This window comes from Eleutherodactylus coqui, chromosome 1 (assembly GCF_035609145.1).
Source record: "Eleutherodactylus coqui strain aEleCoq1 chromosome 1, aEleCoq1.hap1, whole genome shotgun sequence".
Taxonomy (NCBI): domain Eukaryota; kingdom Metazoa; phylum Chordata; class Amphibia; order Anura; family Eleutherodactylidae; genus Eleutherodactylus; species Eleutherodactylus coqui.
The window spans coordinates 338,283,054-338,427,232 of NC_089837.1; the positions used below are offsets into that span (position 1 = coordinate 338,283,054).

Consider the following 144,179-nt stretch of genomic DNA (forward strand, 5'->3'; position numbering starts at 1 on the left):
CGTTCTGTCTGAAGGAAACCAGGCTCTGCTCACCGCCTACCCAATACTACAGTGAAGCATGTTGGTGGCAACATCATGTTGTGGGGGGTGTTTTTTAGTGGCTGGAACAGGAAGACTAGTTAAGGTTGATGGAAAGCTGATTGGGGCAAAGTACAGAGATATTCCTAATAAAAATGTGATCTAGAGCACAAGGGACCTCAGACTGGGCAGACAATGGCCCTAAACACAGTCAAAACACAGGACTGGCTTTGGGACAACACTGAATATCCTTGAGTGGCCCAGCCAGAGCCCTGACCTGAACTCAACTGAACATCTCTAGAGAGACCTGCAAATAGCTGTCCACCGATAGTCCCCATCCAATCTGACAGTGCTTGAGAGAGGTGAAAATCCCCAAATCCAGGTGTAAAAACCTTGTGGCATCAAGAAGACTAGAGGAGGAATCACTACCAAAGGTGCTTCAACGGAGTACAGGATCTGAATACTTATATTAATGCAAAAGGTTAGTTTTTCATTTTTAAAAAATTTACAAAGATTTTTAACATTCTGTTGTTACTTTGTCATTATGGGGTATTGAGAGCAGAATGATAGAGAAAAACATAAGAAAGTTTAAAAAAATTGAAAGGGTCTGGAGACTTTCCTGACCGACTGTATAAACATTGGAGATAGAAATTTTGATCAAATTGTGAGAGCCCATCTGCCCTGGCAAGGGGATTTCTTCAAATATGACCCTACACTAACAGGTTCTTCTCTTTGGGCCCAGGCCTCCAAATTAACTTGCGAAATTCAGTTTTAATTAAAATCAAACCATTTGTCAAACTCTGAATAACATTTAGGGAAAAGCCACACGTTGTAAATCAAAAAATGTGCAGCAAATCCGCAGAAAATCCACAACCACAAAAACCACAATAAATTATGTGTTTTTTGCATGTTGCAGTTTTTGCATTTGCAAAGGATGAAATCAGTGTAATCTGTAGGATAAAGAGACACACAGAGGTAAAATCCACACCTCCAGTCAATTTACGCTGTGGATTTTTTGGTGGTTCTGTAAAACAATGTGGATTTTCTGCAGGCAATTCTGCTTCAAAAATATGTTGCTTTTTAAGGCCCAGTGCACACAGGCGTATTTGCATTGCTTAATCCGGAGCGGGCGTCTGCCTCCGGATTCCACAGCAAATAATGTCTATGTACATGCTAGGCAAAAACACTTCCTTATGTCCACGAGCGGAAATCAATAGTAGCATGGATGGCCTTATATGTCTCCTCACTCACCTTCTTTGTGCTCTGCCAAAGAAGTGATGTTACTCCTCCCGACCCACATCACAGGCCTCTCACTAGCCAAGCTAGGATCCTACTGCACACTAATGAGGGGCAATCACCCCGAAACAGCTGTCTGTGTATGGATTCTGGATTGGCTTTTAATTTCCAATCATTGCTCTACAGACCTGTATAAAGGGTCAAACATTGATTTGCAGGAATGCTGCCATCTAATAGGTGGTTTCATCTACCTTATTTGCACATAGAATATATAAAAACATTAATAATGTGTGTTTTTTGATTGTTACGTGGAATATTGTGAATACACAAAAAGTATGTAATGTAGTGTAATAAGAAAACCACTACCAATAAAATGTTTCTTCTCATCCCCACAGAATGTCTTGCAGATAACCAAGAGAAGCTCCAAGAATAGTCAAGCAGATTCTGATGATATGATGAGACATCAGTGAGTTCCACACAGTGTTTCATAAGCAGAACAAGTCATTCTTCACTAAAAAGCTCAATAAGCATTGGCACATTTATCATCTTCTGTTTATCCTAGACACATTCATTTGTGAGGATTAGTAGACGGCACGTGGAATATGCACAGTCTTGTCTACAGCACGGTCTGTGAACATGAAGCTTTCCTGTTGCTACTTACCTGTGATCAGTGTTAGGGAATTAAAGTGCAGTCCATATTTCAGGACTGAAGCATGGCCCACATTCAGTCAAATGATCTGTTCCAATTATTCACTTTAAAGAAGACTGAGAAAAGTGTAGCCAATCAGAATGATGAAAGACAAGCCAGTTGCCCACTACATATGTTCTTTGTGGTCAATGTTACACAATTGTGCAAATCAGCTGTTTATACATATAGATTTTCTTGCTTTTCAGCAAAGATGACCGAATGCTTCTCTTACTACCTGATACACACTGTGTATTAGTATGCATCAGTAGTCCAAGACACTACATGGTGACTGACCCGCACTGCTCACATGGGCAGCAATGGTTGACCCCTTAGTGACCAAGCTTTTTTCAGTTTTCCCATTTTCGCTTTTTCCTCCCCCCTTTTAAAAAATCGTAACTCCTTTATTTACCCTTCCACGTAGCTGCATGAGTTTTGCCTTTTGCGGGACGAGTTGTATTTTTCACTGGTACTATTTAATGTACCGTATAATGTACTGAAAAACTTTAAAAAAATGTAAAAATTTCTTTGGGTGCGTCTCGTTTCTACGGCGCACAAACTGCAGAAAAAATAACATGATAACTTTATTCTATGGGTCAGGATGATTACTACGATACCAAACATAGTTTTTTTTTTGCTGTACTACTTGAGTTTTTTTTCAAAGAGATATGTATATATATATATATATATATTTTTTTTTTTCTGACACCACCTTCTGCGCACAATAATTTTTAAATTTTTCTGTTGACATAGTTGTGCAAAGGCTTAATTTTTGCGGGACATCCTGTAGTTTGCGTTGGTACCATTTTGGAATACATGCGGCTTTTTGATTTGCTTTTTATTAGGTGACCAAAAAGTGCATTTCTGGCGTTCTTTGTTTTTTCCTGATGACTTTCATCGTACAGGGTAAATAATGTGTTACTTTGATAGATCAGACTTTTAAAGAAGCAGCGATACCAAATACCCCAATTTTTTTTTTTTACTTTTATTACTTTTTTTAAAAATAATTAGTAAAACTTTATTCTTATTTTTACTTTTTTTAAGTCCCCAGAGGGGACAGCAACTTGCAATGCTTTGATTGCTCCTGCAGTATGATGTAATGCAATAGCATTACATCATACTGCTATCGGGCAGGTAGTCTATCAAGCCACCCCACAGCCCTGGGGCCTCCTGGCTCCCTGCGATCTCATCACAAGGAGAGCCGTACGGGACCCCCGAACATTGCTCTGGGCATTTAAAAGGTTAACAGTTCCTATCAGCTGAGCGGCTCATCAGAGCTGTTGCCGCCGGGTGTCAGCTGTAAGAAACAGCTGGCACCTGGGATATATGAAGAGAGATCACTGCACGATCTCTCTTCATGCACAGACCGTCGATACAGGCCGTCAAAAGGCGTATCAGCGGTCACTAAGAAGTTAATCAAAGCAGGTGCAGTGTCTTATACTAATGATGCATACTAAAACACAGTGTGCCTCAGGTAATCAGAATAGCTGGTGCGGCCATCTTTGTTTCTACAGGCCTAATGGGTCACTTTACCACAATGGCAAAAGCATCAACATATATTAAGATCTATTATTCTTATTGGACAGATATCCAAGTTCAAGTTTTGCACCAGATGGGCCAACAAAGATATTGGAAGGAGAAATGCTGCATCCTTCTTCGTGTAAGTTTTTGTTTTATATTTTCCAATATACCATATATACTCGAGTATAGCCTAGTTTTTCAGCACATTTATTATGCTGAAAAAGCCCCCCTCGGCTTATACTCAAGTTAGGTAAAAAAAAAAAAAAACCTGCAATACTCCCCTCCCAGCCTGCGTCTGTGTCCCCGGTGCGATGGTCTACCCATCAGTGTGGCAAGCTGCTTAAGAATTCTCCCTGCTCAGCTTTGAATTCCCCCGCCGCCAACGCTGTGTAGGTAAGTGCTGTGATTGATCGAGTGCCAGTCAATCAGAGTCGGCGCTCGATCCTTCATAGCCATTCAGCGGATGACATCACTGAATGGTTGTGATTTAGTTTATCGAGCGACGGCTGTGATTGGCTGGCGCTCAATCCAATTACAGAGCTTACAGTGCTAACAGCAGGGGAATTCAAAGCTGAGCAGAGAGAATTCTCAAGCAGTTTGCCGCACCGTCTGGGAGACCATCGCGCCGGGGACACAGACGCCGGCTGGGAGGGGAGTATTGCATTTTTTCTTTACCTAGTATATACTCAAGTATAGCTAGGCTTATACTCGAGTCAATAAGTTTTACCATTTTTTGTGGTAAAACTTATTGACTCAGCTTATACTCGGGTCGGCTAAAACTCGAGTATATACGGTAAATGCCATAGAAATTTGAGGTATCTGCAATACTTGTATACCAAGACCCTATAGATAATACAGGGTAATCATAAGTACATCTAATCACCTTTATTTGTATTGTGTATGCATAACACATCACTTGATTTTGAGTTCTGTCCACACTGGGGCTCACAATCTACATTCACCTATGTGTATGTTTTGGAGTGTGGGAGGAAACTCATACAAACACAAGGGGAACATACAAACTCCATACAGATATTGTCTTAGTTGGATTTGAACCCAGGACCCCAGGTCTGTAAGACAACAGTGCTAACCATTGTGCTACTCTATAAAATCTTGTTATATCTGCTAAATCTGTACTCTGCATCCGCAAGATGTTTATTTCCTCATTTCAACAATGCCCCAATGTTTCACAGACTCATTCCTCCTATTCTAGAATGTCTAATATAGGACACTGTGGGCCATGCTAATACTCCCTGGAACTTACATGACATCTCATATAATGCTTTTCAGGCATGTACATTTCTTAAAGGGGTTGTCTGACAAAAAAAAACTGGTTCCCTGTCCTGGAAAATAATGAAGAATATACTCTCCTCCCCTGGCTCCCCACATCTCCCGCCCTAACAGCTCTGATCTCGCCTGTGACATAATGTTTACAGGCTGCAGCAGCCCGTGTATGGGATGTCACAGACTGCTGCAGTTGATCACAGACCTAAGCACTCGAGTGATGAGCTCTGCGATTGGCTGCAGTAGTCTGTGATGTCCATACACAGGCTGACTGAAGCCTGTAAACGCAGACCCCGCGTTGAGGATGGAGTTGCGTTGCTGAATACGCAGGGGGCGAGCATACACTTCTATATTATCTTCCAGTACGGGGAACCCGTTTAGAAAAAGAAAATAAAATTATATCAGACAACCCCTTTAAACTATATTCCTAATATTAAGCAGTTCATCTAGTCCTAGATCTTTTCTATTGCCAGGATATGGAGACATTTATAAGCTACTAGAAGTTCTGAAATTATCCACAGGGTGTCGCTCTCTAACTGTTCAATAAATCAGTATAGTAGGAATGTGATTATTGGAAAAAAATATACCATATTTTTAGCTCTAGAAGATGCACATTGGTTAAAGAGAAGGAACATAGGAGAAATATATATTTTGAACTCCCCCAGACCAGGCCGTGAGGGGGGTATTACAGGAGGAATAACACACATAGATATTTAGTGCATCTTAGGCCTCGTGCCCGCTTGCGCACACACAGATTCCACCACCGAATCCCGCAGCAGAATCCGTGCGTGCCCGCGGACATGGAGAGGGAAAGACAGTTTCTTACCTCTCCCGATCCAGCATGGGTCTCCTCCAAGACGGCCCGATCTTCTTTCTTCAGCACAGCAGATGCATTCAATTACATCTGGCGATGCGCATGCACAGTGTTTTCTTTTTTGTTCTTGAATCTCTTGCTTTCTCGCGGAGACGCGGCACAGCCACAGTGACAGCGGCGGGTGTGCCGCGGCAGGGACGGCTTCTATTGACTTCAACGGAAGCTGTCCCTGCGGGATCCGCAGTAAAATTGAGCATGCTGCGATTTCTTCCTGTGCGTGTTATCCGCACGCCGGGAAAAATCACATCCGTATGTTTTTACTTGTCATGCGGATGCTAATGACTCCCTATGGGCAGCAAAAGTTGCGGATCTCCCGCACAGGAGACACGCTCAGATTTTATAATTCAAATCCGCCCATAGACATTGGACCTTAGACATTGCATGCGTAACATTGTTCCAACTCTCGTAGTGTACAATATGTTGTCTGATAATGACTCTTATTAAAAGTAGCATTCGTTGTCTAGATGTCATTTCCATGTAGGAGAAGACCCGTTAACCCCTTGAGTAGCACGACCGGAAATTTTCCGGGACGAGCTCCACTGCCGATAGTGATATAGCCCGGAAGATTTCCGGGCTATGTATCACTATGGGAGCTGCAGAGTACAATGCCACAAGCTGTGACATTGTGCTCTGCCTGCACAGTCCCACAGAGAACAAAGCAAGGGCTTTGAAAAACCAGCAGAAGATATTGCCGATATGCCAGCAATCTCCTGCTTCTAAGTCTCCTGCTTTATTTATAGGTTGCCATAGAGACCATCGGCTTGTCAGAAGCAAGCCGATGGTCTCTGTGGCAGGGAGAGCTGGTGCTTGGCTGTCAGAGGACAGCTAGGTACCAGCTCTTACTGCAGAGATCAGAGAAAACCTCCGATCTCTGCTGTGTTAACCCTTTACATGCTGCAGTCTATGTGACTGCAGCATGTAAAGGGCTGTGACTGCAGCATGTAAAGGGCTGTCACCATCGGACCCCCGGAATGTGATCAGGGGGTCCTGATGGGTCCCTGTGGAAGTCCCCTAAAGGGACAAAAAAAAAACAAAAGTAAAAATTTAAAAAAAATTATAATAAAAACACTTGTCTCCCTTTACTTTGTAAAAAATCTAAAATAAAATCACACATGTGGTATCCATGCGTCGTAATGACCCAGAGAAGGAAGTTAATGCATTATTTAACCCCTTAATGACATGGCCCCTTTTTTTCTGTTTTCCCCATTTTTTTTTTACCTCCGCCCTGTTTAAAAAATCACAACTTGTCCCGCAAAAAACAAGCCCTTATATGGCCATGTCAATGGAAAAATGAAAAAGTTATGGCTCTTGAGACGCAACTGCAAAATTAGTTGAAATTCAATAATTAGACCGCTTTAAAAAACCTGCCCTGGTGGGTCTGACAGGGTGGTAGGAAACCCGCCACTCAAGGGGTTAAAGGAAAACGAGCTGCCTGTAGAGATCTCGTTATACATCTTTAATAGAGATGAGCAAACGTACTCGGTAAGGGCGATTTCGCAATCGAGCACCGCGATTTTCGAGTACTTCACTACTGGAGTGAAAAGTACTCGGGTGCGCTGTGGGTGAGCGGGGGGTTGCAGAGGGGAGTGGGGGGGAGAGGGAGAGAGAGAGGGCTCCCCCCTGTTCCCCGCTGCTACCCCCCACTCCCCTCTGCAACCCCCCGCCCCACAGCGCACCCGAGTACTTTTCACCCGAGTAGTGAAGTACTCGAAAATCGCAGTGCTCGATTGTGAAATCGCCCTTACCGAGTACGTTCGCTCATCTCTAATCTTTAACATTCAATGTCATGCTGAAGGCTTTAGAAGTTATGACTTTCCTTTAATGATTGCACATGTCTGCGCCAACTTTCAGATTGCAGTTATCCATGTTTCTGCTGTTGGATTTGCAGTAAAATGTAGCTATGAAGGTTCATGTACATATGCATTTTATACCAATGAGAGTATATCATACAACGTGTGTACTATGAATAATATTTACACTAGAGTTTGCTATCACACAGGGTCCGCTCGATAGCAGGGGAGGAGAGCTGCCCGTACGTACAGCTGATTGGTAGAGGCGGAGGAGCAGCAGCCTTTCCCCCCCAACACTGACCAATCAGCTATACGTACGGGTGGCTCTCCTCCCCTACTATGAAGCGGACCGGCCAGGTAAGAATTTCGGCATTTTCACTCTATAAGACACTGACTTTCCCCAACACACACTTTGTAGGGAAAAGAAAGTGCACCTTACAGGCCAAAAAATAGGGCATTTTATATACAGAACTTATATTTTTATTAGGTAAAAACGTATTCACCTACCGTGTTTCCCCAAAAATAAAACCTCCCCCAATAATAAGCCCTACCCTGGCCCCGGCTCTGATTGGCTGAGCCAGCGGCACTCGTGATCCAATCACAGCACTCTCTTGCTGGAGACTGGGTATTCATAGCCCCGTTAGTTGCCAGGGAGAGAATGCTGTCAGCACTGAGGACACGGCAGCCTGCCGCAGCGCCGGAGACCAGCGCGAGGCAGCGGAACGTCGGCAGCTAGGTGAGCATAAGACACCCTCTGAAAATAAGACACTGTGCCTCTTTTGGGGCAAAAATTAATATAAGACAGTGTGTTATTTTTGGGGTAGTAGTAGTAAAGTAAATCTGCATGCTTAGGATAGGATGTCAGTATTAAATCAGCTCTTTGAGCGCTCTGACAAGTTCTGCTTCCCCTTCAGTGTTTACCAGCTGTAGCTTTAGTAGCGGCTTTGCCTTATTACAGATCACTGCAGCTTTGTCCCATTCAAGTTAATGGGACTGAGCTGTAATAGAAGTCACGGCCCCTACTAAAAGTACAAAGCTGTGTATTGTAAACAGTGATGGAGATGCCGCACTCACCAGAGCCCCTTCTTTTCGGTTTGTATCTGCCTTGCTTCTTATATTCAGCTCTGCTTAGTTGGCTTCTCTTATCTCTGGGTCTTTGTGCTCTCTCATGGTTTGTCAGGGTCAGTGTTTCAGTTAGTTTCCATTAGAGATATAAGGATATTCAGTGACAGTAGTGTCTGGTTAGGGTCAACATCTGGGATAGATTAGCGTTAGGGTACTTCTACACAGGACAGCTAAGCATTGGACAGCCGTCCCAACAATTTGCCCCCTATGCTTTAATAATGCAATAATCGCTCACTGAATGAAAGCCTAGTGTGTCAGAGATCTGTTCCGGCTGCCCGCCTTCATTTACCTTGAACAGGCAGTAATATATAGATAACCGACTGCCTGTTTATACGGGCCAACAGTTGCTTGGTTTTTAGGTGAGACAGAGATCAATTACCCCTGACAAGTGAGGGAATCTCGCTCGCTTGCTTTGTTAGGTCCCGTGTTTACATGCGGTTACAGCCCTCCGTAATGACTTTTTTGAGTGATCACTCTGGCAACCATCAGCCATGTAATAGTATCCTAAGGCTCAGTAATTTTCAGTTTGTTATTATTTGTTCCATCACCTATCTATTCCGTTATCTGACAACCATCTTCATCATCTGTTTGTGCCATCATCTGATTGCTATCACCCTTCTGTTCCTGTCTTCTACTTGCTTTTAAGAGTTTGCAAAAGTGTATTGATCTTGATCTCGATCTCTTCCCATATTTTAAGGTGTTTTAACCCATTAACGCCACAGGGCGTAACTGTACGTGCTAAGAAGGTGGTACTTAACACAACACGATGTACAGTTACGCCCTAGGGATAGTGCAATAGTTCGAGATCCCACACTATTCGGCAGCAGGAGTCGGCTGTCACTGATAGCTGGCCTACCGATGCATCTAGACAGCGACCCCCACTTGTAACCCCTTCCCTGTTGCGATCTATGTAGATCGTGGTATGTAAAAAGTTCACAGAGGGAGCGCACTCCTCTATGACATCATCGGACCCTCTGCTATGTAATTGCGGAGGGCCGTGAAGTTACCCTGGCAACAAGACGCCAGATACAGCCGTCCTGCATTGCCAGTGCCTGTTATCACTATAGCAAGCGATAAGGCATTGTAGGACAGAAGTCCTGCAATGCTTTATCATAGTGGTTATAACAGCTATGGTACAGGTCCCCCACAGGGACACAAATAGTGTAAAAAAAAAAAAACGTTAAAAAACCCTTTTTGTGCTTTTTTTCCCCCTATTAGGGTGACTACCCACTACAGTTTTTCTTTTTTTTACTGCGAAATTCGCAGCGTTTTTTCCCCTGCAGGGGTCTATGGGACTTATAATGTTAAAATCGCGCATAATCGCAATTTACCATGAAATTGTGATTTTGCGCGATTGCGATTTTAACATTACAAGTCCCATAGACTCCTGCAGAAAAAAAACGCTGCGAATGTCGCAGTGAAAAAAAAGTGTAGTGGGTAGTCACCCTAAGGGTGCAAAATGTAAAAGAATTTAAAATCTCACATATTTGGTATCGTCATATCCAGAACGACTCGCACAACAAATTGAACACTAGTTTTATCCTGCACGGCAAAAAGCATGAATAAACCCTCTAAAAATAGGCCACATGTTTATTTTCTTTCATCCCCCCCCCCCCCAAAAAAAAATCTATAAAAGTGATTAAAAAGCCATATGTACCCCAAAATGGTACCCATAAAAACTACAGCTCGTACCACAAAAAATAAGCCCTCACAAAGCTCTATCCATGGAAAAATAAACGTTATTGGACTTAGAATGCACCGATTTATAAAAACAAATCATTTCCAAAAAGTAAGGGTTTTTATTGTGGGAAAGTGGGGAAACCTTAAAAAAAATAAATTTTTGCATTGTTGTAATCGTACCGACCCGCAGAAATAATGTATTATGTAATTTTTGCTTCATAATAAACGCTGTAAAAACACACAAAAAATAATGGCGGAATTAATCTGTTTTCTCTCCCTGCTATCAAAAAAATGAATGAAAGTTTTACAATACGTTATATGCACCCAAAAATGGCACCATTAAATTACAGTTTGCCACGCAAAAACAAGCTATGGCTTTTGAAAAGTGTAGATGAAAATCGACCCAAAAATCTCCACTTCGTCAACACCCAAATAGGCCAAGTCTTTAAGGGGTTAATTGAGGAACAAGAACATATAATTTAAAATTGTGAATCACTAAACCACATTAAAACGTGTGTAGCTACAGTATACATACTTTATACCCCGGGCTGTAGCTGGAGGTTTATGGGCTCTGGTGCAGACGTTCAACTTGGGTTTCCCTGTTCTGTAACTTCTCTTCATGGCTGCTGGCTGTAGCTCATCTTAATGGGGCTTTTCCATTAAAATCATTTTGTCATCTATCCACCAGATCGGCAATCATATATTTACTGCCTGAGTTCCAACTATTGGGTAGTTACAAAAACAGCTGATTTTGAGTCCACCTTAGTAAATGGAGCAGTGGTCACTCCATTCACTGTCTATGGAGATAGCTGACTGATGAACTTTGCGTTCTCCCTCTGTTACAGTTCACCTCCACTTCATTCATTTAGGGGGACTCGGGTGCACCATTTTCGTGATCTCTGGGGGTTCCTGTGGTTGGATATCCAAGTGATTCTGACATTGTTTTTTCGTCACATGTTGTACTTTATTTAGGTTGTAAAAATAGAACGATAGAACATGGGTATATTTATTAAAAGTGCCAATATTGGGAAAATTTTGAACAAAAATTGTCATTTTTTTCACATTTTCAACTGTTGAATCTCAAATATGGGCAAACATACTGTACAAATTTTTGCTAAGATATATATTTTCATCTGTTTACTTTATTCTGGCGCACATTTGAAAAACTCTCGCTTTTTTTTAACCATTTAGCAGCTGTACAAATGTAACATTATTTTTCAGCATTTTGAGAAACACTTTGTTTTCCTACACCAAGATGGCAAAGACTCATGGGTGTCAGAATGATAGATACCCCCACAAATGACCCCATTTTAAAAACTACACCGCTTAATGTATTCACTGAGGGGGATCCTGCCCATTTTGACCCCACTGTTTTTGAATGAATTCAAGCAAAGCAAAAGGCAATTCTGTCAAATAAAAACAGCTTTTTTTGTACAGCACACATATGAATGAAGACTTGCACCCCAAAATGGATACCCTTGTTTGTCCTGTGTTCAAAAATATATGGCTTTAATCTTATGTCTGGATGCACAACGGGGCCCAAAATGAAAGGAGTAGTCGCTGGTTTTTAGAACAGAAATTTTGTTTGCACCTTAATGACCAAGCCAAATTTGGGTAATCTGACGTGTCACTTTAACATAGAATAACTCTGTAAAGGCTTTGCATATCCAAGTGATTCTGACATTGTTATTTTTCGCCACATGTTGTACTTCATTTAGGTGGTAAAAATAGGCCGATAGAATTTTGTGAATATTTATTAAAAGTGCTAAAATTGGGAAAATAAAAAAAATTATCATTTTGTTCACATTTTCAATTACATCAAATATATGCAATCATATTGTTCAAATTTTTGATATATTTCCATCTGTTCACTTTATTCTGGACGCACATTTAAAAAACTTTCGTGTTTTTTTTAACCATTTAGGAGACGTACAAATTTGACATTATTAATCAACATTTTGAGGAACACTTTGTTTTCCTACACCAAGCCAAGGTTGCAAAGCCTCATAGGTGTCAGAATAATAGATGCCCCCACAAATGACCACATTTTAAAAACTACACCCCTTAATATATTCACTGAGGGGGGTCAGAAGTATTTTGCACCATCATTTGTTTTCAGGAGTTAATGCAACTTAGAAGAGAAAAAATAAAATGTCTTATTTTTGCAAATATGTCATTTTAAAGGCAGATTTTGTAGTGCACACGAAAATGAGAATTTACACCCCAAAATGGATACCCCTTTTTGTCCTGTGTTCAGAAACATACTATTGTGTCCCTAATCTTCTGTCCTTATGCACAACGGGGCCCAAAATGAAAGGAGCAGCTGGTGGCTTTCAGAACAGAGATTTTGCATGAAGGTGATTCAGGCCCTATTGCCCACTTGTAGAGCCCTTGAGCGGCCAAAACGACAAAGAACCCCAACAAATGACCCCATTTTGAAAACTAGACCCCTTAACAAATTCATCTAGGGGTGCACTGCGTATTTTTATCCTACAATGTTTGAGTAAATCTAAGCAAAGCAGTAGGACAAAATTACGATTTACATTTTTTTGGTAATTGTGTTAATTTAAAAAAATGTTTTTTTTGTACAGTGTACATAGGGGTATCAATTTTGGGGTGAACGTCTTCATTCCTGTTTCTCTCGTGTTCAGAAATATACCCATTGTGGCCCCAATCTACTTACAGGACACATGGTTAGGCCTATAATGGAGGGAACACCTGTTGGATTGCAGGGCACAACTAAATAAATCCCAGGCCCCATTGCTCACTTGTGTGGAAAAAAAAATTGACTCCCTAAAAATAATCCCCCCAACCCCTCCACACTTTTTTGGCGTTCCCCAAATCTTAGATAAAAGTAATAATGTTAACTGTGTGGTATTTCCAAAGACAGGGGTAATTACGGGGGTCTGGTTGGGATGGGCACATAGGGCAATAAAATCGGGTATCTCCCCTCCTCTCATGCTTTTTGGGGGGTATTTCTTAACCTCAACGGCAGGAATGGGGTGTAAAAAGTGACCCTCTGTGAGGCTTCGTAAGCTTGCTGAGGTGCGGCGGTTTCACACAGAAGACTCCCAACAAGCTGTTCCTGGAACTGCAGGAAGGCGAGCGTTCTCGGGGCTTCTTGTAAATTACGTATTACAGGTAGCGGTCCAAATAACGCCGGGCTCACATGACCAGATGTGGAATCCGCTTGCGGAGGCCACAGCGGACCTTAGCTGTGAGCTCAGCCGTGGCGCTGCATACGGCCGCGTAATGTACTGCACATAACTGCCTTCTCACACAGGCGGTCATGCGCAGTACACCTCTTCTTGTTCATATTTCACCCGCCATTGCTCAGCGATGACACGGATACCCGCAGCCCGTACACAATGTACTTATGTTTGGGCTGTGGGTATATCCATGACCATGAAGCGCAATGGTCTCTATGTTGCTGATATCCGCTGTAAAATAGAACCTGCTGCGTTCTGTTTTCTGCGAGTGGATTACGTAATTCCGATCCGCTAATGTGAGCGGAACTGTGTAATCTGTGCATTTGTTCAGTTTATTACCGCAGATCCAATGCATGCGGAATCCTCTATTTCTTTCGTCGTGTGAGACCGGCCTAATGGTAGACCTTTTTATCACGTGACCGGGTACCGCTCAACAAGGCCACCAATCACTGCTCCAGGCTCTCAGGTAGCCGGTAGGTAGGAGATTTTAAATTTTCCAGGCCCATCCCGGCTCCTGCGCACGTGTCCAGTATTTTTCTGGCGGGGACATGCGCATGAGTTGGGAAAGGTCCGTGGAGGATAATTGCATCGGGGTTCAAATATGGAGGCCTCCTGTAAGAAGTTTAATCTCCTCTCACTGATCACATCGATGAGGGGAGATGAAACTATAACTTTTATTAAAAATGTTTACGTGATTCATGTGACTAGGAACCGCTCACCACAGCCCCCCAGTTCATCTCCTGGCTCTCGGCTACCTATGGCAGCCAGGAACAGGGGGGTTTTAAATTTGCCGGGCAATCCTTGACTCTTGCGCCATTATGCTGACGGGCGCTTGCGCCGAAGCTACAGTAATGTCCACGGATAAAGATCGCATCTGGGGACAAATCCGGGACCTTGAGTATGTCATTTCATCTCCCCTCATGGACACAATCCATACGGGAAGATGAAACTTCTTTTTAAACTTAAAAAAATTTTTTTTTACACTTTTTAACTTTCCATGATCACTGTTATCCAATAGATAACAGTGATCATGTGACCGGGAACCGCATACAGCTGTCCCCAGGGACATCTCCTTGCACTCGGCTATCTTTGACAGCCGGATGCATGGGGAATTTTAAGTTTGCCAAGCTCTTCGGCCTTCTGCGCATGCATGCCAGATCGGCAGATGCGTAGAAGCCCACGGCAAGTCCTGATTGGCGGGGGAAATCACGGCGGACCGGAGAGAGTATTTTCACCTCCCCTAATATATCTGATTCATGAGGGGAGATGAAACTTAAACTTTTTTTCACTTTTCCGTGATCGCCGTTATCCATTGGATAACAGGAATTACTGGCCCAGGGACCACTCACCGCGACTCTCAGTGACAACTCCTGCCTCCCAGCTACCTTCAGGAGCTGGGAGCAAGTGGATTTCAAATTGCCGGAGCTCCCGGCCTTCTGCGCATGGGGCTGACATAATGACGCCTGGCGCAGTTGTGCATAAGGCCGGCGCCAGGTCCTGTAAGACTAGATCACCGCGGGACAGCACAGAGGACCGGGGTGAGTAATCTCATCTGCCCTGATGGATCCCATCCATCAGGGCAGCTGAATCTTTATTTTTCTTTTACTTTTTTGCACTTTATCGCGATCGGTGCTATTCATTGGATAGCGCCAATCGCATTGCCGGGGAAAGCTCCCTGTGGCCCCATGACAGCTCCATGTTGTCGGCTACCTCCGGGCACCGACAGCATGGAGCTGTCACATCCACAGCCCACGTGTCTTCAATCCCCACAGGAAGCATGTTTTTACGTTCTCGGGGATTAAAGCCTACTTGGCTAGGACGTAAAAACACTATGGGCTGGTCACTAAGGGGTTAAAAGGTATGGTAGAATGATGGGACAAATGGGGAGATAGTAATACTACACTAAAAGACTAGTTGTGGATTTCAAATGAAACACCAATAGATAGACTCTAGCATAATTTTTAGGTGTAGAGAACTTACCCTTGTGTTGGCTATTGGTACGTGTATGGTGTACGAGGCAGAGAGGCAGAGAGGCAGAGATGTGTGTGTGCGCCTTCTTCCCTGGTTTATAAAGTAATAAAGGCCAGAAAAAAAGTTTCCCCCAGAAAATCATTTCACCATAACCTTTAATATTGCTTATCGCATCACAGTAGTTTTAACCCCTTAGTGACCACGCTATAGCGTTTTTATGTCCTGAGGGTGCAGGACGTGTATGGAGGGAGATAGCGCTGCTATCTGTTTATTACAGCTGACACCTGCAGGCAACAGATCGTTCGGCCGCCCGACCGTAAATGCCACTGTCAAATCTGACAGCGGCATTTAAATTCCCCGAGCGATGTTCAGGGGTCCCGTACGGCCCCCCTGCGATGACATTGGGGGAGCCGTGCAGGTGTCATGGCAGCCGGGGGCCTTCTGAAAGACCCCAGGGCTGTCATGGCAGAATGCCTATTAAGCAATCCTCGTGGGGTGGCTTGATAGGCTGCCTTTCAGAATGCAGTATAATGTAATGCTATGGCATTACATCATACTGCATAAGCGATCTAAGCATCACTAGTTGTGGTCCCCCAGGAGGACTGAAATAAAAATAAGAACAATAAAGGTTTATTAATTATTTTAAAAAAAATAAAATAAAAGTTAAAAAAAAACCTTTTGCCATATTTACAATAAAAAAATCTGAATAATAAAACAAAAATACATATTTGGTATCGCTGCGTTCAGAAAAGTCCGTTCTATCAAACTAATGCATTATTTACCGCGCTCAGTAAATGTTGTCCAAAAAAACCCGCCAGAAATGCCCTTTTTCGGTCACATTGTTGCCAAGAAAAAATCTAATAAAAAGTGATCAAAAAGTCATATGTATTCCAAAATGGTACCAACGGAAACTGCAGGACGTACCACATAAAATGAGCCGTCGTACAACTATATTAACAGAAAAATAAGAGTTATTTTGCGCAGAAGATGGAGACAGAAAATAATTTTAAAAAATTTAATATCTTTAAAAAAATATACAAATAGTACAGCAAAAAAAAAACTATACAAGTTTCGTATCGTAGTAATCGTACTGACCCATAGAAGAAAGTTATTACCATATATTCCGGCGTATAAGGCGACGGGGTGTATAAGACGACCCCCCAACTATCACCTTATACGCCGGGAATACAGCGAAGCAAAAAAAAAAAAAATCATTACTCACCTCCCCCGGCGTTCTGCGGCGCTGCTGCAGGCTGTCGCTCCCTCCTGGTCCCCGGCAGAGCATTGCTTTCTGAATGCGGGGCTTGAAATCCCCGCCTCCAGAAAGCTAATACTGTGATTAGCTAACACACGCCGTCAGCCAATCACAGCCATTCAATGACATCATTGAAAGCTGTGATTGGCTAAAACACACGTGGCTTCAGCCAATCACAGCCATTCAATGATGTCATTGAATGGCTGTGATTGGCTGACGGCGTGTGTTAGCTAATCACAGTATTAGCTTTCTGGAGGCGGGGATTTCAAGCCCTGCATTCAGAAAGCAATGCTCTGCCGGGGACCAGGAGGGAGCGACAGCCTGCAGCAGCGCCGCAGAACGCCGGGGGAGGTGAGTAATGATTTTTTTTTTTTTGACACTTTCTTTTTTTTGTATTACCGGCGTATAAGACGACCCCCGACTTCAGAGCAGATTTTTGGGGGTTCAAAAGTCGTCTTATACGCCGGTATATACGGTAAGTCATTTTTCTTGCAGTTTGTACGCCGTAGAAAGAAGACACACTGAAAGATGGCGGAATGTTTTTTTTCCATTTCTCTCCACTTAGAATTTTTTTGAAGTTTTTCATTACATTATATGGTACATTAAATAGCACCATTGAAAAATATAACTCGTCCCGCAAAAAACAAGCCCTCACACAGCGACGTCGATGGATAAATAAAGCAGTTATGATTTTTTAAAAGGGGGAGAAAAAAGCAAAAATGGAAAAAAACAAAAAAGTGTGGTCACTAAGGGGTTAAAAGTCATTTTAGCATACACACATTTTGTCTTTTAACCACTTAGTGACCGCCAATACGCCTTTTGACAACTTGTATCGTCGGTCTATGTATGAAGAGAGATCTCTCTTCATACATCCTGGATGTCGGCTTTTTGTTACAGCCGACACCCAGCAGCAACAGCACCACTCAGCCACATGGCTCATTGGAGGTGTTAACCTTTTAAATGCCGCTGTCAAGTCTCCCAAACGATGTTTGGGTGTCCTGTTCGGTCCCTCACAATGAGATCGCAGGGAGCCATGCGAGTGTCATGGCAGCTGGGGGCCTTCTGAAAGGCCCCTGGGCTATCATGGCAGAATGCCTATCAAGCCACCCCCGTGGAGTATAGCTATGGTATTACATCATACTGCAGGTGCGATCAGGGTATTGCAAGTTGTTGTCTCCTGTGGGGACTTTAAAGATAAAAATTAGAACAATAAAGTTTTACTAATTATTAAAATAAATAATAAAAGTTAAAAAAAAACCGTTTGCCATATTTGTTATAAAAGAATCTAAATCCTAAAACAAAAATACATATTTGGTATCGCTGCGTCCGTAAAAGTCTGATCTATTAAAGTAATGCATTACCCCCCGCACGATGAATGCCAGAAATGTGCTTTTTTGGTCACCTTGTCTCCAAGAAAAAATGCAATAAAAAGTGATTAAAAAGTCATATGTATTCAACAATGGTACCTACGCAAACTACAAAACGTTCCGCAAAAAATCAGCCCTCACACAACTAGGGCCTCATGTCAACGGGGAAAATCAGATCCGCTACGGATTCTCCATGTAGAATCCGTAGCGGGTCCCTCCTGCCCCGCGGACATGAGGGCTGAAAATAAGAATAAATGAGAATAAACTCACCTCCGATCCGCTCCGTTTCTTCTCTTCGCTGCGGCGTCATCTTCTCTCGTCGCGGCCGGATCTTCTTTCTTCGGCTCGGCGGATGTGCATGATGACGTCAGTGACGTGCCCCGCGCATGCGCCGGGTCGAAGCAAAATGATCCGGCCGCGACTGAGAGAAGATGGCGCGGCGCCGAAGAGAAGAACCGGAGCGTGTGAGTAAAATATGATTTTTGTCTCCCGCGGATCCGGACGGCTTCCATAGGCTTCAATAGAAGCCCGCGGGAGACCCGCATGAAAATGGAGCATGGTCCAGATTTTTTCATACTCCATTTTTTTTAAAATCACTTTTATTGACGATCCGTGGGTATTTATCTACCCGCGGGTGGTCAATGCATCCCTATGGGGTGCGGATCCACACGCGGGAGAAGAGTTAAAATCCGCTGCGGATTTTAATTCTTATCTTCCCCGTGGACATGAGGCCTAAGTCAACGGAAAAATAAAAAGGTTTTGCACGCAGAAGATGGTGTCAGAAAATAGTTTTCTTTAAAAAAGTAGTACAGCAAAAAAAAAAAACTATGTAAGTTAGGTATCGTAGTAATCGTACTGACCCATAGAATAAAGATATCATATCATTTTTGTTGCAGATTGTGCGCCGTAGAAACAAGACGCACTGAAAGATGGTGGCATTTTATATTTTTCCATCTCTCACTCTTAGAATTTTTTCAGTACATTATATGGTATATTAAATAGCACCATTGAAAAACGCAACTTATCCCGCAAAAAACAAGCCCTCACACAGCGACGTCGATGGATAAATAAAGGAGTTAAAATTTTTGAAAAGGGGGAAGGAAAAAACGGAAATGGAAAAAAGCTCAGTCACTAAGGGGTTAATGGCTGCTTATTAAAGTTAGTTTCCGTTTTTCTGTGTCGCAATATATTTCTCCACCATAGGCCAAATACACATGGATGGAAATTCCGCACCGAGATATCCCAAAGAATTTCCGCCCATGCCCGCTGCCATAGGATTGCCTTAGATAATGCAATCCTATGCAGACAGCTGCGATCTGACTGCATGAAGACTCGCACAGTGAACAAATCGCAGCATGTCCTATTTCTGTGCGAGGACAGAAATGTCACCGGTGACGCGCAGCCTCTGGTCTGCGCAAGCGCGGTTGTGCAACAACCAGCTCAGAGCAGAGCGAGACACCGGGAGGAGGTGATCGCCGGTTCACTGCAGGGATTCTCGCAGCAGCATTCGACCCGGCCGTCTGCAGGAAGCCATACAAAAAAATCACCACCATAGTTATTATTATATTACATTATTTTATATTTATTGTATTACTGTGTCCTAGAACAGTGCATAATGTTTTATTGTATGACTGACATATTTTTCCTCTGTTTTCTTTTTCTTTTTGTTCTTTTACTTACTTTATATCCACTATAATTATTGTACACACATCTTTCCTTTTTTTAATATGTTACAGTAAACCCTTGAGTAGCGTTGCTTTTAAGTAAAGCTGTTTTCAATTAAAGTCGATGTGTCAGGGCAGTGGCGGTCCCTCAAATATACTTGCATTCCTCAGATAAGGGTGCCGACCTCTCCATGACCCCGGCTGCAGCTCAGTGAGGCAGAGCACAGCTGATGCCATTCATTTCCTGCTTCTCCTGCATCAGCACGCGCCTACTCCTCCCCCTCCCCTCTCCACAGTGCACAGTGGCGGCTGAACGTTGCTGTGTCTGCCTGCCTCCTGACGCAGTACAGCAGCTGAATTCCCAAAGTGCCGGCTGAGCGCTGCCTGCCTCCTGATCCCCACTGTACTGCAAAATATAAGTACTGTACAGATGAGTACAGTACACTAAAGAAATATTTGCAAATAAATACTGCAGTCCTATGTCAAAGCACAGATGACACAATGATAATCTTTTTATTATAAAAGTAAAAAAAATTACAGGGCGTAATAACAAAAATTTGCCAAATACATTCGCAAGAAGCATATATACACACACATTTACAGAACAGAAATATTTGCAAAAATAACCGAAAATAACAGAAATATTTGCAAGAAATAATAGCCAAACATATTCATATTTACAAAATTTTACAGAAACTGTACAGGAGTGAAAAACCGGTCTGGCCGCATCCCCAATCTCACGCGTCCCATTTACACTACAAATTTTACATAAGAAAACATATCACAACAAAAACAAGACAACCTATTCCATAATCCCGTCGTACTGTATATTCCAACCTACTAAACAGAGAAAAAACACACATTAGTAAAACAAGAATATATAAATTTTTTTTAATTTATTTATTTTTTTATTTTTATTTATTTTTTATTGTTTAAATTTTTCTTTTAATTTTTTTTAATTATTATTTATTCCCCCCCCCCTCTAAACTACACACACATTACCCTCTACCCATCCCCTGGTCCGCTGCCAATACCTGCTAATCATGGTTATGAACATATATATATATATATATATATATATATATATATTATATATATATATATTTTTTTTTTTTTTACTTTTTTGTTTATTTATTTATTTTTTTTGTAAATACACAGAATGTAATACTAACCCCCCACAAATACCACCTATAAAGATGCCACCCATGAAAACACATAATACCACCCATGAAACATGATACCACCCACGAAAAAAAAACAACAAAAAAAAAACAAACATATAATACCACCCACAAACCCATATAATGCATAATAATCCACAGCCTAAGGGCGCCCACCCACTGGCGATTTTTTTTCCCTGCGAAATTTGCAGCATTTTTTTCTCTGCAGGGGTCTATGGGACTTGTAATGTTAAAATCGCGATCGCGCAAAATCGCGCGATTTTAACATTACAAGTCCCATAGACCACTGCAGAGAAAAAAATGCTGCGAATTTCGCAGGGAAAAAAAAAAATCGCCAGTGGGTGGGCGCCCTAAATATACAGAAAAATATATAAATAACAAAAATATAACCATTACCTCCAGCCCTGGTTCGGGTCCCGTAAGCCTTTTATTTAACTTTTAACTTAAAACAAAACAAAAAGCTAGGGTGAAAGAATCCAGCCCCCCACCGGGAAACAGTTCTCCAGGCTAGGGAACCCCAAAGCAAAAACCCCTCCAAAGGAAGGCTGCTCGAGGCCTACCCAACCTTTCAAACTCCAGAGAACGCACCTTCACCAGGTCACCGAGAATATTCCTACTTACCTCGTCCTCGAGGAGGATTTTATGCTGCGTCGATACTACACACCGTGCTCTCCACGTGTGATACCTAACCACTAGACTTACTAAAAATAAAGTGCAGCGGTCCCTGCCACCCAGATCTCTTAATGCTCCATAACACCACTCAGCGTAGGTAAGGTCAGCCAGCCAAGGCCAACCGATGGAAGCCCCTACCCTCTTGTATACCTCTATATTAAAGGGACAATGAAGCAGGAAGTGGTCCATGCTCTCCCGAGTGTTGCCACATGCCTTCCGGGGACAACCTCTGTCCTCGGTGTTCTTGTGCTTCAAGTTGTCCCCCACATATAGGTTACCATGGAAACAGCGCCAGGTCAAGTCCCAATACTTTGAGGGGATTCTTACCAAATTTAAAAGAGACAAACCCACCCTCAAATCCCCACCTGGGCAGTCTCTGAGGGCCAATGGATTCTGAAAGTGGGTTGCCAAGACCCTCTGGTCCAGCACACGCCTGGCCAGCGTCCTGACTTCCCCCACGGTCAGCCCCCATTGGCGTAAAACCTTCAGAACCGGTGCAACGTAAGCCGGAAGATGTCCGTGCGGTGTACGAAAGTCCTTCACACGCCCTCCTGTCTCCCACTCCTGGAAGAACGGCCGAAACCATCCCTTACAGGAGGATACCCACGGAGGAGCCCTCTCTTTCCAGAGGTTTTGCGATATTAGCTTTCAAAAAGGTATTCACGAGGAATACCACTGGGTTGACCATACCCAACCCGCCTAGTCTCCTCGTACGGTAAGTAACCTCCCTCTTGACTGGGTTCAACCTATTCCCCCATAACAGCTGGAAGAACAGGCTGTAGACCCGTGACCAAAGAGGTTCTGGCAAAATGCAGACACTTTCCAGGTACATTAACAAAGGGAGCAGGTAAGTCTTGATCAAGCAAACCCTTTCTCTCAGGGTCAAAGACCACCCTTTCCATTGATCCACCTTTTGAGCGGCATTCCTCAATCTGCCTTCCCACTTTTTCTCGGGATAATTCCCTTGGTCGAAATCGATGCCTAAAATTTTAGCGGAATCTTGGGGTTCTGGGAGAGCGTCTGGAAGATCAAAAGCAGGATCTCCCCCTCCCAGCCAGAGACTCTCACACTTTTCCCGATTGATCTTTGACCCGGAGACCTCCGAGTAGCGGACAACTTCCGACATCACCCCCTCCCCCTCCTGAGAGGAGAGAAAGATAGTAACGTCATCAGCGTACGCCACTGTCCTCAAGGCCAGGTCCGGGCCCCCCAGGTCCATCCTCACCCCCGCCAACGGTCCCCCATCTACCCTTCTGAGGAAGGGATCGACAGCAAACGCGTAAAGCAAGGGGCTCAGAGGGCATCCCTGACGAACTCCAGACCCGACTACAAAAGGACGGCCAACCCAACCGTTCCCGAGCGGGAAACTCTCAGCCCCTGAATACAATGTTTTTAACCATTTTACGAACCCCACCGGCAGACCGTATCTCAAAAGGACAGACCAAAGGTACTCGTGGTTTACTCGATCAAAAGCTGTAGCCTGATCCAGGGAAAGTAAAAACCCCTTCCAGAGACCCGCCCTGCCCTGCTCCACAGCCTCCCGGACACTCAGCACGGCGCTAAACGTGCTTCGACCGGGAACAGAGCAGTGCTGAGCCCCAGAAAGGAGCTGGGGTGCAAATTTCACCAACCTACTGAACAGCACTTTTGCCAGAATCTTTCTGTCCGTATTGAGGAGCGCTATGGGATGCCAATTCTCAATACGGAGCGGATCTTTACCCCTTGACAGAATAATTAGGGCCGACTTCCTCATTGACTCCGGCAGAACGCCCAAGGATAGACATTCATTAAAAACCTCGGTCAAGAGGGGAACTAAAATTTCCTTAAAGGCTTTATAAAACTCAGATGTTAAGCCGTCTGGGCCTGGCGACTTTTTGGACCGGAGCCCATCAATCGCCAGTCCGACTTCATCTTCCGTAATTGCTTCTGTCAAAACGCCAAGAGAGGGGTCTACTCCTGGTTCGGGAACGGTTCCTGCCAGGAAAGTCGAGATTCCGTGCCGATTAAGTTCTTTCCCGCCCAAGAGATGTGAGTAGAAGGATCTGACGACCTCCAGGATCCCTGATCTGGACCTTTTCAGGGAGCCTGTACTGTCTAGCAGACCCGTAACCAATTTACAACTCACTGACATCTTACAGTTCTTGTAGGGGTCAGGCGAGCTGTACTTCCCAAAGTCCCTCTCAAGAACCAAAGATGCGTGCCTATCATACTGACATCTCTTGAGCAAGGATTTCACTCTGGAGATCTCCTCGCGGCTACCTCCAGTCGAGACCAAATGCTCGAGTTTCCTCCTCAGGCTCTGATACATACGCTTTCTGTTCAGGCTTCTGAGGTTGGAGATCTGTCGGAAGAACCTTCTTACCCGATGTTTGAACATCTCCCACCACTCTGACTTACTGCTGCATAGGCCCAGTAGTGGTTCCTGGCTCTGAAGAAAATCCTCAAAGGACCGTCTTATTTCCGCTTCTTCCAGGAGTGACGAATTCAACTTCCATAAACCTTTGCCCATCCGAGGGGTCTCTGTGACATTCAGAGAAAAAAGAATCATACAGTGGTCGGAGAACTCCACCTCCACCACCGATAACGGTGAGGAGACGGCTTCCTCCTTTAAATAAAACCTATCTATCCTAGACCTGCAATAACTACCTCTAAACCAAGTGAATCCCGTGCGCCCTGGGGTGTGCCGAACGTGGACATCCACAAGGCGTGCCTCACTAACTACTCTATTTAACGCGACGCTATCATAGCCTGGCTGGTTATTGGAACCTCCTCTATCACAGAGCCTCGTGACATTATTAAAGTCTCCTCCAAAGACCACCTGCCGGCTTGTAAAAAGGAAAGGCTTAATTCTCATAAAGAGGTCTTTGCGCCCCTCCTTTGACTGGGGTCCATAGATGTTAATAAGACGCAACTCTTGACCTCCCATGAGAATATCCAAGATCAGGCACCTCCCCATTTCCAGCTCGATAACCCGTCTGCATTCTACCTGTGCGGTCTTAAAAAGGACCGCCACCCCGCTATACGGCTCGGCCGCAAGAGACCAATAGGAGGCTCCGCACCTCCACTCACGCTTGGCTTTGTTCATGACCGACAAATCTGTCAGCCTGGTCTCTTGCAAAAATAAAATGTCAGCTTCAACTCGGCTGAGAAAATCAAAGGCCGCAAACCTAGCCGCATCTGACTTAATGCTGGCAACATTAATGGATGCCAGCGTCAACAGGGTGAGTGCCGCCATCATTGGTGATCGAGCTGGATGGCTTTCCTCTTACTCTCCCCCTCCTCCCTGTCGGAAGAAGAGGTCTCTCCTTTATTTCTTTTTAATGAAATTGAAACATCCATATCACCACACTCATCCTTACCTTCACCTTCCGGCTTCAGGGTGGCCCCCTTCCCGGAAGAAACCGGGTCCCCCACAGAAAGAGACCCAGCGTCCCCCGGGGTTCCTTCCTCAATTATCTCCGCCACCACCTCCGGTACCTCACCCCCAGCCTCTCCCCCTGGCAGGGAAGAGGAGGTGTTATTGAGAGCTTGGTACCGGTTAGAGAGGTCGACCGTAAGGGAACTGATGGGGCCTTCCTTTGGTATCTGCACCAGAGTGAGTGGGACCGAGTCATCCCACTCTAGAGAGGAAGAACCCCTATTTTTCTTTCTTGTTCTTCCCTTACCCTTTTTTTTCTGCTTTTGCCATTTCTCGCTTTCCTCGTCCGCACTTTCTTCACGGGAGGATCCGGCAGAACTGGCAGCCACCTCCTCTCTCTCCATCCTTCTGGTTGCCTCATCCACATCGCTATCCCTTGGGGCCTCAGCAGCTCGACTCCCCTCCTGCCCTGGCTGGCCAGGAACCCCGCCGAGACCCCGTAGCTCTTCCTCCTCCCTGCTGCCACCAGCTTCGCCCCCGGAGCGACGGGCCCGCTGGCCCTCTGACTGGGCTCGGCCGATGTTGGCACAGGATAAGGGACAACGACTGAATGGGTGCCCTAAAGCACCACACAGGTTACACCGAATGCTGCCACAGGAGGAGGATGGGTGGTCTCTGCCCCCACACAGCGCACACACCAGCACCTTACACTGTGCGCTGAAATGTGTGGGGTCCCCGCACCTGTGGCAGACCTTCGGCTGCCCCTGGTAGAAAACCAGAATCCTGTCCCTTCCCAGGAACGCAGAAGAAGGGATGTGGGTAACGGAATTACCTGCACGTTTCAACTTTACCATGAAAGTCCAGGCCCCTGACCAGATACCGTGTGCGTCCCTGTTTTTCTGGGGAGGATGGAGAATCTCCCCATACCTGCCCATCCAGGTCATGATGTCAACATAAGAGAGAGACTCGTTACTAGTCAGAACGGTCACTCTCTTAGTGTCATTCTGGCGGGTAATTGCTTGAACTGCAAAATCCCGCCACTCGGGCTCCGTCTGAGCCAGCTCGTATTTTGACCAGAAGAGCTCGAGCCCCTCTGGTCTCACGAAGCTAACATCAAACAGGGAGGTCCCAAAGGGGTGGATCAGGGCAAAGATGTCACTCACCCTGAATTCCATCCCGAGGAGAAGCTCCACCACCCTAGCACGGTTAGGGCAGGCTTCACTGCCTCCCCATCGGAGACGAACCACATTCCTTCTGGACCCCCCCTGCCCGGCTGTAGGAAGCGACCATGCCTCTTCTCCCTGCCTTTGCTCTCGGAAGGCCCCTGTGCCAAACCTATCTATCCAAAAGGATAGGTCGCGCTTTTCACCCTCTATAGTGACCGACCTCTCTCCCCTCTTTAAGGCGGATAGGAATAGCTCGTGTGACCTGGGGTCCCTGAAGCCGGGAGGTGAAGGTCCCCCACTTACCCCGGCGGCAACACTAGCGTAGCTTCTAGGAGCAGTCACCGCCGGGGCGGCAGCTGGACCAGGGCCCCCACTCCTCCCCAAACCACCAGACACTCCACCCTCACTTGTGACTTTTGTAAATTTACCTGTACCTCCCTCCGATACTCCTCCACCAGCAGACACCCCAACATTTAATCTTGTATTATTTAAATTCCCCACACCCCTGGACTCTCCCTCACGCACACCTCTCACCATGATGTTGCTCCCTTCATCCCTTTCACACACCTCCATGCCTTCCATACTCTCACGCTCATCATTCTCCCTATTCTTTGCGACCAGACCGGTAATGGCTTCTCTCTTGGCCGGAAGAGTAAGGGGCACCTGGCGGCTCGGAGGTTTCCCAGCCGCTCCCCCCTTGCCTGCAGGGGAGCAACCCAGGGTGGGTTTCTTAAATATAGTCCCCTCCGAGCCTCCAGACCCACCCCCCTTAGCACTGGGGGGAAAGGGACTTCCAGCCACGCATTCACGACCTTTGGCTCCGCCTCCTGCCATCATATTTCGTGTAACCCCGGCAAAGGAATTCCGGCGTTTTGGGTCTCCACTTTTTTTAGGGTCCACCGCAGGGCCCTTATTGGGGCCACCCGACGCCGGATGGCCCCCCAAACTCCCAGGATGTTTGGGATCACCCGACGCCGGGCAATCCCCTTTTTCCAGGCCCACCGCAGGTCCTTTCTGGGGGCCACCCGACGCCGGATGACCCCCCACCTTCCGTGAACCTATGGGATCACCTGCTGATGGGTGACCCCCCTTACTTAGGCCCGCCGCAGGGCCTTTCTGGGGGCCAGCCGACGACGGATGACCCCCCATCTTTTCCTCCACCTTCCTTGAACTCTTGGGATCACCCGGCGCCGGGAGACCCCCCTTACTTAGGCCCGCCGCAGGGCCTTTCTGGTGGCCACCCAACGCCGGGCAACCCCCTTTATCCAGGCCCACCGCAGGGCCCTTCGGGGGGCCAGCCGACGCCGGATGACCCCCCATCTTTTCCTCCACCTTCCCTGAACTCTTGGGATCACCCGACGCCGGGAGACCCCCCTTACTTAGGCCCGCCGCAGGGCCTTTCTGGGGGCCACCTGATGCCGGTGCACCCCCCACCTCCGCAACCTTTTTTGTCATTGTATCTGGATCATCCGACGCCGGATGACCCCCCACCTTCGCAGCCTTTTTTGATATTTTACCTGGATCATCCGACGCCGGATGACCCCCACTCTTAGGAATCTCACTGTCAGACACCAGCTTCTGCCCGTCACCCCTCCTTTTATTACAAACCGGGGGGGTGTTTGGATTAGGATGCCTAGTACTCTCCCCCTTCATTTGCACTGAACCCACATTAGCAGAGTCCAGGCTGGGTCGGACCTGGGGGCTACCCATGCAGCTACCCCCCTCCCCTGGTTCAGAGGCTTGCCCAGGGAGGCTGACGTACCTGTACTCCACCTGGGTGATCTTTTTGCCACTTTTCTTCTTTTTAGCCTGGGGGTCTCGCTCAGGAAGGTCATTGCCAAAATAGAGACCCTCCAGGCCTCCAGGGGATTCCAGGTGACTTATGTACGCCATTAGTTGCCCCCCCGGGCCGCTGTCCTCGCCCTCTTCCCCAGAGGAGTCTGAGCTTGAAATAATAGTAGCTTGCCCAGCTGGAAGGTCACTGCACAGGGACTGCTGACTATCCGCTGTCTGCAGTTCTCCAGCAGGGGCCTGCTCCATCTTGGACACTAGGCCCTTCATATCCTCACAGACCCCCGCCAGAGCCGGCTGAGACCCTTCAAACCGGTCACCATTCACCAACTTCTCTGCGAACGGACCTGCACCCCTTAAGATGTCCGCCCTCCTCTCAACCAGGGTGAGGATCTCGCTTTTCAATTCCTGGACGGCCTGGTTGTATTGGGCCCTCCTTGACCCACCTGAATTGTTGGCCAGGGACCTGGCTGCCTTTAACTCCTCCTGAAGCCTTCTGATGGTGCCACCGGCCTCACGGTACTCCTGGGTCCTTGAAGCGAGCCTGGCAGCAAAGACGGTTACATCCTCCCTAGGCCGCAGTGTCCCCCAGTGCTCGATGGTAGGACTGGGGTTTCCCCCAGGAGTACCTGGCCTGGCTCCAGGAGGGCCTTTGCTGGAAGTCCCAGCAGCCGAGGTCCCGGAGGGCCGCCGTCCCTCACCCTGGCTAGCCCGACGGCCACCTCGGGTGGTCTCCAGGAGGGGTGCAGGAGACACATCGCTGCGTCTCCTGGTAGATCTCCTCAGCCCCTCCAGGGTAGCTGGTTGTGAAGCATCCCCATCCTCCGCCGGCTGGCTCCAGAGAGTGGGGGTAGTAGTCCTCCCTCTAGCCATAGCCCAGGACCTCACTCTCTCCTGCGTAGGAGAGAGCAAAAGTCCCTGGCCCTGGAGGAGAAAGAGAGAGGCCTGGAGCTGCTAGCACCTGCTCACTGGTGAGACACACCCTGCAACAGGAAGTGAAGGGGTGTGTCCCTGCAGTGCTATGTCAAACCACAGATGACTCAGTGATATGTACTGCTATAGTGTTGTCCCTGCAGTCCTATGTCAAACCACAGATGACTCAGTGATACGTACTGCTCTAATGTTGTCCCTGCAGTCCTATGTCAAAGCACTGTAAGCTAAATGTCCAAAGATCTGTTAAATGTTAATTTATTCTTTACAGTTGTGTTTTATATTCATTCAGTATTAAAGGAGATGTCCCGCGCCGAAACAGGTTTTTTTTTTTTTTTTAACCCCCCCCCCGTTCGGCGCGAGACAACCCCGATGCAGGGGTTAAAAAAACCACCCGCACAGCGCTTACCTGAATCCCGGCGGTCCGGCGTCTTCATACTCACCTGCTGAAGATGGCCGCCGGGATCTTCTACCTTCGTGGACCGCAGCTCTTCTGTGCGGTCCACTGCCGATTCCAGCCTCCTGATTGGCTGGAATCGGCACGTGACGGGGCGGAGCTACACGGAGCCGCTCTCTGGCACGAGCGGCTCCATAGAAGACTGCTGAAGACCCGGACTGCGCAAGCGCGGCTAATTTGGCCATCGGAGGGCGAAAATTAGTCGGCACCATGGAGACGAGGACGCCAGCAACGGAGCAGGTAAGTATAAAACTTTTTATAACTTCTGTATGGCTCATAATTAATGCACAATGTACATTACAAAGTGCATTATTATGGCCATGCAGAAGTGTATAGACCCACTTGCTGCCTCGGGACAACCCCTTTAATGACGTTAGTTGAGGTTCTACTGTACTTGTAATAGTGTATCCTCATCTATAACTGAGGAAGGGGCATTGCCCCAAAATGTGTCTTTACGCTGGTTTAAAATAAAACAGAGAAGCAAGCTTACTTCCTATATTGTGCTGAACATTATATTTCGGTCAGCTGCTCCTACACCCTTCACATTTTTTTAATCACTAATCGTGTGGTGTGAGGACACTTGCATTAGCGATTTATATGTATGAAAGTTGTGAGTGGGTTACCCAACATCCTGGTGTTTTGCCTTCATGCATTATGTGTGGTGTGTGTCTGTGCAGGTGACCGGACATGTGTTTGAACAGTGATGTGTTCTGTTGGGTCTGTGCTGGTGGCCAGACGTGGTATGAACAGTGATGTGTTCTGTTGGGTCTGTGCTGGTGGCCAGACGTGGTATGAACAGTGATGTGTTCTGTTGGGTCTGTGCTGGTGGCCGGACATGTGTTTGAACAGTGATGTGTTCTGTTGGGTCTGTGCTGGTGGCCGGACATGTGTTTGAACAGTGATGTGTTCTGTTGGGTCTGTGCTGGTGGCCGGACATGTGTTTGAACAGTGATGTGTTCTGTTGGGTCTGTGCAGGTGGCCGGCCATGTGTTTGAACAGTGATGTGTTCTGTTGGGTCTGTGCTGGTGACCAGACGTGGTATTAACAGTGATGTGTTCTGTTGGGTCTGTGCTGGTGACCAGACGTGGTATGAACAGTGATGTGTTCTGTTGGGTCTGTGCTGGTGGCCGGACATGGTATAAACAGTGATGTGTTCTGTTGGGTCTGTGATGGTGGCCGGACATGTGTTTGAACAGTGATGTGTTCTGTTGGGTCTGTGCTGGTGGCCGGACATGTGTTTGAACAGTGATGTGTTCTGTTGGGTCTGTGCTGGTGGCCGGACATGTGTTTGAACAGTGATGTGTTCTGTTGGGTCTGTGCAGGTGGCCGGCCATGTGTTTGAACAGTGATGTGTTCTGTTGGGTCTGTGCAGGTGGCCGTTCATTTGTTTGAACAGTGATGTGTTCTGTTGGGTCTGTGCAGGTGGCCGGACATGTGTTTGAACAATGATGTGTTCTGTTGGGTCTGTGCAGGTGGCCGGACATTTGTTTGAACAGTGATGTGTTCTGTTGGGTCTGTGCAGGTGGCCGGACATGTGTTTGAACAGTGATGTGTTCTGTTGGGTCTGTGCTGGTGGCCAGACGTGGTATGAATAGCTTTTGTTGTAATAACAATTATGACTTTGTTTATCTCTAACCTAGTGAAGTCAGGCAGTCAGCACCTACAAAACAAGACATTGTGTGAACATGGCTATGATAACGACGATGAAGAACACACCCAACAAGAGCAGAAGCAAAACAAGGCTGCTTGTGAGGAAACTAAGCTGGAGAAACTATTTCGTCATTTTGCTGGTTTGATCTTCTTTTTACTTGAAACTTATGTCAGAAATGTAGACAAATATCATTTTGCTATATACCACTTGGTTTATAATTTTACTAACTACTCTATACAGCAGTAAATTGGTATGCTACTGTTCCAATAGAATATATCTGTAGATTGTTATGTTAAAGCAACCCTCCGGTTCCACATAAAAACAACCTGGGGAATGTAAAAGTATAGTAAAAGTACCTGGTGGCCTCCTTTTTAAAGTCCCTTTTACATTCAAAGGTAATTTTTCGAAAGACTAAAAGCAGGAGTGGACTAGGAATAAGTAGATTCACCTCAGAATGATTCAAAAGAAGGCCACCAGGTACTTTAACTATACATTCCCAAAGTTGTTTCAATTTTAGGACGAAGCCTATGTGCGCAAAAAAAAGCATGTCTCAAAATATTCGCACCTTTACGATATGCGTGCAGATGCAAGGTCACAGTGTTCAGTGATGATGGGACTCCCCACAGAGACTAAAAAATCCCCTGCTACAGCTGTGGCAGAGGATCGCGATGTTCCCCCACTGCTTTCAATGTGGCCAGCGCTGCAGCCACCCCATTGAAAGCAATGGGATGTAGGCAACCCCTGCAGTGATTTTCAGGGAAGGGCTTGAAATATAAGCCCTTCCATGAAAATCATCCCTATCTGCCATCGTAGCTCTGCCCCCCCGGCGCCGTCGTAGCTCTGCCCCCCCGGCGCCGTCGTAGCTCTGCCCCCCCGGCGCCGTCGTAGCTCTGCCCCCCCGGCGCCGTCGTAGCTCTGCCCCCCCGGCGCCGTCGTAGCTCTGCCCCCCCCCGGCGCCGTCGTAGCTCTGCCCTCCGGCGCCGTCGTAGCTCTGCCCCCTGGTGCCGTCGTAGCTCTGCCCCCTGGTGCCGTCGTAGCTCTGCCCCCTGGTGCCGTCGTAGCTCTGCCCCCTGGCGCCGTCGTAGCTCTGCCCCCTGGCGCCGTCGTAGCCCTGCCCCCTGGCGCCGTCGTAGTTCTGCCCCCCCGGCGCCGTCGTAGCTCTGCCCTCCGGCGCCGTGATAGTTCTGCCCCTTGGTGCCATCATAGCTCTGCCCCCTGGCACTGTCATAGCTCTGCCCCCTGGCACTGTCATAGCTCTGCCCCCTGGCGCCATCATAGCTCCGCCCGCTGGCACCGTCATAGCTGGTCCTAACACACTGAGAATTTAACTAAGCTGTTATTATGTCAGACACAACTCAGCAGTCCTGATAGAAGACACTGACCTACCGCCACCACAGAGAGCCAGCAGGCTAAAGGACCTGTGGTGATGTCACTGCTGTGGGAGGAGCCATTCTGGAGTTTGGTAGTACTGTACTGTATACTAGATAAGCTGACAGAAAGTACAGGACCTGTGATCATGTCATCATCATGTGATTATGCATGTGCGTGGAGTCAGGGATGACTAGGGGCTCATCATTGTATGTAGTAGAGCTGCGAGTGGCTGTTTGTCTAATGTGCTATGCGTGTAATGTGTATAGTCAGCATGGATGTATGTCATGTACCAAAGCTGTGTATGTGACTTGCATGTCATGTAGGAGAGATGAGTTTGTAACATGTGCATGTACTGTGGCACAGCTGTATCTGTCACGCGCATATAATGTAGCAGCGCTGTGTTTGTACCATGCGCATGTCATGCGTCTGTCATGTACCAAAGCTGTGTCTGTCAGACGCATGGCATGTAGCACAGCTGTGTGTGTCTGTCACATGCCCATGTACTACAGCTGTGTGTGTGATGTGCATGTAGCAACGCTATGTAGCGCATTGCGCCACCAGAAACACTGGTACTGTAATTTCCTAATAATTAGTAGTATGGTATATATTGGCCAGTTAGCATACAATGCACAGTCTTGATCAGTAGCAATGGCTGTGGCTGCAGCACATTGCTTTGAGCAACTTGAATAGTTTTGATTGAATGTTTTTCCATGAAATGTTGTAGACAATTATGGAGTTGAATCACTAGCTCTTTGCAGAGTTAGGCCACTGGTACAAGATTCATTAGATATCATATAGAAGGGATGATCCTTTAGTATTTCAACAGAAAGTAATATTTAAACATTACCGTATATACCGGCGTATAAGGCGACGGGGCGTATAAGATGACCCCCCAACTTTCACTTTATACGCCGGTATACAGAGGAGAAAAAAAAAATCCTTACTCACCTGCCCCGGCGTTCTGTCGCGCTCCGGCAGGATGTCGCTCGCTCCTCGTCCCCGGCGCAGCGTTGCTTTCTGAATGCTAATGTGAATGCTTTGTGAATTGCTAACACACGTGCGCCTTCAGCCAATCACAGCCATTCAATGATGTCATTGAATAGTGTGATTGGCTGAAGCCACGTGCGCCTTCAGCCAATCACAGCCATTCAATGCTGTCATGGCTGCCGGCGTGTGTATTAGCTTTCTGGAAGCGGGGATTTCAAGCCCCGCATTCAGAAAGCAACGCTGCGCCGGGGACGAGGAGCGAGCGACATCCTGCCGGAGCGCGACAGAACGCCGGGGCAGGTGAGTAAGGATTTTTTTTTTTACACTTTTTTTTTTTTTTTAATTACCGGCGTATAAGACGACCCCCGACTTCAGAGAAGATTTTTCGGGGTTCAAAAGTTGTTTTATACGCCGGTATATACGGTACCTGTTATGGTAAATGTGTAATCCCCTTAGTACATAATATACATCTGTATACAATATAATATACCCCACTTCTAAGGTCCAGTTGATATATTAATTGCACATATAGTAAAATACATACCATTCTGTCAAACTGAGTTTTCTTTCATCCAGGTGCATCAAAAAGGAGGAGGAATCATTTATAGCAATGTATAGAACTTTTCAAAGATGTACTATGCAAGCATATACGGGAAAAGAGGAGCAATGAGGACATTAATGCCCTGCAGCCAATACCTGTATAGTACTGATGAGGGGTTGCTAAAAGGTGTTTACAGGGGGTCATAACACCTCTAGGGCTCATTCACGTGGGTTTAGGCAATTTTGATTCATGACAAAAGGACTGATTTCACTGTATGTGTATGTGTGTGTACCATATATATTTTTTGAGTATGTGTTTCTTGTCTGTGTCATTGGGGGACACAGCAAGACCTTGGGGTATAGGTGCTATCACTAGGTGGTGGACACTTACTACACAAAGTGTTAGTTCCTTCCACCTGCTATGCCTCTCCTGTGTGTACTAAGCTAAATCAGCTTCAGCTTAGTGTCAGTAGGAGGCAGATCTTTTTTTAACATTTTTTTTCCCTTTTCTAAGTGGGGAATAGAGGAGGATGAGGAAGGAAAACAGAGTGGCTTTAACCTCTCTATTGCCTGTCCTACCTACAGAAGAAAAGGAAGCACAGACGAGCCCTAACTCCTCTGGGCCTACCAGTAATAGGGTCTTCCCAATATGGTGATCTTCACTAAGGTGAGTTGAGTCAGAGGGACTCTTACCATCCAGGCCAAGATCTTTATTTCAGAAATAAATATCCCAGGTATGTATGGGAACTTCCCTCCCATCCACCATGTTGAGACTCTTTTTTTGCTATTCTCAGCCATCATGCAGAACACTTCCCTCCTAACTATCCACCATCTGGGACAAATCATTCCCTTTTTTCTGGAGTCTTCCAAAGTTTTGAAGAGTCTACCATAGACCTCTTGGGCAGGTCTATGGTATGTGATGGGGAGAGGACTCCTCTTTTGCCACCTTCTTCCCTCCTCTACTTCTGATTTAGGCCTCGACTTCTCAGGCCTACAAAGGCTGAAGCTGGAGGGTGAGACTTCCTGTTGGCGCCCTGGGAGGGACGGGACTTCCTCCTTGAACTATATGCAGTTGGCCAGGTCCTGCTCCACCCCCTCTGCCCCAGTTTCTTTCTTCTCCCCTGTTACCTGTTCTCACAGCAGCCCCGTACACTCTGGGACTCATCTGGATCTGAGTCCCAGATGTTCCTGTGCTGACAGCCTTCCTAATCAGTGTCCACAGGAGTTCTTCACAGAAAGTCATCCTAGTCCCAGATTTCCCTGTGCTTATAGCCTTAAAAACCAGTGTCCCAGGAGCTCTTCACAGAGAAATAGTCGTCTAAGTCCCAGATCTCCCTGTGGTTATCAATCACGATATGCAGCTATGGTTTGCACCAAGCTCCCTCATTAATGAATTACATGGGATGAGTCATTGCATGACAGCTGGACACGGTATTTGTCATGATAGCAAATGCAGCTATCGGGCCCCCATATCATCATGCCTTCTAAAGAAGTAGATGTATTACTGCTAGGCTAAGTATTCGACATGATTTTGCAGTGCATAGAAATATAACGCCGTCCTCCATAGATGGAATAAATATTTTATTGCTAAACTCAGTATTTGAAATAATAGAGTGACTACAAGTCCCAGACTGCCTCGTTACCCCTTTCTACAGGATTTGTACTAATATGTTTGTTAGACTCTGTATCTGACATGATTAGGTGGTGAATGCAAGAGTCAAGCCGCCTTGTTTTCTCTTCCATAGGAAGAAGGGTATTCGTGCCAGATTGTGTGTCCGACATGATTGTGGGGTGATTGTGAGCATAGGCTGCCACTTGCCCCCTCCTCCATAGGATCAATAAATGCATGACTGCTGGATTCTTCTGATTACATTGTGCTTGCAGGTATCCACCAGACACATACAATGGATATCTGTGTTACTGCTGGACTCTGTATAGGACATGGTTGCTAGAATCAGGCGGTCACATTACATGCAGCATCTCTGTATTACTGTGAGACGCTGCATCAGACGTGATCTACAGCACTGCTTTCCATAGGACGAATATCTGCGTTAGAACTAGATTCTATACACGATGAAAGCAACTGGACAGGCATCAGGTTGTTTCACGGGTTCATCCATTTAAGCATTATTCTCCGTCTTGAATGTATTTTCGCAAACCGTCCTATATGGCCAGTCTCTATTTAACCCCTTAGTGACGGATCTTTTTTGCTTTTTTCCATTTTCATTTTTTCCTCCCCCCTTTTAAAAAATCGTAACTCCTTTATTTATACATCGACGTCGCTGTATGAGGGCTTGTTTTTTGCGGGATGAGTTGTATTTTTGAATGGTGCTATTTAATGTACCATATAATATACGGTACTGAAAAACGTTAAAAAAATTCTAAGTGGAGAGAAATTGAAAAAAAATGACATTCCTTCATCTTTCGGTGCGTTCTGTTTCTACGGCGCACAAACTTTAACATAAATGACATGATACCTTTATTCTACGGGTCAATACGATTACTATGATATCAAACTTTTATAGTTTTTTTTTTCTGTACTGCTTATATATTTTTTTAAAGACATTTAATTTTTAAAAATTATTTTCTGTCTCTATTTTCTGCGCACAATAACTTTTTAATTTTTTTGGCGACATAGTTGTTTGAAGGCTCATTTTCTGCGGTATGTTCTGACATTTCCGCTGGTACCATCTTTGTATACAAATAACTTTTTAATCGCTTTTTATTCCTTTTTTTCTTGCAGACAGGGTGACCAAAAAAGCGTATTTCTGGCGTTCTTTTTTTTTTTTTTTCGGACGACATTCACCGTGCGGGGTAAATAATGCATTACTTTGCTAGATCGGACCTTTACAAATACATATTTTTGCTTTATTATTTAGATTCTTTTATTTTTATTTTTTTAATTAGTAAAACTTTCTTGTTTTTTTTTTTTTACACCTTTCAGTTCCCAAGGGGGACCGATGCCTTGATCGCTCCTGCAGTATGACGTATAGCATTATGTCATACTGCTTTTGACAGGCAGTCCTTCAAGCCACCCCACGGGGATGGCTTGATAGGGAGTCTCCTAAGGCACCCCTAGGGCCTTTCAGAAGGCCCCCGGCTGCCATGACACCGATCTGACCGCGGGGGGCCGTAAGGGACCCCCGAACATTGTTCAGGGGATTTAAATGTCGCTGTCAGAATTGAAAGGCCGATTGCAGCTATTGCTCGCGGGTGTCAGTTGTAATAAACAGCTGACGCCCGCGCTGTATGGAGGGAGATAGCGGCCTTATCTCCCTCTATACACGTCCTGCAATAGCAGGACGTAAAAACACAATTGGGCCGTCACTAAGGGGTTAACATGGTTTTATAACGGTCACAGATGTCCATCAATCAATATCTTCATGGCCACACTGTTATGACGAGTACCAGACGGCTCATTTCCTCCTTCCGCAGAACAGGTTATACTTTTGCTGCTTAACTCTAAGACAGTTACTCTATTGTCACAACCACCATACAGCATCAGTAATCTCTCCCATAGGGGACAGTTAGTTATTCTCTGTACTAGACACAATCATGCAGCTATTCCAGCTTATGCTTGTCCCTACCCACCAGAGGTGATTGCAGACTGCCCTCTCCTGTCAGGTCATGTGTATGGCATTGATGGCAGTCAGCGCTAGTATTAATCAATTCCCTCTATAGTCAGAATATCTGCACTAGGGTCTGGAAACTCTCGATGACACCGTAGCCAAGGCTGCAAGACATGCTGGGAGAGTCCTGACTTAAAGCCCAAGCTGACACAGTTTCTTACAGTATTTGTCCTTTTTGTACTGAAAGATTCTTAAGGCCTTCAGGTCGGTATGTTTACCCGGTGAATGCCATCTCATTGCTCTCAGCTACTCATGCTAGCCATTAGCGGAGAGATTTTAAATCTTCCAGGCATCCAGCCTTCTGCGCATGCGCCCATCATTTTCCGTCTGGCACACATGCGCAGAAGACAGCGTGGGGTCCTGGAAGGACCAGACTGCACTAGGACATCATAGAGGACGGAGGTGAGTATTTTCAGTTCCTCTCATGGATCTCATCTGTAAGGGGAGCAGAAACTTAAACTTTTATTTCACTTTTTATTCATTTTTATGCAATCACTGTTATCCGGCCGTGTGAAATAAGGTACAGCTAGTGAGGCCATCAAAAGGCATATCTGTGGTCACTAAGGGGTTAATGGGATGTACCATCAGGGTGCTATTATACCAGTGCTAGAGCTCGCATCTTCCCCAAATTTGGCAGGCTAAATTTTCAAGCGCAGGTGCAGCCCGGCAATTAGAGCTATGACCTGAGCATTTTTGGGAGGTCAGTGTTCACCTACTAACTAGATATTTATCTACACAGTTGGACAAGTTCAAGGTTTAACAGGGAACTCAAAAGCATGCCCATACCTTCTGTAGCTTCTGTTCTATGATATAGTTCATTTGTTACCTTATACGCCTTGTTACAGAATAATACAACTTTATTTAAAGGGAACCTCTCTAAACCGAACATCACCATAAATAATTATGATGCTGCTCAGTGAGGTGGGGCCGGGGTCGGGGAGGTCATTTTTTATAGTCCCTTCTGTGAGATTGTGTGCGCACAGTGGTCCAGAAAGAGTCAGACTATCAGACTGCGAGTGGACATCATTAGCGAACACCGCGAAAAGGTGACTATTAAAAAAAAGACTTAGTTTTTGGTGCTGTTTGGCACTGAGAAGTTTCCTTTAAGGCTGGGTTCCCACAGAGTGGATCCCACCGGAAATCTTGCGGTTTGGCCGCAGCGAAAAACCGCAAGATTTTCCCCCAGAAAGCGCAGCTTCAAAACCCTCGGCACTTAACCGCGGGTTTTGGAGCAGTTTAGCCGTATGCTTTTCCATTGTGACCGGCACTCCCATAGAGGAGAGCGTGGCCGCAACAGATTGGCCGTCCCGTGTGGACAAGATTTTTGACAAATCTCGTCTGCATGGCTGGCTAATCCCGGGATTAGCGGCCGCAAGGGGATTTGCTGCAGAGACCGTTCTGTGCAGAAAGAAATGCATGGATCCTTCTTTCTAACAAATAAGGTGCGGGTGCAGATACATATCCTTCATTGGTTGCTACAATTTGAATGTGCAAGTGGGTCAGTGTTTAATGTGTGGCACCTGACCCACTTGTAATGCTCAATGATGGCGCAATAACTGAAGCGGACAACGTCAGTAATGAAGAATACTTTATTCCACAAGAGGCACAAAGCATAGCAGTCAGTGACAATCTTTATATGAAGTATATACAGTTTGATGTCCTTTGAGTGGAAACAAAAAGCAGAACTGTCGACAGATCATATCTTCTTACTCTCATATCCTCTTCTATCGTCACATGCAGACCCACCAAGTACAGCAGCCCATTCATTCTCATGAACAGTTGGAATCCCAATGGCAGACCAACACCAATCACATACTGACGCACATCAAGGCAATATGTATTATTACACAGGACCCCAGTAAATGGGATTTTACTATCATACACAGAAATAGAAAAAAATGACTCAGACCAAATATAGTAAGTTAAATAATGTAAAATTTATTTCATTATATGTGTTTTGGTTGTTACCTCCCATCACTCACAAGGAGGGTACAGCAACACGCAGGACAGGAAAAACCCCCTGTGGAGGAAACCTGTAGGGAAACCATGGCTGCTGTACTGCCCTTCCTCTGGGCATACTAAGGGAGGGTAACACTATAAAATGTATGCAAGGTGGGGGTGTGTGACTACCTACAGTGACTGCATGTGACTATCTACAGTGACTGTGTGCGGGTGTATGAATGTGTACATGTATGAATATGATCCATCAATATGTGACACAGTGTCTCTGTGAATGTGTAGGAATATAAAAAGGTTACCGGTCTTCATCGGTCGCCGCTGACGTCGAGATCGTTGTAGAGATCTTCCTGTGCCTGGAAGGCTTTTACCATCGATGGATTCTGGTGAACGAACTTGCAGAGGGAGCAGGTTGGTCGGTTGAACTGTGGGCCGCTGATGGTGAAGTCTTCAGCGCCTCTCCTGAACATGTGAAGAGCCCAGCTGTGATGGCTCTGCCGCTCTCTTGTCCACGCCCAATGGGAAGGGGCTTCTGCCATGACCTAGAATTAAACAGAGTATGAATATCATTATCACCACAGATTTTTCATCAAAGACTGGAGTATTTTATATTATTTCTACTAACGAGATCACAAGTGGTTCGGTCCACCCAAGTTCTAAATCCCATCCGGATAAGTAGCTGGTTTCGTTGCTTGAAGAGTTGCTGTCTGTTCTCCATCCAGGTCGGTCCAAAGGCCCAGGGGAAGATCTCCCATCGGAAGCAGAATTCCTCCTCCATCTGGTTGGCTAAAAACCTGGAAGAAAAAATGAAACTGGACGATGAACAAGTCAGAAGAAGAGAGAACTGGAGAAAAGGGGCGATCGAATGAACACTCGGTAAAGTCATGGGATCCTGGAGTCTTCACCATATTTTATTTTCATTTTCCTGTTACTTATTTTAGTATTCATTACATTTATACATCAGTCTGTAAATACAGATCTGTTATAATAAAGCAACTCACAAAGCGGGAAAGAAGTTGTTTCTATATTCCTCGATGTGCAGTCCGGCTCTCCTGAAGTAGATCATCACCATCGCCAGCAGATACTAGAGTGAGAAGAAGGACAGTTAGAGGCTGCGACTACTAACAAGTAAAGAATAGAACCACATATTCCACATTTTTATATTACCTTGTCGGATATCATCATGCAGCTATCAGATGCGAGAAACGTCCAGTGTTGTCCATAATCTAGAACAAAAAGGAACTATATCAATTTTTCTTTAATAAATGAATCAGTTTTATGAATTAGTTTAGTGACTGCAGTAAAGTTACATAATCTCCTCCATCATGTAACACTGAAAGAAGCAGCAGAGCAGGAAGAGCCATCAGTTCTGTACTTCTACAGGAGCTCTACTGAAAGTCATGGACATCACATGTGACCGTATCACAGAGACAGTGATACAATAAGGCCCCATTCACATCTACATTTAGGCTCCATTAGGGCATTCGGTTTCTATCTTCATTTTTTAGAATAGAGAAACTGAAGTTAAACTGAATTCAAACAGATCCATTTTTTCATATTGAAATCAATTATAGAAAAAAAATGGAAATACTTCTGTTTTTATCCATTCTGTTTGGCTTTTTTTCTTTAGGGGACTAATAGCGCAGCAGACTAGATAAGTAGGTTAGACATATCACATCCAATCTGGCATTCATTTGTGGTATAATTTATGCCAGTTTGTGGCATAATTTATACATAAATGTGTCGGTCCAGGAGGCCACACCCCTTCCCACCAAGCCATGTTACCTTGCTGGGTGGGGGTGTGATGAACATCGGCGTTCATAGTGATGAACATTGGTGTACATAGTAAAAAATTAAAATTTTTCTACAATTCCTTACTTCTATAAAGAATTACAATTTTTTTGTATGCCAGAAATTGGCATAAAACCTTTTCTGAATCTCCCCCAATGCATCTTACCAAGAACTCGGAAGAATGCTGCCATTTCATCCTGCTGTTGGGCTGGGTCATGCCTCCTCCTCTTCTGGGGGTCTTCCTCGCACGGGCTGGGATCTCGCTTCCTCTTCCGCCCTCTGTCGTCTCTTCGGAACAGCATACGCAGGAATCTCACTACGCCGTCCATGATCCTTAACAGGGGAAATAAAAAGGGGTTATTATTAGGACAAACACTTGATCGTTTCTGTGTCCAGTGTAACTAAGTTATACATATAGATCCCAGTGCAGTCCCTATAGACCTGTCGTTACATTATGTGTATATGTCCCGTCCCTCCCTGTATAGTAACTGACCCCCTATAGTGAACGTCATAGCTTACCAGGTGCTCACGTCGTCTCTTCTACACAGAAAACAAGAAAAGAACATGTTAATATTGTTCATTAAACTACAATAAAACAGTTATTAACACAGCGCCATATTTATTCCTCGTCACCCAAATATCTCTGTAGTTATTCCCAGATACAATTCCAGGAGAAAAGAGCAGCGCCGAGTAAAAAAGTCCAGGCAGCGAAGGGATGCCAGCGTCCCAAAATCGTGAAACTCCCACAATGTGATCACGGGGCTTCTGATGGGTTGCTATGGCTGGAATGTGGTCACTGGGTCTGCCAGCTATGGTGGCCTATGAGACTTAGCCACTGGCTGATCTTCATAGGCTTTGTAATACACTGCTAAACTGAAGCATAGTACTATATTCTAAAAATGATAAAATATGGTGACATTCAAGGCCCCCTAGTGGGAGAGATTGGCTAATTGAGAACTAGAGTTCATCCTGCAAAAAATAAGCCCCATAGAGCTCCGTCGATGGAAAAATAAAAATGTTATGGTTTTTGGAATGCGGCAACACAGAAGCAATGTTGAATGCTGTAAAATTTGCAACCGAAAACACATGGCAGAATGTTTTTTCCCCCAACCCCCCTAAAAGCAATTTAATAAAAGGTATACAGTACATTATATGCACCCAAAAATAATTTTATTAAAAAACACAACTTATCCCGCAAAAGTGAACCTCTGCACCAGGGTCTGTAATAATAGATTAGGGGACTGGCAACTAACTGAATGAAGACATGCACACGTATGTGAAGTAAAATGTACATACAGTATATTGGGAATAATACAAGAAGATTCATCATAGATGCATATACAAAACACAGATAAAGTGCAAATACATACAATAATACAAATAAACTGTCCAATACAAGATACATTACATACAAAAGCATGATAAATACATAAATAATACAAATAAACTGTCCAATACAAGATACATTACATACAAAAGCATGATAAATACATAATACAAATAAACTGTCCAATACAAGATACATTACATACAAAAGCATGATAAATACATACAATAATACAAATAGACTGTCCAATACAAGATACATTACCTACAAAAGCATGATAAATACATAAATAATACAAATAAACTGTCCAATACAAGATACATTACATACAAAAGCATGATAAATACATAATACAAATAAACTGTCCAATATAAGATACATTACATACAAAAGCATGATAAATACACTCATGTCCATATTTATTCATAGTCATCCAAATATCTCAGTTTATTCAATATCACCATTATATATTCACTAACCCAAATATCTTCATATTAATAATCATAAAAACTCTCCATATTTATTAACAATCACCCATTTCTTTCAAATTCTGATTAAACCCACTGCTATAATTTGCTCCTAATAAGCAGTGATCAATAATCACCAACTCAGATTATATAAACCAGCAATTCCCTGTATTATAGTTTTTGGTTCTTCTTACCCCTCCTCACGGACAACGGGTGGTAAATATGCCATCACAGTGATGTAGATCCGGGTCTCAGTCGAAGAAAGAAGTGTTTAAAGTCGCTGAAAAGTCGCTAAAATCTCTTTAGTGGGAGCAATAGGGAGCCAATCTGAACTCTGAAAGAGCAATCGCTGACTGGCACCAACTGTCGTTTTCTTGCTCGGCTTGAAAGCAAATCCTGCGATCCTATTGGCTGTTGCTGGTGGCACCTGTCACAATGGTTCACACAGCAGTAAATGTAGAGGGAGGCCGCACTCCCATCATCTCACCTTCCAGGCTCATATATTATGGTTTTCAATGGATACTTAAACCTTTCCTTATATTTTTCATCTTTATCCATCTAGTGCCATTTATAGCTGCGGCCATGTTGTTCTCTGGGGTGAGATACAATTTGTCATACTGTACATTCTTGAACTTGGATATATTACTACTTGGATAAATTACCTTTTTAACCCCTGCACTTTCTACTGGTTCAGTTAATTTGGCATTTTGTCAGTTTTGTCTTCAGATTTATATACAGAGATGCTGAGGATCGGCAATGGTAATATGACAAAGAATGCAGCGTGTCCTATTTTGTCGTATATTACGCACCAATTCAGGCTGGGGGGTTAGCATACACAGCTAATACATGTGTGCTTCACATTTTATGTGCTTGAAAAATACGTACATAATCGATGAGATGCATATGTCCATGTGCGTGAGCCCTTAGGTCTCTTTCACACAAGCAGCATTCTGACACAGAGTAGGCATGTCAAAAAATTGGATCTAAAAGAACCAGCGGTTTCCTATGGGTTCATTCAGATGAACGATTTTTTTGCTGCACAAAGATAAGAAATAGGCTCTTTTTTTAAAATTCTGACATTTCTCTCTGTCAAAAGATAGGACAAGTACTATCTTTTGGTGACACCACACTAGCCGCTCTCGTAGATCCCTATGGGAGCTGGCTGGCAAAGGAAGGCGGATCTGCACACTTAAAGGGGTTGTCCCACGCCGAAACGTTTTTTTTAAAAATTCAATAGGCCCCCCGTTCGGCGCGAGACAAACCCGATGCATGTGTTAAAAAAAACAAAACGTTTAGTACTTACCCGAATCCCCGCGCTGCGGCGACTTCTTACTTACCTTACTAAGATGGCCGCCGGGATCTTCACCCACGATGCACCGCGGGTCTTCTCCCATGGTGCACCGTGGGCTCTGTGCGGTCCATTGCCGATTCCAGCCTCCTGATTGTCTGGAATCGGCACACATGACGGGGCGGAGCTACGAGGACCAGCTCTCCGGCACGAGCGGCCCCATTCACCAGGGAGAAGACCGGACTGCGCAAGCGCGTCTAATCGGGCGATTAGACGCTGAAATTAGACGGCACCATGGAGACGAGGACGCTAGCAACGGAGCAGGTAAGTGAATAACTTCTGTATGGCTCATAATTAATGCACAATGTACATTACAAAGTGCATTAATATGGCCATACAGAAGTGTATAACCCCACTTGCTTTCGCGGGACAACCCCTTTAAGCGACGTTTAAGTGTTTTACCATGTAGCTGACCCATCCTCTACCGGGTAGCTGACCCATGCTGTACCATGTAGCTGACCCAGCCTGTACCATGTAGCTGACCCGTCCTGTACCATGTAGCTGACCTGTCCTGTACCATGTAGCTGACCCATGCTGTACCATGTAGCTGACCCAGCCTGTACCATGTAGCTGACCCGTCCTGTACCATGTAGCTGATCAATGCTGCACCATGTAGCTGACCCGTCCTGCACCATGTAGCTGACCCGTCCTGCACCATGTAGCTGACCCGTCCTGCACCATGTAGCTGACCCGTCCTGCACCATGTAGCTGACCCATCCTGCACCATGTAGCTGACCCTTCCTATTCCATGTAGCTAACCCATCCTGTACCATGTAGCTGTGTGCATGTGAGCCATTCTGGGGTTTGGTACCATACTGTATACTGGATAAGCTGACAAAGTACAGAATCTGTGATGACATCACCATCATGTGATCACCCATGTGGGTGGAGTCAGGGATGACTAGGGGCTCATCATTGTATGTAGTAGAGCTGCGAGTGGCTGTTTGTCTAATGTGCTATGCGTGTAATGTGTATAGTCAGCATGGATGTATGTCATGTACCAAAGCTGTGTATGTGACTCGCATGTCATGTCGGAGAGATGAGTTTGTAACATGTGCATGTACTGTGGCACAGCTGTATCTGTCACGCGCATATAATGTAGCAGAGTTGTGTTTGTACCATGCGCATGTCATGTCTGTCAGGCGCATGTCGTGTACCAAAGCTGTGTCTGTCAGCGCATGGCATGTAGCACAGCTGTGTGTGTCTGTCACATGCCCATGTACTACAGCTGTGTGTGTGATGTGCATGTAGCAACGCTATGTAGCACATTGCGCCACCAGAAACACTGGTACTGTAATTTCCTAATAATTGGTAGTATGGTATATATTGGCCAGTTAGCATACAATGCACAGTCTTGATCAGTAGCAATGGCTGTGGCTGCAGCACATTGCTTTGAGCAGCTTGAATAGTTTTGATTGAATGTTTTTCCATGAAATGTTGTAGACAATTATGGAGTTGAATCACTAGCTCTTTGCAGAGTTAGGCCACTGGTACAAGATGCATTAGATATCATATATGAGAGATGATCCTTTAGTATTTCAACAGAAAGTAATATTTAAACATTACCTTTTATGGTAAATGTGTAATGCCCTTAGTACATAATATACATCTGTATGCAATATAATATACCCCACTTCTAAGGTCCAGTTGATATACTAATTGCAGATATAATAAAACACATATCATTCTGTTCAACTGAGTTTTCTTTCAGCCAGGTGCATCAAAAAGGAGGAGGAATCATTTATAGCAATGTATAGAACTTTTCAAAGATGTACTATGCAAGCATACACGGGAAAGAGGAGCAATGAGGACATCAGTGTTCTGCAGCCAATACCTGTATAGTACTGATGAGGGGTTGCTAAAAGGTGTTTACAGGGGGTCATAACACCTCTAGGGCTCATTCACATGGGTGTAGGCAATTTTGGTTCATGACAAAAGGACTGATTTCACTGTATGTGTATGTGTGTGTACCATATATATTTTTTGAGTATGTGTTTCTTGTTTGTGTCATTGGGGGACACAGCAAGACCTTGGGGTATAGCTGCTATCACTAGGTGATGGACACTTACTACACAAAGTGTTAATTCCTTCCACCTGCTATGCCCCTCCTGTGCGTACTAAGCTAAATCATCTTCAGCTTAGTGTCAATAGAAGGTAGATCTTTTTTTTACATTTTTTTTACATTTTCTAAATCGGGAATAATGGAGGGTGAGGAAGGAAAACAGAGTGGCTCTAACCTCTCTATTGCCTGTCCTACCTACAGAAGAAAAGGAAGCACAGATGAGCCCTAACTCCTCTGTGGCCTACCAGTAATAGGGTCCCCCCAATATGGTGATCTTCACTAAGGTGAGTTGAGTCAGAGGGACTCTTACCATCCAGGCCAAGATCCTTATTTCAGAAATAAATATCCCAGGTATGTATGGGAACATCGCTTCCATCCACCATGTTGAGACTCTTTTTTTCATTCTCAGCCATCATCCAGAACACTATCCTCCTACTATCAACCATCTGGGTCAAATCCTTCCCTTTTTTTCTGGAGTCTTCCAAATTTTTCTTCCCTCCTGGGCAGGTCTCTGGCATTCCCCTTCCTCCTCATTCTTTATCTAACTCTTTAGGGCACATCCATGGCCTTCTCTTTCCCACACCTGTGCTGGGGAGAAGACTCCTCTTTTGCCACCTTCTTCCCTCCAGGGCTTTTTTTCAGAGCTAGTAGCACCTGCCCTGCAGTCCTTTACTTCTAATTTCGATCCCAGGTTTTCAGGCCTACACAGGCTGAAGCTGGAGGGTGAGACTTCCTGTTGGCGCCCTGGGAGGGACGGGACTTCCTTCTTGAACTATATGCAGTTGGCCAGGTCCTGCTCCACCCCCTCTGCCCCAGATTCCTTCTTCTCCCAAGTTACCTGTTCTCACAGCAGCCCCGTACACTCTGGGACTCATCTGGGTCTGAGTCCTAGATGTTCCTGTTCCTTCCTAATCAGTGTCCACAGGAGTTCTTCACAGAAAGTCATCCTAGTCCCAGATTTCCCTGTGCCTATAGCCTTAAAAACCAGTGTCCCAGGAGCTCTTCACAGAGAAATAGTCATCTAAGTCCCAGATCTCCCTGTGGTTATTAATCAGAATATGCAGCTATGGTTTGCACCAAGCTCCCACACTAATAAATTACATTGGATGAGTCATTGCGTGACAGCTGGACACGGTATTTGTCATGATAGTAAATGCAGCTATCGGGCCGCGATATAGTCATGCCTTCTAAAGGCATGAATGACGTCGGCTCCATTGAAAACAATGGTCTTCCGGCACCCTTGCATTCTTTTTCAGGGAAGGGCTTTACATATAAGCTCTTCCCTGAAAAAGAAAAATTTTAGTGTAAGATATATATATATATACATATAGACTTACCTCTCCGCCGCTGCCGTGATCCCCGTGGGGATGAAGAACACATCTACCGCATGCGGCAGATGTTTCCTTCATCTCTGCTAGTTAAAAGAATTCCCTGCTGCTACATCTGCAACATCTGTGACAGATGCAGCAGAGGAATTCTTCAATTCTCTACTGCAGCTGTCACACATGTCACCCGCGGTAGAGGATTCTGCTGGCAATTGATTTCAGGGTTTCAGAAATCTTGTCCACATGGGACGGCAAATCCGCGGCGGCTAAGCCGGCAGAAGCCGCCGCTGCGATACGGATTTGCCGACCTCAACATGTTATCTTTTTTTTTTCCGCTGCGGCCGCGATCTCCTCCTCCGCGGGTTTTAAAGCAGAGGTTCTCCTGGTGGAAATCTTGCGGTTTTTCGCTGTGGCCAAACCGCGGGATTTCCGTCGGGAATCCGCCCCGTGTGAACCTAGCCTAAAGTAATATGGACAGCACATGGACAAAAAATATGCACCTGTGAATGAGCCCTTAGGAAATAAGCACGCCGGCAACGAGGACTGTTCTACCCAGATTTTAACTTACATTAATTTTTCGCAGTGAATGTTGTTTTTTTTATGTCTTTAATTAGGTAGAAATGACCAGTTTGAAGAGAATGAAGACTATTGTGGGATCCCATTGGGAACAAAGGCACTCCAAGTAAGCATAATGCAAAAAAGTCATGTCCTATCATGTCCTTTATTTTGTCACATTTATTTGTGTTTAGGAAAACTTATTAAAATACTACCCTACTGTGAGAAAAGCATTGATTTCTAGCAGATCAGAGACTGCCACTAGTCAGACCTCCTTACATTACCACGTTCATTAGATACACTAGTAACCGTAATGTTTGCATCTGAGCACAATCCTGTTAGTGTTCAAAGCGCTGTATTTTGTTTATAGCGGCCCTTTTGAGTAATACGGACTTGTCCCATTGAAATGAATGTGGATACATAAGCATAGATTAATTATCTATTTATTTACAGGATAATTCCAGAGACACTGACGATTCAAATCTTAGCGCTGGAACAAGTTACTTTACTCCAGAAATTGATATTTCAGTGGAGAAGACGGAACAAGAGGCATGTTATACCCCGCTGTATTATGAAAGCACATCCTTGATATTTACTAGTTGTTTTTTGTACTCTGCAAGATGGTTCTTGTCCATATTTTGCTACTGTCTGTCTTCCTTTGGCCTCCTGCTCACGAATGGAGCCGGATACACCGGCGGTTTTACGTTGCGGGCATCCCGTGGGGAAAACAAAAAAATGCCCGCTGGTGATCACTGAAAAACGTGGTAAAAAGCTATGAGTTTTACTATACTATATTAATGGAGATCACCCGCCGCGGAAAAAAACGCCGTAAAATAGAACATGCCACAATTTTTTCCTGCGGCAGAATCCCGCATGTGAGGACTGAGCCATTAGGTTCAATAGAACCTAATAGCTGCGTTATTCCGTCACGGGGAACACGGCATTAATCCGTCCGTGGGCATTAGCCCTTAAGCAGGGATGTTTTATTAGTTGGAAGAGCACATATTCAGCAACTGTGATTATGCTTGCTCCAGGGGTTTTGTGTATGTGCACCCTAAGCTTCTAGCTTTGAGGCCAATGTCTACGGGTGGATTTGATTTGCGCAAATCAAGCCACCCATAGGGAAACAAGAGCATCTGCAAATTTAAATAAAGCATGCGGATTTGATTTGTGGACCTTTTGAAGTCAGTGGAAGCCGTCCGATCTGGCAATTGAATTGCAGACGGGCCACGGATTCTGCAGGGAAAGCAGGGGTTGAAAAAAAAAGTACTGTGCATGTCGGCTAGCACTTCCGCACGAGTCCACAGGCTAGGAAATAAAAGACCTGCCCAGGTAAGCCGGGTCCTCAGCCGCCCACAAGGTCTGGATAACCCGCACCACGCAGCTCCCGATCGTGTGAACGGCAAGTTCACTGCTAATTAAGCTCGAGACTTAATAGCTGGAAATCGCCCGTTCACGCTATTTTTAGTGCAGTATAGCCACGATCTTTTCACACACCTATACTGCGCTAAAACCACGCTGGTGTGAACGAGGCCCTATACTGACAGCTCTCTTATTGAAACCAGTAGGACTTTAATGCACATTCACTGATCTAAGTGATATGTTATTATTGTTTGTGTTTTATTTTCATTTTAGACATTGAATGTGTGTGATGTATCAGACCCTACCTTCAGCGAATGGAGTCCAGGACCAAGCTCCATTGTGTCATTAGGTATGCAAAACCCTATTAAAAGCATATATGACTTCTACACAGTTTCTGCATAATGTTACTACATGACCAGCCAGTTTATCAGGAGAGGCTAATTTGGATAAGTTTTCACTTCCACTGTAGTTTTAGTTCATTGACAACTCTTCGGTACCTACTTGACTTATGCTGAGTGAATGTCACCTCAGTACTAAAATCAAAGGCAGCAGTAAGGTTGTCAAGCCACTTGCTCCTCATAGTAGCATATGACTAAATAGAATTCCTAGTCTGGTGAAAACCCTGTCCAGGTGGTGAAATGTTTGATTTCAGCTGCACATATTAGTGTAGTGAAAAAGTAGTAGTAACAAAAAAGGAAAAACACATCCAGAAGTGCGCTACTAGAATAGAAGTAATGAGATTGTCCTGAGTATGACTTGACACATAACCCCTTCCTACCCAGAATGTGAGTTTACGGTACGGCTGGGAAGGGGTTACCGCAAATGGCCGTGAACTAATGTCCTATGGATGGCAGAAGTTGAGCCCACACCATCTGCTGTAGGAGCTGTCTGTGACTGACAGCCGGTCTCCCTCTATAGCTGTGACTGACAGACGATCTCTCGGTGCTCCCTCTGTGATGTCATCGGCCCTTCACCATGTAGTGGGCTGCCATGGCAGCAAGATGCAAGACAATAGCATCCGGACCTGCCATGGCCCATGACTGCTATGAATAGCAATAAGGCATTGCAGTACAGAAGTACTGCAATGTATAATCATAGGATTTTAGGTTCAAAGGCATAAAATATATAAAACGAATAGATAAAAATGGTCAAAAAAATAAGTTATAAAAAAATAGTTAAAGAAAACTGTGCATTTTCTTCCCTTCAAAAAATACAAAAATTTTAAGAGCCAAATGTTTGGTATCATCACATTTGTAATGGCCCGTACAATACATTGAACACACGTAAAAATTTTACAAAGTGAGCAAAAATGCTTTTATGATTTTCATAAAATACTTTTTATTGTGGAAAAACCTAAAACAAAATATATAATTTTGCTATTCTTGCAATTTAACCAACCCACAAAAAAAAGTTTATCATGTAATTTATGCTGTATGGTGAAAGAGGTTGCCAATTTTTACCAGCCCTTCACAGGTATAGACTAAAAGAATATAGTTTATTAGAAACTCTTAAAAACATATACGGGCTGACTAACAGTACTAACATACATTAACACAAAAAAGAGGAGAAGATATATTTAGGTGCAAGTTTGAATTATGCATCCAATGTCTCCAATGTAGATAATGGTCACAATAGCATGGTCAGAATAAGTGGATAACTTTAGTGCATATACAGAGTTCCTGCACTGAATGACTGGTGACAGTCGTATGTAGAGGTCGCAGAGAGCTACGGCTCTGAATGACTTGTGAAGTCACAGAGAAATACGGCTCAACGCGTTTCTCGGCTCGCTTTAGAGCGGTTCATCAGGAGCCACAGATGTATATTTGACCAAAAAATCTTTAGTGGGATTAATAGCGTCAATCATTTAATTGACTAAGCTACCTTCCTCTTTTAGGATATATAATCAGTAGGATTAAATTGGCAAGAAAGTGGGTTGTCTGCGTAGATGTCGCCAACAGGTATATATATATACCAGACACCGTTAGACAAAAAGCCAGCAGGGTACGATGGTATAGTGGCTACGTTGGTAAAGAAGGAAGGAGGACTCGGATAAAGAACTTATGCATTGACAGTAGTCACAAGTCAGATGCGTATTTAGATACGTCAGCTATACGGATCCTTTATTTAGCGCTGTATACCTATCCTCCTACAAGTGTTGCAATGTTAGCAGCACTAATGTAGAGTTTCTAGTCATATGCACTGACATTAATAGAAAGTCAGGTGCATGTTCAGATAGGTCAGCTAAAGAGGATCCTGTATTTAAAGCTGCATACCTATCCTCCAGAACGCCGCTGCTGCCGAGCCGAAGGCAGAAGACCCTTCTGCGCAAGCGCGTCTAATTGGGCGATTAGATGCTGAAGTTAGACGGAGCCATGGCGACGGGGACGCCAGCGCAGGGAAGGTAAGTGAATAACTTCTGTATGGCTCATATTTAATGCACGATGTATATTACAAAGTGCATTAATATGGCCATACAGAAGTGCTGAACCCCACTTGCTTTCGCGAGACAACCCCTTTAATAACGTGGCTAAATACACTTATTCTGTGGGGGGATGATTGGCTGTCAGCTACTGTAGATTTTTACATATTGTTAAGACACAAAATTGGGATGAAGTCTGCATCATAGTTCTGTTTTTTTAAATCACTTGAACTTGGGCTGACAGAGCTGGCGGGTGATTCCAAATGTAGGACAGCATACAGGTGTCGAGGTGTATTGTAGCTCCAGGGTCACAAATAGAAACAAGTTAGCTCAGTGGGATGTCATGATGCAACACCACACTGGCATTCTAGACCTTGCCTACTCATCATAGGACTTTGAAACCCGGCTATGGCACCGTTCTAGCTCCTCCAGGTGACTGACGTCCCTGCATCATCCTATCCACTGAGCAATTACTAAACTCTCTATATAGTAAACCGCTTTAATATTTTACTGCGGTATGGCTCCCTTTGCTAACCATGTTGTCTGGTGTTTTGGGATATAACCATCATGGATTATTTGAGATTGTTAACCTGTAGCTATCAAACATCCATGGGGGATTCTATTACTTGCATTCCTTATATGTGTACTACTCTCTGGATGTTGTATAATACGGTTTCATGCCTTAGCCCACATGTGTCAAACACTCGGCCCGCTGCCTCGTGTTATGTGGCCCGCAGCGTGCCGACACCGCTCACCACTGCAGCGATTACCAGCGGGGGTGCCGCAGCCAGGATCCGCCTCCCCTGAGTTCACTGCTCATCAGTTTCACAGGAGAGGACTCAGGGAGAAAGCGTGCCAGGCTACACACTAACGTCAGTTTGCATCCGGGCTCAGCGTGAGCAGAGGTAGAGCGGCGCTGACAGGAAGGAAGAGGTAAGTATATGGGTTGGGGGGGTGCTGCTTATTACTGCGGGAGGGGGCTGCTTATTACTAAGGGGGGGGCTGCTTATTACTGGGGGGAGGGGGCTGCTTATTACTGGGGGGGGCTGCTTATTACTGGGGAGGGGGTATTATTGGGTGGGGGGGCTTCTTATTACGGGGGGGGCTGCTTATTACTGTGGAGGGGGTATTATTGCGTGGGGGGGTGCTTATTACTGGGGGGGCTATTTATTCCTGGGGGGCTGCTTATTATTACTGAGGTGGGGGCTTATTACTGAGGGGGGCTTATTATTACTGAGGGGGCTTATTACTGAGGTCGGGGCTTATTACTGGGGGGCTTTATAATTATAACGTTGCTATGGGGGTTAATATTACTAATTAGGCCACTGTGGGAGTCGTTATTTTTACTAGGGCCACCTTCAGGGTCACTATTAGGGCTCATTCACACGGGTGTAATTGTATTTCGGTCGCACAAATACGCTGTGTATTTACACAATCGAAAATCGCTTATGCCTGTATATTTGCGTATGTAAAAACGAATGCAGAAGGGCCCACTGAGATGGTACGCAAATATGCAGTGAATACATAGGTTTCCTGCGCATTCACCATGTATTTGCGCGGCCAATTCACTTCAATGGCCTATTGGGGTGCGTCGTACGCAACAAAATAGGTCATGCTGTGTGACAATATACATCATGTGAATGAACTCATTGAAATCAGTGGCTTCTATTCACTGCATATTATGTACGCGAATACGCTTGTGTGAACGAGCCCTTACTGTACTGTCTTAGGCCCCCTGCACACGCGCGGAAATTCTGCAGCGGGATTTCCTGCAGAATTTCCACCCATGGAAGCTGCCATAGGATTGCAGTAGAAAACGCAATCCTATGCAGACGGCTGCGATTTGTCTGCACGAAATCTCGCACGGAAAAAAAAATCGTGGCATGCTCTATTTCTATTTCTGTGCGGGGCACATTACAGAGCCGGAGCCGCGGGAACAGGTGAGTGGCGCGCTGATTCCTGCAGGGGCTCGGGTCGGGTCCCGCTGCAAGAATTCTCACAGCGGGATCCGACCTGGCCGTCTGCAGGCGACCTTACAATCAGCCCTTTGAAGGTCACCCTAAGCCTGATGTGGCCCTCGGTGAAAATGAGTTTGACACCCCTGCCTAGCCATTTTCTACATATACCACACAACTACCTGCCTCAATTTGATTACATGTCAGACCAGCGCTAGTTAATGTTTGTGTGTGTTTATATAAATTAGAATGGATTTCAGTGTGGATTGTATATAATATTACAATCCCTCCTGAAATCCATTATATGTATGCATGTTCTTCAATATTATAACTACCATATTTATGTTCAATCCACATTAATTCCTCATTCATTATCTTCTGTATCACAGCTTGATATAGGACTCTGTGGGTCTGAAGTGTCACTTCTTATGTATAGGGGTGCATTTACACTGCAAAGATGATTGCTCATAAGATGGCTTTTGAGTGATCATTCTGCATAAACTACTACTTGGTACTAATGCCTATTAACAATGTTATCAGCTGTTATCAGCTCTTCCCAGGCAGAGCACAGTGTGTGGTCCTGCTTATCAGCTGTTCTGCTAAATGATGGTTTTTAATCAAACAGACACAATGATTACCGCTCAAAAGACGGCTTTTGAGCGAATTTTGAGTGATAATTGTTGCGTCTAAATGGGCCTTAACACTGGAGCTGCTTTCAACTAATTTGCATTTTAATACCTATGTGCTGCCCTACTTCTGGATTTACTAGATTGATAGGGGTCCTTCTCAGTGGGTTGATTAGCATATGCGCCACTATCCATACCATGAGGGGCAGACAGTGCTGCTTATGAATTAGATGACCAGGTAAGGGAAGTTTTTAATCCCAAAAGAGTGACCTAGAAAAGAATATCAACGGAAGCAACAGGAAGACTATAGTTTTGTGAAATGGGAGGAGGGGATCACTTCAAAAACCTCAGTACTCCTACAAAACAGTTAAACTTTTCACTCCTCTGAACTTTTACCAAAGCGAAGCAGAAATGGTATTGTGCTAGTGTTGGATATTTAATGCATATTTTTCTCTTACTCTTCTGTTTTGCAGATTCAGCTTTAGTTCTTCAGACTCTGAACTGATTTCTAGAGCTAGGATGTCTTTAGAAGCTCAGAGGACCTGTCAGCTCTGAGAAAAGCTCAGATTGATAGTAGATTCAATTCTAAGAAATATATCTTTTTATTGGGCTCTTCCGTTGGGCCTTGATGAGCAAATGCCTCTTCACAGGTTTTATGGGTTTACAAATTCAAACTCTGCTTTATGTAGTCCAGAAACAAACTGCAAAGTTCTGCAGGCGCTTTTCAGCCCTACAACACAAAATAAACACTTGCCAGTCTGGGCTCTGACTAACCACTTTTATACGTAAGTTTCATTAGGCACATTGTCCAGTCAGTTAGCTTTGTGTGGCTTTATTTTTTATACTGCTTATTTTGTAAACTTTTTTTGTATAACAATATTAATTGAATAAACAAGCCAGAAAAAAAGAAACGTAGTGCAGTTGGCCGTCAAGGGTTAAATATGTAGAACAAGATATCCGAAATGAACATCCATCCTGTGCGGTCAAGCCCAACCCAGTCACTGGGATAAAGGCACGTTTGTATCCATACACACCCGTGGTATAATTATCTTGTCGCTGACAACAGAAGTGACCCTATAATTGGTTCATTTGCTTCGGATCATAACCTGAGAAGTCTTAAGATAATTTAAAGACTGGCAGCTGGGTAGAACCCAATACAGTGACATACTGCAAAAAGCATGGTAAATAGGTTGGTGCTAATAAAAAGAATAGGAACTAGTAGAAGGAAAAGGAGAAAAAAAACAAGGGGGTGAGGTAAAGAGGCACAGAGGAAGGAGGGCATGGAGGAAGAAGATAGGGTGAGACGGGCGGTGATTCCCAAGATGCCTCAATTCTGTAATATTGTGTGGGTTATTTAAGGATTAGGTGCATCACCCATCAATTCTCTTTCTAGATACCTGGTTGTCAGGGAGAGGTGGTGTCTGATTTTATTTGCGCGTCTTTTGGGATTATAAGTATGAAACATTCCCAAATTTCGAAGATGTTTTTGTTTTTTTTAATTTCTTATAATTGTCTCTACCTAGAAGATAAGAGACATGGACTTCTTTTGTTGTTTTCCCCTCTCATCCCCATCAATCAGACTGATGGCCTGAATGAAGTCTGGGAGGAGATTCCCCAGTAGACAATCTGCCTTTGCCCAGATTTGTGGAAATTGATTTTCTGCGTGATTTGGAATCCAGCCCTCAATTGGTTGATGATTTTGATTAATATTGACCATTGTTACATCAGTTCAAAGCCAAAGAAATACACAATCTACATAAGAAATGGAGTATCAAGTAATTTACAAACGAATCATCTTTTCCTGTAGCGCTAGGTATAGCTGTATAGGTTTTATTCAACCATTCTTGTACCTCTTTCTTGGGCTGTGAAAGTTACTGCATCTGTTAAGCAGATTAGTTGAGTGGCTCCGTATCCTACTCTAGATCATACACATCCAACGTAACACCGCAGAGTGGATTTATTTATCAGTCAAGTTCTAATCTTTAGCAGAACTCTCTGAGCTATTGTTTAGAAAGATTCCCAGTTTGGTAATTCAGCTGTGGTACTGTCATGTGAGTGCCATGGGAAAGAGGAATTGGCCCCTACTGGTAATTTAATTTCCATGGGTCCTTCATGATGGCACCCATATATGTCTATCACTATTAATAAAAAAGTGACCATTCTCAGGCAGTAATCTGTAGGTCCCTTTCACTGCATAGTTGGACGGAGCCTTTTAACTTCCTTGTGTTCCAGTTTGTACTATGCTGAAGGCTTATTCTCTCCAGTGCTGTGATGAAAACCAAGTAAACACTAATTCCATGTTTATCTGACTCATGAGATTTCATGACTACAAAACTATGAATATTATTTATCTTGGATGCAGATAGTATTTTTGTAATTTATAGCAACTATTGTATAAAGGACAAGGAAACATCTGATTTTCTATCACATTACCCAGGTCCATTATAGATGTTGAAGAATTGTCAATCATTTCATGTGAACAGAAAACGTCACTGTTGCAATTTACTTCTTCCGGAAGCACAGAAGCTTCGGCTAGACACAGCACTCCAGTAGGTCCAGGTATGGACACTTTGTATGTACGCGCTCCTTTTGGGATTTGTCTTCTATTATTTATTTATAATGGTCGTCCTGTTTTTAGTTTGAAATCTATGTAGAACGTGAACAGATTCCGTTATCCTCTAATGTCAGAAATAAATGATGACGATCTCCTTGAACTGTGTTTGCAAGGTCCAAGATATGGAAAGTAGCTCTTTCTATACACAAACCATCTTCTAAACAAATTTCATTCATGTAACGTAGTCGTTAGTCATTAATTTAGTTTACATCAAAGTATATACTCCTTTTTGGGTAAGCTTGAAGCTTTAGATAATATTCAATACTGAATATATGAATATTGAATGTTGATTGCAGGAAAGTTTGTAATATTTAGAAATGATTTTTAGGTTTGTTAGTCCATTTTAGGCCGTGTTCACATTAGCATTAGAGATGAGCGAACGTGTTCTTAACAAGTACTTACGCACCCGGACACCGGCTTTTCCGAGGACTTCAGTGTTCGCGCGTAAAGATTCGGGGGGCGCCGGGAGGCGGGAGAGGCGCGGCGGCGCGGGCGGCAGCAGCGGGGAACAGGGGGGAGCCCTCTCTCTCTCCCTCTCCCCCCCACTCCCCGCCGCACCCCCCCGCGCTGCCACGGCGACCCCCGAACTTTTTTCGCCCGAGCACGGAATTCCTCGCAAAGTTCGGTGTTCGGGCGAAAAGGGGCGGGGCCGAACACGTTCGCTCATCTCTAATTAGCATTATTCTCTTCCGTTGTTCTGGTATGTCCTCAGACCCGAACAACAGAAAAGTGGAAATGGCAGATTCAGACAGCGGTAAATAGACCCCTTTAACTATAATGTGGTCTTTGCGGCTCCTTTTCCTGGACAAAACTGCACATTATGCTGCGCCATTCCATCTGGGATTCATTACTGACATGTCTTCATGTGTTAATAATAAAACTTGGATGTTTAGCCAGGAAATGTAAAACATACTTGTAATACACCGAAAAAAGGGAAATATGTAAATCACAAAAAACGGCCATATACCAATATACTAATAGAAAAGGGCAGGTAGAAACACCACATCCCTCAACATGCAGACAGCCACACTTCTAAATGGAGGATCACCAGTATCTTCCACCTGCGCAATGAATAGCCACTCACACACCTTCCTTAGGGGATCCTTCACACTTGCGATCACAATATTGCTGCTTTTTTTTTAACGCAAATGTCAATAGGATTTTCTAATGTTAAAAATGCATTGCACAAAAATTGCAAGTTTGTGCTTTGTAATTTTTGTGCAATGCGTTTTTAACATTAGAAAGTCCTATTGACAGTCGTGTTAAAAAACACAGCAAAATCGCAAGTGTGAAGGCACCCTTAGGCCTCATGTCCACGGGCCCGCACAGTTTCCCTATGCAGAATCCCGCAGTGGATTCCACCCGGCCCGCTGACATGAGGCCAAAAAATACAGTATACTCACGTGTCTGGACGCTGCGGGGCTCTCCTACGTCACAGCCGGATCTTCTTTCTTCTGCACGGTGGATGCGCTCGGGACGCCGGCGGCGTGCCGTTCGCATGCACCACACCTTCTTTTTTTTTTTCTAAACTCCTGCTTTCCCGCGGTCCGTGGCATGGATGCAGTGATAGCTGTGGACGTGCTGCGAATCCAGACGGCTTCCATTGGGAGTCATCCCTGCAGGAAAACCACGTAAAAAGGGAGCATGCTGCGGTTGTTTTCCCGCGCGTGCGATCCGCATACCGGGGGAAGATGACATCCGCAGGTATTTAATTACCTGCGGGTGCCCAATGATTCCCTATGGGGCGCAGATCGCACGCGCGGGAGACCCGTGCGGATTCTGTAAATTGATTTATACCGTGGATATGAGGCCTTATACTGTGCGGGTGGCTGCTTAGTACTATGCTAGCATACAAAGGGTGTCAGGTTACATGGTACGTGTAGTGCACAATGTAAGCTTGCAGCCTATTGGTGACATCATATTTCAGTCCAGCGGTTTGCCCTGCACGTCATGGGTAAACTGCACTGGCACCAGGGGACACTTGTAATACACCGTTATTTTTAGGGGAAGCTGTCATGTACTTAAAGCTGTCAAGTCTATCACTACATTATGCTGCCATCACAGTGAGGACAGCATGAAACACATGATGGGTTCCCTTTAAAATAAAGGTGTATGACAAATATGTTTTACATTTCCTGGCTAACGATCCAAAAGTAGATAAAACTCATGAGTTTTATTTTTGGCACACGAAGATGTATCAGTAATAAATTACTGTGACTTGGGCTAACATCACATCAGATTTTTAGTTCATTGTTAAAGGGTGCAAGCCCTGGAACCAATTTGACCCAAATGTGCTATATAGAGGACATAACATCTAATTCACCTTCCTGGCACAGAGGTATTTAATGTTTGTATAATCTATAAAGCGTCATCATTATCAAATGAAGTATTTTATGACTATCTAATATACTTTGTGATTCAACCCATTTGCTGTACTTTTTGCTAGCATTTAAGGGTTACAGCTAATTCTGCAGACAGTTTGTTAAAATATATCCATGTAGATGTTGCCTTATGTGATAGAACATCCCAGAAAGAAAATAGACCAGGGGTTACAGAAGGAGTACAAACTGGCCCCTTATCTGGAAATACTACCAAACCCCAGAGAGCGCCAGATCCTGAGGCGGTATAGGCTGAGTGCCCACATCCTGGGCATCAAATCGGGGTGGTACAAACAGAACTCCAAGCTCAAGGAGAGCAAACTACACCAACACAGCGATGGGGGGCATGGAGGATGAGGCCCAATTCCTGCCACTGTGCCCCAGAAACTCAGGAGACTCTCCTGTCTCTTCCTGGACTCGGCTCTGTGAAGGAGGAGAGAAATTCTACTTCCTGCTGGGGAAAAAGAAAACACAGTGGCCACAGCAGCACAATATGTTGGTACCTGCCATAGACTGAGAGGAGCATGATATGCAGTGGACGTATATATCCTCTTCCCCACATGTGTCCCTATCCCCCAAATCTCTCACCCCTATCTGTCAATCATTATTCTCTACTTGCTTTGGCAATGCTAATGTGTTTCATCCTGCCAATAAAACCTCATTGCATTGAATTCAGTTGAATTTCCTAGACCAACACCGCTATGAAATCTTTTATGCATGAAGGACGATGTGAAATGAGATCTGTACTTTCTGAATGTAAACCAACATTTTTCTTTCACTGAAGCAAGAAGAGGCCGTGGATGTGGCAAGGAATTGACACGGAGAACACTCCTTGTGAAAAAATAAAAAATCTATCCCCTAGAAGGATGGAAACAAATGAAATGTATATGTATGATTGTAATATTGATATAAGTATGTGATTACAATATTAGAGCAAAAGGATAATGTATGGGGGAAAACTGAACACTTTGACGCAGGTTCTAGTACCCTGTTGTACCGCTTCTCCTTTTGATGCAGCATGATACGGACGGGCATAGAGGCTCTAGCACCCTGTTGTAGTGTCTCTAGCTTGGATACAAGATGTGATACCGGTGGGCATAGAGGCTCTAGCACCCTGTTGTAGTGTCTCTAGCTTGGATACAAGATGTGATATGGGTGGGCATGGAGGCATACAGGTTCTGTATGGTATCCTGAGGCCTATCAGTCCACATTTCCTGTAGCTGAGCCTTCAGATTGTGCAAACTCGTAGGCTGTCAAAATTGGTGTCCAGATGGTCCCATACTTGTTCTATTGATGATAAATCTGTCACCTGGGCAGCCACAGAAGTGTGACAGTACTGTGGATGCATTACTGTGATACCCTTGTTTGTATAGCCAAGCACTGTCCAGCTGGAAAATGCCTTTTGGAGGTCCTGCCATAAGAGAAACACATGTGACTGTAGGATATCCTAAATACATCGCTGAACTGTCATTGTCCCTCCTACCACTACTAGGGGTGACCGACTGTCGTTTGTGATGGCCCCCCTAGACCATCACACCAGCAGTGAGGGCAGTGTGTCGCTCCACAGCAAAGGCACATTCACCCCTACGTCTCCAGACATGAACACAGCAGTTGTCAGTGTGCAAACTAAACCTGGAGTCATTGCTGAAGACAATCCAATTTCACTCTCTATAAGTCTAGTTTCGTCGTTCATGATACCACAGCAAACAGAGGCGACAGGGGGTGTCAAAGGCATCCAACTATCATGTATGCGGCTGCAGCACACATAAAAGTCCTTATCATAGGGAGGGAGTAAATAGAGAGCAGTGATGCACGCTCACCAGTATGTGGACTGTTCAACCAAAACGTACCACCTTCAAAGGCAATACACGTAATGGGCACCATGAGACCAAATGTCTGTCAGCGAGTCACCTGGAAATGGTTCCGACAGACACAGGGACCTGTAACGATGGTGCCATGTGTCTCTGAATGGCGGATAAAGAAACAGTTGCAGCTGCCTGTGCTTGTCAGACAATCCTCTCTACTGGTGGTCTGTCAAGAACATCATGAGCACGGCCGCCTTGTGTGTGTGCCTTCACGAATCCACTGGTCCCAACATCTCCTAACAATCTGGTCAGAGCGGCCCAGGTGGCGGATAATTTGTCGATACGATCATTCAGCTTCTCACGTTCCAATGAAGCACCTCCTCTCAAACTCTGTTAACCAGGCATCATCTCTTCAATTGCATTGTATAGGCATGTCTAGTGGTCAACGAGCTCTACAGAAGCCTCTGTGAGCCTTTGTATAGGACAAGGGTGGAATCAATTTTAGGGCCTCGGATGGCAAGACTGTTTATCTAATCACACCGCAACTCTAATCATTTGCATATCGGTCTGATATGATAATCACAGATTTGTAAATTGGAATAATTTTGAAATTATTACTAACCTTCTAATAAGAGAAAATGTGTTTTATGTAAGAAATTATTTCTGTCCATTTCAGCTCATGCTAAATAGTTAAATGTATTTGCATTGCAGGAAACCTGATTTTGGGTGCTACATCTAAAAGAAGATCCTTTTTAGGAACCCAGCTAAAAAGCCCTCCTACTACTAATGAAAGGCGTTTTGCATCTTTGTCATCAAACAAAAATGTTTGCAGTAAAACCTCAGACTGCTTCTTGTCTGCAATGGTAACATGAAGTTTCTGCGCATTGTTTTTTAACTTTCTAAAAATAACTGGTGGAGGAATACGGTGGGCAGTAGACTTGTTCTACAGGCGGGCAATACCCAACGGCTGTGCACCAGTCTGTATAAGTGTTTCCCAGTGTGTCATGATTTCCGGTTTTAAGTCAGAATGTTGATCCACTAGGGGTGGCTTCACACACTGCATTTTTTGGAAAAAGCATTTGTAGTTTCTGTTTCGCTTTTTTGAGCCAAAGCCATAAGTGGATTGAAAAAGATTGAGAGCTATAAAGGAAGGACTTCTACTACTTCCTCCTGCTAAATAAAATAAATGAGGCATAGCTTTAATGATGGCTTCAAGCTGTCACAGCAGCTCTTAGTCATAGCATATGTGATTGTATGGATGCTTGAACCTTTTCTTGCTGTCTTTCCAATTCCAGTATGGTCCGTGTACCTGCTAGTGAGCTGGTTAATTTTCTCTATGGTTTAGAAAGTCCACTGCCAAATTCCATAATGGGGTATTCTGACTTATTTAAGTTGGGTTACTCCTCGTCAGAGTCCTACATGAATCAGCTTGAGTGTCTCTCTAGGACCCAGCCTGCACATACATTACTTGGACAGTCCAATCATTTTAATGAGGTGGTGCTCTATGGAACTTTTCACACTGGAGGAATTAGCCTTCAAGACAGCCCACAACACAAGGTAAATCCCGCAAAACAAAATCCACAGGGCTACCTGCTTCAATCTGCCTGTAATTTCACACCAAAATCCACAAATAGACCTGCGGATTCTGTTGCGGAATTCCACAGCGGCAGCTTACGCTTCGATTTGCATCCTGATGGAATAATTCCACCTGTGTGAATGGCCCCTAAGAGAATCGAGACTCACCGTCAGGTTCATCTTATGGTTGGGGGAAAAAACTAAAAAAAAAGTGATTGTCAAAAAGCAGACCCTTCCTTTTGCTCAGCAGTGTGAAACCATTATTTTTTTACATCTGAGTAACATATTCTTCATCTCTTTCTACTACTCTTGTATAATTTCAGACTTTCTTCAAAAAAAGTCCTAATGTGTGTGTCACGTGTGAATGCTGTGCATTCATTACAACTAGAAGGGGACTGTGCTCCTTCCATTGCTAAAATAGGGTTGTTCACTACATCAGTCTAAGGGGGACTACCCACTACAGGTTTTTTTTACAGTGAAATTCGCAGCGTTTTTTTTCTGCAGGGGTTTATGGGACTTGTAATGTTAAAATTGCGATTGCGCAAAATCGCAATTCACCGCAAAATCGCGATTTTAACATTACAAGTCCCATAGCCCCCTGCAGAAAAAAAAACGCTGCGAATTTTGCAGTGAAAAAAAACTGTAGTGGGTAGTCACCCTATGGGCTCATTCACATGAGTGTATATATGCTGTGTATTCACACAAACGTAGTATTCATGTGTATAGAGCCCATTGATTTCAATAGGTTTATTTATATTTGCATATTTCAGTCGCGTAAAAAAAAGTCGCAGCATGTGCTATCCTTGTGGGTATTTACTTACCAAAATACTGTATTAAGTATATGGAGCGTGTGACTATTCTGCACAAAAACGCACGTACATGCGTATATTCGCTGCATTTTTGCGCAGCATATTTATGCTATCGAAATGGGGAATACATCCGTGTGACTACACCCTTCAATCCAAAAAGAGAAGCCACATAGAGAAGAGCGAGGATTGAGCAAGGGTTGTTTATTCCTGAGAAGAATCTCTTAAAAAAAGATAACTATTGAAAATGGCGCCTATTGGCTAGGTACCCCCAGAGCCCACTACAAGAGAAAAAAGAGACCCCTATATAAAAGTATAGGGGTGATTGAATCGTTTTTGTTCTTTACAAAGCCGTACTAGGAAATGTTTTTAGGGCTGTTTCTATGAAACACTGCGGTTGTGGTGCTGCCAACATTTTTACATGGGTTTTTATATCCTGCATTTACTTCCATTAAAGTCAGTGGGGTAAACGGCACACAAACAGAGGGAAGAGCATGCTGGGCTTGTAGTAAAAGCAGTATTCACTAAAAACGTGACGTTCCTAAGCATTTACTACAAGCCCAGCATGCTCTTCCCTCTGTTTGTGTGCCGTTTCCAGGGGAACCTGTCATCACCTTTGAGCCTCAAAAACTACATTCCGCACTCAAAGGTGAGGGATCAGTGTGCCTGGCAATCTGTGTTTCATACTAACCGAGTGCCCTTTTGCAGTGCTGTGTCCCCGTGAAGGTTGGCACACGCCCATAACATGACTCTTTTCAGATGGTTCTGTATATGCACTCTCCCATTCATCTCTATGGGAGAACATGTGTGCAGAGTCATCTCCAATAGTCATGCTTTGTGCACTTGTCAACTTCGCTGGAGCACAGTGCTAAAAAGGGCACCCGGTATAAAGAGCAGCTCCCTGGATCCCCATATCGTAATTTGTGGGGCTCAAAGGTGGTAGCAGGCTCCCTTTCAGGGCTCAGTGACACGGGCGCATCCGGGCGCCGATGCGCCCGTGTTCCTGCAGTATAAGATGGCCACACTGCAGCTCCATTACCGGTCATGTGTTCTTTTTTCCGGCGGTGCGGAGAGTCGTCCGCATCTGCAGTGTGGCTGTCTTCTTCGTGCAGTAACACGGGTGCATCGGTGCCCGGATGCGTCCGTGTGACTGAGCCCTTAAAGTGAATTACAGTGTGTTGTATAATTTAGTAAAATGCCAATTCCAATATGTTTCAGTGTGACGTAACAGACTATGTCAGTCCACATCAGGAAAAGTCACTGGCTGTGAAAGATCAGGATGCTAGTATCCCTCCCATCAAGGACCGAGAGTCAGGTGCAGTAAAACTATGTCTCATCTGTAAGAACTTTAATATTTCTTCAACGCAGCATCAATCACACCTGACAGATGGTTTTATATTCAGGGTGTAGAACCTTTAAGAGTAAAATGCCAATACAAATATGTTAATATCTCTGTGTTTTTAATAAGAGAATTTCCAGTTGTCTCAGCTCAGTCTACCTCTACATTTTATTGCAAATCTGTGCTAGAAACAAGTGTCACACAAACAAAATGTTACAGTAGTTTTCATTAATGATAGCAAGCTTCTGATTATCTATGGTGGCAACTAGAGTTCATATCAGCCATGGCTGAACAAGAATGCCTGAATAGGGGTTCTTATACACAGGCAGATTACCTGCCCAAACGAGCGCCAATCAACAATATAAGTTAATCAGGGCTTGTTTAAAGGGCTTTTAACACTGGCTGATGCAGACTGGGGAGGAACAATCGTTAATACAGAGGTCCGTAAGGGCCCTTAACTCTGGGAGGAGGTGCTGTTGGCTTACTATATCTATAATGGATCCAAACTTTGTCAAGGCATACATTAGTAAGTTAACAACTTGCCTTTTGTAGTTGATTGTAGCATACTTGATTTAATGTCCAACCCCATTAAGCACAGCTAGCAGTGTACATCTTATGCGCAGGCTGTAAGCCTTTTCACTGAAATTATTCCTGGAGACTGAATATAATAGCAGAAAACATCTAAAATATAATTACTGTAATTATGCTTTGAGCGTAATTACTTCTGTCACCACATTCTTTTGTCTGCAACTTGTATAATATGTATTAGGGAACCTGTGTTACCTACTGCAGACCTTCATTTTATGCAGCTGATAGAGGTGAGATATTGGTGAATTTAACACCTACACATCACCTGTTGTTTCTACCTCTTGAATTGGGTACCTGCTTTGCTTACAAACACTTCTATATCTTAGGCTACTTGTACACCGGGTGACAGTTGACCGAAAAATCGCTTTAACAAGTGATTTCAGCAATGGTCATCCGGGGGAAAGGGTACTGAATGGGGAGTCACTCATTAGTTGCTTATTTTAAGGTCAAGGACCAGGGATTAGTGTTTTCAGGGTAGAGTAGACATTATCCCAAGTAAAATACCAATACATGCATATGATATAGGGCACGATTAAGGTTCACAAGGTCTGGTTGGAAAAGGGTTAAATGGTGCCGTATACATATGGATAAGAGGAAATTAGTGATGTTAATAAATAAAGCTGGTTCCTCACTGCTAGTCAATTGCTTTCCTCCTTAGTTTTTCTCCAATTGAGCCTATAGATCACAGGTGTCAAACACAAGGCCCGCGGGCCGAATCCGGCCCGCCGCCTCATTTTCTGTGGCCCGCAGGCTATGCAGTAAGTTCCCTCACTCCTCCGTGCTGCTGTCAGTAGGCAGTCTGCTCTCGGCTTGTTCTGTCTACTGCAGACAGTAATAGAGGAGTGCCGATAGCAGAATTGACAACGGCCGCGGAGGAGGGAAGGGGAGTGCAGAGAACATGATCTCTGCAGCAAGGAGAGCATCGCTGAGGAGGAGCAGCTGCAGGGTGAGAGCCTTGTGTGTGTGTATATATAATATATATATAATGTGTGTGTGTGTGTATATATATGTGTGTGTATGTGTCTATATATATATATATATATATATATATATATATATATGTGTGTGTGTATATGTATGTGTGTGTCATATATATATATTATATATATATATATATATATAATGTGTGTGTGTGTATATATATGTGTGTGTATATATGTGTGTGTGTGTGTGTGTCTATATATATGTGTGTGTGTGTGTGTGTGTGTGTGTGTGTGTGTATATACGTGTGTGTGTGTGTATATATGTGTGTGTGTGTATATGTATGTATGTGTATATATGTATGTGTGTGTGTGTATATATATGTATGTGTGTGTGTCATATATATATATAATGTGTGTGTCTGTATATATGTGTGTGTGTCTGTACGTATATGCGCAGAATGGTGTGTGGGTGTATGCGCAGAATGGTGTGCGTCTGTGCGGGTGTATGCGCAGAATGATGTGCGTCTGTGCGGGTGTATGCGCAGAATGGTGTGCGGGTGTATGCGCAGAATGGCGTGCGTCTGTGCGGGTGCATGCGCAGAATGGTGTGCGTCTGTGCGGGTGTATGCGCAGAATGGCGTGCGTCTGTGCGGGTGTATGCGCAGAATGGTGTGCGTCTGTGCGCGCAGAATGGCGTGCGCCTGTGTGAGCGCAGAATGGCGTGCGCCTGTGTGAGCGCAGAATGGCGTGCGCCTATGTAAGCGCAGAATGGCGTGCGCCTGTGTGTGCGCAGAATGGCGTGCGCCTGTGTGTGCGCAGAATGGCGTGCGCCTGTGTGTGCGCAGAATGGCGTGCGTCTGTGTGTGCGCAGAATGGCGTGCGTCTGTGTGTGCGCAGAATGGCGTGCGGGTGTGTGCGCAGAATGGCGTGCGGGTGTGTGAGCAGAATGGCGTGCGGGTGTGTGCGCAGAGTGGCGTGCGGGTGTGTGCGCAGAATGGCGTGCGGGTGTGTGCGCAGAATGGCGTGCGGGTGTGTGCGCAGAATGGCGTGCGGGTGTGTGCGCAGAATGGCGTGTGTCTGTCAGCGCAGAATGGCGTGCGTCTGTAAGCGCAGAATGGCGTGCGTCTGTAAGCGCAGAATGGCGTGCGTCTGTATGCGCAGAATGGCGTGCGTCTGTATGCGCAGAATGGCGTGCGTCTGTATGCGCAGAATGGCGTGCGTCTGTATGCGCAGAATGGCGTGCGCGTGTATGCGCAGAATGGCGTGCGTGTGTATGCGCAGAATGGCGTGCGTCTGTATGCGCAGAATGGCGTGCGTGTGTATGCGCAGAATGGCGTGTGTCACTGGCCACTATGGGGAACCTTATTACTAATCGGGCCACTGTGGGGTTTACTTTTACTTTACTGTCTTACAATTAGAATCGGCCCTTTGAAGGTAGCCATAAGGCTGATGTGGCCCTCGGTGAAAATGAGTTTGACACCCCTGCTATAGATTTATTAGTCCAAGGAAGGAGAGTAAGGGTTAACTAGTGACTGATAAGTCCTTACACTCCATATACATGGGGCCCAATTCAGACCCACTGCTGTACATTTCAAAAGACCAAACAGGAAAGCAGTAACTGTCTATTAAATGCTCCAAGTCAGCACCTCAAGGGTTAATGTTGCCTGTGTGATTAAAGTGCTGCTGGCAGCTGTTCCTGTGGCTCAGGTTTCCCCTAAATCACTCTGGGATAAGAAATGCTTAAGTGAATATCCCTATTGTCTAACACAGCACCGCTGTGATAAGGTATAGGCTAAATCGGCATCGGTGCAGCTGCCCGACAGAAGGTATCGGGCCGCCGTCTAACACTACACTTGAACTGACTATCTGGAAAAACATGTACTGACTCCTAAACTATGTCATCGATGCGCTTCTGCAATGTTCTAACATATACACTGCATCATCAGGATGAGTTAACACATATAAGTGGGAGCGGCCGTGATGTCTGGCGGCATCCCAATAGTGAGTGCCGCGCGTCTGATACAGTCAGCGCTTATATATGTAAAGCTCCTCCTTTCCTCTCTCATCCTAGCCAATCCCAAATTCTGGTTGGGATTACTCATTCCCCCTTGCCTTCTCGCCATACAAGCTGAGTAGCAGTCTCAGCTGAGACACTTCAGCACTGGACAGCTCCCTGCTGTCGTGATGCAGGGCATTAGTGTATAGGAGAGAGGATCAGCACTGGACAGCTCCCTCCTCCCTCCTGGAGCCCTGTAAAGCAGTGTTCCCCAACTCCAGTTCTCAGGGACCGCCAACAGGTCATGTTTTCAGGATTTCCTCAGTATTGCACAGGTGATGTAATTCTTGTGAATGCCTCAGACATTGCCACAGGTGTTCTTACTATAAGATATCCTGAAAACATGACCTGTTGGTGGTCCCTGAGGAGTGGAGTTGGGGACCCCTGCTGTAAAGGATTCTGAAGGCATTTGTGCAATAAGGGGGTTTGATCTATGGTAATTAAGACCCATATTCCAACCTGATTTGTCTCCGCCTTTCTTCCAGGGGGGGGGGGGGGCGGGGGTGGATACCTTAGAGGGATCATTTCAGTTAGTTGTGTTGACTGAGCTATTAGGTTCAGTAGAACCAAATAGCTGCGTTATTCTGCCGCAGATTTACGCCGTGGGGAATGCAACATAAATCTATCCGTGGGCATTAGCCCTTAAGGGCCTGAAGGTCGTCCTGTGTAGAAGTACCCTTACACCAGAGATGCCACAAATAACATTGGCTGCCTTAGCTTTCTAGTAAATATTCTTTTAGCGGATATGCAGTAAAAGTCTGATTGGTGGACGCTGCTTGTTTGCTTCATATCTCCCAAAACGATAATGGTGTGTGTTTGTAATCCCACCCTCACCAATCAGACCATTATAGCACATACTAACCATCAGACTCCCAGGAGTTGATAAGGCAAAACTGTGATACACTGTATATAATATTGCTGAATATCTTTATTATAGGCTTTGATGATGATGATGATGCACTGCCTGGACCTCAGTGTTCACTAAACCAAACTGGTAAGCAATCTGTATTTAAAGAGACATTCTGTGTTTCATTTACTATGTAACCCGTTTCCCCAGCTAGTATTACCTGGTTTATTAATCTATCCGAAGATTCCTGGAGTCCTTCTCTTCAGGTGGGTCATGTGATCTCATTCTGACCCCCTGAGAATTAGTTTGTTTTTTATGCTGTGCTATTAGTAGGAAGCTATTTGTTTGAGTACAGGTAATTGGCTTTAAAACTCTTGGGAAACACTGGGGCTGATCATCCTGCTGGAAGCTGGGAAAGGAAGTGGCAGTCCTAATATCATGCATTGTCTCCTTTTGCATGTCCGCTTGTAGTCTTTCATAATTGCTGTGAATGTCATTCTTTATTTTGTCGTGTGGTAAAGTTGCCCATTCTTATTGACAAAACAGTCCTTACATCCTGCTAACGGCACATCTAACACTAGCTGCTTGTTTGAGTTCTTCCCAAAATGACTCAATGATGTTGAGGGCTCCCCTTATGACAGATCCATGTCTCTCCTGACGCTTATACCTGTTACTTTCCACAAAGCTCCAGCACTGTGTAATATTGTGATGCTTCTGTAACAGAGGTGATCATACTAGGTCTACGTAAATACCAGCAGAGTGGTCACCCCTCTACTGATTCTGATCCTAGAATGTGTTCATTAACCCTTTGCAATCCAATTTCGGATTCAGGGTTTCCTATGGGGCTTTCTCTTTCTGTCATTTTACAATGGCGCTATCTGCTGGCTAGAGCCAGTACTGCAGTATGTGACATGCCGAAGAAGCCATCGACAACAGAGCGGCTAGTAATATAAAGTAAGAATACCCTGCTGGACCTCTTCCGACATCCGAGCTGTACAGCCTTCAATCAGAATGTCTGAAGACGTCAGACAGTGGATTGGAAACGGTTAAGACCCTTAATCCCCCCAGCAGTTCAGGACGGGCTCTGTCCCTTCTGCAGGAAAAGGACATTATAATTTTAAACGAACAGAGCTTGTTCTACTTTAACTGTCTGTAGCTCTGTTTCTATCAGGGCTACCAGATAGAATATTTGTAGCTCTTACAGAATTGGAGCTATAGCAGTTTGAAATGGGTTTGGAAATACTAAAATTATAGATGTCATTTTTTCATTTAGTGTGGTGAGGAGAGAGGGAGGGGGGGTGGCATTAATTTTTGTGTATGGTATCACCCTCTACTCCCACCACTAACACCACCTCTCCCATCAATCAGAGAGCATTGTCATATATGGGCTTTTTACAACAAAAGGAGTGAAATTACTTTACACTGTTTAATACTACAGATGCTGCAGTCATTGCTGACCGTGGCATCTAAATGTTTTTATAGAAAAAAAATACAACTTTTTACCCCTTACACAAGGCTTTAAATACTGAAAAAATAACAAAATAAACCCTACTCATGATTGGTATTGCCACATCCATAACAGCCCATACTATAAAATATTACTTTATATTTCAATCACAGCAAATTCAGCAAAAAAAAGGAATATCCAAAAAAGCTGTTTTCTGATCATCTCGCTTCCCCTAAATAGATATAAAAAAAGGAATAAAAAAATTGTATATACCTGAAAATGTTACCCATTAAAACTACACATCTGACATAAACAGGCCTGATACCGCTGTCAGCTGATAATGCTTTGGTCCTGGAATGTGGCGCCTCACAAGGTATTTGTGTAAAAGAAAAAAAAAGGTTTTATATCGTGCAAAAGTGGTAAACCAAAATAAAACCTGTATAAATTTGGTGTTGTCATAATCTTTAGGTCTGTTTCACAGGGGCTACAAAATCGCACCATTTTGTAGCAATGCGATGTCGCTACAAAACGCATGTATGTGAAGCCCATGGTTTCCAATGGGCTCATCCACATGAGATATTTTGTAGCCTGAAAGAACCCATTGGAGACCATGGGCTTCACAGACATGTGTTTTGTAGCGATGTTGCATGGCAACAAAATCGTGGGATTTTGTAGCCCGCGTGAAACAGGCATAATGGCTCATAGATGAAAGGTAATATAACAGTAACATAATATTTATACCATGTCATAAAAATAAATCACAAAAAACAATGGGGAAATAGCTTTTTTTCTATTGCTTCCAGCAAATAAAAATAATAATAAGTTTTTCAATACATTACGTGTACCCAAAGTTGATTTGTATAAGGCTGCATTCAGACGACCGTATATCGGCTGGGTTTTCACGCCCAGCCGATATACGGCGTCTCACTCTGCTGGGGAGGAGGCTGGAAAAACCAGGAGCAGTGCTCTGAGCTCCCGCCTCCTCTCTGCCTCCTCTCCACTCCCCTGCACTATTTTCAATGAGGAGAGGCGGGACAGGGGTGGAGCTAATTCATTAAATGTAGCCCCGCCCCGTCCCTCCTCCTCTCATTGCAAACAGTGCAGAGGGGCGGGGAGGGGGTGGAGAGAAAGCAGAGGGGGGGTGGGAGCTCAGAGCACTGCTCCTTGCTCTTCCAGACTCCTTCCCCTGCAGAGAGAGACGCTGTGTATCGGCTGGGCGTGAAAACCCAGCCGATATATGGTCGTCTGAATGCACCCTCGTCCTGTCAAACGCAAGGTGAAAAACAGCTACATTGATGAAAAAATGAAAAAGTTTTGATCGCTGGAACACAAAAAGGGATTCGATTTACTGGCCCCTAATGATAAAATTACTTATTTCACCAAGGGGTTAAAAATACACTTAAAGGGGTTGTCCCGCGCCGAAACGGTTTTTTTTTTTTTAACAGCCCCCCCGTTCGGCGCGAGACAAACCCGATGCAGGGACTTTAAAAAAAAACCGCACAGCGCTTACCTGAATCCCCGCGCTCCGGTGACTTCTTACTTACCCGGTGAAGATGGCCGCCGTGATCTTCTCCCTCGGTGGACCGCAGGGCTTCTGTGCGGTCCATTGCTGATTCCAGCCTCCTGATTGGCTGGAATCGGCACGTGACGGGGCGGAGCTACACGAAGCCGCTCTCCTGCACGAACGGCCCCATTGAGAAAAGCTGAAGACCGGACTGCGCAAGCGCGTCTAATCTGGAGGTTAGACGCCGAAAATTAGACGGCACCATGGAGACGAGGACGCTAGCAACGGAACAGGTAAGTGAATAACTTCTTATAACTTCTGTATGGCTCATAATTAATGCACAATGTACATTACAAAGTGCATTAATATGGCCATACAGAAGTGTATAGACCCACTTGCTTTCGCGGGACAACCCCTTTAAGCTAACAGAGTTCTTTGTCACCATTGTTTTTTGCAACATAAATTCAAAATTGCAATAAAAAGTGACATTTTAGGCAGGAATTCCAACTGAAGGCATTTTAGACGTATTTTATAGAACTGTTTGTATTACATTAATATTTCCTGTCCTTCATTTGAACAGATCGTCACTGCGAGAGCATGGAAATCACGTCTGATTAATAACACCATTTGTGGTAGGTTTCACCCTCAGGTGGTTATAAACTGTGTCTGATGTAGCGTGGGTTAAAGATTTCAGTGCAGTTTTAGGTAAGGGCAAATAGTATTTAATAAAGCTTTTAATAGAGAGTCAGCTGTGCTGTCTAATAATATAGCAGTAAATCTTCTAACCCTGCAGTGACACCCCCTAAATGTCTACCCTTGGGAAGACCCCAGGCTCCATCCCAACTTGATTTATATGTGAAGGATTTTCCCTACCCTTTTAGTCTAGGAAAGCTGCTCCTCTAAAAGGAGTTTCTATTGAAAAGTTGACTTTTAAAGGATGACAAGCAAGACTTACATGTGCCACTTAATCATCTGAATGTGGGCCAGTGCTGCATCACTAAAGTGAGCTAGAGGGGGAGACTTCTGTGGCACATTAGGGCAACTGCCAGATAAGGGTAGGGGGCAGAGCCAAATTTACCCCTAGACATTGGGGGTCCAGTGCCTAAGGCGGCCCCATGCCGGGAGCAGCCTCGTTGCCAGCAGTCAGGACTTTTTTTCAACCTCGTCTCCTGCCTCTTGGTAGAGATGCCAGTATATTTGCTGTTTTTATAGGGGCGGGTGGAAGAGGATTCAGGATAAAGTCTGTATGGCAGAGAGGGAGTATGACAAGCCATGCTCTGCTCTCACTTCTCTGCCATGCGAAGAGACTGCAGATCTAACACAGTAAGAGAACACAGAGGAAGCCTTGCCTGACCGCCTCAGATCCAAACTACAGACTCACTTGTGAAGTGTTAAGCCCCATTTACACACAACGATATCATTTGAACGAGGGAACGACTGAACGAATTAACGATTTTTTGCATAGAAATGCATAGCATTTAGATGGAAGGATAATGGTCTGAAATCCTCTCCATTTCCCTCATTAGCTAAGATAAACACTGTTTAGGTTGTTTGCTCAGGTGGACGTGTGTTTATGCGAGCAACTTGCTTAATGTTTAACTTTTTAATTAGTGTGAATTCATTTTAAGGAATTTTGGGCGATTAATCATTACGTGTAAATGGGCCTTAAGTAGTAAGCAATTACACTGTTTTATGTTTTTTTTAATCTCTGTAGAATGGCCACATGGAGGTAGGAGGGGGAGAGGTTGGCATAAGCGGCTTTACCTGACTACTTATATCACTATGCTTCAGTTTTAATCTGGCCATACAATTAAGATAACATCAATTTGGACAGTCAGTCATCCATGGGATCATTTGTATGAATGATCCCACAAGTAGCTCTATAGATCAAAGTAGATGATAAGGTAATCGGTTTAAAAAAAAATCTGACTCCTTGGGGATGATATAATCATTCAACAGGCGATTGTTTATTCAGCAGTTGTTCAACCGTCAACTTACTTCTGCATAACGTGTATGGTCGCCTTCAGTGGGGTTGTCCTAGCAAAATAAGTGTGGGTAGAGGATAATGTGTGAGCTTATTCTTTTATGGTCTATTCAACAAACGTAGGGCATGTTCATATCTGTGCCTGGCGATTTGTTTGGACCGTCCACTGCAGATCTGGCATAAAATCCTGTAGGAAATAGTGCAGTATGCTCTTCTACTTTGTCTGGGAAAGCGCCAGAGAGCTGGATGGAAGTCACATGGACCCATTATACTTATTGGGGGCCCTTTGGTGCTGGCATGTGCCGATCCAGTGCTTCGGTCTATCCCATTGTTCAGCTCCTATGATGGAATCGAACAGTAGAAGAGTTGAGTGCAGAGGCAATGGCAAACCACCCCAGAAAAACAGTCTGCCAAGAAAACGTGACGATGTGACGTCACCATAGGAGTTGGTCACTACTCAATGCTTGCACCAGGGGACTTCACCTTGTATCTTACTAAAGAGGTCCTATATGGTATTTGTCTTCTGTGGTCATAATTCACTCAACATAACCAAAGTTTAGATTTTTAGTTCAATCGGTTTTTATTGGTTTTCAAAGAAAAGTATTATATAGACATTGCACAACATCGTTGATATCAACATGTGTCCGTATAAGCACAACAAACAACATATCTTGGTTTCCTAATACTTATGGCATGAACTAGATTGTATAGCTTAATCTCTTGTGTTTCGTATCAGAAATTGGGAACTGCGCAATGTAAGATTATAACAAATCATGAACAAAACTGGGGGGTGAGGGGGGGGGATGAGTGGAAAGGTGAAGCAGGGGTAGGGGAAGGGGAAGGGGGGATAAGGGAAAAATATCTGCCTCGCTTACCCGCTCCTAAAGGTTGTGATCAACCTAACCGCAAAGTTTAGATTTTTAGATATGAATTACTTGATATTAGTTTTCTATCATTGATAAACTTTGTCTTAGACTTCTAGAATGCATATACTGTATAACTCAATACATATGTATATGTAATTAAAGAATGTAATACTGAACCCTTGTTTCATGTTTTTATCTATTAGGACATCAACTCTGAAGCACAACAGAACACAGATCGTTCCCATTTATGACTTGTATGGTATAAAGCCTGTAGATTTCCTGTCACTGTTAGTTGTTTATTTGTGCCACAATGTTTTCATTGGCTGTTTATAAGGTTTTCCTATTAATTTTAGATGTTTTCCTGTTTGCTTGTAAGAACATTTCATCTATTTAGTTTTGATGCATCAGTGTTTTGCTTGTTGTAATAGTAGACCTGTTGCTTTAAGATTATTTGGCGTTCTTATAGTAATAAGCGCCCTTAAGAGATATTCTTGTAAAAGGATTCCATTCTGTTATAAACTTGTGCCTAATTACTCTGAAATAAATCTTACATTGTTTCTAGCACACCGTGTTATTTCTGGAGCAGATGGTTTGTTTTGTGTATATTGTATCATTTAAAGGGGTTGTCTCGCGAAAGCAAGTGGGGTTATACACTTCTGTATGGCCATATTAATGCACTTTGTAATGTACATCGTGCATTAAATATGAGCCATACAGAAGTTATTCACTTACCTGCTCCGTTGCTAGCGTCCACGTCTCCATGGCTCCGTCTAATTTCGCTGGCTTCTTGCTTTTATAGAAGCGCTTGCGCAGTCTGTGCTTCTGCCTGGTGAATGGGGCCGCTCGTGCCGGAGAGCTGCTCACCGCGTCGTCATCGTAGCTCCGCCCCGTCACGTGTGCCGATTCCAGCCAATCAGGAGGCTGGAATCGGCAATGGAACGCTAGGAAGGAGAAGAAAATCCACAGTGCACCATGGGAGAAGCCCCACGGTGCACCGTGGGAGAAGACCAGCGGCGCCATCTTTAAAAGAAGAATAGAAGAAGCTGCAGAACGCTGATGCAGGTAAGTGCAATGTGCTTTTTAAAAACTAACCTATGTTTTCTTTTTAACAGGGCAGAATGCGGGGGTAAGTGAAAAAAATTTTTTTACGCTTTCGCCGTGAGACAACCCCTTTAACTCACTCAAGGGTAAAGGTAAAGTTATAAATACTGACGCCGGCCACAATACAATCCAGATTTGGTTATAACTTGAAGTATTCGCTGTTAGCATCAAGGACTCACCGCTTGTATCAAAAAGAAGTCGTGTTGGAGGGGGCGTGGCTAACTGCCGATGGAGTGAGCCGCGTTTGCTCTGAGCTCCCGCCGGACCCGCCGACAGAACGGACCAGTGTGCCGCCGCAGACCCAACACTGACCGGGCATGACGAAGAGGAGACCGGCCAAGACCCCTAAGCACCCGTGGAAGACATCCGGACCCGGAATGGAGCGCTTCCTCCGCTCCCCCGAAGAGATCCCCACATCGAGCGGGAGAGGCAAGATGGCGCCCCGCAGACCGGCCAGAGAAGTAAGAGGGGGGAGGGAGGAGGAGGTGCGGAGCGATGCTGCAGAAAGGCCCCCCACCGAGCACTCCAGGGATCCAGGCAGCCCAGAGGGAGACGAGACGCCGGCAGCAGCAGCCCCCAGCACCGATCTAGCTCCACAGAGCAGACTCCTGAAAGACGGAGGGGGAGGGGGGAGGGGGAGAGCGCTCCAGGCAGCGGAGAAACAGAGACTGCATCTCACAGCCCAGCTGCAGGGGCTCACCCCTCCCAGAAGGAGAATAAAAGCCTCAGGGGACAAAACGAGCCTCACATAAAGGCCACCCCAGAACATAGCCACATGCAGGACAGACTCCTGGAAGATAGAGGGGGGGAGGGGGAGAGCACGCCAGGCAGCAGAAAATCAGAGACTGCATCTCGCACTAGTATCCCAGCTGCAGGGGCTCACCCCTCCCAGAAGGAGAATCAAAGTTGCAGGGGACATAATGAGCCTCACATAAAGGCCACCCCAGAACACAGCTACCCACAAGAGGACCCTCTATTAACACCTCATTACCCCAAGAAACAGGCGAGTAAGAAAGGGACTCTGGACCCCTGTATATCCACAGCAGGCACAACAGGGATGACCAAAGCTGCTACCCCCCTTCCGCAGAGACCCCCCAGGGAATCAGGAGGGCAAATGCCGCGTCATACCCCAGCATCACTCGGCGAAACAAGACCTCTCGCAGAAAAGGGCCAAGACGCCCTTCCCGCCAAACTCAGACAGAAAGAGTCAAGACCGGTGACCCCAAACCCTTACACAAAACAAGTCCCTAGCTCCGGGGTGACCCAAACCCTGCAGACAAGTGATGAAGAATGGGACTGGAGGGCACACTTGAGGTCTATCCCCACAAAAGGGGAAATGAATGATTTGCTGTTAAAGCTGGATGCTGCACATAAACAAGACATCGCCGTATTACAAGAAGACATCAGAAGCATAGGACAGAGAGTTGTAGAAGTGGAAGAAACCCAAGACAAGTTCCAAAACACCCTAACTGAACACGCGCACATCATGGAAATGCAAGCGCACCAAATTGCGGAGCTAACAAACCATATTGACGATATCGAAAATAGACATAGACGCAACAACCTCCGCATTAGAGGTCTATCAGAAGAGATCGACAACAAACAACTGGAAGACTGGGTCACAGAGCTATTCAATTATTTACTGGACAGACCACCGGACGCAGTTCTGGAGTTAGACAGAGTACACCGAGCCCTGGGCCCGAAACAGCTAGACCCTACTAAACCCAGAGACGTGATATGTCGGGTTCATTTTTATAAAGAGAAAGAGCAAATTCTTCAATCCTCACGCACGATGGAAGACTTACATTTCAAGGGCCGCACGGTAGCCATATACCCGGATTTATCCAAACGCACCCTCCAGCTCCGCAGAGCCCTCAAGCCACTGCTGACAGCCCTGAGAGAGAAAGACATCCCGTATAGATGGGGATTTCCCTTACAGCTACAAGCCAAAAAAGGAGGGAAATTGGCCACCTTCAGGCACCTGGGCGACCTCCCTAAATTTCTAGGAACTTTGGAACTTCCACAAATAGTAATCCCTGACTGGCCCAGGATCGGAGGGATGCCGTTTCCGCCACCCAAAACAGACTGGCGAACCGTAGGCGCCCCAAGAAAAAGGAACAAGAACAGAGTACCAAATGATCAAGATGCCGATTAAGACCCGCAGAGCAACACAAACCACAGGCAGCTCTACCCCGGTTCGCGTCTCTACGAAGAACACCCGGGATGGAGTCCCTGGCGGGTCATCTCCCTCTTGCTCGAACTCAAAATCGTGATCCTGAATCTGACTCCCTCTTACCACAAAGATAATTAAGGGTCCTGCGGCGGACATGACTGTAGTCTGCAGATAAGCAAATTCTCTCCCCCCCCCCTCCTCACCCCCCTCTTCTCTCTTTGCTCTTACTTCTCTCCGCCTTCTTCCCCCTCGTTCTGTCCACCTCTTTTGCCCACACACTAACTCCTTTCTCTCTCTCTCCGATCCACCTTACCTCTTTCTCCCCAGGAGAAAACAAAAGATACATATGCTCGGCGGTGAAGGCGGGGGCAGACCTCTGTTGTCGGTCTCCCCTCTCCTCCACCTAGATTAGGCAGCTCAAAGCTGCATCTACGGACAGCGTATTCCATTATATTTTATTCCAGTTATTTTAGTAATTTTGATTTGAGTGGCCTAACTAAGGCCAATTAATGTTATTGGTTTGTATCTTCCCCTCCCAGGCCTTCCCCAGACACTACCCAACCCCCCTCTCTCCCACCCCTACCCAACCATGACCTCGCTTACGCCACATGGGAAACCTGCATAATATCTTGGCCTATGGCTAGCCTAACGGTGTGCTCCCATAATGCCAAGGGGTTGAACATCCCCTCTAAAAGGGGGCAAATCCTGTATTACATGCAGAAAAAAGGGAGAAAGGTACTCCTCCTTCAGGAAACACACTTTAAGACTGGGGAAATCCCGTCTTGCTCCACGAGAGCGTACCCCACATGGTTCCATAGTTCTAATCCAAACCACAAATCAGGAGGAGTATCCATTGCTCTACACAACTCCCTGCAAATTCAACCCCTTGGCACGAAGAGCGATCCTGAGGGCAGATACCTCTTCCTCAAAGCTGATGTCGCGGTCAGGATAATTACAATAGCTAACTTATATTTCGCAAACCAGGGACAGATCGCCTTTGGAATAGGTACCATGAGGGAATTATCGGAATTCGTGGACGGAACCGCTATTATTCTAGGAGGCGACTTCAACCTGGCGATGGACCCCGAATTAGACTCGTCTTCAGGTAAGTCCTCGGTCTCCCGCTTGGCAGCACGGGCCCTGGTTAAGGAGCTGGGGAACATGCACCTGGTAGATCTGTGGCGCTTGCTCCATCCGGGCGCCAGGGACTACACATTCCACTCAGCAGCCCATAACAGCTATGGCAGGCTTGATTATATTTGGATCTCCCACGCTCTCCTAGACTTTAAGCCGGCATGCACATTCGGACCTTTTATTTGGTCAGACCATGCCTCGGTATACGCAGACCTGGACGGCCCCCTTAGGGACCCCCGGGCACGTGGGTGGAGACTCAACGATAATATCCTAAAAGACCCCACATGTGCGCAAGAGATCAAATCAACCATAAATAACTTCCTAATTGACCACAATAATGACCCCACACGGACCCCACTTAAATGGGAAGCGCTAAAATGTGCCCTGAGAGGCACCCTAATCTCACAAGGGGCCAGGCTAAAAAGAGAACGCGCAAAGGAACTGGGAAACCTACTTACCACACTACAGGAAAAAGAAATAGCAAACAAAAGGTCCCCAAGCGACACACTACGGGCAGACTTATCAACACTTAGACTAAAAATAATATCAATCTTAGATCAAAAGACATTAGCGTTTAGAGACAGAATGCGGAGGGAAGTGTACGAGACCGGGGACAAATGTGGTCGCCGCCTTGCGCGAGTCCTCCACCCTAGAACACCTCAAACACATGTCCCCAAAATCCAGAGGGCCAAAGGGGGGGGCGGCGATCTCCACTAAAGACATCCTAGAGGAATTCCGCATGTACTATAAGAAACTATACGACATAGATAGGCCCGCTCAGGAAGGAGAGGGGGAGCAAAGTGAAGAGAGAGCCTTCCTAGATAGATATGGACCAGGACCCCTGGGAGCGGAGGAGTCTGAGGCCATGGAGGCGACTTCACCTGCGAGGAGATAACCGACATAATCAAAAACCTAAAGATAGGGAAGAGCCCAGGCCCGGATGGCTTCTCAGCCAGGTTTTTTAAGCTCTTCGCGGAAGAACTATCCCCCTTCCTAATCCAAGTCTTTAACGATATTTCCAGGGGAAGCCCCCTACCCCCACAGGCCCTTCAGGCACATATAGTGGTAATTCTAAAACCAGGCAAGGATCCCTCCTCTTGCGCTAGCTATAGGCCTATCTCCTTACTGAATTTAGACATAAAAATGATGGCGAAACTCTTAGCAAACAGGCTCAGTAGACACATTCCTGACTTAATACACAAAGATCAGGTAGGATTTGTCCCAGGCAGGGAGGCGCGAGATAATACCATCAAAGCCATCTCCCTAATTATGCGCGCAAGATCGACGGACAAACCGCTATGCCTCTTAGCAGTAGATGCTGAGAAGGCGTTTGACATGGTCAGGTGGAGCTTCTTGGAGGGGACCCTCTGCCGAATGGGATTGGGGAAAAGGATGAGAAAGTGGATTATGGTGCTGTATAATGGACCCTCCGCAAGGATACGACTAAATGGTGCCTTGTCGGATGAGATAATGATAAAGAATGGGACGCGGCAAAGCTGCCCTCTATCGCCCCTGCTGTACGCCCTCACTATGGAATCCTTGGCCAATGCCATCAGGGAAAATGGATCGGTTAGAGGTCAGGCGGAGGGCCCCTCCGAACACAAACTAGCATTATTTGCGGACGACCTCCTCCTGTTCCTGTCAAACCCTAGAGTGGGGTTACCGGTGGTGATGAAGGAGTTTGAAAGATATGGCCAGGTCAGCAATTTTAAAGTGAATCTCCAGAAATCGGAAATTCTTAATGTAACCCTCCCTCAGGAGGAGGCCGAGGCACTCTCTGCTTCCTTCCCCTTCAAATGGAAAGACTCCTATATAAAATACTTGGGGGTTCAACTACCGGCGGACCCGGCACAGATATTCAAACTAAATTTCCTCCCCTATGCAGATAGGCTGAGGGCAGACCTAAACAGGTGGAGCCCACTGTATGTTTCGTGGACGGGGTGGATTAACTCCATAAAGATGGACGCCCTTCCGAAGTTCTTGTATCTGTGTCAGACTATGCCGATACACCTAGGTCGTCAATACTTACTCAGCATCCGCTCCCTAATAATTAATTTTGTATGGGCAGGGCGTAGATCGAGGCTTAGCTACAGAGTGCTCACCCGAGCCAAGGAGGAGGGAGGGCTGGGGCTTCCAGACTTTGCGCTTTACTATAAAGCAAGTATAGCCAATTGCGTCCTCACACTACTTCAAGGGAGGGCGACAAAATTGTGGGTGGAAATGGAACATGAATCAGACGCTAGGGCGATACAGGGGGCCCCATGGATCCCAAGACAATACATGGGAGACCTCACCTCCCTGTCACCCCTTGTCAAGGGGATTCTCAAGATGTGCGGGACATTCGCATCAAAGCTAGGTCTAGCAACAGTACCGGGCCCCCTTACACCACTACTGGCCAACCCTCAATTCCCAGCAACTAGAAGCATTATATCGATACTATCCCTCCCTAGTCATCCAATACCGAGAGTCAGAGATGTACTGACCCAAAATGGAATGAAGTCCCTGACGGAGATTCACGGGAACTCCATCCCACACCCGGGAGCCTGGCTGAGATACCTTCAAGTTAGGGAGTTTGTGGGGTCCCTGGCGCCTGAGGGGTGTGGTAATAAGCAGTTGACGCCATTTGAGCACCTGTGCATGTCCTCGGCTCCTACCGAGCATGGAATATCAACTATTTACAAGTTTCTGCTGACAAAGGAGACGGGGGATGAACCACCCAGTTACACAGCCCAGTGGGAATCAGAACTGGGCAGAAGCCCAACGAGGGCAGATTGGCAGAGAGCCTTCCTTTTATGCCACAAAAGTTCCAGAATTGGGAGACTCCAGGAGCAAAACTATAAGGTCCTATCCAGGTGGTATTGGATACCGTTGAGACTGCATCAACTCGATAAACAAATACCCCCAACCTGTTGGAGGTGCCAGAAAGGCTCTGGGACAATGTCGCACATTTGGTGGGACTGCCCCCCAGTTAGAGAACTCTGGTATAATATAGAAACATTATACAACGAGATGACCAGGTCGGCGGTGTCCCTGACAGCTGAAATGACCCTGCTCCTGATGCTCCCCGGACCTATAGCCAAAGTCAAGGCGGACTTATTAAGGATGGTGATACTGGCGACAAGGATGTCTGTCCCTGGGCTGTGAAGATCCACGACCCCTCCCACTAGAATAGTTTGGGCTGAGAAACTGAACCTCCTTATGAGGTATGAAGAGGAGGGGGCTGATTGCGAGCAGGAACGACTGTACTCCCACGATTTCTGGAGCCCTTGGATCGCAATGAGAGACTCAGACCAATTCAAAAAATGGCTGGAAACAGGTCGGTTAGGTTGATAACAACTTTTAGGAGCGGGTAAGCGAGGCTGATATTTTTCCCTTACCCCCCCTTCCCCTACCCCCGCCTCACCTCTCCACTCATCCCCCCCGCTTACCCCCCCAGTTATGTTCATGATTTGTTATAATCTTACATTGCGCAGTTCCCAATTTCTGATACAAGACACAAGAGATTAAGCTATACAATCTAGTTCATGTCATAAGTATTAGGAAACCAAGATATGTTGTTTGTTGTGCTTATACGGACACATGTTGATATCAACGATGTTGTGCAATGTTTATATAATACTTTTCTTTGAAAACCAATAAAAACCGATTGAACTAAAAAAGAAGTCGTGTTGCTCATAGCGACTAATATTCAGGTCCATTATTAGAATTTGTTATTAAGGAAAACCGATAGAGAAAAATACTGGACACTTCACAGATATGATGTCAGATATGTAAAGTCGGATCCTGTGAGTTTAATACAATTATCCCAAAGCACTGAATTCATGAAGAGGCGCACACCTCTTCATGTATTCAGCGCACCCCTGGCAGCACCGTGCGCCTAGACAGAATTGTATGCCAGGTCCGACCTGGATTACATTTCTGGTAAAATTTACACCAGTTTCTGGCATAAATTATACATACCGTATATACCGGCGTATAAGACGACTTTTGAACCCCGAAAAATCTGCTCTGAAGTCGGGGGTCGTCTTATGCGCCGGTAATACAAAAAAAAAAGTGTAAAAAAAAAAAATCATTACTCACCTCCCCCGGCGTTCTGTCGCGCTCCGGCAGGATGTCGCTCGCTCCTCGTCCCCGGCGCAGCATTGCTTTCTGAATGCGGGGCTTGAAATCCCCGCTTCCAGAAAGCTAATACACATGCCGGCAGCCATGACAGCATTGAATGGCTGTGATTGGCTGAAGGCGCACGTGTGTTAGCAATCACACCCATTCAATGATGTCATTGAATAGTGTGATTGGCTGAAGCCACGTGTGTTTTAGCCAATCACAGCCATTCAATGATGTCATTGAATGGCTGTAACTGGCTGACGGCGTGTGTATTAGCTTTCTGGAAGCGGGGATTTCAAGCCCCGCATTCAGAAAGCAATGCTGCGCCGGGGACGAGGAGCGAGCGACATCCTGCCGGAGCGCGACAGAACGCCGGGGGAGGTGAGTAATGATTTTTTTTTTTCTCCACTGTATACCGGCGTATAAGGTGAAAGTTGGGGGGTCGTCTTATACGCCCCGTCGCCTTATACGCCGGTATATACGGTAGATCTGCCAGTCCGGAGCGGCAGCGCCCACTTTTCGATAAAGTTGCTGGGCCAGCGCAGAGAGGAGCGTTGCCCATGCATAACATCAACAGGCATCCTAGAATGGGTCCATCTATCCATCTATTCCATTACAATATGGAATAAGTGCTATCCATAGTGCAGTGTAGTGCTGCGCTGTATATCTATTTAATAATATGTGGCTCCAGTGTAACACTATGTCCCCGCCATTTGAACAGGTGCCAGGCTGTTATCCAACAACTGAGCACCCGCTCCACCTGGCACGGGAGACCAGTGCCAGGCTTCTAATGCAGCCGCCATCAAAAGACTGCATTAGAATAAAGCCCCTTAAAGGGGTTGTCCCGCGCCGAAACAGGTTTTTTTTTTCTTCAACAGCCCCCCCGTTCGGCGCGAGACAAACCCGATGCAGGGACTTTAAAAAAAAACCGCACAGCGCTTACCTGAATCCCCGCGCTCCGGTGACTTCTTACTTACCCGGTGAAGATGGCCGCCGGGATCTTCTCCCTCGGTGGACCGCAGGGCTTCTGTGCGGTCCATTGCCGATTCCAGCCTCCTGATTGGCTGGAATCGGCACGTGACGGGGCGGAGCTACACGGAGCCGCTCTCCTGCACGAGCGGCCCCATTGAGAAAAGCTGAAGACCGGACTGCGCAAGCGCGTCTAATCTGGAGATTAGACGCCGAAAATTAGACGGCACCATGGAGACGAGGACGCTAGCAACGGAACAGGTAAGTGAATAACTTCTTATAACTTCTGTATGGCTCATAATTAATGCACAATGTACATTACAAAGTGCATTAATATGGCCATACAGAAGTGTATAGACCCACTTGTTTTCGCGGGACAACCCCTTTAATGCCACCGTTAAAAGGCGTATGGGCAGATGTGAGTTCATCATGTGGTTATAATGGTGTCATTGCTATTAATCTGGTATTAAGTAATATTGTACATCTATCTTTTATGATATTTTAACCAATCTTAGAATAACTGAAATATTTTTCTTTTTTGTTAAATATCCTTAGGTCGGTTTCACACGGCCGAGAAAATCGTGCAAGTTTTGTGCGTTGAGAGACGCACAAATCTCACACAAATATGAACCCCATTCATTTGAATGGGATCATACTAGAGATGAGCGAGCGTACTCGCTAAGGCAAATTACTCGAGCGAGTATTGCCGTTTTCGAGTACATGCCCGCTCGCTCGAGTAATTTGCATTAGCGAGTACGCTCGCTCATCTCTACATCATACACATGAGGAGAACTCTGCAATCCTCTGCCGTGACTGTGACAACCACGACGGGGATTCCCTTCATCCCTGCAGTGATGCTAGGCTTTTTTCTCCTAAAATCATGTCACATCAGTTGGGCTTTCACATAGGTGGCGAAGGCGATATTGGGCTGTGATGAAACATATTCTTAAGACCTTTCTTTTTTTCTTTTTGGTCTATATTTTAAAAAATCCTAAAATACTGCAATTTTTAAATTGACCACAGAGCCTAATATTAGTCTGATACTTCTTGATCTGTAGAGAATTAGCCAATAAATGCTCTTAATGCTGTAAATGTGGCTCTGGAAAGATGTCAGCCCCCATAGTCTTGTACAGACAGCAGAATAAAAAATTCTACAATCCAAAAATAAAAGCTGATGAGAAAAAATGGAAAATGTTTCACTCTCTGGTTTTAATTAATACAAAAAAGTGTTGGTATAGTCCCTTTAAAGAATCTGTTGGTAATGTATTGATCCTACAAGGCACCCTTTAAAAGTCTTATGGAGTCAATGCCTTCATGGGTCAGAGCTGATTTGTCATATTCTGTGACAAAATTTACAACAAAATCTGCCCAAGAACCGTATTTTATTGAAAGTGACGCGTTCACCATGTGGAAACTGTGATGAGTGACCACACGCGGATTAGCCTGATTTAAATGGGGTTAAATACATGTGTGGAACCTCAGTGTGTTGCACTGCAAATCTGCAGAAGAAATCCGAGGGTCAGCCACCATCTGAACATGGCCTTAAAGGGAACCTGCCATGTACCCACAGCATCATAAACTAATCTGACTTTTGTGCGGAGTGCGGATATTACCGCATAACAGCACTAAAGTATAGTATAGAAAATACTATACTAGAGTGAGTATAGAAAATACGTCACCTAACTCCCTATCACATCCCCTAACAGTACCATAACGTAGTTTATGGTTCTTTCGTGATTTGACAGGTTCCCTTTAAAGTATTTTAAAGTCAAATTAGTTTCAGCAAATAAAGACTATTTGTTGTATAATTACATTTTTTTCACTATGCTTTCTGTATAAATCTCTTGTGGCTTTCAAGATCACTGCTTGCCGTAATTAATTGAAAACCCTTTATTATGTACACCCAGTAGATAAAAATCCATTCTAGTCATGTGATGATCCCACAGCAGCATAGCTGCTTAAATATCGGTGCTGTGTCCTGATCCTGTGTCTATGCTTATTAATGCAGAAGCAGATATGGATTTGGGAATCATCTTTATTTGCATGGCATTGGAGGCCAAAGGGCATACATTTACCAAGAGTGTTAGTCAAAATAGAGTTCTATAATAGTTCAGGGTGGTCCAGCAGTGAGGGGGGTGGTAGATGATGACAAAAAGAAACAGAATAGAACTTTAGTAAAGATTGGAGTATTGGAATTTAATGGCTAGCAGTTGTACGGTAAGCTGTGTACATTATCCAGGATTAAAGACAACTACCTTTCAGTTTGTGTATGAACCAAGTTGGGTAACATTTTTCGTGTTGATGTTCGCCAATAGATCAACTGCAATGTAAATTGTGCAGGTCTAAGAGCGCTTGGCCCACAGTGATCTTAATATGGGAAGTTTTGATATGATATTCAGTAAAAAAGGTAATTACCAAAAACAATTTTAAACACTCTAAATTCAGTCACCTAAACTGGAACATTTAGGCCACTGGCCAATGGGCGTTGGGGTTTACCACCGCATATTTCCGCTGCGGGAGAACACTAAAGTCACCGCGATTTTCCGAGATGAACCTATCATTATGATTAGAGATGAGCGAGCGTACTCGGATAAGCACTACTCGCTCGAGTAATTGGCTTTATCCGAGTATCGCTGTGCTCGGGGCTAAAGATTCGGGTGCCGGCACGGAGCGGGGAGCTGCAGGGGAGAGCGGGGAGGAACGGAGGTAAGATCTTTCTCTCCTTCTCTGCCGCCCGCTCTCCCCTGCTCCCTGCTGCGACTCACCTGTCAGCCGCAGCGGCACCCGAATCTTTAGCCCCGAGCACAGCGATACTCGGATAAAGCCAATTACTCGAGCGAGTAGTGCTTATCCGAGTACACTCGCTCATCTCTAATTATGATAGGTTCATCGTGAAAGATCATGGCATGTAGCGATTTTTATACGCGAGCGAAAAATCACTGAGTATTTTTGCTGAGCAAATTATGTAAAGCATAGAGTTGCTTAGAAGATGACAATTACTGCATGTTTCTGTATAAGAACTTTCTGACTTTGAAACTCAAGATTAAAGCATATATAACTACAACAAAAAGCAAATTCAGTCAGCACTTCCTACAAATGAATTAAATGCACAGATGAACTTCTGCCATGGCTGTGACAATACAGTACAAATAGAAATGTATGGCAGCAGCACTTATACACATTTAATATCTGAATTAAAATTGCATAACTTATTACTAACTGCATAAAAATGCCAATTTTCATCAAAATATGTGAGCCCACTTGCCATATCAAGGTGACCTTTTTATAGGTGGTGCCCAACACTGACTCATCCCTCATTGGGCCTAAGACTCCAAATTTAAGGAAAATGGGATGCAGCTACAAGCTCTAATCAAAAGGCTCTGGACAGATGCACAAATAAGGTGCACAATAGATAGTGGAGTTATCAAGGAAGTCTGAAAGCTAGAGATGCAGCTTTTAAAAGAGGAAAACTGGTGAAAATGCAGAATTCAAGTCATATAATGGCCAGAAATAGTTTTATTACTCATACACAAAATCTTATTCTGAAAGGTCACCTGAAAAGTTAGGCATGCTTTAATATATCTGACATATCTTTTTCTGTCCCTGCTCAAGAAATTGAAATATACATCTGTTATGAGTAGAATATCTACATGTGTTCCATCGACAACATCAAGGCCTTTGACTGCATCAACCATTACAAGCTATGGAACGCCCTACAAAACCAGGGTGGATTGGCACATCTAATCAAGCTGATAAAATCACTTTATACCAATCAAGAAACCACAGTGAGAAGACAGTATGTGGACACAGATTGGTTTGGGATTGGCAAAGGTGGCTGACAGGGCTGCATCCTCTCACCCTTCTTGTTTAACCTATATGTATAAGTGATCATGTGGAAAATAGACCTAGACACGCAAACCGGGGTGAAAATAGGTGGCAGAAACATCAACAATCTCCATTACAAGGATGACACAACTCTATTTGCAGAAACAGAAGGTAGTCTGAACCAGCTGTAAGATTTTAACTGAAAGTGAAAAAATGGGCCTCTAGCTAAATTTAAAGACGACAAAAATGATAATGACTTCAAAAAATAGCAATTAGGCCATAGAATGCGTGCAAGACTCATCTTCCTTTGTTCGAAATTGACCAGAATAGAGAATCTATGCCAGAGATAAAACATAGTATTTTGAGGCTAAGCGTATTTTAGGTTGAGGCTAAGCGCGATGCTAAATATTGACAAAATCTGGAAAAGTAGGGATATCGTCACAGCAACTAAATGCAGGATAGTGCAAACCATCATTTTCCCCATAGCCATGTATGGGTGTGAAAGCTGGACTGCGAAAAAAGGTGAAAGAAGGAGGATTGATGCATTCAAGCTGTGGTGCTGGCTAAAGCTGCTGTGTATGTCCTGGAGAGCAAGAGTAACCAATAGAGAAGTCCTGAATCGTATAAGACCCGATATATTACTGGAGAGGAAGATGACCCGGCTCAGGCTCATGGATTTTGGCCATGTAATGTGAGCAGAGTCGCTAGAAAAATGCTTGGACATACATCGCCTTCATCCCGCCAGAGGGAAACAATATACATAATATTATACGCTGCCTACAGTATCTATCTGCTGGGGGTTGTAGTCCTAATTAATACGCAGCTAAGCGTTACAGCAGGCTTGCGCAAAATTGTTTCCTGGATCTGCTGTCTCTGTTACATGATCGCCGTCATCCCGCCAGAGGGAGACAGTATACATAATATACGCTGCCTACAGTATCTATCTGCTGGGGGTTGTAGTCCTAATTAATACGCAGCTAAGCGTTACAGCAGGCTTGCGCAAAATTGTTTCCTGGATCTGCTGTTTCTGTTACATGATCGCCGTCATCCCGCCAGAGGGAAACAGTATACATAATATTATACGCTGCCTACAGTATCTATCTGCTGGGGGTTGTAGTCCTAATTAATACGCAGCTAAGCGTTACAGCAGGCTTGCGCAAAATTGTTTCCTGGATCTGCTGTCTCTGTTACATCAGCGCTGTCATCCCGCCAGAGGGAAACAGTATACATAATAGTATACGCTGCCTACAGTATCTATCTGCTGGAGGTTGTAGTCCTAAATAATATGCAGCTAAGCGTTACAGCAAGCTTGCGCAAAATTGTTTCCTGGATCTGCTGTCTCTGTTACATGATTGCCGTCATCCTGCCAGAAGTATACAAAATATTATACGCTGCCTACAGTAACTGTCTGCTGTATCAGCTCAGCATTTTAAAAAAATAGAAGCAAAATACTTAAGGCCTACTACTGGCCTTTGGCCACTTGACTGCTTCTGCGCTGTGAATTCCACTAGCTCAGTCATACGCACCTACGTCTCACTACAGGCGTGCGCAAAATTGTTTCCTGGCTCTGCTGTGCGTTCCGTAAGGAAGGTCAGCCTCCAACTTCAGGCCAATAAGCGGCACATTTAATTACAGCGTTCTGTTTCTGCACTACTGGTAATACAGCATGCTGAGGGGTAGGGGTAGGCCTAGAGGACGCGGGCGAGGACGCGGAGGCCCAAGTCAGGATGTGGGCACAGGCCGAGCTCCTGATCCAGGTGTATCACAGCCGACTGCTGCGGGATTAGGAGAGAGGCACGTTTCTGGCGTCCCCACATTCATCTCACAATTAATGGGTCCATGCGGTAGACCTTTATTAGAAAATGAGCAGTGTGAGCAGGTCCTGTCGTGGATGGCAGAAAGTGCATCCAGCAATCTATCGACCACCCAGAGTGCTGCGCCGTCCACTGCTGCAACTCTGAATCCTCTGGCTGCTGCTCCTCCTTCCTCTCAGCCTCCTCACTCCATTACAATGACACATTCTGAGGAGCAGGCAGACTCCCAGGAACTGTTCCCGGGCCCCTGCCCAGAATGGCCAGCAATGGTTCCTCTCCCACCGGAGGAGTTTGTCGTGACCGATGCCCAACCTTTGGAAAGTTCCCAGGGTCCGGGGGATGAGGTTGGGGACTTCCGGCAACTGTCTCAAGAGCTTTCAGTGGGTGAGGAGGACGATGACGATGAGACACAGTTGTCTATCACTCAGGTAGTAGTAATTGGAGTAAGTCCGAGGGAGGAGCGCACAGAGGATTCAGAGGAAGAGCAGTAGGACGATGAGGTGACTAACCCCACCTGGTTTGCTACGCCTACTGAGGACAAGTCTTCAGAGGGGGAGGCAAGTGCAGCAGCTGGGCAGGTTGGAAGAGGCAGTGCGGTGGACAGGGGTAGAGGCAGGGCCAGACCGAATAATCCACCAACTGTTTCCCAAAGCGCCCCCTTGCGCCATGCCACCCTGCAGAGGCCGAGGTGCTCAAAGGTCTGGCAGTTTTTCACTGAGAGTGCAGACGACCGACGAACTGTGGTGTGCAACCTTTGTCGCGCCAAGATCAGCCGGGGAGCCACCACCAGCCTCACCACCACCAGCATGCGCAGACATATGATGGCCAAGCACCCCACAAGGTGGGACGAAGGCTGTTCGCCGCCTCCGGTTTGCACCGCTGCCTCTCCTCCTGTGCCCCAACCTGCCACTGAGATCCAACCCCCCTCTCAGGACACAGGCACTACCGTCTCCTGGCCTGCACCCACACCCTCACCTCCGCTGTGCTCGGCCCCATCCACTAATGTCTCTCAGCGCACCGTCCTGCCGTCGCTAGCGCAAGTGTTGGAGCGCAAGCGCAATTACGCCGCCACACACCCGCGCGCTCAAGCGTTAAACGTGCACATAGCCAAATTTATCAGCCTGGAGATGCTGCCATATAGGGTTGTGGAAACGGAGGCTTTCAAAGGTATGATGCTGGCGGTGGCCCCGCGCTACTCAGTTCCCAGTCGCCACTACTTTTCCCAATGTGCCGTCCCAGCCCTGCACGACCACGTCTCCCGCAACATTGTACGCGCCCTCACCAACGCGGTTACTGCCAAGGTCCACTTAACAACGGACTCGTGGACAAGCACAGGTGGGCAGGGCCACTATATCTCCCTGACGGCACATTGGGTGAATTTAGTGGAGGCTGGGACAGAGTCAGAGCCTGGGACCGCTCACGTCCTACCCACCCCCAGAATTGCGGGCCCCAGCTCGGTGGTGGTATCTGCGGCGGTGTATGCTTCCTCCACTAAACCACCCTCCTCCTACACAACCTCTGTCTCGCAATCAAGATGTGTCAGCAGCAGCACGTCGCCAGCAGTCGGTGTCGCGCGGCACGGCAGCACAGCGGTGGGCAAGCATCAGCAGGCTGTGCTGAAACTACTCAGCTTAGGAGAGAAGAGGCACACGGCCCACGAACTGCTGCAGGGTCTGACAGAGCAGACCGACCGCTGGCTTGCGCCGCTGAGCCTCCAACCGGGCATGGTCGTGTGTGACAACGGCCGTGACCTGGTGGCGGCTCTGCAGCTCGGCAGCCTCACGCACCTGGCCCACGTCTTTAATTTGGTGGTTCAGCGCTTTCTGGAAAGCTGCCCACGCTTGTCAGACCTGCTCGGAAAGGTGCGCCGGCTCTGTGCACATTTCCGCAAGTCCCACACGGACGCTGCCACCCTGCGCACCCTGCAACATCGGTTTCATCTGCCAGTGCACCGACTGCTGTGCGACGTGCCCACACGGTGGAACTCTACGCTCCACATGTTGGCCAGGCTCTATGAGCAGCGTAGAGCTATAGTGGAATACCAACTCCAACATGGGCGGCGCAGTGGGAGTCAGCCTCCTCAATTATTTACAGAAGAGTGGGCCTGGTTGGCAGACATCTGCCAGGTCCTTGGAAACTTTGAAGAGTCTACCCAGATGGTGAGCGGCGATGCTGCAATCATTAGCGTCACGATTCCTCTGCTATGCCTCTTGAGAAGTTCCCTGCAAAGCATAAAGGCAGACGCTTTGCGCTCGGAAACAGAGGCGGGGGAAGACAGTATGTCGCTGGATAGTCAGAGCACCCTCCTGTTTATATCTCAGCGCGTTGAGGAGGAGGAGGAGGAGGAGGGGGAAGAGACAGCTTGGCCCACTGCTGAGGGTACCCATGCTGCTTGCCTGTCATCCTTTCAGCGTGTATGGCCTGAGGGGGAGGAGGAGGATCCTGAAAGTGATCTTCCTAGTGAGGACAGCCATGTGTTGCGTACAGGTACCCTGGCACACATGGCTGCTTCATGTTAGGATGCCTTTCTCGTGACCCTCGCGTTACACGCATTCTGGCCACTACGGATTACTGGGTGTACACACTGCTCGACCCACGGTATAAGGAGATCCTTTCCACTCTCATACCCAAAGAGGAAAGGGGTTCGAAAGTGATGCTATACCACAGGACCCTGGCGGACAAACTGATGGTAAAATTCCCATCCGACAGCGCTAGTGGCCGAAGGCGCAGTTCCGAGGGCCAGGTAGCAGGGGAGGCGCAGAGATCAGGCAGCATGTACAGCACAGGAAGGGGAACACTCTCTAAGGCCTTTGACAGCTTTCTGGCTCCCCAGCAAGACTGTGTCACCGCTCCCCAGTCAAGGCTGAGTCGGCGGGAGCACTGTAAAAGGATGGTGAGGGAGTACATAGCCGATCGCACGACCGTCCTCCGTGACGCCTCTGCCCCCTACAACTACTGGGTGTCGAAGCTGGACATGTGGCCTGAACTTGCGCTGTATGCCCTGGAGGTGCTTGCTTGTCCTGCGGCTAGCGTCTTGTCAGAGAGGGTGTTTAGTGCGCTGGGGGAATCATCACGGATAAGTGTACCCGCCTGTCAACCGACAGTGCCGACAGGCTTACACTCATCAAGATGAACAAAGCCTGGATTTCCCCAGACTTCTCTTCTCCACCAGCGGACAGCAGCGATACCTAAACAATACGTAGGCTGCACCCGCGGATGGAAGCATTGTTCTCTATCACCATCAAAAACTGGACCTTTTAGCTTCATCAATCTGTGTATAATATTCATCCTCCTCCTCCTGCTCCTCCTCCTGAAACCTCACGTAATCACGCCGAACAGGCAATTTTTCTTAGGCCCACAAGGCTCAGTCATATAATTTTTGTAAACAATTTTTACACGTTTCAATGATCATTAAAGCGATGAAACTTTCACCTGAACCAATTTTTATTTTAACTGGGCTGCCTCCAGGCCTAGTTACAAATTAAGCCACATTAACCAAAGTGATTAATGGGTTTCACCTGCCCTCTTGGTTGGGCATGGGCAATTTTTCTGATGTACATTAGTATCGTTGGCACACCAATTTTTTGGGGCCCTCGCCTACAGTGTAATCCAATTAATTTTTTGCCCACCTGCATTAAAGCTGACGTTACATCAGCTGTGCTGGGCACTGCAATGGGATATATTTATGTACCGCCGGTGGGTTCCAGGGAGCCACCCATGCTGTGGGTCCACAGGGAGTTGTAACTGCATGTGTCTACTTCTAAAGAACCCTAGTCTGACTGGGGCATGCAGTGTGGGCCGAAGCCCACCTGCATTAAACATGACATTACCTCAGCTGTGATGGGCAATGCAATGGGATATATTTATGTACCGCCGGTGGCTTCCTGGCACCCACCCATGCTGTGGGTCCACAGGGAGTTGTAACTGCATGTGTCCACTTCTAAAGAACCCCAGTTTGACTGGGGCATGCAGTGTGGGCCGAAGCCCACCTGCATTTAATCGGACGTTACCTCAGCTGTGATGGGCACTGCAATGGGATACATTTATGTACAGCCGGTGGGTTCCAGGGAGCCACCCATGCTGTGGGTGCACACGGAATTCCCATTGTGGAGTTGTACCTGCCTGTGACTATTTATAAAAAACCGCGGTCTGACTGGGGCATGCAGACACCTTGACAGAATGAATAGTGTGTGGCACATAGGTTCCCCATTGCTATGCCCACGTGTGCAGCTTCTGATGGCGGTGGCACAGGATTATATTTCTCATTGCTTCTGTACAGCATTGTGGGCTATCGCCCCGCCCCTTTTAAAGAGGGTCGCTGCCTAGCCGTGCCAACCCTCAGCAATGTGTGCCTGCGGTTCCTCCTCATGGCAGACGCACTTATAAATAGACATGAGGGTGGTGTGGCATGAGTGCAGCTGAAGGCTGCGCAGGGACACTTTGGTGTGCGCTGTGGACACTGGGTCATGTGGGGGGGGGGGGTTGGCAGCATGTAACCCTGGAGAAGTGGCAGCGGAGTGTCATGCAGGCAGTGATTGTGCTTTGTTGGAGGTAGTGTGGTGCTTAGCTAAGGTATGCATTGCTAATGAGGGCTTTTCAGAAGTAAAAGTTGTTGGGAGGGGGGGGGGGGGCCACTCTTGCCGCTATTGTGGCTTAATAGTGGGACCTGGGAACTTGAGATGCAGCCCAACATGTAGCCCCTCGCCTGCCCTATCCGTTGCTGTGTCGTTCCCATCACTTTCTTGAATTGCCCAGATTTTCACAAATGAAAACCTTAGCGGAGCATAGGTCCCCTACAAAAATGCTCGGGTCGCCCATTGACTTCAATGGGGTTCGTTACTCGAAACGAACCCTCGAGCATCACGATAATTTCGTCCCGAGTAACGAGCACCCGAGCATTTTGGTGCTTGCTCATCTCTAGTAGAGTTCAATACAACAGAGTGAATGCATCCGATGAATAGAACCATGGTGGCTCTAATAAAATATGCCACATGCGCCTCTGTGGAGGCTCCCAGTTCTCACTAATGCAGGTAGTAGTGGTGAGAAGGATTCATATTAGCATTATTCGCTGGCCTAAGTCGGAGGGTTCTGTCCTGGTTACATGTCATACAGGTTTGTATAATTTGCACATTGTCCTTATGCTGGTGTGACCTTGTTTCCACCTCCTTCAGTCAAGGTTGTGACATCTGTACGTCCGCTAGACGTGCTTGTTTCAGCTCCTCCACCAAATGGTCTGCGACCACAGCATATAACTTGTATTAAGCAATTTCGAAACTATAACACAAATAGAAAACATTAGCACATTGTCAATATCTGACATTGGCTGAGCACTTAGATTATAGATGTACTATGTAATTATAGTTCTAACCACTTTACTAATGTACATGTATTCATGTAGGTTCTTACATTACCTCCAGTGCCCTGTGTTTTGTGGATGTTAATTGATTTTTAATTAACATTAAATAAACTGTATGGAGGGAATGGAACTGTAATGTTGCTTATAATGCTGTTTTGATATTAAAGCCATGATTACTTAGTTTTACACAGTAGAGGTGCATTTAAGGTCTCATGTCCTCGGGCTCACACAGTTTCCACGTGCAGAATACTGCAGCAGATTTGACCGGGTCCGCAGACATGAGGCCAGAAAATAAATTATACTCTCCTGTCTGGACGCTGCGGGACTCTACTCCGTGCAGGTTGAATCTTCTTTCTTCTGCACCGCGGATGGGCTTAGGACACCGGTGGCGTGCCGGGTGCATGCGCAGTGCCATCTTTTATTTTTTTAAACTCCTGCTTTCCCACTGTCACGCGGCACAGACGCAGTGACAGCTGAGTTGCGGCCATGAGCAGGGGGGAGAGAGGGAGAGAGAGATCTCCCCTCCATCTCTCCCTCGCCGCTGGCAGCCGAATCTTTGCTCCTGAGCGGGCAGGTACTCGCTAAGGGCAATGCTCGATGGAGCAATTGCCCTTAGCGAGTATGCTCGCTCATCTCTAATACTAATGCATATCTTTCCTCATAATTAGGTACTTTAGAGATCAAATATTTCAAAAGATTGCTTTGGTGGGGTTGTAGGATTGGTAAAACATAAAGGGGGCCTGACTTTGCCCATGGATTTGGCTAGTGAGTATGAGAATAGGTTTGGCTTGAATAAATAGGAAAATATATATTCATTGGATCTTTACCCAATTATGACCAAAACCCATCAGAGGCCACAGTGTTACCTTCGTGAATTCCTGGCATCATGGCGCCCAGGATTTGAGTGTTGATGGCTTTACAGTGAATTATTTCCCAAATCCAAAAGAATTCTAACTTGCAACAATATAACTAGATCATATATAACTAATCAAAGCCAAAACAAGCAATATTATCACACCGTTCCCTCCCCATTTGTCTAAATAGGAATTAAATGCAATACCAGAGACTGCCAATAGGACGGGTTACTGTTGTTTTTGACAAAAGCAGAGCCTTTTTTTTCAAATTAGTCACAGATTTCCTCTTTAGGCTTTATTCACATGAGCATATATTGGCCGCCATTTTCACAGTTGGCCAATATTCACTACCACCTGATGCATTAGATCAGATGGGCGATTTTCTGCCGCATAAAAGCGCCAAGATAACGCATTTCGGCTGGGTGCTTTTATGTCGACCAGGAAAGATAGTCCTGAAACTATCTTTCCGTCCGGAATACATTGACTGCTGCTATAGACTCCTATGAAAGCCTATGACAGCTGCTGGAGAAGAGAGGTGGGAGGGAGTTTAGCAGTGTGACTGCTAAACTTCCTCCCCCTTCTCTCCTCCTCTCCACCCCTTGTTAGCTGTTTGTAATGGAAGGGCCGTGGAGGGGGTGGAGCTAGTTGCTAAGCTCCCTTCCTCTCCCATTGCTAGCTGCTGAGAGGGGGCAAGAGCTTAGCACACTAGCTCCTGCCCCATCCCACCTCCATCCCCTTGCCAAGAGCTGTCAAGGAGGAGAAGAGCTCTGCTAAACTGTCTCCTCCCACCCGACGGCATTGTAGGCTAGGCGAATATGTGCCAGGCCAAGGCTGTTTGAATGGGCGCACAAACATTAGATTTCTGCACCCGTTCACGCATTTTACATTGCCTGCGGGCAAACGTTAAAACACCAATACCCATGTGAATAAAGCCTTAGTGAGGTTAATTCATTGCTTTTGCGGCAGTTTTTTGTACTTTATTAGACAAAGTCAGAAGTGAATTTGAAAGTCATAGGAAATATATAGAATATATAGATATATAAATATGTAGAAGAACACAAACTTCTCCTTCCTGATGGATCTGCTTCTCTTTTTGGCTCAAATAAAAACTGTAATTTTTTTTCAAAACCAAACTGGAGTGTGAAACCAGCCTTAGGGGCCTTTCACATGGGATGGGATTAGAACGAACGATGTAACCAAACCAACAGCTGTGGAATTCCATGCCAAAATCTGGGGGTCTAAGACTGCGGGTATGTCCGCAGCAGGACCACATGGAAATTCCGTGAGATTTACGCAGCTTGAAGTCCTGCGGGTTTTGGCGCGGGTTTTCAAGTGGCTTATTCCGCTGTGGCCAGCTCTTCCCCACAGAGAGGAGAGATGGCCGCAGCGGAAACGGCGATAAGATTGACGTGCCTCAGCTTTGAATTCCATGCGGCATATCAATTTCAGCGTGGCTTGGCCGTAGCGGACTGGACGTAGTATGTGGACAAGATTTTTGCAGAGTATCAATGTATCTATAACAAGTATCTATAGTGCAAGTATCTATAGCAATGTTTCCCAACCACACTTCCATACAAGATTGGGGTTCCCATAAACACTTTCAGGGGATACACCGGGGATAGGAACGGATGATTACAATCTAGGGACAGTAATGTAAAATATATTGCTGCTATATAAAACTATATGGATGATACACGATAAGCAATGTAAAATGAGGAACAGTTAATATATGTATGTATGATATATGATTATGAATCTACTCCTCATGCATTCTACAGCAATGTGCTAATATTTATCTGGTTCTAACATACTGTGTTACCATGTGTCTACAACCAAACTAATAATGCAAGTTGAAGAAAAAGTCTGGACACATCATTTCAACTGGTGTAATAAGAAGAGAATTACCATCTAATGTGTGAAAATATTAATTGGGAGGGAGGCTGTATGATTTGGTGGAGGAGACTTTTTGGTAGTCATTTTGAAATCCTCCATATTGAATTCAGCTCAGGTTTTTCAAATGGGGGTCATGTGATATATCAGCCTTGGTTAGAACTTACTCAAAAGTACATTAAAATGTCAGTTTTGCCCTAACTTTACTTGTTTAGGAGTTAAGTGAGGGCGATAGTTTATAAAGTGCTTTGCATGACATGTTTGATGTGTCCATCCTTCTGCACACGATTAAACATTTTATCCAGTCTTTAAGAAAACGCAGAAGAACTGCAGGTGGTATTTCTTCACAGTACTGGAAGATTGACTGTTTCAGGTGAACCACATTGCGTATCTTTCGGACACTGTTTCATATGACTGGTGAGGTCAACGGACACAACCTCCAGCGCTGATCCGATCATAACCCATCATGGATTGACTCATCAAAAACAAAATATTTGCAAAAGCTTATGGTTTGGTGTCTTAATTGGGGGACTCACTTTATAAGGCCTTTCTTCATTGACTGATCACTTAAAAGGTGTTGTACTATATAAGAAGTTATCCCCTATCCATGAGATAGGCTCACTGCTGAAAGGAGGAGATTGAATGGAGCACTGGTCACACAAGCCTACCAGTGCACTATTCACTTTCAATGGAGCTGCGCAGATTCTCATGCAACACCTGCTTGGGTATTTCCGTTAGCCCTATGGAAATGAATTAGGGTGGAGACCGTACATGTTTGGCCAGCACTCTCTTCAACCTGTCATCCCTGCGGGAGGAGAAGGTTCCCCTGCAGTGACAGGCAGAACTAGACAGGAGTCCCATTTTGGAGATCGTCGATCAGCAAGTTATCCCCTATCCTGTGAATATAGGGTATAGCTTGCAATCTTGGTACAAGCTCTTTAACAGTAAGAAGTACCTCCAGATGCTACAGGATACCATATTCTCATCTGTTCTCAATAAGAACAGTGAGTTGCCACGTTACTTTAAACAAGAGAATGCACCTCCACACTTTGCTGTGGCTGTAGGCAGTTGGCTGGATGTGCTATTCCCTTGGCACTGGATTTGGCATATTGGTCCGTTAGAATGGCCTCCAAGGTCACTGGACTTAATGCCTTTAGACTTTGATCCCTGGGGCCATTTAAAGTCTCTTGTGTTCAGCTACACTTCAAAACAATTCTCATTTCTATTATTTTATAAAATATTTTTTTACCAACATTATTCACTCTTTTGTGAAAATAAGGCCTATACCACTAGATGGCGCTTAGTACCCCGATGATCCCAATATGGCACCTTCAATGTTTCCCTCAATGTATTTCACTCAACAAAGAGCAGGAACATCAAGGTTTTTATTTCAGATTTGTATTAAATTAGTATTGACTTTGTTACACTTTTGACTTGTGTAGAAGGAAGCCTGGTCAGAATGGATGAGAAAATAAGGTTCCTTCTGGGCGTAAAAATGTGTAACAATGAATCTGCACCTTATCCTAAACAGGAAATTCATATTATAAAAAAGACATTAAAGGACAAATCGCAAAAGGTCATAAAACTTATCTCATCACCAGTATGGGTAAAAGTTGTTACAGTTTATGAAGATAAGGTGGTGATCCTAGTACAGTGATGGCAAACCTTTTAGAGACCGTGTGCCCAAACTGCAACCCAAAACCCACTTATTTATCGCAAAGTGCCAACATGTCAGGGGGCGGGGCTTACATTATTTTACCTTCGTCATTCTAAAAAGAACAGGGCCGCTTACAAATAGACAGCATGCAGATTTAGACTGCTTTTTGGAAGCGGAAATACTGCAGAACGTCCTCAGCAAAAAATTCTGTGGAAACTTCTGCAGCATTTCCGCATCCAAAAAAGGCAAAATCTGCACACTGTCTATTTTGAAACAGCCCTGCCCATTTCCGCCACATGTAAACATACCCCAGTGGTAATAGTGACCCCCCCCCCAGCGGCCCTAGCGAAAATAGTGACCCCCCAAATGGCCACAGCGATAATAAAGACCCTCCCTAGCGGTAATAGTGACCCTCCCAGGGCACCAGCAATAATAGTGACACTCCCCCAGCGATAATAGTAACCCCCCCCAGCAGCCCCAGTGATAATAGTGGCAACCCACCCCCTGACGATAATAGTGACCCCCCCCCGGTGATATTAGTGACCCTCCCCCCAGCGGTAGTAGTGACCGCCCCACAGCGGTCCTTAGCAGTAATAGTGACATCCCACAGTGGCCCCCAGAATAATAGTACCCACCCCAACTGTAATACTGACCCCCCCTACACAGGAGCCCCCCGTATCATAGTGACACCACACAGTGGCCCCCAATATCATAGTGACACCTGTGAGGTGTGATAGACATGATGATTAGTCAGTGTATAATGTCTATTGATTTGTACTAAACTAGATGTATTACGCAGCTGTAGTGATTTAACTCTTAGAGGCTAATGACTGCATAATTTCATTATAGTAATTGCTGGACAATGGCATGGTGAAAGATGTGTGTTATAATGTTAGCCTAATATATATATGTTCCACAAGCAGCCTCTGAGAGTTAAAAATCATAGTATTACATGTATACAGATAGTCCCCGACTTGCGAACATTCGACTTACGAATTTCGCTAGATACGAACTATCTGTTTGCACAGTATGATGTAATGCTATGGCATTACATCATACTGTGCAGGGACCGGACAGGCTTCTATTAAGCCTGATAGAAGCCTGTCCGGTCACATCGCGGTTGCTAGGCAGCTGGGGGCCTTCAGAAAGGCCCTAGGGCTGTCTATGCAGAGCGCCGTGCAAGCCGTGCGCTTGATGGGCACTCTGCATAGGCAGCCCTGGGGCCTTTCAGGAAGTCCCCGGCTGCCTAGCAACCACACAGCGTCCCGCGATCTCATCGTGGGACGCTGCACGGGCCCCCTGAACGTCGGGTGCAGGCTGTTGCCTCGTCGCAACTGCTGCCGCCGGGAGCCCGCTGTAAGAACAGCCTGCACCCGATGTTGTATGGAGCGGGGTCCACCCGCGATCCCCTCCATACAACCATTTGTTCGACTTGCGAACAAAACAGACTTGCGAACGGGCTTCCGGAACGGAACCTGTTCGCAAGTCGGGGACTAACTGTACCTGTATTCAATACTGAGTGTTTCCCCAGTCCTTTCCCATCCCCCACACAGAAACTTCTCCATACTAACTTCTGCAACAAAGAGATACTTTCAGTTTTGACCGAATGTAATAGAACAAAGGACAAATGAGACACACAGTTGACTTTGGAGAGGGGTGGGGGATTCTATATGATCCGACAAATGAGAATTCTATATGTTACTGATGTAATCTGTTGCACGCCCATAAAGGGGCAGGTGTCATGTGTTACAATAAAAGCCTGAGGCTCTATACTTTGGAGAGACTCTCCCAGCTTAGACCAGCACTTGTGTCTGATCTGGTCGATGATGTGTGCACACTATACAATTTGGAAGCTACAGAATACCCTGAAACCTGCTGGAGGAAAATATGATCCAGTTCAGAGGTACTGAGGGGCGTGATAGTGGATGGTCGCTACATCGCCCCTAGGTTCCTGTATTATGCCTAGTGGGGCTGGAGGAAGTTCATGTCCCGCTTTTTGAGACATGAAAGTCCAGGAGTTCAATGTAATCTCCAGCAAGTAGTTGCTGGAGGTTTTCCTTTAAAAGTCTTTGGGCCTGGATTTTTGGAATGGATGTCAGTTTGGTAGTAGGGCCATCCATTCCAATTCCTCCACTCCAGGGTGTGTGCGAGGTCAATCAGCACAGGTGCTGAGGCTGAGCCAGCAGGAGGTGTGCATATAAATAGCAGTGTGCACTGACACAGGGGGGAATAAGATGGCTGCTGGACCCTGGCAGCCTGTGATACCTGCTAGAGGTGGAAGCCCTGCTGTGTGGTGAACCTGCTGAGCGTGACCTGGTCAGGCAGGGACTGCCTATGGACCTATTGCTAGACTGTTATTTTCATGCCTGAAGCTAAGGCTGAATTTTTGTTGATTTTTCTGGACTGAAATAAACGCAGGTCACGCCTGCACTTGGACTTTACCAACTTGTTTCTGTCTTTGACTGCCGCAAAACCCGCAATCTACCGAGCTGTCCTCCCAAACACCCCACAGCAGCCCCCAGTATCATAGTGACACCCCACAGTGGCCGCCAGTATCATAGTGACACCCCACAGCAGCCCCTAGTAGTAGGAGTGACACCCCACAGTGGCCCCCAGAATCATATTGACACCCCACAGCAGCCCCTAGTAGTAATAGTGACACCCCACAGTGGTCCCCAGTATCATAGTGACGCCACACAGTGGCCCACAGTATCATAGTGACACCTCACAGTGGCCCCCAGTATCATAGTGACACCCCACAGCGGCCCCCAGTAGTAATAGTGACACCGCATAGCGGCCCCCAGTATCATAGTGACACTGCATAGCGGCCCCCAGTATAATAGTGACACTCTACAGCGGCCCCAGTATAATAGTGACACCCTATAGCGGCCCTAACGAAAATAGTGAACACCCTCAAATGGCGCCAGCGATAATAGAGACCATCCCTAGTGGTAATAGTGACTCCCCCAAGGCTCCAGCGATAATAGTAACCCCCCCTTCCCGCCTGCAGCCCCAGTGATAATAGTGACAACCCACCCCCTGGTGATATTAGTGACCCCCCAGCGGTAGTAGTGACATTCCCTCTTGCGGTTATAGTGACTGCCCCACAGCGGTCCTTAGCAGAAATAGTGAAATCCCACAGTGGCCCCCAGCATAATAGTGCCCACCCCGACGGAAATAGTGACCCCCCCCACAGTAGCCCCCCGTATCATAGTGACTCCACCCAGTTGACCCCAGTATCATAGTGACACCTCACAGCAGCCCCCAGTATCATAGTGACACCATACAGCGGCCCCCAGTATCATAGTGACACCTCACAGCAGCCCCCAGTATCATAGTGACACCTCACAGCAGCCCCCAGTATCATAGTGACACCTCACAGCAGCCCCCAGTATCATAGTGAAACCCCACAGTGGACGCCAGTATCATAGTGACACCACACAGCGGCCCCCAGTAGTAATAGTGACACCCTACAGCGGCCCGCAGTAGTAATAGTGACACCCCACAGTGGCCCCCAGTATAATAGTGACACCCTACAGTGGCCCCCAGTATCAAAGTGACACCCCACAGCGGCCCCCAGTATAATAGTGACACCCTACAGTGGCCCCCAGTATCATATTGACACCCTACAGCAGCCACCAGTAGTAATAGTGACACCCCACAGTGGTCCCCGGTATCATAGTGACCCCACACTGTAGCCCACAGTATCATAATGACATCCCACAGTGGTCCCCAGTATCATAGTGACACCACACAGTGGCCCCCAGTATCATAGTGACACCACACAGTGGCCCACAGTATCAGTGTGTGCATCTGGTCGGGGAGCTGCAGTACCCCAGCCGGTAATCACTGTAATGGTGAGAGACGTCACCAGAAAGCGGGACAAAAGGTCCTAAAGCGGGACTGTCCTTCCTAAATCGGGACGTCTGGTCACCTTAGTTTACAGCCATGTGATCCCGGCCTAATAGGGGTGTGAAGAAGAACACAGCATGTTCTATTTTAGGGCTTCTTCACATGGGCTTATGCGCGACTATGCTCGCAGTTACGGTGCATAGACACTCATGAACGTGTTTTCCTTTCTCGAAGTATTAAAACTCTGCGGTATAGCGTAAGATGAATAAAAATGCGTGAAGATTGGTCCTGTTGTATCTTTCTCCCACATAGTATTAGCGGGCGAGAATCCTACTAGTGCAAATGAAACCGTTGAATCAATGGTTTCCTTTCGTCCCCTTATGCAGCCGTGATTATCATGGCTGGATAACGGGACAAAATCGCACCCATGTGTTTAAGGCCTTTACGGCGTATTGTGAGCAATAGAGCTCTGTTGTCCTCTATGGGTGTGTAATAAATGCTGTACATACCATTACATTGCATATAAACACACACACACACATGCATCGTTGCTTAGCGACAGAGCGGGAAAGAAAAAAAAATGAAACCAGGACGGCTGCGGATGACAGCGTGCGTGATATGTTGTCATGTGCAGTCCAAAATCACTGCCATACACGGCGATATGTCGGGTCACACAGCGGTAAAATGCTGCGTTATACTGCATGCTCGTGTAAAGGAGCCCTTATGGTTAAACAGATGAGCGCATGCGCTACTACGTCCGCGGCTACGGAGTGTATTAGTGCATGAACTGTTTGTTTTTGACTATTCATACTCTGTGCTATTGCGGTAAGATAGGCCCCGCCCTATAACGCAGCATTAGGCCCCGCCCTATAACGTAGTATTAGGCCCCGCCCTATAACGTAGTATTAGGCCCCGCCCTATAATGTAGTATTAGGCCCCGCCCTATAATGTAGTATTAGGCCACACCCTATAATGTAGTATTAGGCCCCGCCCTATAACGTATTAGGCCCCGCCCTATAACATAGTATTAGGCCATGCCCTATAACGTAGTATTAGGCCCCGCCCTATAACGTAGTATTAGGCCCCGCCCTATAACGTAGTATTAGGCCCCCTGCACACAGCAGACACGGATTCCACCTGAGGAGTCCGGCACTGGCAGCAGTGGCGTCTGAGTGTACCTGCTCAGCCGCCATATTTTCTGTACTGCTTTTGGACTCGGCGGCTTGCACGTTGTTCACACGCAGTAATTTATTTTTTCCTGTGCTGTCATTGCGGATGGTCAGATGGCTTCCAATGACTTCAATGTAAGCCGTTCGTGTGGAGCCCGCATGGAAGTGAAGCATGCTGCGAGTTTTCCTCCGCAAGTGGAAATCGCTATTGATTTCCGCTCATGTGAAGGAAGCAGCGGATTTCCTTGGGAAGTAAAAGGCGGATATTTGCTGCAGAATCCGTGGTTGGCGTCTGCACCGCAAATCTGCAGCAAATACTGGCCGTGGGCAGGAGGCCATAATGTGTGAGGGTTCTGATAGTGGAAACCATCAATGGTTTCGCTGCGTCCCGTTATGTAGCCGTGATTTTCACAGCCGCATAACGGGACAAAAATACAGCCATGTTTTTAATAAGCCCTAAAGGAGCATGCAGGTTATGTGAGGGGCAGCAGCTGGCAGAGCTCACTATGGACTCATCTCCACTGCATGGAATTCTGTGTGAAATCTCATCACTGAGACCACAGAAGTACAGGGTGCAGCTGGCAGAGCACACAGAGCACTGCTCTACACACTGCTGCCGGCTCCTCTACAGGCAGCAGAGCGCGGACTCCGCGGCCCTGGGAGAAAAACGGAGTAAACTGCGGTCTTCTACAAAATGGTGTCCGTAGCTGTGCAATTGGGTTATGTGGTGTCACGTGGTGTTTCTCCGCCGCTTCCACGAGGAGCGGCCTGTGTGTGTGGCGCAGTTGTGCGGTGTGTGGGCGGGGCGCTCTCCTCGCTGTGTACACACGGCTGTAGCTCTGCAGCTCGGCCTCTGCTGTTTGCACGAAGGTTAGTTCCTCGTGGGTGTCACGCGGTCCTCCGCTGGACCAGTGTGCTAACACTCTTCTGCTGGGGTCTGGCACCACCAGTAATTGCCAGAAGCAAGGTGTCCGCCTGCCCCTCGCCATATCCACATGCCTCAGTGTCCAAGCACACAGCTGGGGGTCCCAGCTCCATAAGAGTGCAGCAGCCCCCATAACTGGACCATTACTCCTTTCTGAGTGACCCGCACGGTTATTGCGCCCGCAGCCAGCGATCAGTCATTCATCGCATAGAATTACCTTTTTATGGTTGGAAAACCCCTTGAAAAGCTGAAATAGCGTGATTTATCCCAAATAGTGCAAGAGGAGGGGCTGCGGGCGCCGCTCACACTGCGGAGACGTCTTGAATCTGGTTGCAGCTCCTCCACTTCAGCCGCTCTCACACATGGATGCAGCAAAACTCTGCGATTTATTTTCTTTTTCGGGAGATGAGGTGCGCTAAATGATGAAAAATAGAGTAGATAACGCTCAAAAACGGCAGCACTGGACACTTAACACGTATCTGTGAGGCCCCACTGTAGTCAATGGGAGCGTTATGCTGCGATCACCGTGGCGTTCCAAATGCTGTGGTCATCGCGGTAATGCGCCTGTGTGAGAGCGGCCGTCCTCCTGTAGTAGGTGGGAGAAAACTGGGGGCCGCACTTAGATGGCCACACGTGGCGGATATTTGCCACCGGTCGCTGTGTGTCACATCTGTGTCAGAAATGCCAGTCGGAGGTTCTGTCGCCAATCCGGCTGAAAATACCGGAAGAAAGCAAACATCACTTCTGCGTATGACTCCATTTAAAAGAATGGTGGTCGTATTCGTGCGAGATATGTGCTTCTCGCGGTGCACAAATCTTGTGCGCGAATCTAAGCCGTATGAAGCCGGCCTTCAGGCTTCTTCTGATGGCCGGGATTTTGTCCCATTCTGCGTCCGTCAAAATCTTGGACGCAAAACGCGATGAAAGAAAACCACTGATTTCGCTGGTTTTGTTTTGGCTAGCGGGATTCTTGCCTAATATTACTGCGTGCGAGAGAAGATGGGTCGGGCAGGTCCTGTCTGCTGATTTGTTTTTGGATTGTGCGCAATAGCACGGAGATTGAATAGTCCAAAAAAAATCACTAGTTCATGCGCAAACGCGGTCCGTAGCGGCGAGTGTATTTGCGTATGCGCCCGTGTGGTGCAGCCCTTACATGTGGGGTTTGATGCCAATCTTTTCTGTAACTGAGCAGGATGTGGAGTTTAGAATCTGCAGCATGCTTGTATGTGATTGCTGAGAGTTGATTGTTGGGGGTCCGTCAGTTAGAGACCCCCGACAATCTGCTGCTATCCAGCCCTATGTCAGATTGTTGGGGTCCTGAATGACAGATCCCTGCCATTCAACAGCTGATCACGGGGGGCTCTGTACAGCAGACCCTCGCCAATCAGCAATGGATGACCTATCGACAGTAATTAAAGGGGTATTCTGGTGAAATGAAGTTATCCCCTATCGGCCACTACATGGGAGGTCCTTGCGGGGCTTCCGCTCCGACCTCTGTTCATATTTGAACCAAATAGAATTCCGTGCGAGGTTCCCAAATGCTCACAAATTGGAAATATGCTGCGCAATTCAGTAAAAAAAAAAAGGACACCTCATTAGGCTAAATAGCCTTTTAAATCACGGCAGGGGTGTGCCGCGCAAAATACAGTGCTATATGCTGAAACACGCTCAAATCTACCTCATCAACCTCGTTCACATTGCGAATACATTGCGCTGAAGCATGCGTAATTGCGCGTACAGTCGTCTGAAGCTGTCCTTACGGAAAATGACTTGGGGAGCAGAAGAAAAGAACTCATTCACTTAAATGGATTGATTCACATGAGCGATCTTTCTCTCGGACCGATAGTCTGATTTAGAAAAATCGCTGCCTGTCCTATTTTTGTGCGATTCTTCAAGAATCCCTCATCATTTTCTATTGGAGCGTTAAAAGAAATTGCATCGCAATCGAATTCCGAGCGAATGAGATGCGTTTTAGTGCAGGTTATTACAGGGACCACAAGAAAAAAACTAGGAAATGCAGAGCTGAGAAAAACGTATGCCGAAATAGTGAAAAAATTGCATGGAAAACAGTTTCTCAGTGCCCAGAATCGCACTGGCATGTGTGAATACGGCCTTAGTGACAGTAATTGTGTAACTGATAGGGTTGTTCCTATCTCATAAAGGTTTGGCATATGGCTGGAATATGACATCATTCTATAATTGGGTGGGGGGTCTGACCTCTGGGGCTTCCACTGATCCACCAGGCTGCATTGGTTAGTAGGGTGCTCCCCTCACAGCTGCTCCTGGCCACTGGGCTGTGCAGGGAGCTGCAGCATTGAATGTTCAAGTGAATGAAGCCCCCTGAACAGCCGATGGGTGGAGGCACTGCTGTGAAGGGTAAGCATAGAAGGGGACACAGCACTAAACTGGCAGTTCGCTTCTTTCATTCACAGAATTGTTGGGATACCAGAGGTTGGACCCCCGATGACCATAAGGCTGCATCCGCACAGTGGCGATTTCCTCACACTGTGACAGTGCTACAAATCTCATGTATATGAACCCCATGCTTTCCAATGGGTTCCTCCACACAAGCGATGTTTTGTAGCGAGCGACATTGTGAGACTACAAAATCGTGGCAGGCTCTATATAGCCACGATTTGCAATTTTTTGTAGCCCATGTTTCCCTATGGAGCCTTCTTTTCTCTTGCATCGCATTGCACGAACGCGTTTTTTTCGTGCTGGGAAATCCTAGTGTAAAAGCCATAAACTAAGCCCTAACTGCAGGGGAAAAAAAAGAATACATCACCTTAGATGCGCCGTCCGGCTCCGCTGCATCTTCTCTCCGGCACTGGTTTCAGCATTACTTCTGGCCGGGGATTGAAAATCCCCGCCTCCTGGAAGCGCTGCCTCTGATTGGCTGAGCACCGTGTCACTTAGCCAGTCAGAGCCAGCGTTCGATGAACCAATCACAGCCATTCATCGAGCATTGGCTCTGATTGGCTAAGCAGGGTTCATACGCATCATGGAATACCTGGAAATGGAAATTAGTAATACTAATAATTCCTGAGATTCTTGTTTGTTTTAGTTATGTTTGTCCAAAGCAATTTATTCCATTACAATCCAGTATTGTGTTTAACACTAGAGGCCAAAGGAATAAAGAACTAAAAACACACAAGAATCTCAATACTCAGTCTTAGGGTGCATTCAGACAACCATATATTGGACGGGTTTTCACGCCCGGACAATATATGGTGTCCCTCTCTGCAGGGGGAGGAGGCTGGAAGAGCCCAGAGCAGTGCACTGAGCTCCTGCCCCCTCTCCGTCCTTCACCACTATTTTCAATGGGCAGGGACGAAGCTTAGTTGCGAAATTTAGCTTCGCCCCCACCTTCACCCATTGCAAATAGTGCACTGCTCCCGGCTTCTCCAGCCTCCTTCCCCTGCAGAGAGGGACACCATATGTCGGCCGGCGTGAAAACCCAGACGATATACGGTCGTCTGAATAAGCCCTTAAAAATACAAAAAAATATTTCAGATTTTGAAGTTTTTGTTCTCAACCGGCCTTTTATGGTTGGTGATTTTTTATTTAAAAAAAACCTTTTATTTAATTTAACTGGAAATAGCTTGACTCAGCAGGGTGTGTCTCTTGTTATTTTTGTATATAAAACAATAAAAAAACAATAAGGGCGCTTTCACTTTCATGAGAAAATCACACATTTATTGAGCAACGCAAGAAGGAGTGAAAGTGCAGAATTATGAAACTAATGATTTTCAATGGTTTCTTTTTTTTTGCGATGTTGCAAGAAAGAAAAATCGTGGCATGCCCTATCTTTCTGCGTTTTGCATTTTTTTATCTCCCATGTTTCCTATGGAGCTTCCTTTTTATCGCATCGCAAAGCAGGAACTTGCGATTTTCGTGTGATGTGTTTTTATCATTAGGCAGTTCCGTTGACTGCCGCGCTAAAAAATTGCAGCAAAATCGCCCCAGAGAATCGTGACCACCAGTGTGAAGGACCCCTAAACCTTTGATTGCGTGTATTTCGGGTAGCTCGACTGTCATTGAAAATCAAGATTTTGTCAAGGAAAAGTCATGCAAAAATTTTTTTGAAAACCTGTATGAACCCTGCTAAGCGTCACAGCACTCAGCCAATCAGAGGCAGCGCTTCCAGGAGGCGGAGATTTTTCAATTCCCGGGCGGAAGAGATGATGGAGACCAGTGTCGGGGACCGGGGAGAAGATGCAGTGGATCCGGACAGCGCTTCTAAGGTGAAGTATTCTTTTTTTTCTGCAGCTAGGGCTTATTTTTGGGGTGAGGCTTATATTTCATGCTTCACCCCCGAAAATCCTCACAAGTGGTGCTACAAAGTCATGTGACTTTCTAGCGCCACAAAATTGCGGTAGCACAGTGAGAAAACGCAGCGATATCACATGAACTGCCATTACGATATCGCTGCAATTTTCCTGTGTCGACCATGTGGAAGCGGCCTAAAGAGATGCTATATCCTAGTGACATGGCATCACTTAACAAGATGGGAATACTCCAGGGACAACCATAGTTTCCAGTGTGACTCCTCACCTGTGTATGGGACAAGTGGCTACCAGAGCTACTGCATGCAGACAGCGACATCTAGAGGTGGGATGGAGGGACTATTGGTATGATAAGGGTGAGATTAGGAAGTGGTGGGTGTGATTGTTTGTCTTCTGGAGCTTCTCTTTATAATATATCTGAGGTCCTGGAAAACTCCTTAAAATCCGCAGTGTCTGACTCTACTAATTCACCGTCTTGTTCTCTTCTTCTGTAGAACCATGTCCTCCTCTAAGGTGATCTTACCACCATATCCAGTGCAGATCGGTTCAGTTAAACACTACTCTCCTGAAAAATATCTCCAAGAGTATGTACAGTGCGGTAACTATGCAAAAGTGAAGAAAATGCTGAAAAAAGGTAGGGGTTTTACTATAATAGTGTGCTAAAAGACTATACTAGGAAAAGATAATGTACCTGTAACCCCTCGTACAACACTGGTTATTGCTTCACCGATTCTCTGCTTTAACCCCTTCATGACGCGGCCTTTATTTTTTTTCCATTTTCATTTTTTCCTCCCCCCTTTTAAAAAATCGTAACTCCTTTATCCATCGGCGTCGCTGAATGAGGGCTTGTGTTTTGCGGGACAAGTGGTATTTTTCAATGGTAATATTTTATGTACCATATAATGTACTGAAAAACTTTTAAAATGTTCTAAGTGGATTAAAATAAAAAAAAACAAAAACAAAAAAACTTCCACCATCTTTCGTTGCGTCTTGGTTCTACAGCACACAAACTGCAACAAAAATTACCTAATAACTTTATTTTATGGGTCAGTACGATTACTACGGTACCAAACTTGTATAATTTTTTTTTGTTGTGCTACTCTTATTTTTTTTCAGACATTTATTTTTGTTAAATTATTTTCTGCCGCCATCTTCTGCTTACGGTAACTTTTTTATTTTTCCCTTGACATAGTTGTATGAGGGCTCATTTTTTGGAATACATATAACTTTTTTTTATCGCTTTTTATTGCATTTTTTCTTGGAGACAGGGTCACCAAAAAAGCGCATTTCAGGCGTTCTTTTTTTTCCTTTTTTTTAGACGACGTTCATCGAGCGGGGAGAATAATGCGTTAATATGATAGATTAGACTTTTATAGACGCAGCAATACCAAATATGTATTTTTCTTTTAGAATTTAGATTCTTTTATTGTAAATATGTTTTGGTTTTTTGTTACTTGTATTACTTTTTATTTTTTCAATAATTAGTAAAACCTTATTGCTCTTTTTTTTAAGTCCCCAGAGGGAACAACAACCAGCAATGGTTTGATTGCTCCTGCAGTATGATGTAATGCCAGAGCATTATATCATACCGCAATTGGGCTGGTAGTCACCGTACAAGGATTGCTTGATAGGCAATCTGCCAAGACCGCTCTGGGGCCTTTCAGAAAGTCCCTGGCTGCCATGACACCCGCACCATGACACCTGTATGTCTGCCTGCAATTTTCTGAGAATTGACAGTGGCATCTAAGTTAAAGGGGTTGTCCCGCGCCGAAACATTTTTTTTTCTTTTTTCAACCCCCCCCCCCGTTCGGCGCGAGACAACGCCGATGCAGGGGTTAAAAAAGAACACCGGAGAGCGCTTACCTGAATCCCCGCGCTCCGGTGACTTCTTACTTACCTGCGGAAGATGGCCGCCGGGATCTTTCTCCCTCCGTGGACCGCAGGGCTTCTGTGCGGTCCATTGCCGATTCCAGCCTCCTGATTGGCTGGAATCGGCACGTGATGGGGCGGAGCTACACGGAGCCGGCATCCTGCACGAGCGGCCCCATTCAGAAAAGAAGAGGACCCGGACTGCGCAAGCGCGGCTAATTTGGCCATTAGCCGCCGAAAATTAGTCGGCTCCATGGGAACGAGGACGCTAGCAACGGAGCAGGTAAGTGAAAAACGTCTTATAACTTCTGTATGGCTCATAATTAATGCACAATGTACATTACAAAGTGCATTAATATGGCCATACAGAAGTGTATAGACCCACTTGCTGCCGCGGGACAACCCCTTTAATAGCTCTGCTCAGCCATGCGGCTGATCGGAGCTGTTGCAGCCGGGGTCGGCTGTAATAAACAGCCAGCGCCCGTCCTATATGAAGGAAGGTCCCCCATGATCTCCCTTCATACATAACCTGACCCTGCAGGACGTAACTGTACGTCCTATAGCAGGAAGGGGTTAATCATGAATTATGTCTTATAATAAAGACAAAGCTTTGGTACGGTTTAAGCCAGTTGAGCAAAATGTAATTGTTCCCAGCAAGAGAAATGAAGTAATCTTGTACATATGATACCTTTTAATGGCTAACAAAAATACCTGATATTATAGTGAGCTTGCGAACCTCTCGGGTTCTTCTTCAGCCTAAAAGGATGTCAGTGAATGGCTGTGATTAGCTAACACAGCGCCAGCTTTCATTGGCTGACGCCACCTGAGTTAGCCAATCAATTCTGCCTTTGCTGTGGAGCGGCACACTGCCTCCACTGCTGGTGTGATGTTCTGGGGTGCCATCGCATATGAGTCGGTCCCCCCCTAGTAGTGGTAGGAGAGACAATGACTGCTCAGCAATATGTTCAGGACATCCTGTAGCCACATGTGTTGTCTCTCATGGCAGCTTCCAAAAGGCATTTTCCAGCAGGTTAATATGTGAAAAACTGTCTAAAAATTTTGTAACAATTTTAGAAAAATTTTCCTCAGTATAAAACTGTGAAGACTTTGAATATCCCACCATCAGCAGTATATAATATCATCAAAAGATGCAGAGAATCTGGAGAAACTCGGATGCACAACGGACAAGGCCGACAGTCAATTTTGGATGTTTAAAATCTGCGAGCCCTCAGGCAGCACTGCATTAAATACAGGCATGATTTTGTAGTGTAAATCACTACATGGGCTTAGGAGTGATTATCGCTTGGAACAACTATTGGGCGCTTTAGTGCCCGACAGTCGGCCCATGTAAGGGACCTTTCACACTGGACAGAATAGGCCACACAACGCACTGCAAGCCGTGGTAAATTGTGCACCAGAATCCGCAGGTTACCCATGGATTTAGATGCAGAATTGAAAATGGCTTAAAATTTGCCTGCAATTCCACATCAAAATCTACAGTTTGACCTGTGGATTTTGTTGTGGAAATCCTCAGCAGTTGATTTGGCTGAATTGTGCTACAGCGTAATTCTGTCCCATGTGAGAGGTCCCTTAGGCTGCATGTCCACGGCCGTGATTCCGCTGTCTGAAGCTTTCCATAGCGTTGCTATGGAAAGCGCAGCTGCGCCGTCGAAAAGCGGAGAATCACGGCGATCTTCTACTTGCGGGATTTAAATCGCAGCATCCTGCGAGTCTCCGCAGTGAGCCTATCTGTCGCTACGCCCGTGGACAGGCAGCCTTAGGGTATCCTTACTCATACACTTTACAATCTGCGACCCTCTGATGGGTAAGGTGGTTGGAGCAGCAGGTCCCGGGGGATTCCCATTGGCCGTTAGAAGTCATGTATGCAGATTAGGAGCAGAGAGCAGATTTGATGTAGCGTCATTATACAAGTCTAGAAGCTTCTATTTCCCCGTAGTCCCGGCTCTGAGCAGTCACCATGTATCAAAACTATACTTTCAGGAATCAAGTCTATAGTTTTCAACTTAAGAAGTGTGCTGGAAAGTGTCCCAAGTCACCAACCAAGAGGAGGCGCTGTAGTGAGCTCTCAGTTCTGCTTCGTTGCAGGTGCTGATTGCTGTTGATGACCGTTCTCCTTCTCTGTTACAGGGAAGGTGGAGGGGGAGATCACAAGCTGAGTGGTTGTTTTGTATCTTGTAGTTACATAAGAAATAAGGTAATGTGTGGCGCAAAGTGTTAAGGCAGCAGAAATGAAGTTTTAGAGCTAATGCCCACGGCCGGATTTCCGCTGCGTTACACCGCAACTATTAGGTTCTATCGAACCTAATAGCTGAATGTTCACACCGCGGAATTCCACAGCGTGAAATAAACTGCAGCATATCCTATTTGCCTCGGGAATATGTGCGTCCGGCTTCCTTTGTAGTTAATGGAAGCCGTCCGTCACGCTATTCTCCCGCTGTCAGTAGAGCGGAAGTATCGCATGAATACGCGACCCTGCCCAGCGCCGGTCACGTCATGCGCTGTACTGCGCATGCGCGTCAGGCGGGCTGTGCACAGCAGATCCGGGAGGTGAGTATGGGGTCTTTGGGGGGGCGTCATGGCTGCGATATTTCGCTGGCCAAGTCCGTCACGGCCGTGGGCACGAGCCCTTAAGTTCTCACTCATGACCTGAAGCATGCGGGTTCAATCCACGCATGGTTCAGGTAGCCGGCTCAAGGTTGACTCAGCCTTCGATCCTTCCGTGGTCAGTAAAATGAGTACTCAGCTTGGTGGGGGGTAATAAATAAAAATTACCTGAAAGCGCTGCGGAATACGTTGGCGCTATACATAAATGACAAGATTTATTTCTTTTTATTTTTTTATGTTCTTGCAGTTCTGCTGTACCATCTAGTTTAGGGTATCTGTGCAATTGTGTGGCTAGATTCTGCACCTTCAAAATAGCTTCAAGGAGAAGACTCACTTTGCCATAAGGTGACTGCAAATATCTTAACCCCTTAACGACCAGCCCATAGTCTTTTTACGCTTTGCCCAAGTGGGCTTTATTCTCTGAGGACGTAAAAACATGCGTCCTACAGAGAATAAAGCCCCGTGGGCTATGGACGTGACAGCTCCATGCTGTCGGTGCCCACAGGTAGCAGACAGCATGGAGCTGTCATCCCGGGCTGCGGGACCCACAATAAAGTGTAAATAAAGTTAAATATTTAGCTGCCCAGCTGAAAGTACGTACCTGGCTTCCCCGATGTCTGCCGCAGGTAAAAGGGTCCTCCGGAACCCGGCGCGGCTCTTCTGCGCATGCGCGCAAGACGAACGACGTCACGCGCGTACGCAGAAGAATGGGAACCCCGGGGAGTTTAAAATCTCCTGGTTCCCGGCTCCTGAAGGTAGCCGGGAACCAGGAGATGTCCCCGGGGACCGCGGCGAGCAGTCCCCTGACCCGCGATCGCCGCTATCCACTGGAAAAAGTTTTAAAAAAAGTAAAAATCAGCTTAATTTCACCTCCCCTCATGGATCCGATCCATGAGGGGAGGTGAAAATACTCACCCCCGGTCCTCAGCGGCGCGCCGGTCTTCCGGGACCTTCTGCGCATGCGCGCCTGATGATTGACATTGGGGAGCGTGCACAGAGGGGCTCAGAACCCGGGAAATCTAAAATACCTCTGCTCCTGACTGCCATGTGTAGCCCGGAGCAGAGGGATGTCCCTGCAGAGATGATCACTGTTATCCAATGGATAGCAGTGATCATTAAAAGTAAAAAAAAGTGTAAAAAAGTAATAAAAATAAAGTTTAAAACGCTTACATTTCATCTCCCCTCACGGATCATATCCGTGAGGGAGAATGAAATTACGTACCTAAGGCCCGCGGATTTATCCGCAGAGCTTACCCCAGCTTCTGCGCACGCGCCCGTCGCCAAAGCGGCAGACGCATGCGCAAAAGCCGTGGATTGCCAGGATAACTTAAAATCTCCCTGCTCTTGGCTACAAAACTGAGCCAGGGGCCTGTAGATTTCACAGGGGGCCGCAGTGAGCGGTTCCTGGTCACGTGTTCGCCGTTATCCAATGGATAATGGCGATCACGTAAAAGTTAAAAAAAAAAAAGTTCGTTTCATCTCCCCTCACCGATCCGATCGGTGAGAGATGAAACTTTTTACCGGAGGCCTCCGTATTTGCACCCTGGCGCGATCTTCCTCCGTGAACTTTCCCGGATTCTGCACATGCGACCGCCGGCAAAACAACGGACACATGCGCAGGAGTCGGGGAGCCCAGGAAACTTAAAATCTCATTACTCCCAGCAACCAACGGTCGCCGAGAGCCCGGAGCAGTGACGGGTGGCCTCGTTGAGCGGTCCCCGGTTACGTGATAAAAAGGTAGCGATTTACCTTAGGTCGGTCTCACATGACCGGATAGGAATTACGGATTCCGCATGCGTTTCATTAGCGGTAATACGCAGATCAATCGCATTGGATTACACAATTCCGCTCACATTAGTGGGCTGGAATTTCATAATCCACTCGCAGAAAAGAGAACGCAGCAGGTTCTATTTTACTGCGGATATCCGCAACATAGAGCCCATTGTGCTCCATGGTCGCGGATATACCTGCAGCCCATACACAACTACGTTGTATACAGGCTGCGGGTACCCGCGTCATCGCTAAGCGACGGTGCGGGAAATACAAACAAAAAAAAAGTACTGCGCATGACCGCCTGTGTGAGTAGGCAGTTATGCGCAGTACATTACGTGGCCGTACGCAGGGTCACAGCCGGGCTCACAGCCAAGATCCGTTGTGGCCTCCGCAAGCAGATGCCGCCTACGGCTGCGTGAGCCCGGCGTTATTCAGATCGCTACCTGTAATACGCAATTTACAAGAAGCCCCGGGAACGCTCGCCTTCATGCAGTTCCAGGAGCAGCTTGTTGAGCTCCTTCTCTGTGAGACTACCGCACCGCAGCAAGATTACAAAGCCTCACAGAGCACCACTTTTTACACCCCATACCCGCCGCTGAGGTCACGAAATACCCCCAAGCGAGAGAGGAGGGGGAATACCCGGTTTTCTTGCCCCATGTACCCATCCCAACCAGCCTCCGTAATTACCCCTGTCTTCGGACATAAAATGCGGTTTATATTATTACTTTTATCTAATATTTAGAGAATGCCAAAAAATGGGGATGGCGGGGGGGATTATTTTTTAGGAAGTCAATTTTTTTTCCGTATAAGTGGGCAATGGGGCCTTGAATTTATTCAGTTGTACCCTGATTTCCAGCGGGCATTCCCTCCATTATGGGCCTAGCCATGTGTCCTGTAAGTAGTTTAGGGCCACAATGGGTATGTCTCTGAACACGGGACAAACGGGGGTATCCATTTTGGGGTGAACGTCTTCATTCCTATGTGTGCTGTAAAAAAAAACCAGTTTTTAAATTGACAAAATTGCCAAAAAAATGAAAATCGGAATTTTTTCCTTCTGCTTTGCTTAGATTTAGTCAAATACTGTGGGGTCAAAATACGCAGTACACCCCTAGATGAATTTGTTAAGGGTTTAGTTTTCAAAATGGGGTCATTTGTGGGGGTTCCTTATCGTTTTGGCCGCTTAATGTCTCTACAAGTGGGCAAGGGGGCCTGGAATTTATTCAGTTGTACCCTGAAATCCAACGGGTGCTCCTTCCATTATAGGCCTAGCCATGTTTCCTTTAAGTAGATTAGGGCCACAATGGGTATGTCTCTGAACACGGGACAAACAGGGGTATCCATTTTGGGGTGAACGTCTTCATTCCTATGTGTGCTGTACAAAAAAAACTGTTTTTAAATTGACAAAATTGCCAAAAAAATGAAAATCGTAATTTTTTCCTTCTGCTTGGCTTAGATTCATTCAAAAACTGTGAAGTCAAAAAAGTCATCGTACCCCTAGATAAATTCGTTAAAGGGTCTACTTTTCAAAATGGGGTCACTTGTGGGGGTTCTCCATCGTTTTGGTCACCCAATGGCTCTACAAGTGGGCAATGGGGCCTAAGTCTCCTTCAAGCAAAATTTCTGTTCTGAAAGCCACCGGTTGCTCCTTTCATTTTGGGCCCCATTGTGCATACTGACGTAATACTAGGGCCACAATGGGTATGTTTCTGAGCACGGGACAAACAGGGGTATCCATTCTGGGGTGCAAATCCTAATTTTCATGTGTACTATAGAAAAAAGTTCTGTCTTTAAAATGACATATTTGCAAAAATATGAAATTTTAGTTTTTCTCTTCTAAATTGCATTGACTCCTGAAAAAAACTGTGGGGTTAAAATACTCCTGACACCCCTCAGTGAATACGTTAAAGGGTGTAGTTTTTAAAATGGGGTCACTTGTGGGGGTATCTATCAATTTCACTCCTATGAGCCTTTGGAATCTTGGCTTGGTGTAGGAAAACAAAGTGTTCCTCAAAAAGCTGAAAAGTAATGTTAAATTTGTACGTCTCCTAAATGGTAAAAAAAAAACGAAAGTTTTTCCAATGTGCGCCCAAAATAAAGTAAATGGATGAAAATATTTATCTTAGCAAAATTTTCTATATTATGTTTGCACATATTTGAGATATTGCAGTTGGAAATGTGAAAAAATGACGATTTTTTTCTAAATTTTCCAAATTTTCGCGCTTTTAATAAATAAACACAAATTCTATCGGTCTTTTTTTTCCGCCTAAATGAAGTACAACATGTGGCAAAAAAACAATGTCAGTATCGCTTGGATATGTAAAACCTTTCTGGTGTTTTTCCATGTTAAAGTGGCACGTGTCAGATTTGCAAAATTTGGCCTGGTCATTAAGGCGCAAACAGGCTTGGTCACTAAGGGGTTAAGATTTCCATATTTCTGTAAAGAGATTGAAAATATATGATGTGTTTCTCTGCAGGCATCTCTCCTGATGGCACAAATTCCCAGGGGCAAACGCCTTTGTTTGTGGCGGCATTGCTTGGGCTGCGAAAAATAGTTGAATTGTTGTTGAAATTTAGATCCAACCCCAACCAGTAAGTATACAGTAAAATAGATTATTCTGGTTGTAGAGATATACATATAGCATAGATCTGAGCTATGCTACAGTTACATTAACCTTCTATTTATTGGGCGACCTCATCCATGTGAACATCACGGGGGGATCTTCATTAGACAACCCCTTTTAGCATTATTATTTCATCTATATATATAGTGTAAGGACTAGGCTGCTCACAAACAAATATGGGACCGAAGGTAGAGCCACAACCTGATCCCATTCCGGGGATGTACACAAATAATAAGTAAATGAACCCTTTACTTTTTATATAAATTGGCATCATTTCCTAAACCTTCAAACAGATCTATCCACTCATGTGTTCAATATAAAGTCTATAAGCCCAGGTTTTGCATCTATATCTGATATTTAGTGCATATCCGGTGGAAGCAGATCTGCAATAAAATCCGCTGTGAATTTGCAGTATATTTGCTGTGGGTATTCCCCATCAGATATGTGCCGTGTGAAGGTGGTCTTGGGGTAATGCTACACATGGCAGATTTGTGAACATTTCTCTTTCTGTTCCATACATCTGAATAGAATTTGTAAAAACATAAGCAAATGTATGGAACAGATATATTTATTTACAGAAATATCTGCCACAGATTTGCCACATATGAATGGAACTGCAACATCCCAATATTCTCATACAATATACACATGGCTGTATTCCAGCTCTTCTTTGTATGGTGCCGTAATAGGGCTGCCATAGAGGTGCACGGACCCTCTACTGTCCTGTTTGCTTCCAGTTTCATATGTATGCTTACCGAGGATTCTGTGGCATGTTCCATCAGATCCATATGGAAGGATCAATGTTCCCCCATAAGTATTGCTTCTAGAGGAGAGAATCAGTATACACATGAATTCCACAAGGAGCTTGTATGGCTGTGTGCTAACAAACCGTACAGACTGTGCTTAATGCTCTGACATTCTTACTGGCCCTCAGGGTATTTTCACTTATAGCGAGAATGCTTCTGATTCTCCACAGCGCAATTTGCTGCGGGAAGTCAACAGCATTTTACGGTGCCAGTATGTGGATTGGATTGTAAGAATTCTCATCCGCATGCTGCGGTAAAAGTCTGTAGCGGAAATTGGTTTGACTTTAAATCCACACCGTATCATTTCATGCCGCTTATTTTACCCTTTGCACTCCAAAACTGAAATCTACGGCAAAATGGCAGCGTTTCTACAAATGACATCTGCCCAATGTGTGTACTTCTTGCCATTGTGGATTCTCTAATGTAGAAAGTCTGCAGCAGGTTTGTCTCGTGTGTCCGTACTTTAACAATGGTCTAATGGGAGATCGAAAAGTTTGCCTTGGCCCCCCTGCAGCCTAGTCCAACATTCACGGAGGGCTTCTTCACATGAGCGTGATTTCTGCGGCCATGATTTCAATAGTTTCGTTTTCATCAGCGGCATTCTCTCCCATTAATAGGACGGGTGAGAAAAGATAGGACTTGCCCTATCTTTCCTGCATGTAGTATTAACCCCTTGAGGACATGGCCTATTTTGGGCTTAAGGACGCAACGATTTTTGGCAGATTTTTATCTCCACTTTTCAAAAACCATAACTTTTTTATTTTTCAGTCGACATGGCCGTATAAGGGCTTGTAGTTTTTATTGGTGACATTTTTGGGTATATAGACTATATTGTAAAACTTTTATGCATTTTTTTATGATAGCAGGGTGAAAAAACACATCAGTTCTGCCATAGATTTTTTTACAGCGTTAATCATGCAGCATACATTAAAAAGAATACACTTTTTTTGTGGGTCGGTACGATTACAACGATACCAAAATTCTTATTTTTTTTGGAGGTTTTTCCACTTTTCCGCAATAAAAACCCTTTTTTTGGAAATCTTTTTTTCTAAATCGCTGCATTTAAAGTCCTGTAACTTTTTTATTTTTCTGTAGCTGGAGCTCTGTGGGGGCTTGTTTTTTGCGAGTCAAGCTGTAATTTTTATTGGTACCATTTTTGGGTACATATGTTTTTTTTTAAATTAATTTTATTGCGTTTTTTGGGAGGCAAAATGCTAAAAATTTGCTTTTTGCCTCAGTTTTTTAGGTTTTTATTTACGCTTTTTGCCGTGCAGTATAAAAAGCACATTCAACTTATTTTATACGACGATACCAAATATGTGCGATTTTATTTAAAAAAAGATGTTATGCTGTGAAAAAAAGCACAAAAAAGGGTGGTTTTTATTTTTATTTTGACATTTTTACTGATTTTATGTGCCTGTGGGGGACTTGCACCATACCAGCTCTGATCGCTATAATAAGGCATTGCAGGACTTCTGTTCTGCAATGCCTTATCGCTTGTTACAGCGATCACAGGCACTGGCAATACAGGACGCCGGTATGTGGCATCCTGTTGCCATGGTAACCTGTCTGGCTCTCCACGATTATATTGTGAAAGTCCGATGACGGTGACCCTTGTCATGCCGCGATCTATATAGAAGGGGTTAACAAGCGGGGGTCGCTGCTCTGATGCAGCCACGCTGTTGCAGGGGGAGCCCAGCTATCAGTGACAGCTGGCCCTGCTGCCAGATAGCGCAAAATCTCTTATGATCTCACACTATCCCTAGGGCGTAACTGTACGCCCTGTTGTGCTCAATACCCCTCTGCTAAGTTTGAAAAGTCCAAGAAGAAAAAAAAAAGTTTCTGCACAACTATGCTCCGTAGCCTGCCAGCGTAGTTGCGCATACGGCCGTCTTATTTTGCCCTGATTCTTATCAATGCTTAGTAGAGATCACAGTAAAGGGTAGTCTATAGTGTGATCTTTCCCTGAGGGCCATTTATACGGGCCGATTATCGCTTAAAACCCGTTCACAAATATGAGCGATAATTGTACGCGTAAATGCCAAAAAATCATTTACCGTTCGCTCACTCTTCGTTATCGTTGACTTCCATTCAGTATAAAAATCATTGCTGGATCGCGGGCTTCACGCTGATCGTAAAAAGCCAGTGAGAATCCTACGATCCAGCAGGGATTTCTGCCTGTCTACAAGCTCTGCACGAGCGCTAACAACCCTACTGGTGACGCCCGCGCCTGTGCAGTCCTTGATACGACTGTCGGCTCGTCTAAATGGGGCATTAGCCTTGTTCACTGGGGCTGCGTTACTACAGCTTTCTAAGTGTACAAGTACAAAAGGCAATCAGATGTCCATATCTCCTCTGTTGTATGTTTGCAGCCGATGCTTTGATTGGAGCACGCCGGTCCATGCTGCAGCATTTTCTTGTGACCAGTTGATTATGAGTAGGATCATTGATGCAGGAGGGGACTTGCGACTTCATGATCAGAAATCAAAACAACCCTATGACTGGGCGCTCTTGGCTGGAAAAGATGAAAGTGCTCAGGTTAGTCAAATGAATGGTTTGGCATTGTAGGGACTGTACATATAGTACATCTCATTGTATTTGCCACTCAGCTCCGAAATATCATATGGGTGCTTTGGGTTGCCATCCTAACTGCCCATATAATAATCCACAGCACTGGTGAAGCATTCAGTTGCCAATCATAGTCGGTGGGTGTTTACACAGGCGATTATCATGCACGATTTCTGTGCATTGCAAGATGAACAGAAATTGTGCACAAAAAGAACCCATTATTTTATATTTATATCTCAGCATGTCCTTTTTTTGAGCGACTCTGTTCAAGAATCACCAATTATTCCCTATGGGAGCAAGAAAAAAACTGCATCATGCTTGCATGAAACTCACATTTACATACAAGTGTGATTTTTCTATTTTTACTATTGGATCAACATTTGATTTTTACACAAGTGCAGTGCTGCATTTTTTATTGCAAATCACATTGCACTTGCATAAAAAATAGCGGGTTTACAAGTGAGATCAGTCCGGGTTTCTTGGATCTATATCACACTTGCTCACTCAGTTAAAGAGGAGCAAGTACTCCTGTACAGCCATCCCTCTCTAACTCACTGAGACAAAGCAGGGACATAGTAAGAATTGATAGTGAAGTAGGAACTGCATGGCTACGCTGCCATTTAGCATAGGAGGAACACTGCTCTGTACCCTCACGAAGTTATGGTGGCCCCTCTACACTCCCATACATTTATGGTGGCCCCTCTACACTCTCATGCAGTTATAGTGGCCCCTCTAAACTCTCATAGTTATAGTGGCCCCTCTGCACTCCCATACAATTATAGTGGCCCCTCTACACTCCCATACAGTTATAGCGGCCCCTCTACACTCTCATACAGTTATAGTGGCCCCTCTTCACTCTCATACAGTTATAGTGGCCCCTCTTCACTCTCATACAGTTATAGCGGCCCCTCTACACTCTCATAGTTATAGTGGCCCCTCTACACTCTCATACAGTTATAGTGGCCGCACTACACTCTCATACAGTTATAGTGGCTGCACTACACGCTCATACAGTTAATAGTGGCCCTTCTACACTCTCATACAGTTATAGTGGCCCTTCTACACGCTAATACAGTTATAGTGGCCAGTCTACACTTATTGCATCACCAAGCACGAACTTGCGATTTTTGTGCGATGCGTTTTTAACATTAGAAACTCCTATTGTCTATCTGGAAAAATTTGTGAGAAAATCACAAGCAGTGCAATGTTTATGCAAGAAAAAGCATCGCTGATGTTCAAGACATTTCATGAAGACAATTGTGATTTTGCTACAATTTTCTCTCTGCAAAAATCGTGATCGTCTGTGTGAAGGCACCCTAAGATGTTTACATATCTCAAACAGCCCTTGCTCAAAGAAAGTTGTCTAATAGAGCATATGGAAAGACGTTTAAGGCCTCTTTCACATGGGCGACAGTGATATCGCCGCAAGAAAATCAAAGCGAAATCGTGATTTTGTAGTGTTCTTTAGTCAGTGTTTTCAAGGGGGTGAAATTCAAGTCCTACCATGAGCTCCGCCGCACGTCTCCTCCAGCAGTTCCGCGGCACTTGTTTGTAGTCTTCAGCCAGTACTTCCTGGTGAGGGGCTCAAAATCCCTGATTGGTTCTCGAGCGCTGCAGCTCAGCCAATCACTACAATAGCTGTGATTGGTTCACCGAGTGCTGCAGTGATTGGCTGAGCCGTGACGCTTGAGAACCAATCAGAGCCAGCGCTTTCTGGAGGCGGGATTTTTGAACCCCCTCACCAGGAAGCGCTGACTGAAGACTGTAGTCAAGTGGGTCAGAGTTTTGGGAGGAGAAGTGCGGCGCAGTGGACAGCGCCTGTTAGGTGATGTATTGTTTTGTTTTTTTTAATGCACCTAGGGCTTATTTTAGGGACCAACAGTAGGACTTACTACTGTAAAAGTTGTATGGCACTGCGTGCTTAGCAACACAAAGGAAGGCTTTATTTGAAATAATGGGCTACAAAACATCGCAAATTGCGGCTGTGTTGAGCATGCTGCAATTTCTTTTTCTCGCAGTGTAGCAGGCTACAAAACATTGCTAATATGAAGGAACCCATTGGAAAGCAGGGGCTTCACATACATGTGATTTGTAGCCTTGTCGCATCGCGAGAAAATTGCACGATTTTGTCACCTGTGTGAAAGTGCCCTAAGGGTGGAGCAATCCCATCAATGTTTCTTGCGGTTTTCTCAAGAACTTGTGCTTCTAGGTCAGGGGTGGGCAATTAATTTTCCCATGGGGCCACATGAGAAATTGGAATGGTTTTAGAGGGCCAGACCAACATACGAAGGCTCCATGCACATTGCCTTAATGGGGCCGTATTCCAGCCGCCCGATTTGGACAGCCATCGGTTGTAACACCTACCAATTTGTTCCATTTTAGTCCTAGCTTGTCCATGGATGCATTTACCTCTGTAAACAAATCACTCCCCGTTGTAGTATCTTTCATTGATCGCATAGCTGCCAGCTCTTCCATCATCTCAAAGTTTTTTGTTATCCCACGTACAAAACTAAGTAACTGGGCTGTATCTCGGATATCACAGCTCTCGTCCAGAGCCAAGGAAAAAAAGGTAAAATCATCCGCTTTCTTTTGCAGCTGAAGCTCCAAATTCCCCGCTATGTCTTCGACCCGTCTCGTTATAGTTCGCCTGGAGAGGGGCACATTTGCGAATGCTTCTTTTTTCTCAGGACAAATTAGCGCTGCAGAGTCCACCAAACATTCTTTGACAAACTCCCCATCAGAGAATGGCTTACTGTTTCTTGCAATTTTGTAGGATACTACAAAGCAGGTCTTTACGGCTGCATCCCTGGATGAGTGAAGCTTTTTAAAAAATCCTTGCTGACTTTGCAGTTTTGCTAGCAAATCTTCAGATACCCGTGCCCACTCTGCCTCCGTCAAGTTCTTGTATTTCTCTCCGTGTTTAGTCTCATAATGGCGATGCAAATTGTAATCTTTAAATACAGCTATCTGCTCTCCACAAACTAAACACACAGCTTTACCTTTGGTTTCAGTAAATAGATATTTAGAAGTCCATTCTTTGTTAAAAACTCGGCATTCTGCATCAGTTTTTCTTTTTTTAATGTTAGCCGCCATATTTAAGGGTTAACAGCTAACCTCGGAAAATAGATTTTTTTAATACACAGTAGTATGCTCCTAGGAGAGGGCACAGAGAGCTGCCCCAAGAAGAGAGATTAAAAAGTGAATATTATTAGTATTATTATTCTAATTACAATGCAAAGGGAAAAGTCCTGACACTTACCAATGACGAGCGTGGAACGATTGTCCTGGCACTCCCCAAGGTCCGCAACGAGCATCCTGGCACTCAGAAGTTACAGTGGCATCACTTACTCAGCATCGGGAAGCAGTGAAACTACAAACTCCGAAGCCTTGTCCATTTTGTTAACTTATGTGCTGTTTAATAAAGTTATTCAAGCCTACGTCATTGGTAGAGGTGCTTGAATAAGTAAGGCCTGAATAACTATTAGCACAGCACAGAAGTGAACAAAATGGACAAGGCTTCGGAGTGCATAGTTTCGCTGCTTCCCGTTGCTGACACCGGACTCTTTGCGGGCCGGTCCGAGCTATTCAGCGGGCCGGATGTGGCCCGCGGGCCGTGCTTTGCCCAGGTCTGTTCTAGGTGTTTGTACCAGGATTGTAATGGGGCAACAAATAAGCCATAAACTGCAGACATTGCAAATAACTGTTCTATTTGTGAATGTGTAAATGTATGATACTTCTCTTTTTTTTTACTTCAGATGATTGAATTTATTGATCGCTGTACTATTCGCATGCAAGCTTTAATTCACTTTTATCCTTTGAAGCCCATGGACATTGATTCATCGCAAGACCTTACTAATAGAGCATCATTTCTTAAGCTGTTTTCACCAAGGTATACCTACCTTATGGTTTTATGTTTAAGCCTATCCACACATTGAGGATATCTCGCATTCTGGCCACAGCAGGGTTTTAACAGAGATGTTACACTTTAATGAAATGTGATTGTTCTGAGTGAGAGAAACCAAGTAATCTTGTAGATATACCTTTTAATGGCTAACAAAAATACCTGATGTTATAGTGAGCTATCAGATCTTCTGTGGACCCTTCATCTGGTCCATAGAAGATCCGAAAGCTCACTATAACATCATGCATCGTACTATGTAATGCACGGAGATTCCGCCTGGCGATCATGTGACCGCCGGTTGTCCCCTGACCCCAGCTGATACATGATCGCCGGGCCGGGAGGCTGAAGGGAGATTGTGGAAGTATTACTTCCGCATTCCGTCCGGCGATCATGTGACTGCTGTGTGCCACCTGACCCCCGCTGTCACGTGGTCGCCGAGCCGGGAGGCTGAAGGGAGAATGCGGAAGTTATACTGTGACCGCCTGCACCCTCCTGAACTCTTTCAGATCAGGAGGGTGAAGGAAGAATTAATTTTTTCTTATCCATTCTCCCCAGCTCCAATTTATTTGGAGCTGGGGAGAATGGATGAGAAAAAATAAATGGATTGGAAACGGTTAATGCACCTCTTCCCCAGCGGTCCCCCCAGCAGTAATAATGCATCCACCCCCAGCGGTCCCCCCAGCAGTAATAATGCACCCCCCCCCCCCACTAGATTGGCAATCAATGTTAGACGGAAGTTTACATAGTTTTCCGCAGTACATATTTGGAGCAGTTTAAGAGAAAAAAAAGTTATCCCCCTCTGCTAGAGGTCCCCTACCTTTTTGTACTTTGAGACATGTATGGAAAACCAAGAAATCACAAATTTGCTAACACTTTCTGATCTATCTATTTTAGTGTGAAATGTAACACTAGTATTCTACACTGGGGCTGTTCGATCATGTCTGCAATAATGTTAGCTCCATCACATTAGAGCTGTTTAAGATGATGTAAGTAGTAATGTATTTGGGGCCATGTGTTGGAGCAGGCTATCAGTCGCCCTACAAGATGTAAATAGTCAGCATTTGTGACATGAAAACAGAATTTAGTTTTCTGCGTCATTGGGGGGAAGCAAGACCTTCCATATAGATCTTGCCACTAGAAGGTGAAACTAAGCAAAGAGAGTACTGCCCTTTTACACGAGACATTCTCGTTTGCTGGCATCAGCACGAGCTCATTCACGCTCGAGCAGTGTATTTGGACTGCACGATTCTCGATGAGAATATCATTTGTATGTGAAACACTAAATGGTCAGTATTTAAACTGCCCTACAAGTGATCGAGCCAGCGCAGATTTTTATACCACCTGAAATTGAACAATGAGCGAGGACCTCACGATTCTCATTCGTCATTCCGTCATCAAAAAGGAACCATTATCAACAGTTTAGCTCGTAAGAATGATTTTGTAATCATAATCATTCGGTCTAAATGCAGCATTCATCTCTCCTACCAGCTATACCCCTCCTGCAGACACTGAACTAAATCAGTTTTAGCTTAGTGCCCCTAGGAGGCAGACCTTCTGCTTTGCAGGTCTTCTCCGCTTTTGTTATTTTAGCTTATTTTTGCTTTTTTACCTCTAGCTGGGATTCAGGGATGAGTCAACTTCCCTGCTTACTCGCAAGTGGAGGGGGCGAACAGTGCTGCATCTGACACACTGTTGCTCCCTCCCCAAGAAGACAAAGTAGAATAGCTCAGCTATAACTACCCTGCTTCCTGTCAGCCTTTCAGTCACCTGAATTTCCTGCCTGCTCACCCTAATTCCAGCAATCTCTCACCCCTAGTGATAGTCGCTTAAGTGGTGACCCTGTTGGTGCCCTAGAGAAGCCGAAGCAAAAAGGATGAATATGGGGTGAGTATTCTGGACTTGGTATTTTGTCCCATCCCACCTTTTCATTACCCCTCTCCTAGCCCACCATGTATTCTAGGGAATCTTAGGCCCTATTACTCCTCCCCTACTTCTGTTGGCATCACGGCCACCCTCCTTTCAGGTGTCCCAAACAGTCCCTTTGCAGAACTAGAAATCCATCTTTTGTTACCTCTTGACACTTTCTGTCGTTCCCTTCTTCATGGTAATCTGCTGCTTGGGAATTGCTCTCTTTGTCTCCTCAGGCTCTGCCAGCATTGTGATTCCCCATCGCCGCATGGTCCCCTAATCTAGACCCAGGCTTTTCGGGCCTAGTAGGCCGATATTAGGAGCTGGCACTTCCCAGCAGGCGAGACTGGATGTGGTGAGAGCACATGTCCAGCTTGGCTTCCCTGTTCCTGGAATCCTGCAGCACTTGGAAACCCTTCTCCTGCTTCGCACCAGATAGATCAGTGGTGGCGAACTTGCGGCATGCGTGCCAAAGGCGGCACGCAAAGCCTTTCCTGCTGGCACGCGTTGCCGCCGGCTGCTCACCACATTAGTAAATACCAGCAGGGGCCGCAGCTGCCCTGCTGGCATTCACTCACTGCGCTGCTAGCACCGCTGATCCTGGCCACACTGTGACGTCAGTGTGCAGCCAGGATCCTCCTCCCCTCCCCTGATGTCTCATTTTAGGTTCCGCGAGAGCAGGGGAGGAGGCATCCAGTAGCACACTGACGCCACAGTGTGTGGCAGGATGCATATTAACTTTTTCCACACCACTTCTGCCCTATTCAGCAATTCCAGCAACCAGATTGGTTGTTTGGGTTGGGTGATTCAGCAAACAACCAATCAGGTTGCTGGAACTGCTAAATAGCGCAGAAGTGATGTGGAAAAAGATAACTTGCTACCGGATCAGCGCAGATCAGCAACGCCCGGTAAAGGAGGGGCAGAACTTCCGTGAGGAGGAGGGGGTAAGTGTGTGGGTCTCGGGTTAGGAGGGAGGGGGTGTCACTATCATAGTGGGGGCCGCTGGGGGGTGTCACTGTCATAGTGGGAGCCGCTGGTGGGGTCACTATCATGCTGGGGGCCGCTGGGGGGTGTCACTATCTGCTGGGAGGGGGGTCACTATTACCGCGGTGGCCGCTGTGTGTGTGTGTGTGTGGGGGGGGGGTTACTATTAATACTGGGGCCGCTGGGGGGTGTCAATATTACCACTGGGGGGGGGGGGGGTCACTAGTATCACTGTGGCCACTGGGGGGGGGGGGGGGGAACTATCACCGCTGTGGCCGCTGTGGGATGTCACTATTACCGCTGGGGCTGCTATGGGATGTCACTGTTACCGCTGGGGATTCTGTGGGATGTCACTATCACTGCTGGGGCCGCTGTGGTATGTCACTATTACCGCAGGGGACGCTGTGTGTCTGTGGGGTCACTATTACCGCTGTGGGGGGGTCACTATTAATGCTGGGGGGGTGTCAATATTACCGCTATGGGGGAAGGTCAATATTACTGCTGGGGGGGGGTCACTAGTATCACTGTGGCCACTGGGGGGGGGGGCACTATTACCGCTGTGGCCGCTGTGGGATGTCACTATTACCGCTTGGGCCGCTATGGGATATCACTATTACCGCTGGGGATGCTATGGGATGTCACTATTACCGCTGGGGCGGCTATGGAATGTCACTATTATTGCTGTGGCCACTGTGGGATGTCATTATTACTTCTGGGGCTGCTATGGGATATCACTATTACCACTGGGGGTTCTGTGGGATGTCACTATTACCACTGAAGGTTCGGCGGGATGTCACTATCACTGCTGGGGACGCTATTGGATATCACTTTTACCGCTGGAGCCGCTATGGGATGTCACTATTAGCGCTGTGGCCGCTATGGGATGTCACTATTACCGCTGTGGCCAGTGTGGGATGGCACTATTACCGCTGGTGCCGCTATGGGATGTCACTATTACCGCTGGGGGTTCTGTGGGATGTCACTATTACCGCTGGGGGTGATGCGGGATATCACTATCACCGCTGGGGCTGCTATGCGATGTCACTATCACCGCTGTGGCCGCTGTGGGATGTCACTATTACCACTGGGGGTTCGGCGGCATGTCACTATCACCGCTGGGGCCGCTATGGGATGTCACTATTAGCGCTGTGGCCGCTATGGGATGTCACTATTACCGCTGTGGCCACTGTTGTATGTCACTATTACCGCTGGTGCCGCTATGGGATATCACTATTACCGCTGGGGGTTCTGTGGGATGTCACTATTATCACTGGGGGTTATGCGGGATATCACTATTACCGCTGGGGCCGCTATGGGATGTCACTATTACTGATGTGGCCGCTGTGGGATGTCAGTATTACCGCTGGTGCCGCTATGGGATATCACGATTACCGCTGGCCGCTGTGGGATGTCACTATTACTGCTGGGGGTTCTGCGGCATGTCACTATTACTGCTGGGGCCGCTATGGGGTGTCACTATTACCGCTGGGGCCGCTGTGGGATGTCACTATTATCGCTGGGGCCACTGGGGGATGTCACTATTACTGCTGGGGCCACTGGGGGATGTCACTATTACCGCTGTGGGATGTCACTATGACCGCTGGGGCCACTGTAGGATGTCACTATTACCGCTGGGGCCGCCGTGGCGTGTTACTATTACTGCTGGGGGTTCTGTAGCATGTCACTATTGTCCAGGCTGGCATCCTGCGTACGCCCTCATCTGTTTTCGAAGGGGCAGTTTTCTTTGCAGCTTCGAGCCTCTCGGGAGCTCACCGCTTTCAATTACAATTATTTTCCTCACCAGAGGGATTCCTTGTTTTCATTTCGTATGCTCCAGGACGGAGTCTTCAAGACTCTTTCTTCGTGACCCTTTCTCCAGCACCTTCTCCCCACTTTCCCATCTCGTCTCCTAATAACTCGCTCTCCTCTTCTGGGAGTGGTAACGCCTGGATGGAACATTAGGATAAACACTTGCAGCATCCTTAGCCTCGTTTCTTCTCTGGCACTGGTCACTTTCCATTGAGCTATTGCCGCTCTAAGAGGACATTCCCTTCCGTCATTTCTAGGACAGAATTCACAAGAATTCTGCCTTGGGATCATCATTTATGTTCTTCTTGGTACTCTTTGGTCCTTTCAGCACCAGACCTACTTTGCTCATTCTCTCTCTGCTCAAGGCAGCTCGAAGCAATCTGCCGCAATGTATATCATCACTAGCCAGCATACTGTAGCCAGCTTAGCCCCACATAACAGCTCTCCTGCTATTCACATGCAATGCTGGAAAGTCAGTAATAACATAGCTTTCCTCACCGCTTACATCCATGGGCAGAGAACCGGAGAACCAGCCTCACCTGTCCGGAACATAGCTGTCCAGAGCATAGACTATGCTATTCTATAGAAGGTCTAGATACATTTCCTTTTCTGCTGGTAGCAAACTGGATAATGCACAGTACCTTCCTCTTTGCCTTTCTCTCCTATTCTGTTCTTCAGCCCTTTAAGTTCAAGTCTGTCTTTTCAATCCGCTCGTAATCATTGCTAGTCTGTAACGACCGTTGGTTAGTCTATCCATACTGATTAAACCAGAAGCACCTCCTAGTCATCCGAATGCTTAATAGGCTTCATGTTCTCTTAGTCCTACCTGGCAGGCATCAGAGAACTTATATGTGCTTAATGGGATCAGGTTGCCCACTCTACCTTTTCTTTGTCCCACCCCTTGGATACTGATCTAGAACGTCTTGCTTTGTCCGCAATGACATAGACGCGGAAACAGGGTTTTTGTTACTTACTGTTAAATCCCTTTCTTGTCACATTCATTGGGGGACACAGCACCCACCCAGTCGGTGTCTTTTTTTACTAGCGTTGCCGGTCCTTTTCCAATCATAAACTCTCAATCTGGCCTGGTTTTCTTTTTTAATCTAGGGCTTGTTCTCTGGTTATGGTCTGTATTGATGGCCTTCATGTGTTATGTACAAACTGCTTATGTCCAAACTCTTTTACCTCAGTGCCTGCAGGAGGGGTATAGCTGGTAAGAGGGACTAACTCTTTCTTTGCTTAGTGTCGCCCCCTAGAGGCAAGAGCTATACCCCAAGGTCTTGCTGTTTCCCCCAATAAAGGTGACGAGAAAGTGATTTTATGGTAAGTAACACAAATTCTGTCTTTCCTGCAAAGCAGAGACTTGCATTCCCAGATAATGTTTACTGACATTTGTGTCTTTCCATTTATTGAGAAATAACAGGTCCCTCTCCAAACCCAGCAAGTCTGAGAAGATTTCTGCAAAGAAAGCATGCTGCTTTGGCTTTGGACAGGTAATGTTGTGAATGAGCAGTGATGTATATGTTGCATCTTATGATGTAGCACATTAAAGGGGTTGTCTCGCGAAAGCAAGTGGGGTCAAGCACTTCTGTATGGCCATATTAATGCACTTTGTAATATACATCGTGCATTAAATATGAGCCATACAGAAGTTATTCACTTACCTTCCCTGCGCTGGCGTCCCCGTCTCCATGGCTCCGTCTAACTTCAGCGTCTAATCGCCCGATTAGACGCACTTGCGCAGAAGGGTCTTCTGCCTTCGGGTCTGTCCAGCAGCAGCTGCGTTCTGGCTCCGCCCCCTTCTACGCGTCATCGCGTAGCTCTGCCCCATCACGTGTGCCGATTCCAGCCAACACGATGTATATTACAAAGTGCATTAATATGGCCATACAGAAGTGCTTAACCCCACTTGCTTTCGCGAGACAACCCCTTTAAGTATTTCTGTGCTATACTGTGAAGTGTTTCCCCCACTCCTTCTCCCAATTCATCTCCTGTAGGGCACCTTCCCATGGGCGAGTTTCCCGTGCAAGATTTGTGTGTTGTGAGATACACAAAACTCACATAAATTTACAACTAATTATTTAAATGGGTGTATTTACATCGACGACTTTTCTAATTTTCGCAGCATGTTCTATTTTTCTGGAAGTCTGCGGCAATCTCACTCATTATTTCTATTGGGTGAGAAAAAAAAATCGCATTGTACTTGCAAGTACTTGATTTTTAAATTTTTCCTAATAAAATACACACATTGTAAAAAAAAAATCAAGTACCTAGAGGGAGTTGTTGAAATAGTATGACACTATGTATGTGTGATTGTAATGTAAGTGATTATAATATCAGAGAAATAGGATAATTTATTGTGGAAAGCTGACCCCTTGAAGGGAGGCTCTAGCACCTGTTGTACTGCCTGTAGCTTGGATACAAGATGTGATACTTCCGGGCATGGAAGCTCTAGTTCCCTGTTGTACCGCCTGTAGCTTGGATGTAAGATGTGATACGGGCAGGCATGGAGGCTCTAGGACCCTGTTGTACCGCCTCTAGCTTGGATACAAGATTTGATACTGGCGGGCATGGAGGCTCTAGTACCCTGTTGTACTGCCTGTAGCTTGCATACAGGATGTGATACTTCCGGGCATAGAGGCTCTAGTTCCCTGTTGTACCGCCTCTAGCTTGGATGTAAGATGTGATATGGGTGGGCATGGAGGCTCTAGTTCCCTGTTGTACCGCCTCTAGCTTGGATACAAGATGTGATATTGGCGGGCATAGACGCTCTAGTACCCTGTTGTACTGCCTCTAGCTTGGATACAAGATGTTATACGGGCGGTTATGGAGGCTCTAGTACCCTGTTGTACCGCCTGTAGCTTGGATACAAGATGTGATATGGGTGGGCATGGAGGCTCTAGTACCCTATTGTACTGCCTCTAACTTGGATACAAGATGTGATACTGGCCGGCATGGAGGCTCTAGTACCCTGTTGTACCGTCTCTAGCTTGGATACAAGATGTGATACGGGTGGGCATGGAGGCTCTAGTACCCTGTTGTACCGCCTCTAACTTGGATACAAGCTGTTATATGGGCGGGCATGGAGGCATTCAGGTTCTGTATGGTATCCTACAACATATTAGTCCACATTTCCTGTAACTGAACCTCTAGGTCATGCAAACTTGTAGGCGATAAATCTGGCGACCATGCAAGCCACGGACGTGTGACAATGTTGTGGAGACATTCCTATGACCTTGCTGTGTGCGGCCGAGCATTATATTGCTGCCTCTTGGAAGCCGCCATAACAGACAACACATGTGGCTGCAGGATGTCCTAAACATATCACTGAGCTGCCATTGTCCCTCCTACCACTACTAGTGGCGACCGACAGAGGCGATGGTGGGTGGGTGTGAAAGGCAGTACATGTAATGGGGTGCCCTTAGACTAAGTGTCCTTCAGCCAAGCGCTCCGACAGACACAGGGGCCTGTACTGATGATACTGCCTGTCTCTGGATGGCAGACAATGAAACAGTTGTTGCTGCTTATTTTTGTCAGATGATCCTCTCTCCTGGTGGTCTGTCAAGGGTGTCTGGAGCCCGGGTTACTTGGTGTGCGTGTCCTCGCACACATCTACTGGTCCTAACAGTCTGCTCAGAACAGCCCAAGTGGTGGGCAATTCGTCAATACGACCATCCAGCTTCTCGCATTCCAATAAAACACCCCCTCTCAAACCTTGTTAACTGGGCGTAAGCTCTTTGATTGCATCGTAGAGGCGTCTAGTGGTCAGCAAGCCTTAGAAAACTGAGCATATTCAGCGAAGCGTATCGCACTTGCAGAGAAAATCACAATTATACAAGAGTTACATTGGTCCAAGTCTCTCGGACCGATATTGCGCTCGCCTGTGTCAATACAGCATCATCACTTGCTTGAAAGGTCATGTGTTTGTTAGGTGTTCTGTAGATGACTGGACGGCCCCTTGTGCTGGATGTCCTGCAGTTTGGCCAGATTAGACCGCTATCATCTTGTGCCGCATGAAGTGAAGGTGGGCCGGTATAAAGCCAGCATTATTCAGAACAAAAACTGCTCACATTTAGAAAGTCCGGTCATTTCGTTTTTTTTTGTCCAAAGTAACGCATGGTGGGCGCTGAATTAACCAATTTTCTATGAATACATGTGAATTTGGTGCAGGTGCTGTAGAAAACACCTCTGTCCTGTATAATTAATCTGATACGGTATTTTGTATCTGTCATATACATTTGTGGCATATTAGACCAATTAGATAATGGTCAAACAAGAAAGGAGAATAAGCTCTATTCATGAGCCCTTGAAATCCACATGTTTGCGCCATTTTCAGCTTTATATCTCCTTCTAAATACTTTTTATGGCTTTTCTATGTATTTGATGTTTCTCGCAGCATTATTTTTCTTCTGACTTTCAGTTTTGTGTGCGGGATAATGGCCAAGCTGGATTTATGCTAACTTTCCCTTTCATGGAAGAAAAAAGCCTTCTGCGGGACGAAAGCAAGCCTACATTCTCCTATGCTGCTGGACCATTCATGACGATGACAAAGTAAGACATTACAATCTCCTTCTATCATCTTTTTCCGCAGTCCAGCTTTCACATCTGTACATGGCTATGGGGAAAATGATGGTTTGCACTATCCTGCGTATAGTTGCTATACCGATATCCCTACTTTTCCAGATTTTGTCCATGTTTAGCATCACGTTTCACCCTAATGCTATCCTACGTTTTATCTCTGGCATAGATTCTCAATCCTGGTCAATTTTTGAACCAAGAAAGATGGCGTCTCGCACACATTCTGTGGCCTCGTTGTCAATTTTGATTTGAATTCAACCATTTTTTGCAGTCATAATTTTTGTCTTTAAATTCAGATAGAGGCGTATTTTATACTTATACTACACCAATCTTAAAGAACGATTCCAGTGAAAACATATTTTTCCATCCCTACACTACTGATTGCCTGTCACACTCTGGACATCTCCTCTGTATATTGCAGTTGCTTCCATGCAGTGCAGCCTTATGTTTGATACTTATCAGCCACCATATTCATGTTTAGAGTACTCCCTGCCTTCTCTGTATGCTGTGCTAACAGTCCCATGATGCATCAGCTCAGCATCACATGACCAGCTAGTGCCCGTACCATCTCTGCCTGTGATTATCATCTATATCTATATATTACCATCTATACCACTATATTTTCCTAAATCTATGAATATACAGTTTGGAGGATGATCTGTGATCTCCTATATAATAACTGTGTGAATTCACAGGAGCTGAATTATACTTTTACTATCCTTTATAAGATTAAACACTCGGCGAATAAGGTGGTTTATCTTAATCACTCTGTTCATGAATTAACAGAATGTTAATCTTTTGACAACTCCATGGACATCAAATATTTGGTGAAAATTGGAAATAAATTGATCTCCCTGGTCATCCTTCACCATATTTCTATATATAGAAGTGAAGCAAGAAATAAATCATCTTGTTATAATATATAACGGTGTAAAATAGTGGATGTCTCTCACTAAGTATTTTTGTGAACAGAAGTGAAGCAGGAAATAAACCATCCTGCTATATAATATAACGGTGTCAAAGAACTGAGTAATATTACACGTCCTATCCCACTGGTTAGGACGTTACTACCATTTAATAAAATCATATAGACGTTCTCTAATTGTATCTAGCATAGAAATTCCATTGCTATATTGTATCACGCAACAAAAAATTCTTTCATCTTTTAATGTGAAATAAAAGTTAAGTTTTATATTCAGTGGTTCCCGTCGGTGAAATTATCACATTGTTAGGGAACTTATTTGCCTCGGTGACATAAAATCCATACTGCGGCTGCAGATTTTGGTGTGGATCTTTCCTCGTCTTGTGTTCACAAAATACCGCGTTCGGAACTGTGGCATTTTACAGCGATTTTGCACAGCGTTTTCAGATGCATTCTACAGCATTTGACAGCGTTTTTTAACGCACCCCATCATTGTGATGAGTTGTGTTAAAAAGCGCTTAAACACACGAAAATAGAGCAGACAGCGCTAATCTGTGAGGCCCCATTTGAAATCAATGGGAGAGTTATATAGTGCTAAGTGCTGTAAAAAGCGGGCTGTTTGAGAGCAGCTTAAAGGTGGCTTTACATCAGACAGCTATGCTCCAAACAGTCACTTGGTAAAGTGAATGTAACCAAAGTTGTTTCTTATAAACACGGCCACCATCCGGGTGACGACTAAGCAGTCGGCCGCTAGCTGCTTTGTTTCAGTTCACCTGAAAATAGTCGCGGGTGGATATCATCTGGTGTAAACAGATAATTGTTTGTCGGTCGACGACTCGCCAATAGCATTGTGAGAAGGTGCGCACTTCAGTGGCCATGAAATTGTAGAAGTGAACAATAATCGCTCTTTTTAAAAAGACACCAACAAGTTGTGGAGAAACTGTTCAAACAGTAGTTGTCCTGTGTGAAGGCCCTCGTATACTGCACTGTCCTAGACAGCCATATGCAGAAGCTGCGCAAGAAAACGCTGCAAAATGATAGTCAGCACAAAATACATGCATTTAAGTGGAAACAAATGCCCCCAAAGGTGTTCACAGCCTTTGAGCTCAGGTTTTGTTTTATATATAAACATGATCAAAAATGTGTTTCTATCCCAAACATATGTTTATGTGTATGTCCACAGTAATCTGCCTTAGGCCGCCTGTCCACGGCTGCAACAGAATATCGCGAGTGATTTTCCGCTGCGGGGGAGCACTAAAGGTCACCGCAGTGAGCCTATCCTAATGATTGGTTCATCGCTGCATGCCACGATTTTTAGGCGAGAGTGGATAATCGCTATGGACTTCCCGCTCGTGTACATCGGGCTCCGCTTCCCATAGTTATCCTATGTAAAGCGTTTCAAGCGTGATCTGCGTGCGATTTATCACCGTGGATCACGCTATGAAGTATCGCCCGTGGACAGCCAGCCTTAACCCATTCCAAATGCTGTCTGGTTTTGTTAATTAAACTTTAGATTGTTATATTGTCTACACTTTTATAAAATTCCTGAAAATCCTTGTCAATTCTCCTAGCTTGCTGTGGGGAAGTACAGAAGTTACAGTAAAGGGGTTAGGGGACAATGTTCAGAACAAGTGCTTTGCTGATCTTCTTATAGCCGAAGAGGAGAATATGAGGTACGTGAGCCTTTCTATTTTTCTTTTTCTTCTTCCTCTCCTTGATTTACAGTAACTTTCCTTGTGTTATGGCACTCACTAAGACAAGTTTCGGTGCTATATAGTGTGTTACAGGTCTGTTCCTTCATTCATCACTAGTCACTCCACTGTATGGCTACAATTTCAAGAAGGAATAAGACTTACTGGGCAAGATCCAACTTCCAAGCTTTCATACCTACTTTGAGTCTTCTTGCTCCTTAGCTATTAGTAGAGACTTCCAGTGGGTACAGAAGCGTAGGCATGGCCATCTCTACCTCTGGCCCCAGAGTGCAACTAATCAGGACACTGACCAATTGGAAAGGGGAATCGGAGGTCAGCCTGATGTACCACCAATCGTGTAGTTATAGGGATCGCAATGGTTGCACTTCCAACTGGGCCCTTACGCTATTGGGGCACACAAGCCATCTTACCAAACTGACACTTCCTGCCCTGTTAGTCATTTTACAATGATTTGATTCCACTGCCTAAATCTACTGTGAGCTGTGCATTCACCAGTGTGTGAATTGTCAGTCATCGTGTCTTATCTGCACTACTCATTGGAGTAGAGGAGAGTGCAGACAGGAGAAGATGATTTCCGAAGATGATTTATGCCTACACTGCTCTGAAGTAAGGAACCAAATTAGTGTTAAATGATTAACAGCTCAACCAGGGAGAGGCAGAGGAACTTATGGAGGGCAATAAAGGATATTTAATACATGGTGGAGGTCAATAAAGGGGGGGTTATTACATTTCTGGAGAGCAATAAGGGATCATTTATTACACAGGGTACAGAGAGCTCTATTATCTCATGGCAGCACAGAAGGCACAATAAGTGGGCAATATTACATCATCGGGACTCTCTAAAGGGGCACTGTTTCTACATGGGGCTACTAAGGAGGCATTATTACAGGGGGCATCTGGGCACTATTACTTTGTGCGGGAACAGCCCAGAAATCACACAATTGCAGAAATATAGATCATATATGTGTAGCCTGAGAGGGGAGCATATCAGAGGTAAAACTAGCCTAAAAAAAAGGTGGAAATTTTGGTAGAAGCCTTTTTTGGATTAAAATATTGTAAACTGTTCAGAATTACGCCACTAAAGGCACCTTCTAACAAAATAGGTGAGCATTAACAGGGGCGGATGTGGCTATCCAGCCCAACAGATTTGCTATATATAGTATAGGAGCCATACGCTTCTTAACATGTTGGATGCATCTTACTCCAGTGGAGTTCCTATTGAGACAGGGATATGAAATTCCAGTCATAATAACTTCCCCTAAGTAGTTAAAATCATTGTAATATGAATACAACTATATGTTAAAGGTTCTGGGAAAACTGATAATATGAACAAAAAGGGTCTCTCCAGGGAAGCTCCTAACAAAGTTTTAAAAAGTACCAGTAAGGGATGGTTGTAAGAAAAAAATTTTAAAATCCTTTGGAGTAGAATTTTAAAAAATGTCCACATTAACACCTTTGGTGACATTCAATATGCATGTATGTCAGATGCGCATGGGGTTTATATGGAGTGGGCTTAGGAGTCAAACCTGCACGATACACAGGGTATAGATACCTCGTGTCAAAAACTGCCAACATCCAGCCTCATCGGCCAGAATTGGAGATAATAGAGACCCTGGCCATTAACCCCTTACTTGCTGCAGCATTTAAATAGCTTGACAGAGGGAGGGGGGGCTACCTCTATCTCCCGGAGAGCACCTCAGTGAGGAGATTGTGTCATGCTGCTTGATTCCCCTGTGGTATGAGTTAGTAAGATGCCCTTAGAAGCCCATTAGTATAGTATACAATATAAATGATCAAACGTCTGCAACTTGTGGCCCTACGTAGGGAATAAAAGAAATGTAAAAGTAGCTTAAAGATTTTTTTTAATTACTTTAAAAAAATATTAAAAGTTTAAACCCTCCCTTTTCCCATTTTTATTGTAAAAGCTAAAAAAAAGCATATTTGGTATTATGTCGTCTATAAATGTCCAATTAATTAAATTAGCGTTATTTATCCTGCACAGTGAATGCTGTCAGAAAAAATTACACAATGCTTGAATTCAACAGAAAGCAATCAAAAAGCCATATATGAACAATAATGGAACCAGTAGGAATTACAGGTCATCCTGCAGCAAACAGCCCTCACACAGCCTGATTGATAGAACAATATCATTTCTTTTGGGGGTTTTTTGTATTGACTTTTCTTCAATATTCTAAGTTGCTGTAAAACTGTTCTAATGCTTAGAGAAATACTGCAGTGTTCATGTAGTTCCTGCATTCTTCTGCTTCACAGTTACCTGCAGCATCCTCTTATCCTTCAGCTGTTAGCACTGTCTACATCGCCTTCTCTGGAGAGAACACAACTGGTGTTTGAGCGAGTCACATTTGGGTCCTTTTACAGCATTTTACATGAAAAGGTAATTTCCAGAAATGGCTCTAAGGCCTCATGCACAAGGGATGGATTTTTGCTGTGGAATCCGGAGTGGGCATCCACAGCAATAACCCTCCATAGCATGCTATGGAAAAGTGATTCTTCATGCACAGAGCGGAAACCAGTTGCGGTTTCCGCTCGCAGATTAAAAATTGCAGCATGTTACATTGAAGTCTATGGAAGCCTTCCGACCCGCGGCCTGTTCACAATCGACATTGCGGATGGGCTGCGGATTCCGCGGGAAAAGCAGGAGCTTAAAAAATAAATTAATCTGTACTGCGGCAAGCAGTGCGGACCATCTGCCGTACAGAGAAGCCAGAAGAAGACAGGTATGCGCGGACGCTAGTGAAGAGGGCCGCCTGCACACACAGGTATGCAGGGTCACCCGCCATGGTCAGGGCTGGATTCTGTGCAAGATTCTGCAGGCGGAATCCGGACATGTCGTGTGCATGAGGCCTAAGTCAGTGTGGAGCATGATGTTTTTTATTACTGTTAAAGCAGTTTATGGTTTGAATGCAAAATATGTGTAAATATAGATTTTCAGATGAAGTGATTAACGTTGCAACCTCCACAGCTGCTGTCTCCATCATGCCTCAGCCTTGTCTCCTAGATATGTCTTCTTCTCAACTCTGCAGACCTCTTGGATAAGATTTAAAAAGACAGCCCAGTTTGGGCAATGTAGGTCCCGCTGTCTGCAGTTCATCACTGCTGGAAACCACGACTTTTGCTGATTTTGGAGAATCATAGTGTAAATGTTTATCTGGCCTCCAATGACTCTACATGGAAAGTGAAGCATGGGACTGCTATTATATAAGGCTGTTAGCGCTCATGTAATAGTGCAAATTGCTGTGCTGCACTTGCAGGTTCAGCCTGACAGTTGTCGGGAAAATGCGAGTGCTAGCAGCAGCTGTGAGTGTTCGTATAATATCATGCATATAGGACGACCGGACGACCACTGATATCTTTGGCCTTTTCAGTGAACACCTGGTGTGCTCCAGAGCCAAGAACAACCTTAATAGGGTAGATTTAAGCAGTTTAGCTTAATCCAACATCCTTCTTCTAAGGCTAGGGCTAAGCGATGACGTGTGTCACACAAAATCAAGTCTCACAAAAGTTATATGACAAAAAACTTTATGGAGCTTGTCTGCAACTTAAGGCCCATTTACTCGGAGCGATGATCGCTCAAAGATCACTCAAATGACAGTTTGAGTAACAGCTTTGAGCGATCATTTTGCATAAACTATTAAGTAGCTACTCAGCTACTAATATCTATTTATTGTGCAAATGAAGCCTTTAGCTGAAAGCATTTAATAGCCCAAGAGCTCTTATCTGCTTTCAGTTTTTTTGTTCTCCGATGGGAAACAATGCTATCAGCACTACCCGCGGAGAACTGCAGATAAGGCCGAATGATGATTTTTAGGTTGGCCTGAATTTAACGATCAGCTTGCAGTGCACAAAAAGTGCATGATGGGCGCGCGTTAGACGCAATGATTATCGCTCAAACGATTGCTTTTTAGCGAGTTTTGAGTGGTCATCGCTCTGTGTAAATGGGCCTTTACTGTTATTTGACTGTGTTAGAGCAGCAATTAAAAAAGGCAGGTCGCAAGCAAGCCGCAGTTGCATAATTTTACATTGATTTCTGATTTGGATTTGTGCAACTATTGTGTCGCAATCGCATCAGGTCAAAACACAATCCCCTTGACAATCATTCGATTCAACATCGCATTCAAAACTGTGATCTTTATGTCGCACTACACATGTCGTTGTGTTACCCTAGCTTGTAATCAATAGTATGGCAGCTACACCAGTGCAGTGTATTAGCTATTAGCAGAAATGTCTAATTTTGCAACACTTTTTCGTACAATGAAATTAGCTGCTAGCTTTTCTGTACTGTTAATCTTGATATCTTCTGACATTTTCAGCGCTCAGAATACCCAATATTGCACTTAGGAACAATAGTTCACATACTCCTCCAGATGATTGAGGCGCTCGTATTTCTGCACTGGCGTGGATTCATCCATCGCTCCTTTTCTTCACATGCCATTCAGCTGGTAACAGCAGACAGAGCCAAGATAAGCAACTTTGAGTATATGGTAGAAAGGTAAAGAACATTTCTTATGTGTACATGTTCTGTTATAGTAAAGGTTATTAGTTTTGGCATGTATAGATATAAAGTCTGTCTTTGTTTTTTTTTTGTCTTTTCCTAAAATATGAAAAAGGGTTTTCCCGTGAGGAACATTTATAACTCATTTACAGGATATGTGATCAATGTATGATCGCTGGGGTCTCACTGCTCGGAATTCCACAGATTATGAGAATGGGGGCTTCTGTGTGCCTGTTTTGAATGGATCATTGGTAATGTGTGCACCATTGATCATAGATTTATCCCCTTTCCCATGGACAGGTGCTAAATTGTGTTTGTAGAGCTACCCTTTTAGGGCCTGTGTCACACAAATGTATTTGTGCAGCGTTTTACATGCAAAATATGCAGTGAATAGAACCCATTGAGTTTTGTTGGTGCATTCAATGCATTTTGTTTTCACAACAAATATACAGTATGCTCTATTATCCTGCGCATTGGCTCACAAAAATAGCACATATTGAACTCATTAACTTAATTGCCAGTTCAGTGAATGAGAGCATGGTTGCGTGCTTCAAAGCATCTGCAATAATTACATTAAAACATGCGGATGTCCATGTAGATATGCAAAACCCATTGTGCAAATATGCGGGGAAAATGTACTTACCCGGCCTTGGGGTAGATTTCCGGATTTGCTCAGAAATGTATGTGACTATCCTGTTCATCTAAATGGGGCTTCCAGGAATCCATGCACCACCTACAGAAATAACCAAATCTAAGAGTATGAATAAAGAACAATCACAGACCTCTCTATAACAAATCTGCTGTGTGACCTCCCATGTGCCTCTTTGATATTGATTGTCACAATGAAGAACACTTACAACAAAATGCAGTCCTATATTCAATCATCTACTTTACACAGATTTCATCATTGCCTACAAGTTTTACTAGAAGTTTGTCTAATATCAGTGTTGCTGGGCGACTATAACAACATCTTTTTGATGTCCTATTTCCAGTAGTTGCCCAGTTTATGAAATCTAATTCTTCTTCTCTTATAGAGATTTCTGCGTTGGAACATGTGTGGATTTTGGGGCAGATTAGCTGCAGACAGATTGTGGTATGAAATTAATCCGCATGTGAATTGCTCTAACAAGTAGGGACTGTCCAA

The 144,179-nt window shown here is 45.4% G+C and overlaps 1 pseudogene; it reads left to right on the forward strand.

The window, feature by feature from the left end:
* The first annotated feature begins 114,300 nt into the window (after positions 1-114,300).
* LOC136593923 (small nucleolar RNA U3) lies at positions 114,301-114,497 on the forward strand (annotated as a pseudogene).
* The last annotated feature ends 29,682 nt before the right edge of the window (positions 114,498-144,179 follow it).